The following is a 144,179-nucleotide window of genomic DNA, read 5'->3' as shown; positions in this document are numbered from 1 at the left end:
AATGATCTCTGAAGGTTCTTTCCAACCCCTAACATTCTATGATTCTGTGATTGGCAAATCATGTCTCTAATCAATAATTAGTTTTACTTTCAGGTCGGTAAGATACCAGAGGTCTTTTAGGTGGTGACAATACTATACAGGTTTTTTTTCCCCTGTTAATCAAATGGCTTTTAGAAGTGATTTCCCTTTTTTTAAAAAACATTTCTCTAATAAGTGGCTTTTGGTAGCACTAAAAAAATTACTGTCAATTAGCTTATTCCAGCTAAGACATCCAGATGAACATGCATAACGCTGCATACTATTTAGCCTGATCCCCATCCCTTTGTCTATGATATAATCAAAGCACTGACCTAAGCCACATGAATTAATCTGCAAATACAAGCTTTGTCTGAGTTAGCCACCTTATCAAAACCAGATAAGACCTGGAACTGCTACATTCTTCTGCAAGAAGAATCCCAACAGCTGTGGGGGGGAAACTCTCCTAAAATTTAATAACTACCTTTTGCCTTAAATATATGACAAAATTTGGTCTTCAGTGTTCTGTATCTACCTGACACCTTTCACTTAAAACTGTACATCCACCTATGCAGTTTTTGCAAATGCTGACAGCTCAAGAAATGTCTTGTGAAGAACTGAGACATAATTCTTGCAAACATTTGTGTGCTTCAAAAAGAATTTGTTCTGATGAAGCACAAATATGTATCAGTTCGGACACAAGCATCAAAAAGAAACTATCCTCTTCAGTATTCCCCATTCATTCCCCTCTCCTTAGAGGGGCCTTACTTGAAAGGTGCTTCAGAAGTGGCCCACTTCTCATTCTCAAGCTAATCAACCTCCAGATCCAAAGAAGTCAAAACCTTTGAATGCTCCCCTGGGCTAAAAGCAGTGTGCCATGAGTCCTTGTTACTTTTTGTACAGACCAAATTTTAGCACTAGCATTTCAGCACTCAGTGCTGCTGAGCCAGCTGAAAAATTCCCTTAAAAAAATAATTCAGTGAGATTCCTATAAATTTCTATGTGGAAAATCATATATAAAAATATAGAAAAATGTTAGTTTGACCACAAATTCTACAAAGACATCTTGTCTTTTCTCCATGTTACACATCAGCAATGGCTAGAAGTCAATGTAGTCAAACTCCTCTTTTTAATGATCTAAACCCCAAAAGAATTCTAGTTGCTAACAGCTAATACAGTTTTTAAAGCCGAGACTGAATGTTCATGATGGGGCCTAGAAGGAATTCCCTGTCATCCTGTGCCTAAGGGCATCAGCCATTTTGGGGCAGCATTTACCTTTGCAGATACAACTACAGCAATAATTTCTCTTTACAGAATGACTTTCTTGTATTCTGACACAGAAAACAAGTTATGTATTCATTTCTAATATAAAACTTGACTTTAGATAAGTCTTCTCAAGTCTACCTAGCAACATAAGACATTGAAAGTTACACACAGAAAAGCTGGCAGGTGGGACCTCCAAAGCAAGCAAAGATTGCTGTTGTTTCACTGACATGAACAATACTAACAGCTAACGGCAGCCCTGGAAATGATATTACCAGAACTGCAGAATGTGCACTCTAGGAAATAATTTAAATAGTTTACTAAATATCCACACTCTCATTAAGGAAAGGAAGGGCTACTGTTTAGCAGAGATATCATGGACAATCCTGGACATGATGAGATGTCGAGGCAGAACTTTAACTTTCTTCTTACTACCAGGAAGCCTAGCAGCAAGAAGCTCTTGCAAGAAGATCTGTTCCATTCTCACTTGCTTTGTGAGCTAAAAGCTGAAGTGCACTGCTGCTACAGAACATTTAAAGGGGCCATTTTGCACTGCCATATGTGCAGGGTAAAACTGTGACTAATCAGACTGCCAGCAGCTCCTTTGGTGCAGGACCCAGCTCTGCTCCTCGCTCTTGGTCAGTGCTAGCAGAGCAGATGAGAACCTGCACTACATCAGTACTTCTGGCACCAGTACTTCAAAGTCCCAGAGTTATGACTGATCTTTTCAACATTTCTAATCCTTTTTCTTTGGTGACCAGATACCTATTCTGGAGTGCAAACCCTCATTCCTTTAAACTCACATGGATAAAGCCACTTACAGTGGTCTGTAATTTCTAACCATACAGACAAATTGGAGGAATGAGATCTTTTTGGTATAGACAATGAAAAAATGCATTGGAAAAAAAAATAATCTGCAATATGTTTAAGTTCTTGTAGGTGAGCAAAATTTCAAGTAGTGAGATATCAATTTAATAGTAACACCTCAAAGCCATTAGCAGGTATGGGATTTTCTGTTGTGTTCAACAGAATATTTAACTCTATTTTTGACAAGGGAGCCATCAGAACTGATGCAACTCTAAGAGCAGGCCAATATTTCACCTAAAAGTCAAAGCAGCTTTCAGAAGCAATGTGCATCTGCACAGAATAGATGAGTTGATACCTAGTAACATATATAACAAAGCAAAGAATGAAAACATTGGTTCTAGATACTTAGTTACACAAAAAAGTGGAACATCATATAGGAAAAAAAAAGTATTGTGAAACATATTCAGTATAGGAAAATTGAATTAAGTTACCTAAAGAGAGTGCCAAAGGCATGCTAATGTGACAAGCTATCTTTACCTCTGAGTAGATGACTCATGTCATTAAACCAGATTCTTTTGGCTGATGCAGTTATAGACTTATTTGCACATAGCTTCATTGTGGCTGGGCTAGAGTTAATTTTCTTCTTAGTGGCCAATGTGGTGCTGTGGTTTGGATTTGGTAGAGAACAATGTATATATCACACTGAGGGTTGAGTTGTTCCTAAGTAGTGCTTATCTTAAATTAAATGCTTTTCTGTTTGCCATACTCTGCCAGGACCACAAGAAGCTGGAAGGGGTGCCAGGATAGCTGACCTTAACTAGCCAAAGGAATATTCCATACTGTAGGATGTCATGCCCAGTATACAAGCTGGGAGGAATTGGCCAGGAGGGGCGAGTCACTGCTCAGGCATCAGTCAGCATGTGGTGAGTAACTGCACTGTGCATCACTTTTCTTTTCTTGGGTTTTCTCTCTGTCCTATTCCTTTTCATCACTACTATTATGATTTTATTTCATTTATTAAACTGTTCTTATCTCAACCCACAAGTTGTACTTTATTCTTTTCCAGTTCTCCTCCCCACGCCATTGCAGAGGGGCCAGAGTGAGGGAGTGGCTGCGTGGTGCTTTGTTGCTGGCTGGTGTCAATCCACAAGTCTTTTTTGGCAGGCAACATGGGACACAAGGGTTGAGATAACAACGGATCTCACCAGCGTATGGTAAAATTATTTTGTTATAAGCATTCATTGCAGCAGTTCAGCAGCCACTGGGCACAACACATTTATTTGCTCAGCATGTTGCTTGTTCTCACAGACTTGTGTTATCCAACACCTTACTTGCTGTATATGTTCCCTGCGCTGTTTAGCATCTCTGGGGCTGGATTAAGGTTATCATGTTGCTATACTTGGCAGTACCGGCTTCTAAAATGATAGAACGGCTCGTCAGGCTAATCGGGGCTCTGTCACCGCACTGCCTGCACCTCCGCGCTTCGAGTGCCACCTGCTGGAGACTATTGGTAATTACACTCCCCGGGGAGCCGACCTCCGGAGGAGACATTTTCCCCACCCCTTCTCCTTCTACACCAGTCTGATTCCAATAGCGATTGAAGGTTTTGAAATTTTTTAATATCCTCAGGATATTCAAACCAGCACGTTCCTATTGCTAAGAACCGGCACATTGCTGAATGTCTCTGTAGAGGGAGCCTGAAGAGTCTCTTCTACATACCATGGAACTGATGCTACGTGGAGCAAATGGGTCACACTGAGCTTGAAGAGGAAACCCCTGTTGTCCAGGAATCTTGGAAGTGATCATGGACTGGCCAGAAGGCAAAGACTGCAAAATGCCACCGGAGGAGGAGGTGACCTGTACTGAAGAGGCCTCACTGTATAATAAATCCCCAGAAAACGAGATGGGATATGCTGTGTTTACTGATGGGTCCTGCCACCTTGTAGGAAAGCATTGGAGGTGGAAGGTGGCTGGATGGAGTCCCCTGTGACATGTCACACAGACTGCTGCAGAAGACAAGACAGTTTGCATAGGAAGTGAAAGCCAGCCAACTGGCTTTAGATACTGCTGAGTGGAAAAGCCTCTGCTTTATCTCTATCCTGACCTATGGATGGTGGCAAATGCCCTGTGGGGCTGGTTGCAGCACTAGAAGAAAAACAGCTGGGTTGCTACTGCAAGGTACAGCTGCTCAGGTACAGAACCTGGTGATGAAAGTTGCCCACATGGATGTCCATAGACCCAACAGTTGAGACACTTAAGAACATCAAAACAACCAGCAGATGGATCAGGCTGCTAAGACTGAAATGGCTCAGGTAGATCTGGACTGGCAATGTAAGGGTGAATTATAGTCTCACGGGCCCATGACACCTCAAGACCATCAAGGAAGAGAGGCAACATATAGATGGGCTCATGATCAAGGGGGTGGGCTTGACCATGGACATGACCACACAGCTTACCCATGAACATGAAACGTGCTGCAGTCAAGAAAGCCAAGCAGTTAAAGCCTCTGTGGTATGGAAAACGATAGCTGAAACATAAATATGGAGAGGCTTGGTAGATTGACTACATCACACTCCCACGAACCCATCAAGGCAAGCAGCATGTGCTTACAGTGGTGGAAGCAACCACCAGGTGGCTGGAAACCTACCCTGTGCCCCATGAGACTGTGCGGAACACAATCCTGGGTCTTGAAAAGCAAGTCTTGTGGCAACATGGCACCCCAGAGAGAAATGAGCCTGACAGCAGGACTCATTTATTAAACAGCCTCCTAGACACCTGGTCCAAGGAGCATGGCATTGAGTGGGTCACCTCCCCTACCACACACCAGCTGCCAGGAAAATCAAACAATAACAGACTGCTAAAAATGACACTGAGAGCAAGGGGGGGCAGGGGTGACTTTCAAACTTTGAGACACACATTTAGCAAAAGCCACCTGGCTAGATAACAACAGAGGATCTGCCAGTTGAGCTGGTCCTGCTCAAACCTCTCATGTAGAAAGGGAGAAAGTCCCTGCAGTGCACATAAAATATGCTAGGACAAACAATCTGGGTTATTCCTGCCTCAGGCAAAGGCAAAGCCATTTGTGGGAGTGTTCTCATTCAAGGACTTGGATGCACTTGGTGGGTAACGTGGAAGGATGAGGATGTCAGATGTGCACCTCAAGGGGATTTAATATGGGGTGAAAACAGCCAGTGAGCTAAATTGTATCATCACCTCTGTGGTGGCTCTGTCATGCCAAGGGTATGGCAGTAAAGATCACCCAGGGTAATGACGGATGAACTTTGATGAAACCAGGCAACATGTGGCAATGATATAACTAGACAGGCACAGAGGTGATGGAACCAGAACTAGCTTCAGCATGCAACAGTCCAACACCATACCATCATTCCTGCCCTGAAAGACTGTTATGACAGATGGAGCCCAGAGTCATGGACTAAAGGAGCTCAGTGAGCACTTGACAGGCATGCCCCAAAGACTAAGGGAGAGCTATCTGTGCATATGTGTCAAGAGACAGGAAAAGTGGTGGAGATGAATCTGGTTACCTTGCATATTCTTCTAAAAACAGGACCAGACAATTGAAGAAAACCAACCTAACAGACCTGTTTCACAGTGATGTTTCCTGAGTAACTATTTCCAGAAGCACACCTCTATAGGGCATTTCCCAACTCTTAAGTGTGCTACAGGGCAGGCAAATGAGTGCACCTCACCCCAGAATTCAGATACAGGCATTTTATGTTTGGGTTTTTGTACAGAACCTTAACTAAGCTCAAAGGGAAATATTTATAAAGCTTTTTAAGGATGATTTATAATCACACCACCAAAGCCAAAATGCTGGAACTTCTTTCACCAGGGAAACAGCCTCCAAGCCACAGAAGGACATTCTATATGCTATATGAAGCACATGAAGGGATGCATCTACTTTTTCTGTTAGCCAAAGTTGGAATGATCACTCTGACAAGATGAAGATTAAAAATAAAGAATATTCTGATGGCCTTTTCCTTCCTCTATACATATCTTAGTTACATTTCATGCATTCATCACTTTTGGTAAGTTTAACTCTTAAGATGAGTTGTAAGCAGTACTTATATTGCATTATAGACCAAATTTTGCCAGCTGCTCGCATGCTCACAAAAACTTTTAAAGCCTGTTTAACCCCTCTATGATGCACAACCTAGGTAGAAGCAGCTCAGGCTGGCAAAATGTAGACACACAAACCTCCAATGATCTTTTTTTTTTTTCTTAAACATAAAATAAAAAACAACAGTGTTATACTTTCCTGCTAAAGGAAACAATGTCAAAGGCATCGTTTGCCTAACCTTGCGTACTTTTTAATCATGGGCCAAACTCCAACTTCTAAATACACAGGGACTCAAGACTATGTCATGGAGCACAACCTGCCCAACAGCATGCAGAAAAGAAGTTCTCAACTAAGAACAAAGCCAAACTAAGACATTGGGATCAGTAGCAGCAGCTTCAAATGCTACCAGAACCAGTCCTTTCTGCTGGATGTGGACACTCCATAGCAGAAGTCAGTCCTCTATGTTCATAGCTCACAACAAAGCAGACAGGCAGCATCTTAAGACAGTGGGGACCAGGAACTTCAGTGGCCACAGAGTTTGTATTCTTTCCCCTTCTGCCACTGCTCTACAGAAGGGCAACCTTCTGTACATGGATGGGCACACAGGGAGGGCAATAATGATACAGAGCTCTGCTGATAAATCCAACAGAACTCATCTGCTGGTGTTATGGGACTAACTGATGAAACGTTTTTCCATTATACAAAGTAGTAACAGATCCCTAGAAAAGTTCACATATAAAATACTGTACAGATGGTCACACGGATCAGGAACAAGGCTGAGGAATGGCTTTAAAAGGTCTACCAAAGCATTAGCAACAAGTACAAAAAGAATGAAAACAAACATGGGCCTTCATTTCTTACCCTGCATTCCCAGAGCTGTGTCCAAGAATGCCAGGCTAATGAGAATGTGGGCCTTCCCTACACTGCCAGCAAAACCAGGAACTGGAAAAATTTTATAGTAGCATTTCCCTGCTTTCAATGGAGGTGGAATATCAATTGCACAGCTGAAGTTTAGTAACACGATCTGTATAGTCAAAACAAATGTAACTTTTCTTGATACTAGAAAACAACATTTTCCCTGTAAACCCAACACTGCAGAAATTACAGAAGCAGCCAAGAGGTCAAGAACCGGCAGGGAGAGCAACAACACAAAGCACATTGTGTTTTAATTTATAGGAATCAGAGGCCTCTCCTCTCTTTTCTTCCAGATATTGGTTTTGCTATCTCTTTTTGTGATAGATGGCCTATCCCTTTTTTTAGCAGAAGGGATACCAGATTCATGACTTCCTGATACAGTTTTCTTTCTTAGGCCTTCTTCCTCATGCTGTTCTACCACTGGCCCACTCCCTCCATCCAGAATGTGCCTCACAGCCTGGTCCTCTGGAGTGCAGACAGTGGTCCCGCTTTCACTGCTACTCAGATCCAGATCTTCCAAGTAAAGGATCTTAGAATGTGGCATATTTTTAATGAAAGTTTTCTCTCTCTCCAGTTTCCTGCTGGGATGGTGCTCATTCATGTCCACACCAGAGTCCAGGCTGGTGTCATTACTTTCTGTCTTTCTGCCCTTTTTCAGATCTATGAAGGAGTGCCTCACTTGAGCGATCGGCTTTCCATCCAGGGAAACAAACCATGCTCGAGGGTGTGGAGATGGCTTTCCTTTAGAGAGCTCCAGTAAGGTTTGTTCCGAAATGCCTTGAAGTTCGGAGGAAAACGGAGTCATTACGACTGCTTCGTTCAGTGTCCCGGGAACGGAGACAGACTCCAGCAGGCTGTTAGTGTAGCGGCCCCAGTTTGCCGCCTGGGAGGGCAAGCCCTCCTCGCCGTCCAGCGCGCTGCTTTCCTCCCTGCAGGCAGAAGGCTGTGGGTGGGAGTGCGCTGGCATCTTGGGCAACGTCTGCATGTAGCTGTCACGACTCATGGGTTCCATCAGGGGGCTGTACACCAACTGCCCTTTCCTTGGCAGCGTTGCCGATTTAGCAGGATGCAGTTGTTCCGGGGAGTGGAAAAGGTCTGAGGTTTGAAGGATGGCAATAGGCTGATTGTAAATGTGCATGAGATGTTCTGGGATATGGGAAAGCCCATACATGTCCTCTTTCAGCGTAAGGAATCTGGTTTGGTCCTGAATGTCCCTAGGAGCCTGAGAAATAGCACTGCTGCTATGCTTCGGCTGCTGTAAGTGCCTAACTCCAGCACTGGGTTCCAGGGAATGGGCTGAATTTCTCGACTGCTCTGTCTGGCAGGAGGACTGATAAGAAGCATCCTCTGTGTAGATTTTAAAATTGTCTCGTGATTTTCCATCTTCTGTGTCTGTGGACATCCTTCTTTGGGGGCTGTAAGAAATTTTTGATGTGTATAACTGCGACTTATCCTCCAGCTTTAGAGACCCTTTGGTGGCACTGATGTGGTTGATGTGAGTTGTTGATGTTGTCTGGTCTTTCTTTATGACCTCCAGCTTCGTTGTGTTTTTTTCCTTCTTTTGTGTCCGGCCACATTTATCCCTATACAAAAGAGATGCAAGGTGACTGTAGAGCATGTGAGGAAATATTAGACTGTTGAGTTGAAGACAAGAGTTTGATTAAGAAGTTGCAGTGTAATGTGATGTCACAAAACCCAACTGAAATAACTGTAAATTTTTAAAGACATGCTAGGCTACAATGTAGTTTAGCTAAGGAAACAAGGCTCAGCTTCAAAAGGCTAATTTTAATCAACCTAAAATTCCACTCTCACTGAGCTTATTAGAGCTTCTCTTTTTGCTTACCTGCAGTAACAAAGAAGAACAGCAAAAAATCCGATGATTATGACAACAGTACCTCCCAGTATGGCCGTAAGGAACACTGTGTGGTAGGCAGTGATGTCCTTGGAAACTGCACTAATAATGGATTCTGCATTGTCAAAGAAAACCAGACAAGAATTAGTTCTCAGAAGCAAATAGTGCTGCTTGATATGCAGAGCTGTAGCCAACAAATTAAGCTGCACTTCTCCAGTAATTTTGTGTTTCTGTGGCACTTCCCCTTTCACCTTGGTGTTGCATCAAACCAGAAACCACACAAACAGAGGTTACAATATAATGGACCTTCACAGGGTCATTTCATATCCTAACGCCTTACCTCTGCTCAACTCCATTCAAACTACACTTGTATTAGTTGTCCACACTGACTTTGAAACACGGGTTACATGTTCTCTGTAAGTGCTTCTGTCACAAAGTGCTAGCTTTTTATCTTTATATTTATATATTTTTTTTTCATATTTCTCCAGAGTCCCTTCATGGGAGTTTGTAAAACATGCAACAAGTCTACATGGACCAGAACCCACTGGGACCGTTTTACCCAAGACTAGTTTTCTTGCTTCATTTCCTGCTGTCACACACGATCCTCAACAGTAAGGGGTACGGTCCTGCTGACTGTTAGAGCTCTGTTGTCACAGCTCCCTTGCAGGCTTCTCCCAAAAGATGGCGATAATACAAAAACCTACATTCAAATTCAGTCTGGACTTTCCCCCCCTGTAGCATTTCACAGAATCAGTAAGGTTGGAAAAGATCTTTAAAATCATCAAGTCCAACCATAACTCAACTACCATGAGCACTAAACTATACCCTGAAGCACCACATCTACAGCTTCTTGAACAGTAAGGGATGGTGACTCCCCAACATCCTGGGCAGCCTGTTCCAGGACGTGCCTGTGCCTTTACTGAGGGCACTACTCCCTCAGTAAAGAGATTTTTCCTAGTGCCCAATCTAAACCTCCCCTGGCACAACTTATGTCCATTTCCTCTCATCCTATCACTAGTTATTTGGGAAAAGAGATCAACATTGGCCTCAATGCAACCTCCTTTCAGGTGGCTGTAGAGGGCAAATAAGATCTCCCCTCAGCCTTCTCTTCCCCCCAGATGTCTCAGCTAGTCTCTGTATGCGATGCCCTCCAAACCCCTCACCAGCTTCACTGCTCTTCTGTGGATAATCTCCAGGACCTCAAGGTCTTCCCTGTACTGTGGCACCCCGAACTAAACACAGCAGTCAAGCTGTGACCTCACCAGGGCTGAGTCCAGGGGCACAATCACTTTCCTGCTCCTGCTGGACACTATTTTTGATACAGGCCAGGATGCTGTTGGCCTTCTGGACCACCTGGGCACACTGCTGGCTCACATCCAGCCAACTGTTAACCAGCACCCCCAGATAATGTAAAGTTCTGGGAAATGGTTATGTGGACAAAGGCAGGCTATCAGGAGTCAAAGAGGAGTTATTCACCTGTTGCAACTGCACATCATTTTTCCCCATCTGTACTTGGGTTACTCAGTAATTTCTCCCTTGTTGCCCTACCTCTTGTCCCAGGCAGTGGAGCTGCTATCCAGTAGCCTAAGTGTTGAGCAGTGTATGTCCACACTAACTGACCATCTGCTTCCTTCACCATTCCTAGCCCACGGCTTACCCAAGCACCTGAAAAAAAAAAAAAAAAACCAACAAAGATAATTGTACATGTCACAAAGGACTCTTCTATACCTCCATCCATTGGTAATTTATTACCAAAGATACAGAAGCTCACAAGATAAATTGACATTTCTGACCTACACACCATTTATTACACAGCTTTAGCTAAAACACACAAACTTTGTGTCTTGACCATTGCCCTGCAAATGTCCCTCTGTGGACATTCACTCTGAAACATAGCATCACCATTACTTAACAGAAAATTAATTATATTAAATTCTGGCAACAAATCTCTTCTGTAGAAATGCCCACAAATTATTTGAAAATTTCTGTTATAAAAGTTGAAGCATGTGTGAAGGGCAAGACTGAAAAAAAATATAAAGGAGCAGGTAATTTAAGTATATGAGTACTCATTTCACATTAGCTAGCAGCATTTGGTGGGAAAACATTTCAAACTAATAATCTACCACAGGATAAACAGTGTCTTGACTTTTTCTCTCCTCTTCCCTACCCCAAGGCAGTAACAGTTCAGTTAGCCAAAGCGAGGTCTATTGTTAGGGCACAGATTCCACGCCATCTGTTTGGCAATGCAAAGGACAGGTATTCTGGGATGCCATCCTCTACAATTAATAAAGTATGCAGTAGGAGATAGAATTATATTTGATAAACTTGAACACATTTATTACAGGCCATCTGTGAAATTCCAAGGACAGAAAAATGACCTCTGATAAACGATCTTGTCTCATGAGAAGGAGAGAGAACCACCAAGGTGTTAAAAGCAACAGTAACCAAAACATGGAACAAGTCTAACTCACAAAACTCTATGATTCATATTTTCCTCCAGGATCCTTCTTTCAGAAAAGCAAAAGGAAGTATCTACCAGACAGGAGATAAAGAATAGAACTGCCACATGCCACGTGTGTGCACACACAGATGCACACAAAATATTATTCAGCAGCAAAACTTGCAGCCTTCTCCTGGTTCTTGTGATGGCTGGCAGAGAAGAACAGCAGCAGCAGCAGCCATCCACAGTCCTGAAAAGCCTCCTGTCTGGACCCAGGAGCAAGACAAGCAGTAAGAATTTTCCACCTCTGACTCTCATATAGAGACAATAACAAGGGATCCTCAAATCCTCTGTCCTGCCAACTCTATGGCAAGCTGTCCCTTTACTGCAAGAATACTGTTTCACCGCTTACAGGCAGATTAAAAAAAAAAAAAAGACACAGAACACCACACGTAAAAGGTAAAAAAAAAAAAACATTTTAGGTCTTCAGAAGTTCTATGTACACTGAACAAATCTATAAGAAGTGATACAATCTCTGCTGTTATCTCCCCACCCACATATACTCCACAGCAAAAAGCATCCATTGCAGCCACTGTTCTGACGGCAGCTGCTGGATGCATGCAGTGTGCAGGATTCCTTAACTGACCAATCCCTCAGCACACTGCATAGAGCAAAACAGTAACATTCCATGGGTGCCAAGAACAACATCCTCACGTTGGCACCCTTGGATTGGAACATGCTGCAGAAGCCACCTCCTTAACATGCCGGCACCTCTCACTGGGAAAAGATTTTTAGCTTTTATGTGTGGTTGGATTTTACTGGTTAAGGGATTGATAACCAAGTATAGAAACAACCACTCTGAGCAATAGTTATCTTCAGTTAGGGCTTTGGTTAGGGTCTGCTTAGGGACTTCTGATTCTGTTAGTTAGCTTTCTGGCAAGGGCCTCCATTTAGGGAAGCTGCTAGGGATATGCTCAGGACTTCTTCTGTTATCTGCTTTGTCTGTTAAGGGCTTCTGGGACTTCTTCTGTAAGTGGGACTCTAAGACTCTGTAATGGTAAGGATTCTACGAGCAGTAGTAAAGGACTTCTGGGAGGACTTCAGAGATTCTCTGCTCTCTGCATTTCTGGAATCTCGTTGCTATACAGCAGAAGGGTTCATGCCTTCATTCATCACCCAGCAGCCCTTGAATTGGGGGAAAACAACAAGCACCTATTAATAAAACCACTCAGATGTGATTCCCGAGTAAGCAGACATTCTCTGTGATGTGCTGCCAGTCAAACAGGAGGACATCAGTCTACATTTAACACTCCAATGCAAGCTTTCTCTTTCCTAATTCTGTTAAAAATCCACCTCAGGTACTAATGAGCCGAGGCATTCAGCAAGAAGGAAGCCACGCTGAATATACATCACCAAATTCTGCATTTACAGCAGCTGCAATAGAGTTATAAAAACTCATTTTCCAGGAGCAGTCTCAGGACTATCATACTTTGAGTAGCCCCAGGGAACACTTCACGAGCAGACATGTGAAAACAGTTCCTATCTTTTTTCTGGTGCACATGGATCAGTCTATACAACATGGAACACAGACCCATTCCCTTACCTCTATGGGTGCTGACTCTGATCACCACTATGGCATATTACCCAAGGACTTCAGAGTTTGAAAACCTGTGTCAGCATCTTGCTAGGGACATCCCTCATGGTAACACCTTGGAATCATAGAATGGTTTGGGTTTGAAGCGACCTCCAAAGGTCATCTGGTCCAACCCCCCTGCAGTAAGCAGGGACATCCTCCACTAGGTCAAGTTGCTCAGAGCAACCTTGAATATCTCCAGGAATGACGCCTCAACTACCTCTCTGGGAAACCTGTTCCAGTGTTCTATCACCCTCACGATAAAGAACATGTTGCTAAGATCCAGTGTAAATCTACTCTTCTCTAATTTAAAACCATTGGCCCTCATCATATCACTACAGAGACCAGGAGACCAGAGCCTCATTATTCACTGCACTGGTAGCTCTCCAGATAAGCTAAAAGTCTTCTGCTACTCATGATTGCTCTCAAATGCTTGCTGGAGAGCTGAAGTGTTCAGCTGCCCTCAGACATCAGAACCTTGACTGTGGCATACTATTACTCAGTTAACTTAAAAAAAAAAAAGTTTTGTATGTCAGATCAAATATAAAAGAATAAACATCCAGAACAGTGAATACAGTGACAAATTTTCACTGCAGAGAACAGACGAAGAAGCAGAAAAAAACAAAAGTGTAAGTCAGGCATCCTCCAAAAGCCTCTCTGCTTGTCCATCGTCCTCCCTCAGCAAGCAGCAGTGAAGGCTCCAGGCAAACACTGCACCTCAGTGAGCACCCATCACAAGCAATTCACCTTTGCAGAACCTCTAGCACAGTACAGCCTATCCCAGAGGAAAAAAAACAACTCTTTTAATTGGGTGACCGTGCCATGCTCCTGCTCTACCACCAAGGCTAACACATCTAAGTTGGCATGTTGAGTAGCCTCCCCAACACCTACATACACCTTATGCTGTTTATACTCTACCCTGACCCTGTACCAAGCTGCTCCAGCTCTGTCAACTTTTTGCTGTAATAGCATTGTTGACCTAGATTTCTCTTCAGCGAGTTAAAACAGCTCAGCATAGGTAGAGATGAGCAGGAGAGCTGGCAGGATTGCTTGTGGCAGCAAGCAATTAAAATCCCTTGTGCTATTTTACCATGTCAAACTAAATCCCTTTCTTTGATGGAGAATTCTATCTTTTAACACCAGTTCCCCCTCTGATATCTTCTAGGTGTATAGACAGATTTCATCTTCTAGGCCAAAGCCTCTTCTATTCACTCTTTTCCCAAGAGAAAACACCTAGCCACTTTCTTAAGAGCATGGTCTTTTTTCCAAGAATGAGGACATGGCTGCTCCTCTTTAAGAAGATGACATTGACTCTTCACCATTAAAATGATCAGTTCCCTCCTTGAACATGTGAAACAATGCTTTGTGAGTTGGTGTCCTCTCCTGTACTTCCAACAGCTGAATAACAGCTTTTTGCCTTAATAAAGGATACAACATTTAGCTCTTCACTCCCACATTTCAAGGCAGTGTGATACAAAGTGTAAGGCACAAAGTAAGACAACCAGGACACTAATGGACACATACCTAATACAGGACATCTAAATGGAGGAGTGCATGTAGCTCATTACTCCCTCTTGACTAAAATTAGACGTGAAGGGATGACAAAAGGTTTCAAGTGTCTAATCCCCAGCCTCCTTTTACCATGCACACTAAAAGAACTGTGTTGTTCCTTCTGATAACTCTTATTTCAACTTCATTTCACTTTCTGAATTGCTTCTGTTAACTGAGGTAATATCTAGTGCAGTCTTAGTGTCAAAGGATCTTTAGAGCTATGCTTTAGGAAACAAAGCATCCAGATCTTCTGATTTGTGATCTTTTAAGAAAGCAGTTGCAAAATTTAACATCAGCTAAAACTGATGTCCTTACCTCCATCATACTATGCTAAGGAATTTCATCAAAGCTTTTCAATCTAATGAGAGCAAGGAAATTCCTTTGTACAATTCAGGTCAGTCAATCAAACACCAATACAGAGCCTCTAATAAAATCTGTGGCTATTTCACAAAATCACAGAATGGGAGGGGCTGGAAGACACCTTGAAAGCTCATCCAGTCCAACCGCCCCTGCCAGAGCAGGATCACTTACACCAGATGACACAGGAACACATCCAGGTGGGGTTTGAATATCTCCAGAGAGGGAGACTCCACAAACCCCCTGAGCAACCTGTTCCAGTGTTCTGTCACCCTCACAGGGAAAAAAATTTTCTTCATGTTTCCATGGAACATCCTCTGCCTCAGCTTCCACCCATTGCCCCTTGTCCTGTCATTGGGCATCACCCAGCAGAGCCTGGCTCCATCCTCTTGGCACTCACCCTGCACATCTTTATAAACATGAATGAGGTCACCTCTCAGTCTTCTCCTCTCCAAGCTACAGAGCCCTCAGCTCCCTCAGTCTCTCCTCATAAGGAAGATGTTCCACTCCCTTAGTCATCTTTGTGGCTCTGCGATGGACTCTCTCAATCAGTTCCCCGAGGTCCTCCTTGAACTGAGGAGCCCCGAACTGGACACAGTATTCCAGAGGCAGCCTCACCAGGACAGAGTAGAAGGCGAGGAGAACCTCTCTGGACCTACTAACCACAGCCCTTCTAATCCACCCCAGGATGCCATTGGCCTTCTTGGCCACAAGAGCACATTGCTGGCTCATGGTTATCCTCCCATCCACTAGGACCCACAGGTCCTTTTCCCCTTCACTGCCCTCCAACAGGCCACTCCCCAACCTGCTCCATGGGGTTGTTCTTTCCCAGGTGCAAGACTCTACACTTGCCTTTACACTCGACCATCACCTCCTATATTAATGCCCACCACTATTTCACGACATGCAGTGTCATGTACCCAAAACTATATGCATGTGCTAAAAGGCAGAATAACAAATAACTGAAGTCACTTACCAGTTTTCATATCAAATGTCCATGCAGGTACAGCATCTCCTGGCTTTACAGTACTGGTGGGAAGAGGAAGCGTAATCTGGATGGGACCATTTACTTGCAGTTCTTTCCCAGTCAAAAGAACGTTTACACAGATTGCAGCAAGAGGAGCTAACTCCATGCTTTTGAAACCTGCATGTGAGAAATAGCTTGTCTGTAATTCTCCATTCATAGTGGATTTTTAAAAGAAATATTTAGAATGAGGAATCTCTCCTCGTTGGTAACTAAAAGTAAGGCCGCCATGACATCCAGCTACAGAGTCAGCTTTTCACCAAAACAAAAATGAAAAAAAACCCCAAACCTCAACATTTCTTCTCTTCTGGACTTTTAAAATATGGTGACTAAAATAATACCCAGAGAGGTGGTTGAGACCCCATCCCTGGAGATCATAGAATCATAGAATCAAGAAGGTTGGAAGAGACCTCAAAGATCATCGAGTCCAACCTGTCACCCTAAACCTCATGACTATCTAAACCATGGCACCAAGTGCCCTCTTGAACACCTCCAGGGATGGTGACTCCACCACCTCCCTGGGCAGCACATTCCAATGGCCAACCACTCTCTCTGTGAAGAACTTTCTCCTCACCTCCAGCCTAAACCTCCCCTGGCACAGCTTGAGACTGTGTCCTCTTGTTCTGCTGCTGGTTGCCTGGGAGAAGAGACCAACCCCCTCCTGGCTACAACCTCCCTTCAGGTAGTTGTAGACAGCAATGAGGTCACCCCTCAATGACCTCAATGAGGTCTTCTCCAGGCTAAACACCCCCAGCTCCCTCAGCCTCTCCTCACAGGGCTTGTGCTCAAGGCCTCTCACCAGCCTCGTTGCCCTTCTCTGGACATGCTCCAGCAATTCAACATCTTTCCTAAACTGAGGGGCCCAGAACTGGACACAGTACTCAAGGTGTGGCCTAACCAGTGCTGTGTACAGGGGTACAATGACCTCCCTGCTCCTGCTGGACACACTCTGCCTGATGCAGGCCAGGATGCCATTGGCTCTCTTGGCCACCTGGGCACACTGCTGGCTCATGTTCAGCTGCTCTCAACCAGTACCCCCAGGTCCCTTTCCACCTGGCTGCTCTCCAGCCACTCTGACCCCAGCCTGTAGCTCTGCATGGGGTTGCTGTGGCCAAAGTGCAGCACCCAGCACTTGGACTTGTTGAATGCCAACATAATCGAGGTGAAGCCTAACGTGGTTCTGGGTGACTTGATCTAGTTGTGAGGATGTCCCTCCTGACTGCAGGGGATTTGGATAAGATGACCTTCGGAGGTCCCTTCCAACCCAGGTGATTCTATGATCTCTATACCAAATCTCTAAAAGAGAAACAGACTTGGGACATATATGTTCAATGCTGACTGTAGAGCCAATAATTAGGCAAAATTTGGCTTGGAGGGTGGGGGAAGAAGGATTTTTCCCCTCAGATAATTTGATTACAGAATAGCTAACCAGTGTGAAACATCCAGCAATCCTTTTAGTATCTACAATTGCAATGTATCAGACATCAAATGAAACTGAAGACATGCAAATATATGACTGCTGCATTTCTACTTAGTTAAACATTCCTCTTAAACTTTCCTGTAAGGATTGACTTTCTAATTTGGCAGTTATAATGAACTGAGTATTTTATCATGAGGCTTGTCAGTGCACTCAAGGGAAACCTTGCATATACAGGCAGCCTGAAAGTTTGTTTCTCTTGTCTTTCTCACACTAATTTGCAGCTACTCCAGAATGCACAGTATGACAGGATGGTGAAAGCAGCTGAAACAGAATTAGTAAGTATCAGAGTAATGTTAAATCCATGCAAGCTGTTAGAAGCTGGTTGTGAGAAAACTCCTGGTGCATCAGGTACCAATTAGCTTCCACCTACCTTAAAAGGAAGTCTATTCCTTTAGGAGTATATGAATAATTTAAAGCACACGCCAGGCAGATTGAAAGGAAAACTCAAAGGGCAGAAACACTGCTTATTTCTCTTATGCTTTACTTTCAAAGAGGTGAAATATAGATAAGAAAGGTTTACAAGTATGAAAGTCAAACTATCAATATACATAGGTGATGATTTTAATTTGATGAAAATTAAAGTCTTGTAGTGGCTTCCTGATGTGCTGTAATGATTTTTAAGAGCCTCATGGCTTCAGGTCCACTGGGAACAGAAAGAAAAGAACAAAAGAAAGAAGGAACTGCACACAATACAATCTGCCAGAGATTTATGCCAGTAAAAAACCTCATCTGATTGGATGACAAAAAGATCCAGCTGTATATGAGCAGAGTTATAATGACTTGTGAAGCCACTTACTGCTTACCCAGTGAAACAGATGCACAGAAAACATTACTGTAATTGTGCTCTGCATACATGGGGACTACTCAGTTTCCAACAGCCTTATGGAGGTTAACTGTCCCTGATCTGAACTACAGCTTCCACACTACCTTTACACTAGGTGTAAAACTCCCAGAGCAAACTATTCTAGTGAAAAAGCAGAAAACCCCACAGCTGAAGTCCATGGCTGCAGCTGCACTGATTCTTTAGGTTTGTCTAGTTTACAATCCGGCCATAACCATATTTTTAAGGTGTTTACTAAACCAGTTCCACAGCCTCATGAAATCACAGAATCATGGAATTAACCAGGTTGGAAAAGACCTCCGAGATCATCAAGTCCAACCCATCACCCAACACCATCTAATCAACTAAACTATGGCACTAAGTGCCTCATCCAGTCTTTTTTTAAACACTCACAGGGACAGTGACTCCACCACCTCCCCAAGCAGCCGATCCCAATGGCAAATCACTCTTCCTGAGAAGAATTTCTTCCTACCATCCAGCCTAAACCTCCCCTGGTGCAGCGTGAGGCTGTGTGCTCTTGTTCTCTCACTGGTTGCCTGGGAGAAGAGGCCAACCCCCACCTGGCTACAACCTCCTTTCACAGGGAGTTGTAGAGAGCAAGAAGGTCTCCCCTGAGCCTCCTCTTCTCCAGGCTAAACACCCCCAGCTCCCTCAGCCTCTCCTCACAGGGCTGTGCTCCAGACCCCTGCCCAGCCTTGTTGCCCTTCTCTGGACACCTTCCAGCATCTCAACATCTTTCTTAAATAAATCCTGAACATACAAACACACACATATATATATATACACAGAAAGCATACTCTGAAGGAGTGTTTCAGTGTATTAAGATATGTTATGTTCTCATACTACAAGGAAAAAGATTAAGACTGATATAAATTACTTAACTGGGTGTTTATAGCTTACTCCTATAGAACAAAGCTTTGTGATTTAATGCAGCATGAGAAGCTTCAGGACCTTTTCATTTAAGCCTATGTTTCTCTTAAAAGATTTCTTTAAAAAAAAAAATCTTAAGCTTCTTTCCATACCTGATTTATTTAGAAGAATTCCTGTTGTATAGAAGAAGCTGTCCACTTTCAAGAATTGCTCTGGCACTGTCAGGTAGGCTGTAAGGTTTGTAATATGGTGATTTGTTGGAAGCTTTATTAAAAACTTTGGAAACTGGACACTTGGTTGAGATTTGGCATCTGTAAAAGAGTTATATTTTGTCTCAGCAATGGTGAAATACACACAGAGTTTTTATTAATGTTCAGAAATCCATATGGCATAACAAGCCATTTTCTCCACAGTTTATATATTTCTAAGTCTACCACTTGTCACAGGCACATATACAGCTACACAATTAACTGAACATCTGGCTTTGATGAGACAGGTATTATAGAGGAATATCAACATGCTTAGGGGTTTCTGGAAGTGTACAGATGGTTAGCACAAAGTGCATAGATTATGGTCTGCATACACCAAACTTACCAGACAGTTTTCCAGTTATTAAGACAGTATCTTCAAACAGCCATATATTAGCCTGGCTTTGTGGGAACAAGGAGAGCGTCACAGATGAGTATACTGTGGAAAGGTAAAACAGCAGTTAACACTGTGCCACCCATTAAAAAAATCCTCTAAGATCTCCAGTTCTGAAGGAACTATGAATACAGCAATAAAAAAAAAAAAAGTTATGTGAAAATTGGACAAATAAAGTCACTTCTCTTGTCCAGAGCAGGAATTTTAATGGTTAGGCAGGAAGACTTCTTTTGTGTCTTTGCGACTGTCTTATGCCTTCTGTGGGTAAACAAGTGGCTGGAATTCTTCAGAGTCCAGTCTTTTAAAACAAACAAACACAAACCAAGCAAGTTAAGACCATGCAACAGTCTGTGGCAGTTTTAGGCTGATGTCTAGGAAATTTGTTAGGCATCAGCCTAAAACTGCCAGACAGTCAAACAGGAAAACTCATGAGGAAATAGTGCTGAAAGGAAGCTATACAACAGGTTATACCCGTTAGACAGGACTCAGAAGCTTTGGCACTCCAGGATTCACTCAAGACAGCACAGATTTCTGTCAGAACACATTACCAGCCCTTTGCTAAGAGCAGGTAAACAACCCCTCTGACTGCACTCACCGTACTGCAATACAACCTACTTTGAGTTAAAAAAAGGCTATTTTCTGTTGCACAAGAATAAGAATTTTTCAAGTCTAAGAGCTCATTCTTGCCTATATTCACATGGACAGGCACTAACTCCCTTGGACTGGCTTCATTTGGCCATTTTCAGTCACCAGCAACTACCCAGCCTGCTGAGGAAGAGAGAAATTTAATTACCAACAGACACAGGTTAATAATAGGCCTTTAAGATGCTTACGTACTTGGCATCCTCCCAGTCTTCCAAGGCAAAGGTGTCAACATGTAGCCATCCTTGTAAGATACAATAGTTAAGCTTAAGCCTAATTTGTAGGGAACTTTTATTAACACTGCTCCATTGTTTCCTGTAAGAGTAGAGTTGGTCTTTGTGTAGTTAACAAACACTTCCACGACAGCTTGTTGCAGGTACTGATGACTGATGATGTCATTCACTTGAACTTTCAGCGTAAAAACAGAGCCTATTAACAGAAAGAAAAAAACAGGAGGTCACCATGCATCAGAAGTTAAGGAGCATGACTGAAACCTGAGAAGTCCTTCAGTTCATGCCTTAACTATTCATCCGCTGTAGGATCTCTACCCCAACAGAGGGAAGCTCTGTTCAAATGGAGAGTTAATCCTAGCATTACACACCACAGAAAAGAAGCAAAACCCTTGAGACAGGGCACAAAGATACCAAAAAAAGTGTTTACCAAAGTCAGCAACTACAATAGCTAAACAGTCCTAATAAATAAAAAACAAAATCCAAACATAAACCCAACTAAACCAACCAACCCAAACCCAAACCAACCAAAATCAACAAAGAAAACAAATATCACAAAGCAATTCTTCCCTTTTTCATTTAAGCTTGAACAATACATCTGTGCCAAGGTGAAATTCAATGTGACTTGCAAGAGGTCTGCAATATCACACTGGTACCACAGATGGTTTTGCTCAATTTCAGCCAGGAGAAAAGGCAGCTCTGGGCAGACCTTACAGTGGCCTTCCAGAACTTGAAGGGGGCCTACAGGAAAGCTGGGGAGGGACTTTTTACAAGGGCAAGAAGGAATGGATTGAAGCTTGAGGAGGGCAGATTTAGACTGGAGATGAGCAAGAAATTCTTTGCAGTTAGGGTGGTGAGACACCAGATGAAGTTGCCCAGGGAGGCTGTGGATGCCCCCTCTCTGGAGGTGTTCAAGGTCAGGTTGGATGAGGCCCTCGGCAACCTGGTCTCAAAGGTGTCCCTGCCTATGGTGGGAGGGTTGGATCTAGATGATCTTTAAGGTCCCTTCCCACCTAAAACATTCTATGAATATAAGAATTTCCAGTTCTGTTTTCTCCATATATGTCTTTACACACTGGCCTTCTTCCAGAGAGTGAGAGGATCTTTTCCTATAAGTGAAAGGCAAACCTTGCTGGTACACTGCAAATATCTTTCTTCAAGCAGCAGTGTGAGATTTTGCAGGTTTGGGGGAAGTGTAACCCTTGGCTCGGGTCACACATTTAAAGACACACCTTGAGTTTCTGAAAAACAGAAAACTTCACATGTGCAGACTGAGCTAACACTTGGGGTTTTTACGCATATAAAACCCTTTTAAAGTAACCAAATGCCTCCAGACACCTTGACTTCTTAATCTATCATCTCCCACCAGTTTTACACTTCTGGTCTAGTTTTCACCTTTCTGTATTGCAACTTCTAAACAGTATTTGCTTTCTGCTAATGAGAAGATCTGACATCCCTTTTTCTCTTGCAGGGATCATAATTAAAGTGATTGAGCAGCACATTGAAAATACGAAGTCCACATCAACAACAGTCTCAAGATGTTCTGAATTACACCCAATTTCTCTCCCACCTTGGCTGTAAATAAACTGCTAGGGAATCTTCTCCTAGACAGCAGGTAAATGAAAATGGACAGAATTCCATGTTATTTCCAATGTGAAATTAAGTTATTATCAAATATTAAAATATCTCTGAACCACTGTTAGAAATACTCCAAACTACATCAATTTTCTGGTGTTTTGCTTACAGATATACAACTATTCAGCACCACTGCACTGTTTTATAGCCCCATGTTTGCAAACACATCAAGTATCACTATACATTCCTAGCTAGGCCAAACGTCAGGCTATGTTTGCTTGAAACTTATCCACACAAAACTGTACTTCAGTGTCTTCTCTATAACTGAGATTGACATTGCACCAAGCGATTACTACCACTGACCTTCATTTAAATGAAAAAGCCTTGAGAAGCCAAATGCAATCCATCAAAAAAAGTGCAGTATGTAGTGAAGATGTCCAGGTTAGGCCTCTCTAGAAAAAAATATTTATTGACACGTATGATATGCATGCAGCATACATTACATTCAGAGAAAAAATGACCTGCACACACCAAAAGCTGTCCTGGCCTGAATTTATTACTATTTGCTGCATACATAGCACAAACTTTAGAACTGTGCCACTCTGATTTTCTACAGTGCTAGAAAAATCTACATCTAGTGCAAATTAATATATACCCTCACAGAAAAGGAAAGGAATAAAGATTCAATGGTTTGAAATTAGAGAAGAGCAGATTTAGATTGGATACTAGGAAGAAGTTCTTTACAAGGGTAGTTGAGCACTGGGACAGGTTGCCCAGCTCTCTGGTTGAGGTTGAGGTGGTTGAGGCTCCATCCCTGGAGATATTCAAGGTGAGGCTTGATGGGGCCTATGGGTGACCTGACCGAGTTGAGGGTGTCCCAGCTCACTGCAGGGCAGTTGGACTAGATGACCTTTAGGGGTTCCTTCCAACCCTGGTGATTCTAAGAATTAAACAGAAAATGCACAATAATCACAGAATTGTCAGGGTTGGAAGGGATCTCAAAGGTCATCGAGTTCCAACCCCCCTGCTATGGGGCAGGGACACCTTCCACTAGATCAGGTTGCCAGAGCCACATCCAGGGATGAAGCTTCCTCCACCTCCTGGGCAACCTGTTTCAGTGTCTCACCACCCTCATGGGGAAGAACTTCTTCCTATTGTTGAATCTAAATCTACCCTCCTCTAGCTCAGATCCATTCCCACTAGACCTATCACTACCCAACATGCTAAAAAGTCCCTCCCCAGCTTTCTTGCAGGCCCCATTCAGACACTGGAAGGTCACAATAAGGTCTCCTCAGAGTCTTCTCTACCTCAGACTGAACAGCCCCAACTCTCTCAGCCTGTCCTCATAGGAGAGGCACTCCAGCCCTCTGATCATCCTCACAGCCCTCCTTAGAACAATGTCATCTGGCTTTTTCCCCTGAAGCATCATATTTCAAGAATAATTGCTTTTCAATTACTGTTGCTAGAGGGTTTTAAATCATGTAATGATTTTTTTTTTTTTATTATGTCATGTAAGTAAATTATGGTTACAAACAGATCTTCCAGGCACTGGTCCAGTTATATATATACTAGCATGATTCCAATGGTTTTGAAACTTGGAAGACAGGAGATTGGCGCTTGGCCAATGACTATTTAAAAGGCTACTAAATAGGGAAAACAGACTGCATACACTATTCTGATCCTGCAGTCACTGGAAGCCAGGACTATCTTGTGAAACTGTATCTAAAAATTATAAAATTTAGTAGCACAAAATTCAAGCTCATGCCAGTAGGAACCAATTCCAGAAATTCCTGGTATACTCTAGTACTTAAATAGCTGGGATCAAGTCAGGAGAAAAAAAGCCTAGTAATAACAGCTTAAGGTAAGTCATAAGAAAACAAAAACCTAGAATGTACCCAAAGAAAGAGACTTTATTTCAATCATTTCACACCTTAATGTGTATTTTTTCCATTTCCTCCTAATAGCCTAAATTTCCTGGTGTAAGGGAACTACTACATTCCTCCCCTAGCTGTTAGCAAATGTAAAGCTTATTTTGCACAAAAATATCTCCATTGGTTACAGCTATATTAAAACCCACTTTTTAAGAAGCTTTTGGTTAGAAGAAGGAAAAAAAAAAAAATAGACTGCAAAAAAAGTACAGAATTGTCAGGGTTGGAAGGGACCTCAAGGATCATCTAGTTCCAACCCCCCAGACATGGGCATGGACACCTCACACTACATCAGGTTGCCCAGAGCCATATCCAGCCTGGCCTTAAAAACTTGCAGGCATGAGGCTTCCACCACGTCCCTAGGCAACCTGTTCCAGTCTCTCACCACCCTCATGGGGAAGAACTTCTTCCTAACATCCCAACCGAATCTACCCATTTCTAGTTTTGCTCCATTCCCCCCAGTCCTATCACTACCTGACACCCTAAACATTCCATCCCCCCTGCTTTCTTGTCGGCCCCCTTCATATACTGGAAGGCCCCAAGAAGGTCTCCTTGGAGCCTTCCCTTCTCCAGATTGAACAGCCCCAACTCTCTCAGCCTGTCCTCACAGGAGAGGTGCTCCAGCTCTCTGACCATCTTTGTGGCCCTTCCCTGGACACCTTGCAGCACCTCCAGATCTTTCTTGTAATAGGGGCTTCAGAACTGGACACAGTACTCCAGGTGGGGTCTCACCAGAGTGGAGTAGAAGGGGAGAATCACCTCCCTTGACCTGCTGGCCACACTTTACTTGATGCAGCCCAGAATGTGATTTACTTTCTGGGCTGCAAGTGCACACTGGTGGCTCATGTTGTGCTTCCCATCCACCAGCTCCCCCAGGTCCTATTTCCACTCTCTCCCATTGAACTGACAAACACCACTGGCTGCTCTTAGCCATGCTCCACTCTCATTACTTCTTTCTCCTGTGGGTTCAGAAATTGCTGCAGCTTGTTTCTAAACTCATCTTCTGGCCAAAATGGTGTTTGGAAGATGCAGAAGCCTGGTTGTAAATGCAGACTGAAATCTTGGGGGGGAGGCTACTCAAAGGTCTCCCCAGTGAAAACAGACAATGCAAGGTCTGAAAGTGTAATTACCTGCATATTGCTGTCATGCATAAGTAGCAGTTACTCAAGTGAAAAATGCTCCCTTCACACCCACTAATACAAAGATTGAAGGAGACTTGATCCCTAGCTCTGATTGCTTTTGGCTTTATCTTTTGTGCTAACAGGAGAGCCTTCCTGACAAGAGAAACCGTGCCAATGGGCTGGGAGTTGTTCCCTCCCTACAAGCTATTATACGAGCAATAACTAATCAGATGTTCTAATAACAACCAGAATAAACTCTGCCAACTTAAAGTTTCTGTGCCATGGAGGTGTTCAAGGCCAGGCTGGATGAGGCTTTGAGCAGCCTGGTCTAGCAGAAGGTATCCCTGAAGGCATCCCTGCCCATGGCATGAAGGTTGAAACTAGACCATCTTCCAGGTCCCTTCCAACCTAAACCACTCCGTAATTCTATGAATCCATGATTTTGGGAAGATCTTTCTGAAACAATACATCTTGGTGTTCCTCGACAGTAGCAGTGCAGAAGACACAAACATGCAATATTATGCCTCTGAATCCAAATGCTAGTGAAATACCAACGTTAAAACGTAACAAAACAACCCACCAAAAATCCCAAACAGTTCAAAAAGCCAGAATCCAACACGAACAACAATCTTCCTCCCCTCCCCCCACCCCCAGCCACATTTCACTATTTTTTGGGACAGAAGAGAGTGTACCAGAGCACACCCCAGGCAAGCCAGCTGTAACACACAGTTAAAAGGAAAACAGTCATGAGGTCCTAAGAGCTGGCTGTGTCCATGCAGTGGTGGACTGTTCTCTGTCTTCCCAAACTTGCTATCTCTTGACCAACAACCTCCTCAAACCAACTCCCTTACATGTATTTATTGTGCAGATTGATCAGACACACTTAATGGCAGCCAGTTATTAGCAATGCCATATTAACACTTATGACATTTAATTTGCAAATCAAATCCTACATTTTTCATTTTCTTCTTCTAAAGATCTTCATGCACAAGTCCTTAATGACACTTTTAAGTCTCAAATACGGTGAAGGCTGTGGCAGGATTTTTTTTAATCACAATAAAATGTACTGAAGAGCATTTCAGACACACAATGGAACTTGTTTAAAAAAACAGAAACTGATAAACAATAGATGAAACTTGTGGTTTTTTTCTGGTCACTAACACTTGCCAGACACAAGTGGGTCAGCTGTATCTCAGTATTAAACAGATTTGACAGAAATCCTACAATTAGAAGAAAGAACTCAGTCTTAGCTAATTTGATTTGTGCTGCCTCAGAGGAAGGGAGATTTGTCTCTTGGCAAGTCCATGGGAAATGCCAGCTTCTAGGACATTTAAGCTGGTAAAGGCTCACACAAATGCAGGGGTTACTTAGACAAAGGCAAACAAGGCCTTCTACCACATTTAGCTACTTCAGAGAAGTTGCAGCCAGTAAAATGACACCTCATTTCTTCCAGCAACAATATCTAATGCCTGGAATTTGGCTTCACATCACTGTCCTAACTCAGGAGTTGCATCACAGAATTAAGTCAAAGAACTGCTTGAAATGACAACTTGGGCACAAAACATAACAGTACAGAAAAATAAAAATAATCTCTCTTTGTAATACCACTCTAATTGGTTCTTAGTTCATTACCTGAAGATAAGCATGCCTCCTGGTTACCATATTGATCTGGGATTTAATTAACAGGGTCACAAACAGAGACCTTACAGGCACCCATATATCCCAAACCACATGTATCACTGTGAGATGCAGCACTGAACACTGGGCAATGCAGGGCTCTGCAGGGAAGTATTCACACCCTACAAACAGCCCTAAGCTGTCACCAAGGAGGCAGTTACGCTCCTCAAACACACAGACAACTACCCAAAGAAGGATTTTTTTATGGAGTGGAGGAAACAGCAGCTACAATTACATTATTCATCAGTTCCTTCCTTCAGGGGAAGCCTTCTCATCCTTTCCTAGAGATCACAGTATCACAGGACATTAGAGGTTGGAAGGGACCTACAGAGATCATCAATTCCAACGCCCCTGTCAAAAGCAGGATCACCCTGGGTAGTCAGCACAGGAATGAATCCAGGTGGGCTTTGAAAGTCTCCAGAGTAGGAGACTCCACAACCTCTTTGGGCAGCCTGTTCCAGTGCTCTGTCACCCTCACCATAAAGAAGTTCCTCCTCATGGTGAGCTGAAATCTTCTATGTTCAAGTTTGCATCCCTTGTTCCTTGGTTTATTACTGTGCACCACTGAAAAGAGATTGGCCTCCTCCACTTGACCCCCAGCCCTCAGCTATCGATAGACATTGATCAGATCCCTCTCAGCCTTCTCAAGACTAAACAGCCCCAGGGCTCTGTCTCTCTTCACAGGGGAGATGCTCAAGTCCCCTAATTATCCTTGTGGCTCTCTGTTGGATTCTCTCCAGCAGGCCCCTGTCTATCTTGAACTGGGGAGATCACAACTGGACACAGTATTCCAGGTGTAGTCTCACCAAGGCAGAGCAGAGGGGGAGAAGAATCTCCCCAGCCCTGCTGGCCACACTTTTCTTGCTGCACCCCAGCATGCCATTGGCTCTCTTGGCCACAAGGGCACATTGCTGTCCCTTAGGACTCCAAGGTCTTTCTCCATGGAGCTGCTTTCCAGCAGGGCAGCCCCTAACCTGTACTGGTGTCTGCTGTTATTCCTCCCCTGATGCAGGATCCTGTCGGGAAGGCACCTGCTTACATGTGTTTTATTGAAACTGCACACACTGTGTTGCCATGCTCCCTGCTAGCCAGAGAGATAAAATGTGTGCTGAGCAAATTACTTGGTCTTAGCTGACTGAACCATCATTTTCCATTCACAGAACACCATATTTTTTGGCTTAATACAAACAGGGATGTGATAGGTGCACTAATCTGTAAAGAAGAAATTGCATGCATATCAGGCTTTACTACATGTGCAGTACTGCAGAGGGTATCACTGTGATAAAAATAATGAAATATATAATCTACACAACCAACACACATCTGGCTTTGGTAAAAAAAAAAAAAAAAGACTGTATAAAAGCAATCCTCCTGCCCACAGGAAACAATCACCACACTTCTTAAAACTGCCTTAAAACTACAGTAACGCCAAACTACAAAAGCATATCTATAAAAAGTAAAAGCCTATTATACCTTTAAAGCTCATTAAAAATCCATGTAGACGAAGGTGAGTTCTGGCAGCAGCTAAGTGACAGGGGAATGACTTAATGCTGAAGTAAGTCCTCCTCACCACAGCACACCATCACTCTTACACCATCACTCTTGTTCTTTACTAAAGCATAATGCACTGCCTCTTATGCCTTGCACAGCGCATTAAAATGACATAAAAGGTGACCCCCAAACTCCAGTAGCTATTTTATGGCTATATTCTGACAATTATTATCAGATACCAGGATAAGCCCTCTGACCAGTTTTCAGTGATGCTTCTTGTAGCTATCAAATAACCTGAAAACGTCATTTATAACCCTGATGTCTCAATGCAGTCTTCACTTGCTAGCTAGCAGCATTCTTTTATGCTGTCCTGCTCCACAGTCAGTTACAGACCCTACATACAGAAAGGTGGAAAGACATTTCTAACTCCATATAAATGCCAAACTGAAAACCAGAATCTCATTTAAAAGCTAAATTATGTGATCTTCTCTAAAGATCTTTATATGGTACTCTTCTGATTTAAAATAACAGCATAAAATAAATGCAGAAAGCTATCTGTCCTCCTTAAAGTGACACAGAAGTATCACTAAAATAAAAACCACACTGCAAACGTATTGTCCTGTGCAATCTTAACAGGGTCTTTTTTAATCAATTACAAGTACAATCCACACATTTAATTTTCAAGGCATTATAACTGAAGTGAGAAGCAAAGACTGTTCACAAAAGGTCTGAGGAAATATAGCAAAGAAGTATCTAACCAGAAGTAAAACTCAATTTCTATGGAAAAGAGAAGGTTAGATTTACATAACACCAAATATAATCATTTTAGGTGACTGAAAAGAGACAACACACAAAAACTGACAATGAGCTGACACAGTTTCATCCTGACATGCAGCAGTAGGTTAAAAGTTGTAGTGCTCCCTCCAGAATCACTGGAAGTTAAAACTTTGTAGCCAGCCCTGTACCTAACTATAACCATCAAGTGACCTGAATAGAACAAGGCTGGGTAAGTACAGACCTGGGTCACAGCCACGGCAGAAACTTCTCCTTGTTTTGGTTGATCTGGAAGCAAAGGAGCAGCACAAGTACTCTAATTTTAAAATATGGACATATGGACTGCTCCTTGAGAGGCACTTGGGAAAAAGAAGATATTGACATTTTGCTGCCATATGTCAGGGCTGCTGTTCAATAGTGTTCAGCTGTAGAGACTCAGAGAGAACTGCTTTTAGGCACTGCAAAGATATTGTTTCTTAAAAAAAAAAATAAATAAACTGGAGCCCAGAGCTAATCAACATTTGCTCCATTTGTAGATGTAGTCCTGCAGCTGCAAAACCACTACAGAATCTATAAAGTAGAGTTCTGTGGCTTAGCACTCCCTCAAAAGATTTGAATGAAAAATTGAACATCAAGATCTATATTTAAAAGAACAGTCTAGGCAAAAAATTCTGCAGTGGTGCAGAATACACCACTGACTTCCAGGGACAAAGCAGCATAATGGGGTCTGGGAAAGTAGGACACCACAGTATTCCCACTGCCCTATTTCTGGTCACCCAATTTCCACACTAGTCATCAACAAAATTCCAGTTATGAAGGAGCTAAGGCTAGATCCTGAGGGGGACCAGCAGTATATTTGTATTTGTATATAGAGCAGCTGCTACAACTATTTTACAGGAGGCAGTTTAACCCAATCCAGTCAAACCTGGGCATCTCCAGCGAAGCACTTACTCCATATTCAAGAGAAACTGTAATAGATTAGAAATTAGAAGAAAATGGAACACACTGTTACTTAAGTAACTGTCACCCATCAGGCTACTCTGGTGACCTTTTGCTGAAAAGAACCCAAACCAACCCCCAAAACAAACAAACAAAACCCCCCCAAAACCAAAATCCAAACAACAAACTATATTCTGAGGGCTTTTCAAGCATCTTCTTTTACATTAATTTCCAATAAAGCAAGAAAGACTTTCTTCAGTAGCTTATGCTGTGCTATGCACATCCAGATCACAGTGCCAGAATCCTTAAACATCTGTGCATTGGTAAGAATAAATAAACTACAAAAAAAAAAAAGGCAGAAATTATTTACTAGAAGCTCATTCATGTTGACGCATGTTTTATTCCAGCATATAGTACAGTCCTCAGGTGGCCTTTCTTCACACCTTACTGGGGAAAAACCAAAACCAGTAATTCAGAAAACACATCCCACACTACCCTGACTCCTCAGTTCCACCTTCTGAAACAAGTGGATACATTTGCTTTGAAGAGCTGAACAAACCAGCACTGTAGGAAAGTTATAAACCAAATAATCCACTGTAATCTCAAAGAAAAGCATCTCATCCTTGCTCCCACCACTTTATGCTCATTTATTGCTTTCTGAAAGCCAGCTTTTCCAGTTCCTATTTCCTCACACCTTTCATACTGTTCTCCTTTCTTGGCAGAGCTCTGCTCAGGCTCCTTCCTCCCAGTATTCACCCCATCCTGGAGTAATCTCTCTGATGACAACTGCCCATAATATTTTAGCCTGTGAAATCAATGATCATGAAGAAAAATCAATACTTTTTCTACAGATGAGGCTTTTTTCCAAGCTTCATAAACTAAAAAGAGAGTGATAAATGCATTACATAAAATGAAATGCACTGACTCAAATCACCCATCAGGATGTGCACTTTAAATGGTGACTTCTAATCTAAGAAGACTGAAAAACTACAGGGGATTGCCTGTGGCAAATCACCACATGATCCAGAGCAAATATCAAGGCGTTCTTTAAATTAGTAGGTCAAAGACTAATTATTCATTTAGTTCAAAATCCCCTTTTATGTTGTAATGAAACCGTACCAGACAGTATGGAGAAGCTGTCCATCTACTGAAACACTGGAAGAAGTGTTAATCTATTTTGTAGGAACAGATGAGGACTCTTTCCATTCTGAAAGGGATTTTGGTAGCAAAGAAAAATAAAGATATAAATAAACAAGTATATAAGTGAAAATCACACTACTTTAGAAATAAACTGTTTTTCTCAGTCGTATGTTCCAGGAGCTTTTCCCAGCAACAATATTTATGGGCTTAGCACTAGGTCTTTACATACAATTAACACTGAATTTTTACTGAAGCTTTGGCAAAACCCATGTTGTTCCAAACATATTTACTCACAATGATTTTGTTTCACTTCCACAGAATAATTCCTTTTATACTAAGAAATTTCAGGGTTTTATATTTTGAATGTATGTGTGTGCACATACAAACACTAATTTTAAGCAATGAAGAGGAAAAGAAGGTTTTTCTGGGTTCATTTTTTTTAAAAAGGGAGGTAAAGAAAAGTACAAAACATTCTGAACAGCAATCTTCAATTTTAGTTTAAATATTAGTTTAAGGTTATGCCTCATTCGTGCCTTTGCACCGCAATACTTTACAAAGTAGTGAACAGTCACCAGCTCAGTGTAAATCAGAATCACAGAATCTTAGAGGTTGGAAGGGAACTCCAGAGATCATCGAGTCCAATCCACCTACCAAAAAAGCAGGATCACCCAGGGTAGTCCACTTAGGAATGCATCCAGGACAGTTTTGAAACTCTCCAGAGAAGGAGACTCAACAAACTGATTTCCCCACAACTTTTGGAATAGGTTCCTCCAAATTCAGAAACAACTTGAAAGAAAAATAAAATCTAATCAGGACTAGATATAGCCAACATTCATGGCCAGTGAGCTACAGCTATCATGTTTTGATAGAGGATGTACCTGCCTAACATGAGGTAACTCTACAGAGAAGTGGCAGAGTTCAGAAACTCGTAATGCTTTCCAAACAGATGTTACACACCACTCCAGCTGCCTACCTCCATGACACCCTTGCACAGATACTGGCTGCTGGAGCACTACCTAGAGTTAAGTATTTAAAGAAAATGACTGCACCTCACAAACATTCCAACTTTTAGTGCTTGCAATTATTTTATTTGGCTTGGATTATTTTGTGATCTGGACAGCCTTGGCTTTCGAAAGCTGTGCTATTGCATAAGGTAAATTAGCATTTCAGCTTTTTCAAAGTTAAGATTTGTTGAGTGTAAGACTGGACTGATTTAGTGAGTAAATGAAACAAACAAAGCAACCCTCTTCTACAGCCAACAACTGAGTAATACCATTGTAAAGGGCTACACTTCCAACCAAGATCTCAGATCAGATGCAAAAAGAAATGGAGTAAGCATGACACTCATTCCACAAACGTTGACACAACCCAAATATTGATGAAACTAAGGTCCTGCAAAATCAATAAAATAAACCCGATCATTACAGGCTGTATCCTTCATGATTACTACCACATAATCAATAAACACCTTCCTGGAATGATCAGGCTTGTAAGAACTATGCAAAAATGTCATCAGGCTAATCCATAAAGCTGCTAATAACTCACTCACCTGTCCAGTGTGAATGTACTCCAAAACACTTTCAAGTGCATCTAGTAAGATATAATAGAAAGAAAATCAGCAATCCCCTGTAAACAGTTTAATGGGCTACCTAAGCAAGAACTATGAAATTCAGACATGAAAGCAGCTATAAAATTGAGATGGGATTTTTTTCCCCCATGTATTCCTTCAACACTCTGTGGGCATGCTTAGGTCATCAAAGCAAATTCATAGGAGTGTCTCGAAGTGCGTATCATGTACTGCCATAAGGTACTCATTTGGGAAGTAGTTACATGATGTTTTTGCCACCAGTAAAAGCCTTCTTCGTTCAATTTACATATTACAATCAGAATGTTTCACCACCCAAGACAGAACCTGAGAACTCACAGCACACAATAGACCAGAATTTTCATTACAGAATTACATCAAATACATCTTGCTGTATCTTGGTATATTGAAATAAATGTATCTGAATAAATTTCAAAACTGGCACCTGCAAGTGAAGCTGTGACAATGACAATTACCATAGCAACTTCCCATTTTTATTTGCTGCTATTCTGTTGCATCATCCTGTCTGGTTCTTAGAACTCTGGTTACCATGGAAGATGGAAGCTGAGAAACTCGTCTTCCTGGGGCAAGGGAGTTACGCAGCAGACAAGATGAAATGCTGCAGTCTGCAGAGCTTCACTTATTTAGGAGTCATTTATTTTAAGTATCATCTTCTGTAATCTTATTTAAGTGAGATAAATGATTAATATTACCAGACAAAAAAAAAAATCTTAAAAAAACCTCACAATCCTTATATATGAAATAAAGATAAATTTTCAATGAGCAAGTGAATACTGGCAATAGAGCTCCTGAAGGCTACAAAACAGAACACCTTTGCATTTCAGAAGCCATTATCATATATTTTATTTTCATCTGTTTACTCACTGGCTAAGCCTACAATTGTAATGCTGCTCTTTTTTTTTGGGTTGATTGGGATTTTTTTCCAGTTGTTTTGTTTTTGTTTTGGGGTTTTTTTTGGGGGGGGTTGGTTGGTTGGGTTTTTGTTGTTGTTTTTGGGCTTTGTGGGATTTTTTGTCGGTTTTGGTGGTGGTTGATTTCTTTGGATTTTTTTAATGGCCTTTGCATCCTTGCATCAGACCTGAGGGAATGAAAAAATGAGTATTAAAAAGTCACGCTTTGTTACAAAATACTAGGAGAAAAATACAGAGAGAAACATCAAAATTTGCATAACGTTGTATTTTAAATATTCAGTTTTAAATACCCATGTCATATTATATACCCTCCAGAGAAATGGAAAGGTGACTTTTAAGTAAACAGGGAAAAATAAAATAAAATAAAATTTAAAAAATAATAATAAAAATCAGTAATTCAGAATCATCTCCTTGACAAAATGAGACCACTTCTTAGGGAGAACTCCTAATGATAGATCAAAATACCTGGACAGATCAAGAATATTCCAGTAATGCTGCAGCATAAATCACCTGGATTTTAGCCTAATGGGTTAGGTACAGGATTTGTCTCATGTAGTTTTTAGTGGTGGTTACTGAGTGGAATTAGCTAAAGAAAAAAAAAGTCTGTGCAAGTTCAAACATCCCCTTTCAAATGAAATTCAGAGCAAAGTAAAACCGTATCCTCTTCAAATATGACATTTAATGGCCTGAAGGTTTTAACCTTAAGACAGATATGCCTGGGTAAACTCAGTGGCATAACACATCCTACAAACTAGTAATTCAAACATCAGTGCATGTTACTCACTAATCACACATGAGAGCTACCAACAATTCAGTGACATTGTTCAGTAACAGGCTGGTCACTATGCTGAAAATACTTTTCTTCCCCAAAAGCTGCAAAATCTCACACTGCTGCTTGAAGAAAGGTATTTGCAATGTGCCAGCAAGGTTTGTCTTTCACTTAGAGGAAAAGATCCTCTCACTCTCTGGAAGAAGGCCAGTGTGTAAAGACGTATATGGAGAAAACATAGATGGAAGTTTATATTCATAGAATGGTTTAGGTTGAAAGGGACCTTAAAGATCATCTAGTTTCAACCTCCCTGCCATGGGCAGGGACACCTTCCACTAGCCCAGGTTGCTTAATGCCTCATCCAACCTGGCCTTGAACACCTCCAGGGAAGGCACATCCACAACCGATCTGGGCAACCTGTTCCAGAGTCTCACCACCCTCACTGTAAAGGATTTCTTCCTGATCTCCAGTCTAAACCTGCCCTCCTCAAGATTCCAAACATTCCCTCTAGTCCTGTCACTACAAGCCCTTGCAAAAAGTCCCTTCCTGGCTTTCTTGTAGGCCCCTTTCAGGTACTGGAAGGCTGCTATAAGGTCTCCTAGAGCCTTCTTTTCTCCAGCCTGAATAGCCCCAACTCTCTCAGCCTTTCCTTACAAAGGAGTTGCTTCAGCCCTCTGATAATCTTTGTGGCCCTGCTTCAGCAGCTCCATGTCCCTCTTATTCTGGGGGCACCAGAACTGGATGCAGTACTCGAGGTAGGGTCTCACAAGAGCAGAGTAGAGGGGAGAATGAACTCCCTTTTCCTGCTGGTCACACTAAGTTTGCAGGTGAAGGTTTTCTACCTGTAGTTCTATACCTGTAGGACAGGAATTTCTTACTGGACTAGTTAGGAAATCCATAGGCAGCAACAAAACAAGGGCACCCAAGAAGCTGCTGCTTCTTTCATATATAAATGTTTATCAAAGTTGAGTTTCATACAGTGAATGACTAAAAATCAGAAAACAACAATAAATATGACATTAGATTTCAGAAAACGATTGCAGATTAAAATTATTGCAGATTCCTACCAGTATTAATTAAGTAAAACTCCACAGATGCCATAAAGAGAGTTTAAAAAAGAAGGATCTCTCAAATCAGACCACAGGAGAAAGGACAACAAGAGAAGCAAGACTGCCCCCACAATAAAACAACTCCTCTGCACATGTGAATGCCACCAAGGTAAGTGGCAATGCTGAATTTATTAATGATTCAGCCACTGGCACTTGGCCTCATTATTGCCACTCTGCAGCCAGCACAGGATAAAGTGCCCCAGGATCCAGCTGAAGGACAATTGTTAGAGATGAACATGCTGCCCACCAACAGTGTCCCCAACACAAACACCACCAACACAGACCCACAAATTGTCCCTTTGCAGCAAGGGGCCGAATTCCTGTAGGGAATAACTGGAAAACAGCTTAGCACCATGGAAACCTTTCTGAAATGTTAGAAATAGTTTTATTGACACCAAGACTAAAAATGGGACAGCAAAAACCTTTTTTTTCCTCCCAGAAAAACACCCAAATTCATTCAGTACCTCTGATATTGTGCCAGCTGGACTGGGAGGAAACAAACCCACTTCAGTAGTTCTGAGACAATCTGTTCCATTCAACACTGAAGAATCCAGAAGACCAAAATGTTGAGGGACAGGTTTTCTTTCTTCTTAAGCGAAAAAAGTACCAAAAGGGGAACAGGAAAAGGAACCTGACAACTAATTAAGAGGCAAACAGCCGTGACTGATTCTTCTGCCCAACAAAGCACCAAAACTATGCAGTATTTCATAATTGTTTTGCTGCCCTTCTAATCCCGTCAACTGAATTAGAGGATTTTCTCAACATCAGTGGTGCACAACCCAAAGAAAATCTCTCCTTCATCTCACAGTAAGTTTTCTCCCTTCCTCTCAAACACAATGAAATAAGCTGCTGTGATATTTATCACAAGGCACAATTCATGTTATTAACAGCTTTTATTATTCCAAACTCATTCCTTCTGTTCAGTCATTCAGTCAGTCTTCAGACAGAGGAAAAAAATATTTTCCACAATGACCTGAAAAAACTTTTTGTAATTCCATTAGTGTCTCTAATAGTTGAAAAGGGCAAGCACCTCCTTATTATTCCAGCAAAATGGCCTATATTTTCCAATACCTTGACATCCTTGACCCTTTTTCTAGTTTAGCTCACATTAGCACAGACAAATTATCAACCGCGTTTATTACCTCACAGAAAAATACCTTAGAGGAGAATCTCCCAATCTGTTTCATTTGGGAGCCTTGCCCATGGAAAATCATTAAAAATAAATAATTAGTAATAAATTTGGAGCCCATGCCACAGATTAGTATCCATTTCAGAGCCAACTGCATAAATTATATCTATAAAACAGCCCCAAACCTGCAGCAGAGGAGATCATTCAGCCCTCTTCTAATTTCCTCTAATGCTTTAGTGGAAAATATTCCACCCAAAATGAAATGCAGAACTTTCAGGAGAAATGTTAGCAGCTGACACACTTTATAGTCCTGTACAAATCCAAGTCAGTAATTTGGAGAGGGTAGAAAATGCACCCTCAAAGTCTGTGCATGGTAGTGAGCTGAGGATGCAGTCCATATCACAGAATCACAGGATGTTAGGAGGTTGGAAAGGACCTCCAAAGATCACTGATTCCAACCCCCCTGCCACAGCAGGATCACCCAGGGTATTCTGCACAGGAATGCATCCAGGCAGTGTCCAGAGGAGACACCACAAACTCTCTGGGCAGCCTGTTCCAGGGCTCTGTCACCCTCACTGTAAAGAAGTTGCTCCTCATGTTGGCATAAAACCTTCTATGTTCAAGTTTGTATCCATTGTTCCTTGCCGGATTACTGTGCACCACCCAAAAGAGGTTGGCACTCTCCACTTGACACCCACCCCTAAGATATTTATAGATATTGATCAGATCTCCTCTCAGTCTTCTTAAGACTGAACAACCCCAGGTCTCTCAGTCTCTCTTCATAGGGGGGATACCTAAGTCCCCTAATCATCCTGTGGCTCTCCATTGGACTCTCCAAGAGAGCTAGACAGAGATACAAGCCAACAAGGACCTTGTGAAATTTAACAGGGACAAACAGAAAATGATGTACCTGATCCCTTCCAGCAGTACCTGCAAGAGACAGGCAGGGCAGACCTGCTGAGCAACAAGCTAAACATGTCAGGAGTGTACCCCAGAAGCACTGAGGGCTATCAGCACACCATCCTGCATCCACAGGAGCACAGCAAACAGAGCAGAAGAAATAAATCACCCCCCTGGTTTAGCACTTGATGGAATTGCACTCAGTTTTCACCCTTGCACTGAGAAGGCTTTGGGGGAGCTACACAACAGCCTTCCAATATCCATCAGTTTACCAAGATCACAGAGCCAAGTTCTCTGTCAAGATGCATGGCAGGATAATGAAAGGCAACAGTCATAAATTGCAGAGAAGGATCTGACTGGACACAAGGGAAATTTTTTTGTCTCTAAGAATAAACATTCATTAGAATAGGTTGTCCAGCAACGTCTCCATTCTTAGAGGCTCTCAAGGCCTGACAGGAAAGAGCTCGCAGGTCTGAATTCTGTGTCAACTTCGCTTTAAGCAGACTGGACTAGAGTGCTCCCAATATCCCCTCAAGCCTGAGTATCTCCCCAGTTACAGATCCTTATAGTCACTTTCAAATCACAGAAAACACTGAAAGAAAAACCCACGGAGAACAGACATCATCTTCACTCAATTCTGCTTTATTTCTGGTGCTAATTCTGGCAAATCTGGCTGCATGTTTTAGAGAGAGTACAGCACCCTCTGACAATTTGCAGCTCACAGTCTGATGTGAACGCCAAGCTTTATTAAGGAAATGGGATGAAAAGATACACTTTATCTTGCAGAGCCTTACTTAATAACACTCGCAGTCAAGGAAAGCAGAAACATTGATGACTCTGAAAGTAAAACCAGTTTGACTAATCAAAGGGTTGCTTGGGTCTGCAACTAAAATAACCTATGACACAACACCTGAAAGCTACATGCACACTTCAGTAGGAAAGCCCAGTCATTAAATACAGGCAAAAGAATGATGAGATATAAAAATGTCGACCAGAAGAAAAGATTTCAGAAGAGGCAGATGAACTATTAATGACCATCTAGAAAAAAAAGAAAATGCAAAACCACCTCAATTCAGCTCTTTCCTCCAAAACAAACTGCATGATGAAGGGTCAGTGCTCCAATTTCTGTTGCTACAGCTACACTGTGTTTAGTAAAAGCACTCAAGCAAAAACAGTTGTCCAGGCTGAAGCACTCATTAATCGAGCGACATTCTACAGACCTCAGAGAGCTTTTGGGGTACAGTGGCTGTGTCAATAACACATTTCAACAAGAGTATGCTGGAGACACATTGAAGCCATTCTGAAGTTCTCTGTATTTTGTTGCTTCATCACCTCCTAATGCACACAGCTCAATATGTGCCTCACGCTCATACCTCTAACTACCACATCATATTCCCCACAAAAAACCCCATTCCCACCACAGCTAACTGGCCCCCATTTGCAGGTAACCTTGCTAGGGCTGCCACTAGCTCACGTAAGATCCACACCCAAACCATCACATTTGTCAAAATGGAACAAGGAAAATCAGAAGGCAGAACCCCAAGATTTCTGCTCTCTACCCCAAGAGCCACAATTTCTTTCCACCTCATGCCAATGAGAGGCCACCTCTTGGCACTTGTAGGACTGCACTGTCTCGGTACCTGGCACCATCAACAGTAAATACAGAAAGCCAAAGCAAGAGGGGTCAGGTGGAAAGCCCAGCAGAAGGATCTGACCCTGCAATCCATCGCCTTCAACTGTCTCATTTCCATGTTGTGAAGGGTAAGAATTGTGCCCTGAAGTCTGACTTATCTTTCAGTCAGTGGAGACTTTGAGTCCACATAATGATGCATAATCACAACCTCAGGGAAGAGAAAAAAGGACAAGAAATTGAGAGGGAAAGAGTAAGGATAGCATGGGAACCTGACAGGATTCATGCCTGCACTTGGTGAGCCTTGGGGGGCTTATGCATGCACAGACAAGAAACAACATCACTCCCTAGCACTGCCAGTCCCCACGCAGGGCAGCCCCCAGAAGTTACATCAGATAAGAGCACACATCACCAGGGTCCCGCCATGCATGTACCACAAAATGCAGACCTATTAGTATTTTGTTTACAAACATGCACAATATGCTTGCAGTCAGAGGGCAGGAGAATCATTTGGGAAGTTAAGGCAGCTGATTCAGCTGAGACAGAATCACAGAACCATAAAATCAACCAGGTTGGAAGAGACCTATAAGATCATCAAGTCCAACTGATCACCTAACTCTAACTAATCAACTAGACCACAGCACTAAGTGCCTCATCCAGTCTTTTCTCAAACATCTCCAGGGACAGCAACCCCACCACCTCCCTGGGCAGCCCGCTCCAGGGCTTGAGAACAACCCTGAAGAAAAGGACTTGGGAGTGCTGGTGGATGAGAAGCTCAACATGATCCACCAGTATGCACTTCCAGCCCAGAAAGCCAACCACATCCCAAGCTGCATCAAGAGAAGTGTGGCCAGCAGGGTGAGGGAAGTGATTCTCCCCCTCTACTCCACTCTGCTGAGACCCCACCTGGAGCACTATGTCCAGTTCTGAAGCCCCTGTTACAAGAAAGAAATGGATGTGCTGGAACATGTCCAGAGAAGGGTCATGAGGATGATCACAGGGCTGGAGCACCTCTCTTATGGAGACAGATTGAGAGTGTTGGGGCTGTTCAGTCTGGAGAAGAGAAGGCTCTGAGGAAACCTTGTTGTGGCCTTCCAGTACCTGAAGGGGGCTACAAGAAAGCTGGGGAGGGACTTTAGAGGGTGTCAGGGAGTGATAGGACTGGGGGAATGGAAAAAAAAAAGACTAGAAATGGGTAGATTTGGATGGGATATTAGGAAGGATTTCTTCCCCATGAGGGTGGTGAGACACTGGAACATGTTGCCCAGGGAGGTGGTGGAAGCCTCATCCCTGGAGGTTTTTAAGGCCAGGCTGGAGGTGGCTCTGAGCAACCTGATCTAGTGTGAGGTGTCCCTGCCCATGGCAAGGGGGTTGGAACTAGGTAACCCTTGAGGTCCTTTCCAACCCTGACAATTCTACGATTTTCTTCACATCATCTGCAGACAGCTGACAACTGGTCATGGAATTCATAGCACACAATACAGTTGTTTTGTTTTGGTTCTTTTTTACTTGACACAATTGGTGGTGCCACATGTTAGTCCTGTGTTCTGTTAAGAAGATATGTTTCAGGTAACTGATGCTTCATGAGTGTCCTCCACACACACTGGACTGTTACCTGCTAGTCACAAGAACCTTAGGCCAGTGGGCAGTCCTAAGGATTAACTCATTCTCTTGAGCTATCCAACCTTAAGTTCCTGAGCATAGGTTGTTTCTGCAAATATACTCTCACATTCCTGATCTTGAAGCTGTGCATACTCAGATCAAGCACATGCTAGCAGGAAAATTGCTTTCAAGCCTCACATTTTCTCCACTACAACTAGTGCTAGAAAAGAAAAGCAAGAAATGCAATAGCTGCTTTGCAGCCTGCCAAACACAGCTGCCTGTAGACATGTGTGGAAGATGACAGCTTAGGAGCACACATGAGGAGTGCTGAAATGCCTCTGGCAAGCTAGAGTCAGGTAGGAAGAGATAGATCTGGTAATTACATGCTACTGAACACAGAAATTCAAGAGTACACTAACCCCTGGAGTGCAATGGAAATTCTTCATCACAAAATCTGGGTGCTCTTAGAGCTAGATTTATGATTTAGGTATTAAAACGCAGCACCAGGAGTAACACAGAGGCTTCGTCTGCTCCTCAAAGCCCCATTCACTACAGAAGAATACAGAAATGTGCAACTTGCAAGACAAAGCAACCTGTGCTCCTTTTCTAAGTTTGACATGCCAAAAATGAAGTTTATTTTGCATAAGTCTTCTTCTCAGATCTCTGCCTTCAAAGGCTTCATCTACTGAGCCAGTTTGCAGAGAAACCATGCTACAGATCCCCAGTGACCCAGATAGCAGCTGCATTCCAGACCCTGAAACTGATTTTTTCCTCAGTCTGACAGCAATTCCATGAATGCTTTTACACATCAATTGGCCTTTGATGATGAATGGTCTGCCAAGAGATGGACAACAAGTAACAAAACTTTAACTTCAACAAAGCAAATAACTGCAAAAACTCCCACCTTGCAAGAGGTAGCTTCCTGCCCTCATTCTTTACTCTTGCTTCCTGCCACTTCTCACCCTGTCAGCGAGTCCTGTTTCTGTGAATGCTAAAACACAGCTCTGCCCTTGTCTCTCTCCCTTCTTTTTAGTGAAAGCTGCTATCAACGCAAAGTTCTTGAAATCTGAGTTTTCTGCAGTACAGAGCATGATGCTGTATAATATATTACAAGCTTGAATAAAAGTAAGCTTTCAGCCCAGGAGAGCTGCCTACCTCTTCAGAGCTCCCCAGTACCTTCAGTTTATGTCAATTCTCTTCCTGAGATGTAAAAAAAAGCACATATTTTTTTCATTCCTGTTCTGTTGTGGAAAGTCCCAAACTTCTCTTTTTCTTGTATAAGCAACTGGTGACCAAAATCATGGACACATAAATGAAATTGGCTGTGAATATTTCTTTTTCATTAACCATCCATTTCTGTTGCAAACTGCAGACACTTTATCGCCTCTCAGTGTCCTAATGCCCTTCCTAATACTTCGTTGCACTACTAAGCCCTAGATCAGCACAGAAAGCCAGGTCACCTAAGAACATCAGCTCCAATATATCAGGTTGTGTCTAAGTCTTACATTATTTCTCTACTTTCTCACCTAGCTGAGAAACCATTCTTGCAAATCCAGGAGGCCCAGAATGATGAGAAAATTAAAAGACCTTTTCTGAGCTTATTTCCATGGGTTTGCAGGGGGTGTGCATGGAATACTTCTGCAGTTCTATTTCACAATGAAATAATTACTTTTTGCACTAGATTGGAAGTCAGTTGCATAGAATTGTTTTGGTTGGAAAAGATCTCTAAGATCATCAAGTCAACTGTTGACCTAACACCACCATGGCCATTAAACCATGCCTTGAAGTGCCATATCTACACAGGGATAGTGACTTCACCTCTTCCCTCAGCAGCCTGTTCCAATGCCTGGCCACTCTTTCAGGAAAGAAATTATTTCCCAATAGTGAATTCATTAAGGTTCTTTGTATAAGAAACATGTAACAAAAGTTTACATCTGATACATCTAAAACAAATAGAAAAAATCTTATTTTAAAGACTGCAAATCATCCCTTCTATGTCCAAATAGAAAACAACTATTACAATTAAACCCATAAGGTTGTACAATTGAAAAGGAAACTCCTTCCCTGACGCTGAAGATGTTCTAATAGGTACTGGGTAAGGAGGCTGTGTTGCTGGTTGTTTAAAACAATTAATGCCAGCACTGATCTCAGACAGCCCTGCCTCCCTGAGCACAAACTGTATCCTGCATAATCACTCAGTCACGAAAATGACTGCATTTCCTTCTTTGTAGGAATGCTACACAATCCCCTACACAGCTGTTAACTCCTCACTCATGTACTTGGGGTCTGTATCTACGAGCTCCAAAACAGAACCAAATTCATTGCTGCCATACTAATCCCTTATTCAGTGACCATAGTAACAGCAAACCACAAAGGTTGTTCCACCAAGCAATAAACAAGCCAGTCACACAGCACTTCATGGATTTTTTCTTTTCAAAAGTACATTGTGATGTAGTAGCACTCAAATTCACATCCAGATTAACAGAAAAAAATGGCAACACCAAGGTACCACCTACAGACTAATATAAAAGTCCTTAGGCACAATATTTCATTACTAGAAACATTGAAAACAAAGTCCAGTCACTAGTGGCATCCCCCAGGGCTCAGTACTGGGGCCTGTCCTCTTTAATATCTTTACTAACAATCTGGATGAGGGGTTGAATGCACCCTCAGTAGGTTTTGACCAAGCTAGGTGGCTGTGTTGATCTGCTAGAGGGTAGGGAAGCTTCCCAGCAGGAAGTGGGAGTAGGAGTATCCAGCAGGATTGTCTCCTTGTACTCAGCTCTGGGGAGGTCACACCTTGAGTATTGTGTTCAGTTTTGGGCACCTCAATACAAGAGAGATGTGGAGGTGCTGGAATGAGTGCAGAAGAGGGCAAGGAAGCTGGGGAAAGGCCTGGAGAATAAATCTGATGAGGAGCGACTGAAGGAACAGGGACCATTTAGTTTGAAAAAGAAGAGGCTGAGGGGAGACCTTAGTACTGTCTACAACTACCTGAAAGGACATTGTAGAGAGGTTGGTGCTGGTCTCTGACAAGTAATTAGTGATAGAACAAGAGGGAATGGCCTCAAGCTGTGACTGGGCAGGTTCAGACTGGACATTAGGAAAATTTTTTTCATGGCAAGAGTGGTCAGGCATTGGAATGAGCTGCCCAGGGAGCTGGTGGGGTCACCAATCCTGGATGTGTTTCAAGGTGGGTTGGATGTGGAACTTGGGGATACGGTTTAGGGGTGAACCTTGTAGGGTTATCAGTTGACCTTGGTGATCCTGAGGGTCTTTTCCAACCTGAATTTTTCTGTGATTTCTGTGATCTGGACAGGTTAGACTGATGGGCCAAGGCTAATTGTATGAAGTTCGCCAGGGCCAAGTGCCAGGTCCGGCACCTGGGTCACATCAACCCCATGGTTATCTACAGACTTGGGGATGTGTGGTTGGAAAGCAGGGACCTGGGGGTATTGGTTGGTAACTGACAGAATACAAGTCAGCAGTGTGCCCAGGTGGCCAAGGAAACCAGCAGCATCCTGGTTTGGACTAGAAACACTGTGGCCAGCAGGAACAGAGAGGTGACAATCCCCTTGTACTCAGCACTTGTGAGGCCACACCTTGAGAATTGTGTTCAGTTCTGGGCCTCTCACTACAGGAAGGACATTGAGGTGCTGGAGCAGGTCCAGAGAAGGGCAGTGAGGCTCATGAAGGGCGTGGAGCACATGGCCTACAGAGGAGCATCTGAGGGAGCTGAGGTTGTTCGATCTGGAGAAGAGGAGGCTGAAGGGAGACCTCATCACTCTAAAAACATGAAAGGAGGTTGGAGTGAGGAGGGGATAGCCTCTTCTTGATGACAAGTGACAAGACTAGAGGAAATGGTTTCAAGCTGTGCCAGGGGAGGTTTAGGCTGGATATTAGGAAACACTTCTTCACTGAAGGGGTCCTCACACATTGGAATGGTCTGTCCACAGCAGTGGTGGAGTCACCATCCCTGCAGGAGTTCAAGCATTATGGACCTGGTGCTTAGGGACATGGTTTAGTGTTGACCCTTGAGTGCTGGGTCCAAGGTTAGACTGGATGATCTTCGAGGTCTCTTCCAACCAGCTATATTCTGTGATTAGAAAAAGCACTAAGTCACATAAGGATGTGTCAGAGAAACATTTCTGTTCCTGTACCGCAAATAAAAAGGACGCAGGAGAAAGTTGTCTCCTTGAACAGTCAAGAAGAATAAGATGACAAACAAAAGAGTTCAGAAAAATCTTAACTAGATTCCCCTTGTGTAGAAAGCTGCTTCACATTATATAGTAACTCATCATCACATGCAGCTAGACAGTATTGAGAAATGGGCATAGAATCAAATTCCACAGGGAGCATCCAGGCAGTGCATTTGTCTCCAACAGGTACAAAAGTAATCTCTTATTTTCTTCTGGGTTTGCCAACAATCACATCTTTATCTCATCTCATTGGTCTCAGCAAAAAGAACTAACTGAATAAATACAGACAGCAATTCCAGTTCTCTCCTCTGGTCAGTATCTATTAGCTGTTACCCTGCAAAAACTAGGCTCATCTTCCCATCATACGCAAAGCTAACAGCCTGAACAAAAACAACAAAAATGTAAAATCCATTTGTTTTCCCTTTTATTCTGGACTGTGAGGCAGATTGAGAATGGTCTTGAAGAAACCAATGGTAAATCTTTTCTTGTTTATGCTGGGATTACAAAAGGCATGGGGAGTACCCACAGCACGGAACATGCAGTAAAGATGGCAGAAACTTGACTACATAACACCTGTTGTAAAACATACTTCAAGTCTCATTTAAGGTTTCAACACGGAAAAGATTTCAGAGATGAAGATGGTGTACGTCACCCTATGTGCTGTCTATACATAATGTGACAGCTTCTGCTTACACAACTGCTGCTCTTTCCAGAAGAATCTTGTTCATTCAGTAGATGTCAGATCTGCCACAGAACTGATGCAGTTAGATATTGCTTATTCAATTAGTAGTCTCTGCTGTGTTTATGGCTCAATGTCTGCACTATAAAGAGAACAACAATGCACCACATCCAGAATATCCCAAGCATCGTGGCATGAAGGAACAAAACCTGTACCTCCTGTAAAGAATGCATCCCAATAAAGATAAACAAAACGGAACACAGAGCCAAACCACATATGCCTGGATCAAAGCCAGGACTATAATTCACTGAACTCTGTGTTCAAGCACACTGACCTCAATGCTGAGTATTTGAAGCTCCCAGTGACTTCTGCACACCAAAAGCCCAGATTTCTAAACTGCCACAGAAACAATGGAAAAACACACCATGAATAAGAAGAAACCAATATAGGTTCTCCAGCAATCACCATCCTAACCAGAGAGGCCTGTTTCTCTCTCTCTCTCTGAATATTTTTGTTCTAAAATTTGGAAGAATAACTATGGCCATTAGAAAACATGACTCAGAGTAGCTCCAGGAACCAAATCACTCTTGTCATGTCTTCTCCACCTCATCTTTAGAATGTAATTATTTGTTATGGCAGTGCTAAGTTCTCTATTATTTTTAAGGGAGAAGAAAGAAGGGGGGAAAAAACCCCAAACCCTATTCAGCCATGACGTGCAACTACTTTCTCACTGCTACATTTCATGTCAGCAGCAGAGCCTGCACCCCAAACCTCCATACACAGCTGACTTTAGCATCTCTTCCCAGACAGCACAATAATTACACTGGCAGAAGTCTGTTAATCCAGGAGGGAATTGATCTGTAAAACTGTATAATTAGCTTTGACAGAACAGGGACATCGATACGGGAACATCAAACGAGGAAAGGTTGTGAACTCCAACCTTAGGTCTGCACCTTCTCTGCTTTAGGAAGGGAAGGCTCCTTTGGTCTAACAACATCGGGGTCACAAACACAGCATAAATCCAAATTTAGCCAGGCTCCTCCTTAGTTCCAGAAGCCATCTTTCCCCCTGGCACTTCCCAGCACTGGACCTGCAGCTGCTGCAGGAGCAGCCTCTTCAGAGCATTCCCCTCTGGGATTAGTAGGCTGCCAGTCTTCAGCTAGAAAGGCAAAAGCCACCTACCCTGACTACTTTTTGGCTGTAAACCATCAAAAGATAATTTCATGGAAAAAGACATTAGAATCTGACAAATATGTATGTGGACTCAGGATCTTCCTTTTTAACATCTCGAAAATGTTGACAGAGCAAAAATTGCTGACATGCTTTACTGAAAGGAAATACCACACAAAAAACAAAGGTGCTTGGCAGCTTCTTCAGTGCAATGGAAATTTTGTAGAAGTGATTAGCTTGTCTTTTAATCAAAAGATGATTCACTATTGGCTGTTTTTCTTTTTTTTTATGATAGGAAAAAAAAATTAATCCAGATCATTTAGAAAGCCAGCCAAAGACTGAAACAAATGCTGAGGATCAGCTGCAAAGATCATTTTAAACACTGATAAATTGGGATTGATCATGAAAACTATATACTACAAGAAATCTTGTACCTCAAAACCTAAGAAGCATAATATGCAAATACAAGAAAGCAACAGAAACCAGGCATGTGGCTCTGCAACAGCAACAACAGCAAACCAGCAGCATCAGCATCAAATCAGTACCAACAAAGATTTTGGTCAGGGCTGACGATGATAAGGCAACAGAGCTTCTTAAAAAGAAATCAATATCTGAAATCAAAGAGGATTACTGAATTACAAAAAGTCTCTCTTTTTTTCTTTTTGCCACTCAATTTTTAATGAGCAAAATGTTCACTGCACAACTTAGAAATGCTGCCAATGCCTTTTAAGTGGGGCTTGCTGGTGATTAATGGGATATTCCTCTAAAAGCATCAGAGGAAACAAAATAATTAAAAATCATCAGTTCAAAAGGAACATCAAGAACCAGGCTGTTCACCAAATACCCTTCTTCAAAGTCCTGCAATTGAAATATTTGGAAAAGAAAACAAGAACAAAACCGCAAACAAAAACAATCCCCCCCCCCAAAAAAAAAATCAACACAAATCCACACAAGAAACCAAAAAGCTCATCAAGACATTTTAAGAGTCTATCAGGAGAATTTAGGAGACTTCATATTCTACAAAACCTATTTCATGGTTCTACATTTTGGGGAAGTTACAAGCAAACAGCATAATTCAAGATTTTTGCTCATATTTCCTAATTAACCTACATGCTTTGGCAGCTTTATAAATTGGCTTTGCTTCAGCAAAATATTAACCATATGCCTAGAAACTAATAACATTTTATACCTCCTTGAAGTCAACTGTAAATAGAAACATGCATAGATGTTAAAAATGAAACATACACTCTAGTGATATGCCCAAACGGAGCCTCGGTGCTCAAAGGTCTTAAATAATTCATGTTTGAAACCATCTTGAAATTCTTTGGTGAAAGGCAGTATGTCAAGAAAAATACTGGGTTTAACCTAATTGAAGCCACTCGGGCTTCAAAATAAACACCTATTTGTTCAACTAGATGACACGACAAACACCTTCTCACTTGCCTCCGCTTGGCAAAGGGGTAACCTCACACATTTGACCACAACATCAAGGCCTAACACTGAAACAAGCATTTTATGTTCATACTGTCAGCTACCGGGCAATCCACCTTATTGCCTCATTCTGCAGAGGAGATGCAAAAACTAATGAGCTCACCAGCCCCACACCTCATTTGATAGGCTTAAGACGCTTGCACGTGTATCAGCTTTTACTTATTTTTATATGGACATCGATATATGTATACTATCTCGCTGTATATTATCTATGGACACCTATCTCAATCTGGTGGCTCCTAGCAGCGAATAGGAGCCCACAGAGTCAAGCTACCCCCAAGAGCCTCCTCTGCTTGGCACTTGAGGAATCATCCCCAGGTAGGTCGGGCACCGGCTGCACCTTGCCCGGGTTGTTTTTCCCCTGCCGGTGATACACTACGGCGGCTGCATACAAATCCTTGATATTAAAGATGGATCCTGCTCGCCCCACTCAGCCGCCACGGCTCCTGTACCTGCTTCAACGGAAACGCCGCGGCTGCTTCTCCGCGTCGGGAATGCTGCCCGACCGCCGCACGGCGGCTAACACCCCACACGGTGATGGGCTCGCAGCGACACGGCAACAACGGGTTCAGCTCGGGCGCTCCGGGGCAGCCCGGCGCCGGGGAGCACCTGAGGACGACGCAGCCCCACACCCCGGGGGCAGAGGGACACGGCGGGGCTAAGAGGCCGCCGACGGCGCGGCCCCGGGGAGGCGAGGCGAGGCGAGACACCTCCACAGTGAAGGCGCGAAACGGGGGCGGCGGTGGAGGAGGGGGATCAGTACCTGAAGCCGCCGTGGCGGCGGGGGCTTCCCCCGGCAGCGCCGCCCGCTGCTGCTGCGGGCGTGTGGCGGCAGCTGCGGCGGCGGCAGGAGGTGGCTGCCCCATCAGCAGCAGCAGCGTGGCCGCCAGCCCCAGGAGCAAGGAGGAGAGGCGCCCGCAGGTCCCCGGCATGGCGAGCAGCCCGAGGGCAGCGGAGGCATATTGCGAGCGAGGACGCAGGCAGGAGGCCGGAACCAACGGCTCCGGCTGCAGCGGCGGGACTGCGGCGGCGAGCGGCAGCCGAGGGCCCGCCCCTAGTGAACAGCGGGGCGGAGCCTGAGCCGCGGCGGAGAGACGATGCCGCTGGGGCGGGGGCTGGGGGCCGAAGCGAGCGGGTGGTGCTTGTAGCTGGGGGACGAAGGGTCTGGTGTGGCGGCCCCGCTACTTCTCCGCTGGTTGTGGTGCGACGTCGAAGCGCTCTCCTCAGGAGCTTCGCCTCCGCCTCGTCTGACGGCGGAGCGTGGCGCGCGCGCGACCCGGCAGAGGTGAGGGAGAGCCGGGCCGGCCGGTGCTGCCGCCTTAAACCCCGTCATCGGGGAAATTCAACAGCGCCCTGTCCGCTCTCTTTCAGCCCTCCGACCCGACAGCTTTCAAATCGTAATGTCATAACGCTTGTTGCTGAGAGTATTATAGCACGTTCGGTAACCTCTGTGCAGCACGTCCTGCTATGGGGCAGACACGAACATTGTCTTGTGTCAACTCGAGAACCGCCTTCACTCAGGCTCCGGTGAGTGGCAGTCATAGTCCTTGTTGTAGTTCTTACCCTTTGATTCTGGAGAAAAAGAGGCTTAGGGGAGACCTCTCTCTCTACAGGTCCCTGAGAGAAGGTCGTAGTGAGGTGGGGCTTTGTCTCTTCTTCCACATAACAAGGAGTAAGAAACAAGGAAACTGCCTGAAGCACACCAAAAGAGCCAAATAATCATTTGCTTGGTGGAGAACTCTCCTCCAGCAGCTCACAACGATAGGTTCTTCGGAAAGCATTTGTTCAGTGTCCACTGGCTTAGTTAACCTCTCTCACTCAGCTTCCTATTTTGACCTTTAACCTGGACACTGCAAACAGGCACAACTTCTGCTGGACTCGTTGTGAAATCCTCACAACACTGCATGTGCTCAGGTAGAAGAAAGGGGCCTACGGAAGGTAGTTGATGCTCTGAATGTCAAGAGGAAGGGGAGAGGCTCTTCTCAGTTACACCCTCTGACAGGACAAGGGGCAATGGATATAAACTACAGCACAGGAGGTTCCACCTCAACATGAGAAGGAACCACTGTGAGAGTCACAGAGCACTGGAACAGGCTCACCAGAGAGGTTGTGGAGTCTCCTTCTCGCAAGACTTGCAAGACCCATCAGGATGCATTCCTGTGTGACCTGTGCTAGATTCTATGGTCCTGCTCTGGCAGGAGGATTGGACTCAATGATCTTTGAAGGTCCCTTCCAAACCCTAATATCCTGTGATTCCATGATCCTGAGCAGTTTGCTTCTGTGAATGATTTTGCCTGATGAAGTGAGTCTGTGGTATTGCAAAAGTCTGCATCACATATGTGATCATTTCTAAATGTACAGTTGGGCTCCGAGCAACCTGATCTAGTGTGAGGTATCCCTGCCTGTGGCAGGGGAGTTGGAACTAGATGACTTGAGGTCCCTTTCAACCCTAACCAATTCTATGATTCTATAAATATATTGGGGGAGGAAGAGTTGAACAAACCTGTCACCTCTAATCTTGTATATTAATGTTGATACAGATATGCATGTTCTTTAATAAATTTCTGAAACCAATGTGTTAAATGTGTGATGCAAGTTTTATTGAAAATGGCTTTATAAACGGAATTGTAAAGATGTGGTATCTCACTTGTCATTTCCTCATTTGGAATGTCTGTGTTGTACATGTGTGTCCTGCAAGCTTAACCTTAGCACTGTAAAGAGAAATGTGTCCAGAGAACTAATCACAGAAGTGTCAGGGTTGGAAGGGACCTCAAGGATCGTCTAGTTCCAACCCCTCCCTGCCATGGGCAGGGACACTTCACATTAGATCAGGTTGCTCAAAGCCACATCCAGCCTGGCCTTAAAAACATCAAGGGATGGGGCTTCTACCACCTCCCTGCGTACCCTGTTCCAGTGTCTCACCCCCCTCATAATGAAGATCTTCTTCCTAATGTCTAATCTAAGTCTACCCTTCTCTAGCTTGGATCTACTCCCCCTAGACTTATCACTACCTGACATTGTAAAAAGTCCCTCATCAGCTTTCCTGTAGGCCCCTTTCAGATACTGGAAGGCCACAAGGTCTCCTCAGAGCTTTCTCTTCTCCAGACTGAACAACCCCAACTCTCTGAGCCTGTCCCCAGAGGAGAGATGCTCCAGCCCTCTGCTCATCCTCATGGCCCTTCTCTGGACATGTCCAGCACATCCAAATCTTTCTTGTAATAGAGGCTCCAAAACTGGACACGGTACTCCAGGTGGGGTCTTACGAGAGCAGTGTAGAGGGGGAGAGTCACCAAACTCGTAAGTTTATTAGATGAAGCAGAACAGATTGACTTTGAAGGATCTTGTGAGAAGATGGACTGCTGACAGCACTAACCCAAATTCTTCATGCACAGGAGACCATATATTAATGAGATGTCATATTTTTAAACAACAAAAAAAGAGGTCTTTTTTTCACCACATTCTTAAAATTACACAAACTGCCAACTAACAAATATAGGAATGCATTCATATGGAATAAAATATTAATATATTCATTATTTATTTACAAACTTATCGCTAACAGAAGCATGCAATAAAATATGATTTATGCACGCAGCATCAGAAACCCAGACTATGTAAAGCAGCACAACTCAAGCGGAGGCAGTGGAGTTGTGCTGATGTCAATAGCTTCAAACCCTGGGCCATCATTTTGTTGGAGGTGAAAAGCCAGCCATGCCTCACTGCTGTAATGAGGCAGCTGGTGTCACTAATTTCTCCATAATGCATTAATCTGGAACTGCTAAGCAGCTGTGGTAATCACACAGTGCTGATAACTGACTGAGGATATCTTACTTCACAAAGACCAGGCCCTCTGTTGGCTGTAGTCATGATTTGACTACTGCTGTCATCTTACACACATTAGGTGTAGATACTCTGTGGTCACTGCAAGTTGCTAAATGAAACAATGCCAGCTTTTTATGTTTTCAGTGCCCTTCTTGATTATTTTTCAGGCTGACATGCTGCACTAGCAATCCAGGGAACTCAGTAGCTTGGAGTTTTTCTAAAGGGTTCACAGACACCAACATCTATTCTAAATAAGCAACGTAAAGTGGCTTTGGAGATGGTCTCAAGTTGCACTAGAGGAGGTTTAGGTTGGATATCAGAAGGAACTTCTTCACTGAAAAGGCTCTCACTGGAAAAGACTGCTCAGGGAGGTGGTTGAATCTCCATCCCTGGAGGTGTTTAAAACAAGCACAGATGTGATGTTGAGGGACGGACTTCAGTACCACACTTGGCAGAGTGAGATCATGATTGAACTTGATCTTAAAAGTCTTTTCCAATTTAAACAATTCTATGATTAACACATGTCTTTATTTGGATGCAAAATATTTACTGTCACCCCATTCACAAAGCTCGTAATATTAATAAGAATGTAACCCTAAAATTAGCCCAATAATGAGAATAGAAACTCCACCTCACTGAGAATTTTCCTAACCAAAGGACAAGAGTTTATTGTTTTCTACAGTAACGTGGCAGCTATAGAATCTGAAATATTTTTGGTATGCAAAAAAAATTGGTGGGAAATTTGATTTCTGATGATTCTGGTGGTTGAGGCCCCTTCCCTGGAGATACTCAAGGTGAGGCTCAATGAGGCCCTGGGCAACCTCGTCTAGTTGAGGATGTTACTGCTGACTAGATGACCTTTGGAGGTCCCTTTTGGCCCAGACTGTTGTATGATTCTATGATTGCTTATGATTACAAAATATTTTGACCCAAGGTTAGAATCTGCCACATTAGCTGAGACTGTGAAAGTTGTGTGATTTTGTCATATTTAGTTGATAAGTATGCAAACATATACTAAGAAATACTTTCAGGTGAATTAAATGCACTTAAAAAATATACTTAAGATTAAAAAAAAACCAAACACCCAAACCACAGAATTCCTGTTAATTAAGAGGTATTTTATTCCAAAATTCTAAATATCAGAATCAACTCAATACTTACATTTTTCAGTTTACCCAATCACAATCGTTTGCAATTGCATACATATATAGAAAAATACAACCTAATAAAAATCAAATTAGGATGAAAAGAAGTTGAAAAGAAAACCATAGCTTAATGGCTATGTGTTTGATATCAGTACAAAATTGCTCTGCCACAACACCCCCTTTTTTTTTCCCCCAAGATTTATAATTTAATAAAAATAAGGTGACTTCAGACATATATTGCTGTCCTTAAATGTACCAAAGACCTTTGAAACAAGTTCATACTTACTGAAAATATTCCCATTGGTCTTAACAAGTATTTACTACATGACTAAGAAACCCCAAATGCAGCACTCTCATTAGTAGGTTAATTTTCTGCTTGTGCAAACAATGCTCTACTGATTTAATGCACAAGCAAAAACAAACAAAAAAGGCAAAAAACTCTATTAGAAAGAAATAAAATGTTATGTTGCCAACATATTTATGTCATAGCACATACAGGTTTCTTTCATGGACTAGAAAGGGCCACCTAAACCTGTAAAAGTTTCCTTAAGATTCAAACACTACATTAAATCTTTATTTACTTTGCAAAAGCCAAGGGTCAAGTTGTTCAGCCTTAAAGCAGCATATTTGGAGAAGGTCATTGCATGAAAGGTTAGAGTTTCTGTGTAATATAGAATACTCCACACACTGGAAAAAACAGACCGAAATACTATAGATGATAAGCACATGGAACAGTAGTAGCACTACAGACTCAAGCCCATTATTGTATCGTCTCCAATCAATTTTTCCACACTGGACTTAAAAAATGTTGTACCAATTCTCAGTAACTCTAGAGTTAGTAATGGATGCTCTTCAGAATATACATCATATTTCACCCAATGTGGGTTCACCAAAAACTGTCTATGCTGTTGTTCATTTGTCACCTCAACTTAACACCCTGGTTTTGTTAATGCCTTCAAAAAAACACTGACCTCTGCAAGTCAACAAATGCTTTTAAAAACAGTGACCACTGCAAGTCAACAAATGCTACATCCCTTCTTAGGCAGAGATAAACAGATGACTTGGCCGTGAGCTAGATCTGATCACATTATATTGCACTTGGCAATCAGAAGCCAGAGATTCAGTACCAAAGAGTGCAGATCCCACTCAAGTCACTGAGGGTTACTGGAGCTCAGTGTGTCATCATGATCCAAACGGTGGGATGTGTTTGTGACAGGAGGTCACTGCTGACAGACAACCCATGGGTTTCATCCCATCTGGGACACAGACACCCCAACAAAATAATCTCTGTGCTGTAAGGCTGATCTGTGGTCTGCCATCACCTTTTTATTTTCTGGATTTCCTTTTTTTTTTTTCTTCAAATCCTGTTTTTGATTTTGTTTTTTCTTTTAATGACAGCCAGCAGCACCGAACACAGAATGTCACTTCCAAAGCCAGTGGCAATGAATGTCAGGTTGTCTGTGTCTTTGTTAGACTGTGGAATAGGTCTTAGTCTGGATTGGAGGCAGAAACTGACTACATTTTTGCTACGGTCATGTTGCTATGAGTGTTCTTGGAAGGTCTAGATAAAAATACTGCAGGGCTTATGGCAAGTAAACTCACGGCAAACCTAAACGTCGCAAAAATCTGCAAGTGTAGCACGAATCCTTCAAACCACCCAGAACAAGCTGATTATTACTGAAATAGTTTCACAATACCCATGAGAGTTTACCTTAGACTATTTAAGCGTGGACACAAGCTTAGAAACAACTAAGTATTTAAAATTTTTTTCTTGGTATAAATGATTTATACAGAAAGAACACATATAATAAACTTCCTTGGAGCTTCCACAAGCATCACATGAATTCAACATCAATGTATAGGTCAACAATTAAGACAGGAAAATGGGAGATATCAAATTCTAAACCTGATACTGATTATCTGCAAGCATTTCCTCAAAGATCTTAACTCGTACTGATAAATGCAGTCCAGTATTTGACTTTGCAGTCATGCTTCTAGCCATCTCCACCATTTCATAGTCTACTGAGAGAAATGTGAACCTATAAATTAGGTTCCTCGCTTTGTTTTCTAAATATGATGAAATACGGTAATAGATTAACATGCATTTGGAAATAGAAATCACTTCTTAAATGTTGATCATGAGATGCTGCAAGAAATGCCAACTGGAGTACTTAAGAGAATTTCATATTTCATTATAAAAGATACAGCTCCTTTTAAATGTTTTCACTAAATAAGTACATAGTTGTTGATTTTATAGTCATGAAAAATATGCTTCTGAAACATGACTCTCAAAAGAGGACTAATTCTGTATTTATTGTATTTATTTTTTTTAATGCTTGCAGTATGCATTTTATGCACATCAGTTTTAACTCAAATTGCATTCCAAAATGCATATTTCAAGTTTCTGTAAACATTTAAACATCATTCTACAATATTTGCTCTAAGAAAAAAAAAAAAAAAGAAAAAAATCAATGCCTGTAAGTCAGTATGAAATTTATACTGACGAAAGTGTACATACATAGTCTGTACTCTTACTGCTGAGTATAGAATGTGACATCAAATGTGCCCTGCACACTCATTCAGGAACACGTCCTGTTCAGAATCTCTCGAAAACACAAATGTTACTTTCAACTGAATTTGGAGTGTTAGGTCTATACCCACTGAGTAACCTGTATCCTTTATTTACATACGCTACTCTTATTTCTAACCAAGCTGGAAATTAGTGGACATGGGAGAAGCAGCTATGTGCTTTTACTCTCCAATAGAATACAAGAAAATAAAAATCACTTAAATAAATCTTACTTTACGCAATTTCAATAAATGGAAGAAATTTTCCTTAGCTACAGTAGTTGTACCAATAAAATGTACCTTTTCGTCCTGAAAATCAGCACAATGAGAGAGTTTCCAGTTGCCACAGTGAAAAATGAAGCTGCAATTAGCACTGCTGTTAACACCACTATGGTATCCCTTCCCTGCGAGCTGAAGAGATCTCCATCGTGGCTATTGTACTGTAATTTACTTTCATCTCCTTATAATGCCTAGATGTGCAAGTAGTCTAATAAATTTCAAGTCAACACTGTGTACACGTAATGAAAGCACACATGTAAGAATTAGAGCTATAATCTGTCTGACAGTCTCTTAAACCTCTTAACCTACTAAGATTAAGACTGGGTAAAAACAATCTCCTTACATATAGATAATCAGTCGACAAAGTGTGTGAGCTAGAAGCCTGTGTAAGTAACTGAAACTGTATCTTAAAAAAAAAAAAAAAAAACACATTTTAAGGCCAGGATCAAAGGCTGACTCCTGATTCCTTACTATATTACTATTAACAATACTGGAAGTAAAAAACAAAAGATACAATGCTGGCCACACTGAAGACTGAAAATTCAGTGAAAGCAGAATTATGTCCTATACCCTCTCATATAAACTCATCCTACCTAAATAAACTGTCTAAAACAGAAACATGCAAATGGATAGATAAGCAAGCCTGTATCTGATACACATACTGGCCCCCACAGACTTTGTGCTGTCTCTCTTAATGACTCAAATGCCACCACGGTTCAGCGAGTAAGAATGGACTTAACAACAAAAGCCATTTGTGGAAAGGATGCAGAAATGAGAGCTGAATCAAACTGTTCATCATTTCAGATAATTGTGGGTTTACTGGGCAGTGCAGTGTTTATGGGACAGATGCAGCTTCAAACCAAAACTCCAAAATACAAAACCAAACCAAACCAAACCAGAGGTTCTGTCCTTCTAAGAGGTCGCCTACATGGAAATCTCTCTGTAGAATTACAGTAGAAGTCTTCCTTTCTGTATGTGGCTGCATACAGGGAGTTTATAATGTAAGTTATTCCCTTTTTGGAACAGAGAATGAACAAATGTCATATAAGGCACCTTTGTAACAGTTTATGTACACCCATGCTCAGGATTTGTGCAACACAGCGACATGTGGTTCCAAGCCAACCAACCTCCTAATTTGCAGTTAAAACATCTACTGAAATGCATATAGACAGTGTTCTTGTCGTCTCTTTTAAGCATACGAGGCATCATTTAACCTCACCAATGCAAGGCTAATAAGACTAAGAATGACGCAAACCCATGGCTTTAAACCACTGAGCTTTTGGTATGTTTAAAAACCAATGAAATAAAGTATCTTAGTGTCTGGTAATGAAATGTCTGGAACGCAACAAAACATCTTGTGCAATGGAACGTCTTTTGTGCAATGAAATGTACAATGAATGAAGCTATGAACGAACAACCTTCTCTTTTCAAATCCTTTCACCTTCCCAGCTATACTCTGCTTCATTTGACAGGCTCACTGTTCTCTCAGGGCACGTGGCAAGGCAGGCATGACTGTGGACAAAGTACTGATGTGATCTAGATGCATCTGCTTTAAACAATCCCTGTATTACTCCATCCTGCACATGAACATGGTCAACCACAGAATGCGACACTTAACAACAGCTTCTTTACACTACAGCAGCTGTAAAGTATTCCCTCCACTGCTCTGCCAGAAACTGAAATGCAACCCAAGTAATATACAGACTTCACTTCAAACCCTGTGGAAGCTTGACTTGTGAACATGAAGGCTATGGGTTCTCATCAAACGTGTGCTGGCAACCACAGTCCGCTATCTTGTCTCTGGCAGTACCTGAATTCATCTATGCTGCCGAGAATTCTGTGGAGCACCTGTGTCCTGCTCCAGGGAAATACACAGCAGAGTCTTTGGATCTAACCCTGAATCTTTTCACTAGGCCTCACAGAAAGTACGCCATCCTCAGCTTTCTCCTGCTCACTTCTGTTTCTGTAGGCCTCATTTCTGTAGTAAGAGACCTAGGACCTGGAGAACAACAGCTGTAAAGTCTAGAGGGAAACTGCAAGACAGCTGACCAAGGACGAAGAGAACTGCCACACAGAATAGGTATCGGATGCGAATGGTTCCACCGAGTATTTTTCAAGCAGGAAGAAAATCAACAGCAGAGTTAGTAGTGGGTCAAAGAATGTTCCTCAGTTTTGTAAGAAAAGCTGTGTTCATTATTTTGTACAACTAGCTTTCAGGAACTAGGAAATGAAGTGTAGTGTACTCCAACAAAAAATATCAATCGAAACTAACCGTGTCATCCAGCAAGTATCGATGGAAGCTGTCAGCTTCAAGAGCAAATGCAAATCTGCACAGCAATTCATGGGAAGTTGGTCCAGGAATCAAAAAAAAAAAAAAAAAAAGATGGCACTTCCTATGTCCCAATAAGCAAAATCATGGCACTAAATATTAACTGAATTTTTTCACACACAAATCAGTGCAGATGCGTTAGTCACACGTATGAACATAATGCAGAAAGGAGGATTTAAATATATTGCTCGTATTGTGTAGGTGCTGATACCTTCCGACACCAGCAGCTTGGCAGTCAAAAGTCTTTTTTCCTTAAGAGGGAAACCAATAGTCATAACCAAGATGTAGGCAATGTGAAACTTCAGAGTGTCTTACAGATAAAACTCTGCTTAAGCTTCTGAGGTTCCTTCCCCATTCTCATGTGGTTGCAGCTGTTCTCTTTCTTGTTCTTCCTGAGGTGGTCTCACACGTTTAAAAAAGCCCATCTGTGATGCAGAGAACAACAGGGTAATTGCAACATGATTTTCAAATCATACATCCATGTAAACATGAGGAAAAATTTCTTCACTGTAAGGGTGACAGAACACTGGAACAAGCTGCCCAGGGGGGTTGGGGTTGTGGAGTCTCCCTCTCTGGAGATAGTCAAGACCCACCTGGATGCATTCCTGTGTGATCTGTTATATGTCCCTTCCAGCCCTTAACATTCTGTGATTGTGTGATTCTTTTTCTTTCCTTCTTCATCACATCTTATCCAATTAGTTGATTTTCTTCCCTTATACTCCTTTTTCCCATATTTTTAACCTCCAATGCCAATAAAATATCAGCTGAACAATTAAACTGAGTAATTCAACAGACATCCCCTTTTACTCAATTTACTTCTGAGAAAGATGAGGTTTTACAGTTATCCAAAAACTTAACTGATACAGATAATTAGGAGGTCAAGGTATTTCTGTAAGCTGCTAGTATTATTTGAAGGACTAGGGGTCCTTCAAAAGCAGCTCCATGGAGAAAGACCTTGGAGTCCTAGTGGACAGCAAGTCCTCCATGGGACAGCAACGTTCCCTTGTGACTAAAAAGGCAAACAGCATCCTGGGGTGCATTAAAAAAAGTGTGTCCAGCAGGTCTAAGGAGGTTCCTGCAGAGGTAGTGTCCTGCAGAGACTACACCTGGAATACTGCGTTCAGTTTTGGGCTCCCCAATTCAAGAGAGGCAAGGATCTGCTGGAGAGAGTCCAATGGAGAACTACGACGATAATTAGGGGACTTTTTCCCTCTGAAGAAAGACTGAGAGACCTGGGGCTTTTTAGCTTGGAAAAGAGAAGGCTGAGAGGGAATCTTTTCAACATATATAAATATCTGAGGTGTGGGTGTCAAGATGAAGGTGATGGTCTCTTTTTGTTGGTGCCAAGTGATAGGGTAAGGAACAATGGGTACAAGCTAGCACACAGGAAGTCTGACCTCAAAATCAGGAGACACTTCTTTACATCACTAGCAGGGAAATGAAAACAATACAACCCCCCTAGACACAGTACTTACCCTGTACATAACGAACACTAGAACAGCCAAGAGCAATAATCCTGCTAGGACAGCCAAAATTATAACCCACACTGGCACAGGCATAGGCTGTGGTTGAATGCCCCATGTAATATTTGTAGTAACCTAATAGAAAAACACAATAAATCACACTTCACACAGCAGTGACAGACTGAGTTCGTTCCTGTGGACTAAGTCTCATATATTTGTATTCTATAGTGTTTAAAACAGTCCATGATATATTACTTTTTCTCTCCAATGTGAGAAAACAGCTTAGATTAATAGTGACATAAAGGCTTCAGTGACCCAAATCTAATAGGATTTTAAAGTTGACTAAAAAGATGAGTTTTGGAGAGTTGTTTTGAGGTTTGGGTTACTTTGTTGATTGGTTTGGTTAGTTGGTGGATTTTTGGCAATCAAGTGATACCACAACAGCATGTATTCAGTAATAATTGATGATGCAGGAATCTGGAAATATTTTGTAATCAGAGAAAAACTAAAGGCTTTTTCCTGTTTTTCTTAAAAGTAAACAAAAAAAAAAATCAACCCCACAAGGCTTAAGGGGAAATAAAATAGGCATTAGAAACCATATTAAAAAGAAAATTAAAAACAACAATCAATCCCAATCCTTTTCAGTCTTTTCTTAATATCTTCTATGATACAGTGCCCACCAAAACCTTTTAAATTGGCAGCCCAAATAACTGGCCTATATCGTCCTTTCTGTCTGTGTCTTTCATCTTTGAAACCTTCTAGTACTCAAATGGTCTTTCTGTTCCACATTCACATAGTATTCCATGTACTATATTAAAGGTGTATTATTCAAGCTCCAAGTGCTACTACCAAGTACATTATGTCTGTTCACCATCATTTTTTTTTAAGTTTCAGTTAAGCCTTTGAAGCTCCAAATACTGTTTACTTGAGGGTTAGGACAATAATTTCTGGTTTACTCCTCAGCTTAGGTGGAGAACTGAAATTAATCTATGGATCAGGTATTTGATAAGTTTACAGTTATACCAAGCCACAAAAAAAGCACCTCACAGCCACTGGGTTTGTCTTAAGTTCAAAGTCATTATGTAGGGTAACTCAAGCTAAACGTAAATGACTTACTACTGTGGAATTGTGGATGTCTTCGAAGGAAAGGTTCTTATAGGGGAACTCTATAACACTGAAAGAAGCAGATGATTTGAGGGAATAGGAGTGATTCTGATTTTCTTTCTGTGTAAGGAGAAACAAAATTAGTATGGCACAGAGATAGAAAAATCACTTTTTCTGTTTCAGAAGCAGGGACAGAACATTCGCAGTCACTCACATTCATGAACGTTTGGGTCCAAAGGCGTGATTTCAGAAACAATATTGCACTCTTTCCCCTTTCCAGGTGGCCAACTTGACAGACAATCTTTAAACAATCAGCATTTCCACAGCCCTGCATATAAAAATAGAAAGGTTATTCCAAACCTGGAAACATTTGGGATGTCATTAATGGCATTATTTTCACAGATTGCACTGGGTTGAAGGGACCCTCAAAGGTCACCTTGTCCAACCCCCCTGCAGTCAGCAGGGGCACCTCCAACTACATCAGGCTGCCCAGGGCCACATCAAGTCTGAACTTGAATGTCTCCAGGGCCTCAACTCACCTGCTTCCTCTCAATTGCCCTATTTTACAAGCATTCCTCTTATGAAGCACTGATTTTCACTGAATTCAGAGAACAGCACAATATTTAAGACTGATAGAGAAAGAAGTGCCTTGACCTTTGTTTTTCATGACTTATAACAGCACAAAAGTGTAGGCATGTGCCTCACTAGTTGACCACCCTGAGGAAAACTGATGCACAAACCAGCTCCAGAGTATATGACTTTGTCTGTTAACCATTTAAACAGAAAACATGGATTTTGTGAAACAATTCTTCATCTCCTGGAACTTTCATCTCTACCTTTATTTTTATAAACTGAAATTATTATCAACACACCAGTGCTGAGAACTTACCAAAGTTTGCACATCTCCTTCCATGGCAGTTACATCCCTTCGACTGATATGATGATCACGATGATCTTCCCTGCTAAGAGTCTCATTCTTGTCATCATCTTTAGAAGCAGAAATCTAGGACACATCAGGGAAAATAAAGTAAAAATCACAGAGTTGGGAAAGACCCTCAGGATCACCAAGTCCAACCGATAACCCTGCTCTACAAGGTCCGCCCCTAAACCATATCCCCAAGCACCACAGCCAAACCACCTTTGAACAGATCCAGGGTTGGTGACTCGACCACCTCCATGGGCAGCACATTCCAATGCCTAAGAAAAATAATTCTCGAGAATGCCTGAGAATAATAATTCTTCCATCTAGATGTTTGCAGACTTCAAAGTTAAGGTCAATACAATAGAAAACGTAGCAAGTTTCTTTCTACCTTAGCTGTTGTTCAGAACCTGGCTTTATCTACAGCTGTAACCAAAATGTCACTCCTGCCTTTTCTAGATCACTGATGCAAATTCCTACTAAAAAATAACAGAGAGCTTTGAGTATCTAAGTTATTCAACTCAAAAGTTTTCATGTAAAAAAAAAAAAAATGTAGGCCACAATAAATCTTTGAATTTTGCAACCTTTAATTAAAGATTTTTCAGTTTTTAGCTCTGAAGAAATAGCACTAGTATGGGCCTGATGTACCACATACCACTGTGTATGTGTGTACACACATCCACACATACACAAAAGCTTTTTCTTAGGAAGGGCTTGAGAGTAAATCAGGTTTAATAAATTATTTCAGTAACCCCTTTGAAACTCCCCATGTAAAACTGGAAATTTACCATGCTACCTGTCCTTTATGTAACAGATCTATGTGAGAAAACTTAGCAGAGAGCTGTAGAAAATAAATTATTACAAATGGCATAGCAAAAGCACAGGGAAATGGTATTTATGCATTCACTCAAGTTGCTTTCTGACTATCAAAGATACATGAGCATTCACTGTTGTTCTATACATTAAATACCTTCCCTTAGTCTTTTCATATATGTTTGCTTAAATTATTCCAGGATAGTATAATTGGTTTTGCTACTTATTCTAAATTGCCTTACAATTGATCTTTCTGTCCTCAGACTTTCTAGTTTTGATCTGGTGTTTCTTTGTGTAATCTAAGGTAGAAAAAAAGGAGCTGCTTCTGCTCTGTGCCCTGCAATCTGCATTTCTTTGTTGGCAGTGACAGCATTCTTTTAAGCCCCACTGAAACACCCCTACTGACTTTTGTGGCATTTGGATGAGCATCTAGATAAATAAGACAGTAACAGGAAAAAAATATTGCCATTTTATTCCAAGAAATAAACCCCCGAAAATCTGCATAAACAACCCAGGAATATCTGGAATGGTTTTATTTGTGACCACATTCAATATAATGCCATTGTTTGAGATTTAGAACTGATATATAGTACAGTCTTCCACTACAAAAAAAAAAAGGCAACAAAAAAGACAAATTAATCTTTGGAATGAGACTCTATTGCCTACCTTTTGTTTCACCTGCTATATGCACTGATAAGTACTAACAACAGTACAGGCTTGGTCCTCAACCACAAATGAAAACCCAGTGTTGGATATTGTCCTAGTTTTGAGCCAAGAGCTGCCCAGGACAAGAAAAGATATTTTACCCCCTCCAAAGCTCCACACTGAAGTTCAAATGGAAATTCTATTCACAAATATATATACACAAAAGGCATTCAGGTAAAAGGAGTATATTCACAAATGAGGCTCAGTCCTTCACTTGGGCATACCAGGCCAAAACTTTCCATAGCCTTCCCAAAACTTTCACCTCCCTCAGCCTCAGCAGGCCCAAGAGCAGCCAAACTGCCTCACACTAGACCCAGGCCTACCGCAGGCTTCAACAAGCCTGTGGTGTAGCTGGAAATTCACTGCCAGCCAAGGCCAGGAGGAAAAACCTCTCCCCCACAAACCATTAAGATAACAACACAAACCCCAACTAGAGAGAGCTACAGGAAAACAGAACAGAAGAACAGATTACAATATCCTGGGACAAGCTGCCTGTCCCCCTAGACTCTCTAGCCTCTGGAGGGTTACATCAATTAACTCTTGATTTCCCTTAACCTACAGCAGGTATTCTGGGGGATTTCATCAGTATTTGGAGTGTTTCCAAAGCGAACGTGTTTCCTTTCACACGAGGCAAGTCCTCCTTACCTTAATTTTCAGCGGATTGATCTCCATATCAGAAGTGCAGTTCATGGGACCATCGATTTCATACTGAACAATATACAGCAGCGTGTCGTTTTTGTATTTGTAAGGCCACTGAAGAGTCATCATCACCTTGCTGAATGCACTTGGACCATTGTTTCTCAGCTGATTATAAAAATAGAGTTAACATGTAAACAAAAAAAAAACAAACCAATGCTGCCTTCTTTGTTAACATGCATGTGGTTGCTGTTTTATCTTTGAGCCATAAACGATACTGCTGCTACCCCTACCCCAAACCACTTTTGGCAATAGCATCAACAGCTTAACCTAAAAACCACAGCTAAACTTCAGTCCTCCAACAGGCAAAACTTAAATTTCCCTCTGTAATATGATAAAAATTACTTTCCTTTAAAGCCATATGGCATTAAGAAATTTTGGCTTGAAGACAGAGGTTTTGTTTCTTGGGAATTTTTTTTTCTTTTGTTTTTTAGTTTACTGCATGAATCATAGCCACAGTACATGTCTTAGCTAAGATAGTCTGAGTGCAAATACACACACCCATAAATTTCAGTAGATAAATGGTCTCTTAAGTTCATATTCATAAAATGGTTTCGGTTGGAAGGGACCTTAATGGTTGCCTAGTTCCAAACCCCCTGCCACGGGTAGGGACACCTTCCACTAGACCAGCTTGCTCAAGGCCTCATCCAACCTGGCCTTGAACACCCTCAGGGAAGGGGTATCCATGAGCTACCTGGGCAACCTGCTCCAGTCTCTCATCACCCTCCCTGTAAAGAATTCCTCCATAACATCCAGTCTAAATCTGCCCTCTAGAATCTTAATGGCATTCCCCCTTGTCCTATCACTACAAGCCCTTGTAAAAAGTCCCTCCCCAGCTCTCCTGTAACCCCCTTCAGGTACTGGAAGGCTGCTTTAAGGTCTCCCTGGAGCCTTTTGTTCAGGCTGAACAACCCCATCTCCCACAGCCTATAGAACAACTTTCAACTATTGTATTCACACAGCTCTCTCGGTCAGGTTTGTTCAGTGAAACAATCTCTATTCATGAGATCTTAGGGATTGGAAGGGACCTTCAAAGACCATAAAGTCCAACCCCCCTCCCAGAGCAAGACCATAGAATCTAACACAGGTCACACAGGAACACATCCAGATGGGTCTTGAAAGTCTACAGAGAAGGAGACTCCACAAGCTCCCCGGACAGCCTGTTCCAGTGCTCTGTGAGCCTCACAGTGAAGAAGTTCCTTCACATTTGAGGTGGAACCTCCTGTGCTGCAGTTTATATCCATTACCCCTTGTCCTATCACAGGGTGCAACTGAGCAGAGCCTGTCCCCTCCCTCTTGACACCCAGCCCTCAGATATTTATAAACAGTTATTAAATCCCCTCTCTTATCCAGACTAAAAAGCCCCAGGGCTCTCAGCCTCTGCTCATAGGGCACATGCTCCATTCCCTTAAACTTGTGATCATTCTTTAAAGGAAATTTTAAATACATAAAAATTTTCAAGACTTTACAGTAATAATTCAGAAGCAGTTGGAATACAAATGACGATACTGAACCATTTGCAACCATGAGTCATTTTCTGAGTTCAAGTTACTTAATTTTTTTTTTGTTTTGTTTTCAAAGGGCTAGAAAATAAACTATGTGTAATAATGTTAAAAATCAGCCTCTGCTATTTGGCCACTTCCTGTTAACACTAATTGCAGGCATTCCAACCCTTCTGGCAGATAATTACTGATGCAGCATTAAAAACATAGTAAGAACAAAACCATTTCCTCCAGAGAAAAGCTACACTGTAAGATATTGTTTCACTTATCACAGAAATGTGTAACTGAAATGTGGTAATTGCATACCTCATAGATATGCTGAACTAAAGGCCCAATATCATCTTCTGTTTCTGGATTCTCCTTTGGCTGCCAGTTTGCAATAGGAAGGAAGATGTGATCAGGAGATGACACACTGAAGAGTGAAGCAAACAAATTGTTGTTATGAAGTGTGAAACAATGAATGTCCTTCTCTAGAACATCTCAAAAAAATAAGCATGTTTAAAATACAATCTCCTCTTTTTCATCTTCAGTATATAAAGCTAGAAAGAAGAGAAGTTGACTGACTTGTATAGTAAATATTTAGTCTTCTTCTCTATGAGACTTTGTATTTAGAAACATTTTTCTTCCGGTCCTAAATTTTGTATTCATCCTACAACATGTAGTAAACCACTGATACATACATGTCATCCAAAAAATACAGAAGACTTTGATAATGAGAAATATTGATGATGTAGAGACTTACCAGCATAGTCATAAGAATAATTCAGCACACACCGAAAACAGTGACCCTAGCAATAGTGCTCTTAAGTTGCGGCATTCTCTCCCCTCTCTCAGGTATTAAAAAATTTAGATGACAATAATGAACATAAGAGAAATTTTAAAACACTATGACTCAGGAGCCCAAGCAAGAGGACTGTATAGCTTTTAGGTGTGAAGTACATGTCTGGTAAATAAAAGTAACGGAGTTAATAAAATATTCACAGAGTCACAGAATACCAGGTTGGAAGGGACCTCAAGGATCATCCAGTCCAACCTTTCAGGGTAAGAATATAACTTAAATGAACTGGCCCAGCACCCTGACAAGCTGGGCCTTGAAACTGTCTAATGTAGGGGAATCTACCACCTCCCCTGGGAGCTTGTCCCAATATTTAATGGTTTGAATGGTGAGAAAAGTGTTTCTGGCATCCAGTCATAATCTCACCAGTAGCAACTTACGCCCATTACCCCTCGGCTTTACCATGAGATTCTTTGTGAAACGGGAGTCTCCCTCCTCATGACAGCCACCCTTTATGTACTTCTACATAGTTATGAGGTCTCCCTTGAGCCTTCTCTTCTCAAGGCTGAACAAACCCAGCTCTCTCAGCCTTCCTTCATATGACAGGGCTGCCTCTGATCATTCTCATAACCCTTCTCTGGATCCTCTCCAGCCTGTCCACATCCTTCTTGTATAGCAAGGACCAAAACAGTGCACAGTGCTCAAGGTGCGGCCTGACCAGTGCTGAGTAGAGTGGGAGAATGACATCTTGATCCCTGCTTGAGACATCCTTAGTAATGCATCTCAGCATCCTGTTGGCATTCTTTGCCACTGCAGCACACTGTTCACTCATATTGAGCCTTTTGTCCACCAAGACCTCCAGGTCCCTCTCAAGCCAGGTGGCTCCGAATCTGAGCTGCATTTCTGGGTTATGTGTTCCCAGGTGCAAGACCCCACACTTAGCCTCATTACACTACATACAGAGAGCATATTAACACTATGTTGAAAACTGGAGAAGGTGAAAACATTGCAAACTTATCTTCAATGTGATTTTCAACTTCAGTTTTAGAAAAGGTTTAAGGGGGTTTTCAGATTAAAAGTCAGTTTGTAGAAGAGGAAAGTGATCCGGAGAAATGAAGTGAAAAAATGAGGGGCTGTTATTTTATTTTCTTCTTCTAAAAAAACCTCTACTGATAGAGGTTTAGCCAACATTCCTTTTTGGAATTCATTTTGTAATTCATTATAATTATTTAAGATCTGGCCAGAGAGAACCCTATTTTCTTTACAATTAAAAACACCCTGAAGGCTTCCTGAAAACTTAAACAGACCTGAAGGAAAGTTCATTGAATATAAAGAAGCCAACATGCAAAGCCCACTTAAGAGAGACATTTATTTCAATAGCATCAATACTTACCCTCTAATGTCAACAGCTGCTGAAATAGCAAGGTCAGCCTGATAGTATGCTACTGGACTCAGATTGTCATACAGGTTGGAGCTGCAGAGAATACAGAAGTCAGTTTCAATTTCTTAAATGAAATAAGCTAAGTATTTAAAAAAGTAAAAAAAAAAAAAACCAAACAAACTCTTAAGATAATTGTATGTAACATTGTAACATGACTTCTAAGCCACTGTAGGACAGCACAGTTACTAAAAACTAAGGAACAGATTCCACAAGTTCACATTAAAATGCATGACAGTTCCACCATCAGCACAGTTTGGAGGTCCCTCAGCAGAGAGAAGTTGATAAAGGACACAAAGCTAACACTGACTCTATTCTTTAGCTGCCACATATAAGAAAATTCAAATGCCATAACATCCACTTATATAGCTAGCACAGCCTTAAGTTCCACCTTAGGACATCTGTTTTGCTTAGGGACTTGCTGGCCTCAAACAACTCTGAAGGCACAGAAGTACACAAGGCTACTTTTGCCTACTGCTCTTCAGAGTGCTTAAACCAGTAAATGAATTAACATCCCATTCCTACTCTTCAGATACACCAAGAGATGACAGATAGTAAGACATGTAGAGACACTGATACATGTAACTTCTTTGGACTTTCCTTTGTAAACAGAGAAAAAAAAAGAACACTCCTTATTCCTGTCAAAGTGGAGCTGGGAATAGAGTCATGATCTTTTTAGATCTCATTGTTCTGTCTACCTAAGCAAACAGTTCCCTTCAGAAAGACCTTAAATCCTTCAATTATTCTTCACTGCTGCTGTAATAAAAACAACATATGGCACAATATTTACTTCCCAACCTTTAAATACCTCATTATTTCAAAGATCACAGTTCTGCTAGGAACTGTGCCAGCTTCAGGAATCTTTTTGAGTTTAGGACAACTAGTGTGATCTCTAAAATCTCTTCAAGATAATAACTTGATAATGCCTGTGATGACCATAGAGTCATAGAATGGTTTGGGTTGGAAGGGACTTTAAAGATCATCTAGGGACAGCTACCAATAGAGCAGGTTGCTCAGGGCCTCATCCAACCTGGCCTTCAACACTTCCAGGCAGAGACATCCACAGCTTACTGGGCAAGCTGTTCCAGTGTCTCACCACGCTCACTGTAAGGAATTTCTTCCCAGTATTCAGTTTATATCTGCCCTCTTCAGGTTTCAGTCCAATTTCCCATTGTCCTGTCACTGCAAGCCCTTCTAAAAAGTCCCTCCCCAGCTTTCTTGTAGGCCCCCTTCAGGTACTGGAAGGCCCCTATTAAGTCTTCCCAGAGCCTTCTTTTCTCCAGGCTGAACAAACCCCAGCTCTCTCAGCCTGTCCCCACAGGTGAGGCACTCCAGCCCTCTGATCATCTTCATGACCCTTCTCTGGACTGTGTGTGATTCCATCTCTGTTCTTGCATTCGGAGGTCACATAAGGGAATTCCTTCCATAGAAGGTATACGATGTCACAGGAACTTCCTTTCTCTTCCATCAGAAGAGAATCAGCATGACTTAAGGGATCTTACTGAGTGTCTTTTCTTCTAGTGAAAGGCAGTGACTGCTGTTAGCCTAAGGAAGATGAGAGACACTCCATAAAAGATCACTTTCTGACAAAAACTGGAGTCACCTACTACTGGCACCACTTAGCAGCGGATGGAGAAGAGGGGAAAAAAACCTGAACAGTGAGCAACATGACATCAAAGAGATACTGAACGCTGCCAAGGCCTTTGATGAGTATGGTAAGCCATGTATCATTAAAATAGAATCCAAGGTTTAAACTTATTGAATACTTGTGCCTGAAAAATACATAAGTGGATGAGAAAAAATTATTCAGTGCATTAAAAAAAAAAAAGGCCTTAAATAGAAGGAAATTAAAAAGCTTAGTGGCATTTGTACTGTCCATTAAGCAACATAAAACTGTATTGGGTAAAAAGATTCCTACTGATCACATCTCTAAATTTCAGTATCTCCAGCAGGAATAAATTCAGATTTATATCCCATAAAAGCACTGTGCTCATGAAGAACACTACTGTTTTGTTCCACTGAATTTTAGACTCTCTCATGCTTTACCATGAGGGTAGTAGAACACTGGAACAGGTTGCCCAGGGAGGTAATTGAGGCCCCATCCCTGGAGAGATTGAAGGTGAGGCTTGAGAGGGCTCTGGGCAACCTGATCTGGTTGAGGCTGTCTGTGCTTACTGCAGAGGGGGCTGGACTAGATGACCTTTGCAGGTCCCTTCCAACCCAGACCATTCTATGATTCTATGCTTGCCACTGTAGAACACTTCAAATGGTTCACTGAATGGTGCTTCTGCTCAGACCATCACATGCTGTGCCTTTTCTGGAAGACTTACACCTCTCTTCCTCAAAATACATAGAATCTGAAATTCTAGCTTTACATTAGAAGGGAACTCAAGACTTGAAACATCAGTCTTATAACAGGGCTAGAAACTTAAAGACACAATTCACTCTGTGGCACTACAGAAGTGTCAGGAAATCACAACAGTCTGCAGGTACAAAGTTATTCTTGAAACACTTCCAACTGTTTTGTTCTTCCTCATTTGCGTTTCACTCATGCCATGGCCTGTCCAAAAGCTGTAAGCAGATGAAACTGCATTCATTTTCCTTCCAGAACAGTGTTCTGGAAACAGAAAGTGTTCTTTAGTCTCATTTTCCCTCTATTTCATAAAACATAATTTGTTTTGAAAAAGTCTATCTTTTAAACAGTTACAAGGCAAAGACCAGAGAATTAGTCCAGAGTGACACTATCTGCTCAGTTCACAATCTGTTACCTTTGCATGCAGGGTTATCTACCAGGTAACGTACACGCTCTGAGGTTTCCATACCTTCGTATCTGCAAGTCAAACTTGACAGAGGTATCCATTTCGGACTGCTGGTGCACGCTGAAACGCAGGCCAGCTAATAGCTGCAGAAAAAAAAAAAAAAACAAACAAACAATCACCATGTTTCAGTGGAAACACACAAAATTCATCAGAAGAATCTTCTTCATACCACTATACTACAATAAAATGGCTTGAGGTTTGTGGGCATAACAGAACACACAGAGAAAAACCAGCAAATTAAACTTGTCCAGGCCATCAAGACTAGAAATGTACCCTGTTCCATGGAGTTCAGCATCACTGGGAGTTTACATCATGGTCACCCGCCCTTGCTTCAGCCTTTTTACACACAGCTATGTGTTGCATAAACTACTGCAGGCTCAAGAACAGGGTACACTTGAGTGATTCTAAATTCAGTTCCCAAGGTTTGTTCTCAGTTCAGCTGGATATACTTTGAAAGATTTCAGAAGCAACATTTAGACATCTATATAAAATGTCTCTTGAAAGAAAAGCATCAAAGTGTTTATAACTTGTACTGATTTTCATTTCATTTCCTCTGATATGGCTTATTATATTTTATCATCTTAATATCTGCCAGGTCCACTAGTAGGTTTTTCATTAGTCCAATTCCAGCTATGTTTGGTGGAAGTGCCTCAACTAGGCAAAACTCTCTCTCAAACTGCACAACACTAGGCAGAAGAGAGAAGGACAATTAGGTTTCCACTAAAAGAAGGGTGTGTTATGAGCTAGCTCTTTATTATATACTAAAAAATACATCTCAGAGAAATCTAAAGACAAAATCACAAGGGACCAGTTCATTAATTCCCCTGTTTAATGAATGACTCCTTTTGAGTGACATCGTAAAACTCACGAACACTCCTTTCAGCCTTTAATTTAGCTGAAAAGTTGAAACCAGTTACCACTGAGCTAACCAAACATGTGGGCAGCCCAGCTAAATGCCAGCTAGATCTAATCTTAAATTCCTGCGAGTAAGCCTAAACACTACTGTGATTAAAAAAATAAAAGCCAAGTGAGCTACCAGACACCTGCTGAACCAAACCTTACCTTAGTTCCTGCTTTCATGGGATTTCCCAGGTCACAGACCACCATGCGAGTTTGATTCTCTGTTTTAAAGGCACATGACAGTCTTGCTAAAGCCTGCAATAAACCAGAAAGAAACATAAAGGGCTGTCATTCTTGACATCTGCACCCCTGGATGGAAGTCTGGAGAGAAGGTCTAGATATGCTGCCTTTGTTTTAATATAAATTCTCACCCCTGAAAGAGTCAAGCACTAAAAGGAAGTACAATCTGAGCATGAAGCTTTCCACAAAGGCAAATATTTTCCCACATGAGACAGATGTTCTTTCCAAGGTTCTAAAAAGAGAAATTCAATGCTTTTCTATTGGGTAGCACTGACGAATTTTTTGTGACCCAAGGTATTTCTCCATGACTCTGTGAAACCTGTGTGAAGAAACACTGGCGACTGGGTAAACTTTCCATTGTAAAAGTAAAGATTGGAAGAGAAAATAAGATGAATGTTTGCTACTTTACTCAAAAAGTGGTCTTGGAGAAGCTGTGACATTTTGGATAAAGCCACATCACCAAGTTATAGAAACCGAAGAACCAAACCAAGGCATGGTCCAACATATGTGAAGGACAGGGCATCAAAGTCGGAATCCTTTGATACAGGGGGAAATAATTTCCCCTTAACATGCTGCAACTTTACAGATATATTGGCTGATCATAGATAGCACCAAATAAAAACAAGGATGAAGAAAATCTGCAAGCATATTACTTATACATAGCCATAATGGCCTAAACCAAAATTTGGAATATAACCACATGTCTTCAAAGAACCAGAAGTGATATAGACACTTGATAATACAAAGTAAAACCAGGAAAGCAATGTTAGTATTTTGTGTCGTCAGGGTTAAGTGACACCCAAGACTTTCTGCATTCGTAGGTGGATAAGAATAGTAATACCCAATACCACTATTTGCCTTATATGTGTCCAGCACATGAGAGAGTCTAAATTTAAGTACATTAACAAGGGCACTGTTCACATAAAGACTTGTAGCAGAAGAACTGCATGTCAAGCTCCACCACACAGATGATTCTCCTTTGCTCCTAGCAGTAGGCTCTTAAACTGAAACCAGTCAGCCTTGGGACTTGGAAGAATCTTACCATTTTTTTGGTGCTTTGCCCTTCCACAAGGCTTCCATCCAAGCATCTGAAATGTGACTACTCAAAGAAGAAAAATGGTTGGAATTTTACCTCATTGTTACGAACAACACCAATGAAATCTGCTTGGGGTGGAACGATGACAAAGAGTTCTGCTTCATAGGCACCTTCCCCTTGATTCTGAGCATTGACAATTAGTGTCAAGGGATTGTCATCACCAATGTAGATCTGCTTCTGATCACTATGAAAAACAAGTATAAAAATTCAGGGTTTGAAGTGTATTGAACTAGTTGAACTCATACAAATTAGACACTGTGAAATTGGAAAGAGACACTGGAGAAATCTAAAGGCAGTAGCTATGCTTCAGGAGCTCTACACTATGCTGAAAACAAAACCCACTTCTATAAACGCAAAAATGGAGCAAATATTCCATGCTGGTATGTTTTTTAATAAAATGTACAATAAAGCACCAATTCCTTTTTTTTTCCCCACAAAGAACAAACAATCATGAACAGCTAAATCACTCTGTACATCTGGAGTTACATGTCTATTTAGCAGAGGTATCAGCACACATTCACAGAATCACAATGTTAGGGATTGGAAGGGACCTCCAAAGATCATCTAGTCCAAACCTCTACCACAGCAGGATTACCTAGAGCAGGTCACACAGGAACAAATCGAGGCAGGTTTTGAGTTTCTCCAGAGAAGCAGACTCTACAACGAATCTGTGCAGCCTGCTCCAGGACTCTGTCACCCTCACAGTAAAAAAGTTTTTCCATATGTTCACATGGAACCTTCTATGCTCCAGCTTGCACCCACTGCCCTTTGTCCTACCATTGGACATCACTGAGCAGAGCCTAGCTCCATCCTCCTGACACTCACCCTTCACATCTTGATGAACATGAATAAGGTCACTTCTCAAATTTCTTCTTCTCCAAGCTAAAGAGCCCCAGCTCCCTCAGCCTTTTCTCATAAGGAAGATGTTCCACTCCCTTCAGCATCTTTGTGGCTCTGTGCCAGACTCTTTCAAGCAGTTCCCTGAAGTCCTTGAACTGAGGGGCCCAGAACTGGACACAATAGTTCAGATGCAGCCTTACCAGGGCAGAGTAGATAACAAAACCAACAAAATTCCTAACAAAATTGATGGAAGACTCAACTACAGCCAAGAGTTCTATGATGTGTTTGATCCAGATAACAAAAGAGTAACTTTCCAACCAATATATTTGGATTTTGGCAGCTACAAGGAACCCTACAGCTGTACCTGCACTGACAATGAATGTTTCTGAAGCATCTACATCCATTAAGATGTGTGCAAAGAGCACCAAGGGCAAGAAACATCCCAGATAACATTTATAAGTAGAGATCCTACACTAAGAATGGCTTTCGGATATACAAAGCACAAAACACTCAGAACTCATGAAAGAATTATGAGTTAAAATTGCCCTTTTTTTCCAGGTTTTAGAAAAGACATGACCGATACCAACAGTATTTTTCATGTGAGACAAGAGAATTCTACTCTGCCCCTTGCTGGGTAAAATCATCTGTCTGTCTAGTATTATATGAGCAGTGGTACAACAGCAGCTAGCACTGCTTTATGCTTGCTCTCTGTGTCCAGCTTTGCAAATCCACAAATAAATCCTCTGTACTTGGAGTGGGGGACAGGGTGAGGCTGGCAGTGTGTGCCCTCTCCCTGTATTAAATGCTAAGGAGACTTGGTTACAAAGCAGAAAATGGGTTTTCTTTAAACCAAGTAAGCATGAGTTTAGATTGTATACATTGAGGAGCCCTACTTATTTCAAGACATCCTTTTAACAAAACTACTAGAGGCTCCTGAGGTTTGGAATTCAAGTAGAGAAGTAACTTTTCCCTGAAGTATTTTTTTCATGTATTTACCTTTCCACTGATACCTCCAGCTTTGGTTTGCAGATATTATCCTCACCACAATCCAGCAGAATATGTGCCTGTGTAAAAATCAAATGCATATTGTTGTCACAATCCCTGCACCTGTTCTAACATACATTGCCAATAATGCTGTTTCAGCACCAAATAAAACATTTGGTGCATAACTGCCAATGAGATATCTTCATCTCATTTGTTGCAGAGGAGAACAAATGAGTTTTAATTGCAGGGGGCACTGTGCCTCACCCTGCCATAATGCAATTCAATGACTGATGTCTAGACATGTTAATCCTTTTCCCACATTTTGACTCATCTGCTGCATCTCCACTATCCCCTTCAGAAATAAGTGCAAAAAATGTATAAAGGGCAGGAACAGAAAAACTATTTGTTACCTGAAGAGAACTAGAGGGACAATCATCACATACAGGGAGCAGTATAGAATGAGCAACAGATGAAACACTCCAATCCTTCAGGCTCACAAGATGTTAGGGGTTGGAAGGCACCTCAGAAGATCTTCAAGTCCAACCCTGCTACCAGAGCAGGACCATAGAATCTAGTGCAGGTCACACAGGAATGCATCCAGATGGGTCCTGAAAGTCTCCAGAGAGGCAGACTCCACAACCTCTCTGGGCAACCTGTTCCAGTGCTCTGGGACCCTCACAGTAGAAATTCCTCCTCATGCTGTAGTTTACATCCACTGCTCCTTGTCCTATCACAGGGTGCAACTGAGCAGAGCCATTCCCCTCCCTCTTGACACTCAGCCCTCAGATATTTCTAAACATTTATTAAATCCCCTCTCAGTCTTCTCTTCTCCAGACTGAACAGCCCCAGGGCTCTCAGCCTTTCCTCATAAGGCAGTGATCCAGTCTCTTCATCATCCTTGTAGCTCTCTGTTGAACTCTCTCCAGCAGATCCCTGTCCATCTTGAACTGGGGGGCCCAAAACTGGACATGATATTCCAGATGAGGTCTCACCAAGGCAGAGTAGGGGGGAGGAGAACCTCCCTGGATCTGCTGGACACACTCCTCTTAATACACCCCAGGATCCCATTAGCCTTCTTGGCCACAATGGCACATTGGTGTGGAGAACTTTTTATCCACCAGGACTCCCAGGTCCTTCTCCATAGGGCTGCTCTCTAGCAGATCACCTCCTAACCTCTACCGGTGCAGTTTATTATTCCTTCCCAGATGCAGGATAAACACTTTCAATATTATCTAATTGCTTTTTCCAGAAAACTATGAATTAATGTAAGTGAAAAGGAAGTCCATCACTAAGGAGTAACGTGTCAAAAGAGAAATTTGACATAGAAAGGAGGAAGAAAAGAGAAGACAAACATGCAATAACCATCAGTATCTCCCCAATTCAAAGACCAAAGCCCAGAGGTGTATCTTTCTATCGTAATTTTTCAGAAGTTGTAAGATGAGTATTGAGCAAGTACTGAAAGCTGAAAATGTTCCAGGTTGTCTGAGCATAGGTTGTGTAAGAAGTGTACCTGTCTGCTCATATTAGCAGGAGTGAACTGGTTGAGGATAGGGTGCAGTCCTGTTGCATCTGCAGCTGTTCTGTAATCCAGACGATATTCCATAAAAATAGTAATGGGAGTTAGCTTGTCTCTGAATTCAGATTCATCCTGAGGAAACCAGAGAGTTGAATTGCAATTAAAAGATGTGAAGAAAAGAATAACCAAACAACTATCCTTCAAAAGTCTCTATAGGCAATCATCCCAAGAGCAATACTGGGCAGTATTTCTATTTATTGGTCACGTTGTAGTAGTTTTTTTTGTCTTCCTCATTCCTTTAACATTTCTGAGCTCTGCTCAAACTAAAAAAAATCTCATCAGGAAACCTGCACTGGAAATGCTGAAGAGAGATAATTTTAAGAGTAACATGAGTGATTTACAAATGGAAAAGTGGAGCATACGGAAGTATTAAGTCACAGAGGGAGAAGCCGAAAGGGTGATACAGTTCCACTCTTTCTTACCACACAGAATTCACTGTGCTTCTAACAGCCCTCACAGATATTCATCTTTTGATTTGTGATATTTTTCTCCTTCCTAAAATTGTTAGTTTGCATTTGGAGTTGCTGATTTTCATATTGTTCATTTCAATCTCAATCTAGCTTTTTACAGCTGGAAGCTATTACCCCTCATCCTGTCACTAGATGCCTTTGTAGTTCATCCTCTGACAGCAGTGTTAGCCCAGGACATATGTTTATGGTTTTAGAAAATTTAGGTCTATTCATTGGGCATGCAGTTCTCCAGCATCATTTATTTATTTATTTATTTATTTATTTAAAAACAGCTAACACAAGGAACTTGCAATAGACAATGCACCAAGTCATTTGCCTAAAATGTAAATGGCTACTTACCCTCAAAAAGGCATCAAGTTCTTCACAATTCATCTTGCCCCCCTTGGTAATGGTCATGTTCTTAGAGTGGCTGGGCTGTCTGCTGTGAAGAAACAGAGCTCTCCTTATAGCTCCTTTCTGCTTAAGTTTATCCAACAGCAGCTCCACTTGGAAATCTGTCCAGTCCAAAGCATTTCAGTTAAAAGTATTCAATTACACACAGTGCAAATCCCCTTCAGAAATAGAGCTAAACCCTGATTTCAGCTTAATGAAGCCCCCCTACTTGGAACTTTTAAAAGTTCCAGTTCTGTCAGGATAAACTCTGTTACTATATTAGTCCTCATAATATTAGCTGGCAAGCACTGTTGTTGTCCTGAACTGGACTCTGCTTTGTCCTTAAAGGCTGGCAGTATGTAAAAGCACCAATATTTCTATAATTGCTAGAGAGTTTCAAGAACAAAAGTCAACGTTTCCTGCCCCCCACCCCAAAAAAAATTAAAGTAACTTTGCTCATAATATTTATAGTATTTCTCTGTATTGCTAATCCAGTTCCTTCAAATATTTGATACAGATAATATAAAATATCTAGCAGCTCTTTCTATGACTCTTCCCAGATGATACCACCTCTGTGCATGCAGTACAGAAAATAAGGAAAGGCATTTATGATCAGAAGACAAAACCTGATTGTAGCAGGCTGTCTGCCACACTCCAAAATCTCCTAGAGGAAACTTAACCTGTTTGAAACAATCTTTTTCTGATTCTGGTGCAGGAAATCTGATGAAAAAATTAGTGCTACTGATCAGAAGTCCGTGATTTCAGCACAAATGTGAGAAGTATCTCATGGCTTTTCAGGCCTAATAACTCCCACACTTCAATGTTATTGTTTATAACTCCCCTCAGTAAGAGTTAATCTGAAGGAGATGAGCTTCAACAAGACTAAATGCCAGGTCCTGCACTTGGGTCACAACAACCCCAAGCAACACTACAGGCTTGGGGCTGTGTGGCTGGAAAGCTGCCTGGCAGAAAGGAAGCTGGGGGTGCTAATGGACAAGGAGCTGAATAGGAGCCAGCAGTGAGCCCAGGTGGCCAAGAAAGCCAATGGCATCCTGGCTTGTATTAGAAATGTTGTGTCCAGCAGGAGCAGGCAGGGGATTGTCCCCTGGGACTCAGCTCTGGGGAGGTCACACCTTGAGTGTTGCGTCCAATTTTGGGCAACTCTATACAAGAGAGATGTGGAGGTGCTGGAGTGAGTGCAGAGGAGGGCAACAAAACTGGGGAAGGGCCTGGAGAATAAATCTCATGAAGAGCAACTGAAGGAACAGGGACTGTTTAGTGTGAAAAAGAGGAGGCTGAGGGCAGACCTCATTGATGTCTGTGTCTACCTGAAAGGACATTGTGGAGGCATTGGTGCTGGTCTTTTCTCACAGGTGATTAGTGATAGAACAAGAAGGAACAGCCTCAAGCTGTGACTGGGTAGGTTCAGACTGAACATTAGGAAGAATTTTTTTCATGGAAAGATTGGTCAGACATTGACACAGACTGCCCAAGGTGGTGGTTGAGTCACCAACTCTGGATGTGTCTAAAGGTGGTTTGGATGTGGTGCTGGGGGATATGGTTTAGAGGTGAACCTTGTAGAGTAGGGTTCTGGGTTGGACTTAGTAATCCTGAGGGTCTTTTCCAACCTGAATGTTTCTGTGATTCTTTGATTTAACTCTGTAAAATACAAAGGACTTTCCAAGACTAGTTCCACCAAGGGGTTAAACATATGTTTAAAGTCTCAAATCCTGCTGACTTGGACTTGGGGGTATTTGTTGACAGCCAGCTAAATATATGAGCCAGCAGTATGCCCAGGTGGCCAAGAAGGCCAACAGCATCCTGGCCTGCATCAGCAATAGTGTGGCCAAGGCCAGGTAAGTGATTGCCCCCCTGTGCTTGACATGGATGAGGCCACAACTTGAGTATTGTGTTCTGTTTTGGGCTTCTCACTCCAGGAAGGACAGTGAGGTGCTGAAGTGTGTCCAGAGAAGGGTGACAAAGCTGGCAAAAGGTCTAAGAACAAGTCTTAAGAGCAGTGGCTGAAGGAACTGAGGTTGTTCAGTCTGGAGAAAAGGAGGCTGAGGGCAGACCTCATTGCTCTCTACAGCTCCCTAAAAGGAGGTGGCAGTAAGGTGAAGGTCAGTCTGTTCTCCCAAGTAACAAGTGACAGCACAGAAGGAAATGGCCTCAAGTTGCACAGGGGAGGTTTAGGTTGGGTATTAGGAAAAAATACTTCATTAAAAGGGTTGCAAATGACTGAAACAGGCTGCCCAGGGCAGTGGTGAAATCACCATCCCTGGAGGTATTTAACAGATGTGGTGCTGAGTGATGTGGCTTAGTGGAGACCTTGGCACTGTTGGGTTCATGGTTGGACTTGGTGATCTGAATGACCTCTTGCAACCATTCTATCACTTCAACACAACTTCAGCAAAGAAACTGCTGATGACAGTCCCATAGGTGTGTATGACTCCTGAACTGGCAGAACCATGCTGTAAAGGGTAGCCAACTGCTTCAATAATGAACAAGAACAATGCCCAGTGCTTGTGTCTGCAAACAATGCAAAAAGACCTTGAAGTTTTGAAACTAGCAGAACTTACTGAGTGAATTTGGGAGCTTTCCTTTGCCATCCGCTTTTAGACAGAACTTCACTTTAAAACTGTTTTGGAGGAAAAGAAAATGTTCATGTCAGACAAATTTCTCCTTTTCTTCTAAAATTCTTTACTGTTTTTCTCATTTCAAAGGTATTCTTTTTCAGACTCTAGTTCACTCCCCAAGAGCTTTTTTCCACTGGTAGGATCAAAACTCTAACTTACTGATAAGCAGACAGTAATGCAAGCAATGCAAAGCCTTGGAGCCTCGATTAGTCACCTGTGAAGAAGAGTGTTCCTCAAATCTGAGGTGGCTCATTCATTTTTAAAGCTAAAAGGAACTGAGCTCAAAAGGAATTAAGCATTAGAAAAGGAAGACTGGGTTTGGATAATAGTGCAGGAAGAAGAACCAAAACAAGTTTGCAGAGCACTGGTGTCTGCCCTAACAAACCCACCTCAGAAGCAAGTTAATGAGTGAAAACCACTGGAAAAAAAGCCATGGGATCCATTACCATCTTAGGAAGATCTTACTCTACTCAACACAGACAACTGGCAATTTCTGCAAGTAAGATGCACCTTAGGAGTCAGTCGAGCATCTACATTAAGACAACATGGCTTCTTCCACTGTTATTGAAGTTGTTATTCTGTGTTGCCTGTTCTTTCAGAAAAATCTGTGTTTTGAAAGGTTTTTTTAATTAGCTGAGTGGACTTCCTGAATTCTTTCAAAATTGAAAGCTTATGAAAATAGAAACCAAAGAAAGTCTCTCCCCTCAAAGAAAACAAAGATACTCTGCTTACCAAGAAACTTTGACATCTGGCAGTGAACAGGCTTTGTTTTCTGGGTTTAGAATGGTTGGATTAACTTCCAGGGCAGCATTTACTCGAATAACTGGTCTAGCCCTGCAAAGAAAACATACTCTTGAACAGCTTTCAACACCATCATAGGCAATACCCTCCCTATCAATTGTGATATATACACATGCACACTTAAGCAATATTTAGTGAAACCTCATGAAAAACAATCACTGTGTAGATCAGGCAAAACCAGGAATCTTTTCTGTGCCCTTTCATTACTGTCAGAATTAGGACAAAAACAACTATGTTAAGAGGAAGTCCTATTTATTTCTAGCACAGACAAGTCACTTTTTTTTTTTTTCCCCAAAAAGATGAGAATATTGGGATTGCAGTATAAGAGCTAGCAGCACCTTATATGTGACATTGTAGGAAACTCACTCAGAAAGCCTTCACAGGTTATTTCTATTTTCCCTTAACTATAGTGTATTGAGGACATAACTAATAGAAAGCAGACTGAAGATTTACTTGGTGTAAAGATGCCCAATGACAGGACAAGGGGCAATGAGTGCAAGCTGGAGCAGAGGACATTCCATGTGAGCATAAGGAAAAACCTTTTTACTGTGAGAGCAACAGAGCCCTGGAACACACTGCCCAGAGAGGTTGTGGAGTCTCCTTCTTGGGAGACACTCAAAACCTCCTGGATGTGTTCCTGTGTGACCTGCTCTGGGTGATCTTACCCTGGCAGGGGGGTTAGACCAGATGACCTTTCAAGGTCCTTTCCAATCCCTAATGTGCTGTGATTCTGTGTAAATAGCAGCAGAAGTAATACCTTCATCAGTTTGTAAGATGGAGTGGCAGACTTTCAGATTCCCTGATCCTGCTTTCTTTTGTAGCTCAAGAATGCTACTGAGCTTTCATTTCACTTGCATGTATGCAAAAGCACAGAGGGACACTTACCTGTACAAAACAGCTGTGTCAACACCAAAGGCTCCAACAATCAAGTCTAGGAAGAAAGGAGAAATATTACACATGACAATTTAAAACATGCTGTTAGTCAGAGGTGGGGGTACTCTGAAGTTGTTCTAGAGTGACATTTGGAGCAAAAGACCTGGGTATCCATTTTTGTCCACGTCGGTGGCTCCTTTCAGCGAGTACCCAAAACTGGGTGGCATAGTGCGAGCGGCCCACTGCCCTTCAAGGATTTGAGATGGGACTGCATTCAACCCATATGCTCTTCCATTGTAGATATAGACAAGTCCTCTCTTGTCCTCTCCACCATACGGTGCAGCAACTGCAATATCTGTAACCCAAAAGAACAATGGTCACCTTCAGACACAGACCAGGAGAACAGAGTTATGCTTGCGTTCATCAGTCATTTCTGGTATTACAGTTTCTATGTGTGTCTACTAGTAGGGAGGAAATTAATCTGGCCTTTAAAATGCTCATCAACAACTTTTTAGTTTTAATTGGATGCTGTTTTTTCTAGCCAATGTCAACGTTTAACAAGAACATTTACCACAGACTTGCATGGGGGTGGGAGGAGGGAAAGGAATAGTTCTGCAAACACTTCTGCACTTCAGTCACTGACCAGCAGCCAAATCACAGAATAATAAAACAGTCTGGGCTGGAAGGGACCTCCAAAGGTCATCTAGTCCAACCCCCTCTGCAGTCAGCAGGGGCATCCTCAATTAGATCAGGTTGCCCAAGGCCCTGTCAAGCCTCACCCTGAATATCTCCAGAAATGGGGCCTCAACTACATCTCTGGACAAATTGTTCCAGTGTTCCACCACCCTCATGGTGAAGAACTTGTTCCTAACATCCAATCTAAATCTGCTCCTCTCTAGTTTGAAGCTATTGGCCCTTGTCCTGTCACAGCAGTCCTTGGTAAACAGTCTCTCTCCACCCTTCATGAAGGCCCCCCTCAGGTACTGGAAGGCTGCTAATAGGTCCGCCCAGAGCCTTCTCTCCTCCAGGCTAAACACCCCCACCAGCTCCCTCAGCCTGTGCTCACAGCAGAGGTGCTCCAACCCTCTGATCATTTTCATGCTCCTCCTCTGGACCTGCTCCATCAGGTCCATGTCCTTCCTGTATGGAGATGCTTTTGAGACTATTAAACATACAGAATTAGTCACTGTTGGCACCAAATCACAAAACTACATGGGACTATCTGCCCATTCCATTCACACACTTATGTTCTTCCAAAGGTTGTGACATGTCACGAACTCTGGAAAATTCAAATCAGCCTAAAACAAGCAGCAAGGAGCAAATTTCTGATCAGGGCTTGGCAATATGTTTTATGTAGAACTGTCAGTCAGTGCAATCATGCTTTCTCTTAAAGCTTAATAAATTTGAGAGTACTCATTATCAACGTCTTATCAACATCTAACGAACAGTAATAAGTAAAGTGCTAATTAGACTGTCTGGGCAGCTTTAGAAGTATACATATCATCTAAAATCAACACTTCTGCAGTCAGTTCAAAGACCAACCGAAAACACTATACACAGGGTAATAATTACAGCATCTCCTTCTCATGAAAGTTTCATGAGAAGAGAAAGACTTGAAAAATTCACCAATCTGTACTTTTTCTTACAAACTTTACGAATGCAGAAGAAGGCTGAGGAAGCTGGGGAAAAAAATACTCCGGGGAGACCACAGTTACCTTCCACTACCTGAAGGGAGCTTACAGGAAGGCTGCAGAGGGACTTTTCATAAGGGTGTCCAGGAACAGGACAAGAGGGTATGGTTTTAAGCTGAGGGAGAGTAAGGTTAGACTGGATTTTAGGAAGAAGTTCTTCAGTAAGATGGTGGTGGGACTCTGGAATAGATTGCCCAGCGAGGTTCTGGATGCCTTCTTCTTGGGGGTGTCCAAGGCCAGGTTAGATGAGGCCTTCAGCAGCTGAGTCTAGTTGAGAGGTGTCCCTGTCCATGACAGCAGGGTTGGAGTAGATGATCTCTGAGGTCCCTTTCCAACCTAAGCCATTCTATGATGAAATTCCAATCTTGTACCATAGCAGGATGAAAACTATTTTAGTTAACACAGAAACAGAGCAGGAAAAAAAAAAAAAACCAGACTGAAAACCAGACTAAATAATGTCAAAGCAGTTAAACAGAGGCATGTTTTGCTATGATTTTCTCATCTATGGTGTATTTCAGATTGAAATATGATGGAATCAAAACATTTTTTTAGATAACCACATCAACTGACTGGATTTTTGGCTAGCCAATATAACCTCTCCCATGTCTTGTACAAATAGCTGCAGTGGTATTACATCTTCACACTCTACTAGCAACTAAAATTGTCCCTTCCACCCCACACTGTTCTATGATTTTATGTTTTCATTTTAAAAAAAATTAATTACTGATACCTGGGAATTTGAAATATTAGGGTATTGTTATTTTTGATTGTTCAGAGCTTGCAAGCAGAATGGAAAACCCAAAAATGAGCAATTTTTGTGTAACTCAGAGCCTGCCACTCCTTAGGAAACCCTGGAGTATGACTTGCAAAACAGGTTCTCAGGAGGATCCTTGGAAGTCGCATCCCAAAACTAAGTGATTTTTGTCCATCTCACTGCTATCCATTCCTCAGTGAAAGGAGCAAGAATCACTGGCAACAGGTTTGAGAGTCCACAACTCAGTTGTATCATGATCAGATCTCTCATCTAAATATTTGCTCAGAACACTCAGTTGTTACTTAAGTCAATGGGCTGAGGTGAACAGAACAAGGCTTAACAAAGTCCAGGTGCCAGGTCCTGCAGTTTGGTCACAACAACCCCAAGCAACATTACAGGCTTGCAGCACAGTAGCTGAAAGCAGCCCAGTGGAAAAGGATCTGTGGGTGCTGGTGGACAGCCAGCTGAACATGAACCAGCAGTGTGCCCAGGTAGCCAAGAAGGCCAACAGCATCCTGGCCTGGACTAAAAACAGTGTCCAGCAGGAGTAGGAAAGTGTCATGCCCCTGTACTTGGCCCTGGTGAGGTCATAGCTTCAATACTGTGTGGAGTTCCAGGTACCACAGTCCAGGAAAGACCTTGAGATCCTGGAGGTTGTCCAGAGAAGAGCAGTCAAAGTGGTGAGGGGTTTGGAAAGCATAGCATACGAGGAGCTGCTGAGGGAGCTGGGGCTGTTTAGTCTGGAGAAGAGAAGGCTAAGGGGAGATCTCATTGCTCTCTCCAACTGCCTGAAGGGAGGTTGCAGTGAGGCTGATCTGTGGATCTTTTCTCCCAAGTAACTAGAGATCGGGTAAGAGGAAATGGACTTAAGTTGTGCTAAGGGAAGTTTAGATTGGACATTAGGAAAAATTTCTTCACTGAGAGAGTGGTGAGGGGTTGAAACAGGCTGCCCAGAGAGGTGGTGCAGTCACCATCCCTGGAGCTGTTCAAGAAGTGTGGAGATGTGGCACTTCAGGACATGATTTAGTGGTCATGGTAGTTGGGTTACGGTTGGACTTGATGATCTTAAAGGTCTTATCCAACCTTAATGATACTATGGTACAGCTGGCTGTAGTTGTTAAGGGGTATTTTCTCATGACTCTTCCATTTTGAAGTTAAAACAACAACGAATGACAAAAACCCATCTAGAGAGCTTTTTCTCAGGAAAATCTCTTCTACCAGAAAATTTGTAACCAGTTCTCTGGAACAAAACAAAACCTTCTTTACAGTCACCACTGAGTTTCTGTAGAGGAAAACTGGCTTTAAGCAACAGAAACATGAAAACGCTACTGAAGATGTCCTATCAAGTGACAGTGGAGAGTTAGATGTTTCATTGACGTTTCTACTGTAGTTCTCACTTAGAAAGTAACAACCTGATGAGTGTAAGAGCTAAAACAATCCATGCTGCAGTGTAAATGGTATAGTCTCTGCTCGATGCATACATGTAACTCCTGTTAGCATTCCTGGGAGTAGCATACAAGCATCGAAAGGAGTCTAGACCTTAGTGTCCAACATTCAGTCATGGTTAGAATGCCTCATGTTGTGTGCAGAATCCATACTCAGTGTGCTGCCCAGATTGCATCTACAAACAGAAAACACTGACAATAAATGATGTCCTACCATTGAAGCCATCCTGATCTAGATCCCCCAGAGGTGCAATAGAGCTGCTGAATCTCGCAAATATCTCAAAACCATTCAGCTTTGTGATCTGAAACCCTCCAGAAGCTCGCTGAAGGCAAATGGAAACCTGGCCGACCTCCTGAAGTTTCCCATCAGAACCTCGGTCCATGAAAAGAGGGGCTCCAATAAATAGATCTGTGTAACTGGAGCAAAGAAAGAGAGGATTCTTCAGTAACAGCATGAGGATTCAGTTTCATCCTCTGAGCATTCATTAGTAGGACTAACTCGCACTGAACTCCGTATAAAAGTGGAAGTTACTTATCCTTGAGCTGCAAGTGGAAGCAAGCATTTATTGCCCAAGTAAGCACAAATACAGCAGAAGTGAATGCATTTAAAGCCTGTGAATACACACAGGTATTACATCAGTAAACACAACAACAAGCCTACAACTGTTAAATGCTCAGTGCTAGCCAGAAGGTAGATGTTACACCAGCAGCGAGGACAAAAACCTCTATTGTAGGAGAGATTATTTAATAAAAACTTCCTTTTTTCTTTCCGGAAACAACCTGGGTGGCAGTGGGGTACAAAGGGCACTTACTTGTCCCCATTGATATCTGTGGCAGCCACTGAATACCCAAAATAGGCAGCCATCTGGAAAACAAAATTCACATCCAACTTTTGAGTCATAGTCATAAAAACCACACAAGTTTACACAAAGCAGTACAGAAAAGATGTTAGCAACATGAGAGTAGATACCACATTATTTTGTTGCCTTTCCCCTTTTGTTTTCTTTTCCTTACTCTGTTAGAAAGCAAACTGATGAGTTACTTTCCCATTCCCCCTTCCACAATCCAGATGGGTCTTGAATATCTCCAGAGAGGGAGACTCCACTACCCCCTGGGCAGCCTGTTCCAATCTTCTGTCACCCTCACAGTGAAAAAAATTTTCCTCGTGTTAACATGGAACCTTCTATGCCTCAGCTTCCACCATTCTTCCTTCCAAAATCCAGTCCTCTTTCCCAGTTCTCCTAACTGGCAGCAATTCACAGAATCACAGAACATGAAGGGTTGGAAGGGACCTCAAAGGATCACCCGGTCCAACCTTCCTGCCCAGGCAGGATCACCTACAGTAGGTCACACAGGAACGCATCCAGGCGGGTTGTGAACGTCTCCAGAGAAGGAGACTCCCCAGCCTCTCAGGGCATCCCTTCCTTTGAGTAAGACTGGGTTTCACATCGTACTACAAGATGAGAACTTGCAGAGCAGACGTGTCTAGGCTTCCTACAGACTTGATAATGTGGCCCAGATACTAATAACACAGATTGTCATATGTGCTAGTACCCTAGGTCCTGTCTCAGCAATCTCATCTTTCTCTAGCAATAAACTGCTGCTCATCCACGCTGAACAAAGCCACATACCTGTTCCCCAGTGAAGTTGTGCATGGAAGACATGTTTTTTCCATTGTAAATAGACACCTGCAGATGAAGAAATACACATTACAGCATAGCAACACCACTCATGTTTGTTACGCATTGTAAAAGTTAACATTTCAAATTGCCTACCATGCCCAGAGTTCTTGCTGCTCTCGGGACTCCTGATACAAAATCTGAAATACAAAGTGAGAAACCCAAGTCACAGTCAGCTCCTAAAGCACCTTGACTTTGTTTGAACACAGCTTAGTCCTGGTGCTTTTTGTCTTTTTCCTCTGCACTGTATCATTTGTTCTACACCATTTATTTGAAAGACCTGCCTGGCCCATTCACATGATGTTTTACATCTTACCTTCTATGCCATCACCATTGAAGTCTCCAACAGCCACCGAATAACCTGATCAAAAGACAAAAATCAGTAAATCACTTCAAAAAAACTTAAACTCCTTGTCTCTCTTTATACTTTTCATAAGCCTCTAAGCACAGTCCTCACGTCATCTTAAAATGCCATGGAATAAATATTGCCTCCAAGTAGCTTAGACTATGAACCTACACAGAATCATAGAACAGTCTGGGTTGGAAGGGACCTCCAAAGGTCATCCAGTCCAAGCCCCTCTGCAGTCAGCAGGAGCATCCTCAACTAGATCAGGCTGCCCAGAGCCCTGTCAAGTCTCACCTTGAATATCTCCAGAGATGGACCCTCAACTACCTCCCTGGCCAACTTGTTCCAGTGTTCCACCACCCTCATGGTAAAGACCTTGTTCCTAACATCCAAACATCTACACGAGTAGACTGCAATTCATCAGCATCCATGAATCTGAGTTCAGAAGATGAAAATGTAATAATTACCCTCCTATTCTTGCTTTTTTCCTAAACCCAATTAGACATATATGAAGCTAAATGATGATTTTTCCACTCCTTTAAGGGACTCTGTTATTTTTCTTCAGGGATATGATTCTTTCAAAATTTTATTTTTCTTTGGTAGATTATTTTGAAACAGTTACCTTTCTAAAAAAATAGGTATGTGGCAGGCTTCTCACATAAAAATCATACCTTGGCCATTCCCATATTCAGCCTCAATCACAGAGTATATAAACTCATGGAAGTATTTCCACCTATTTTGTCATCAGAAGCTTTCTGAATCAGGCCTGTGGCAAGATAACTAAGCTTCCATTACACATACACCACTGCATTTTCAGGGATGTAGCTCTTCAGTCAGCTGTGAAATTGTGGCAGTTTAGGCTGAGTGCCTCCTGTTACTGCCACCTAAGTTACACTTCCGGTGTCCTGAGTGTCCAACCCAGTAAGGTGGACACAGGAATCGGTGTATTCATACCCATAAATCCTGCACCCTATAAATCCATCTGCAAAGTCATTCTCTTTCCCTTTCTTCCCTCTCTGCTCCCATGGGAGATGCTCTCTGTCGGGTAATGGTGGGGGAGTATCTCAAGGCCTAATGCCAGGAAGAGAAGGGGGGTTAGTCTCAGACCTGGCCAGCCTGAGCCTGGCCTAGCAGTCAGGGGGGAAGAAAGAGCCCTGAGGGTTTTCAGTGTACCCTCAGGTGGGGAGAAAGGAAGAGTTGGGAGGCCTTTGGGTGTTGTGTAAGGGGCTCTGTACACTTTGGTATATCTTTGTCACTAAGCTTGTGGTTTTTGTAGTTTCACCAACTGCTTTTTCATGTAAACTTTCCATCACTCTTCAATCCATTTACGTGAGTGTCATTCTTTTGTCCCTCTCAGGTCAACAGAGGATCTGTCTGGCCTCAAACCAGGACACAAATATAAAATTAATAGCAGTGTGATTTAGACTTAAATATGAATAGCACAAGTGAGTTTCTCCAAGTACAGGGAGGTTCTTTCCCTTTCCAAACTACGCACCCAAGTAGCTGTCATCAAAAGCAGCACTGGCAGGCCTGGTTGCTAACTGGTCATCATACTTTGTGCTGTAGACTCTGGAGTCATATTTAGCCACAATCTCTGTCACTCGATCAGAAATAAGTTGGCCTAAAGAAAAAAAAAAAACACCAAACAGCTTAAAACCACAAACAGAGCAAGTGTACACTCACTCATAAGCAACAGGACTCATTCACTGAATGCTTGCTTCTAAAGCAACAACTCTTCCACAGTGCCGACCAGACAAGAGCAGCAGAGCTAGAATGGGCAGAAGGAAAAATCTGGATCCTACTTCAGCAAAGATTTCACAGAATCACAGAATGGTAGGGGCTGGAAGGGACCTAAAAAGCTCATCCAGTGCAACCCCTCTGCCAGAGCAGGATCACCTAGACCAGATCACACAGGAACACACCCAGATGGGTCTTGTATATCTCCAGAGAAGGACACTCAACAACCTCCCTGGGCAACCTCTTCCAGTCTTCTGTCACCCTCACAGGTAAAAATTTTCCTCGTGTTCACATGGACACTTCCTATGCCTCAGCTTCCACCACTGCCCCTTGTGCTGGCATTGGGTATCACCCAGCAGAGCCTGGCTCCATCCTCTTGGCACTCACCCTGCACATCTTAACAGGAATGAGGTCACCTCCTAGGCTCCTCCTCTCCAAGCTGAAGAGCCCTGAGCTCCCTCTCTCTCCCCCCACAAGGGAGATGTTCCACTCCCTTCAGCATCTTTGTGGCTCTGCACTGGACTCTCTCTCTAGTAGCTCCCTGTTGCTCTTGGACTCAGGGGCCCAGAAGTGGACACAATATTCTAAATAAGGCCTCACCAGGGCAGAATAGAGGGGGAGGAAAACCTCTCTGGACCTACTAACCACAGCCCTTCTAATACACCCCAGAATGGCATTGGCCTTCTTGGCCACAAGAGCATGCTACTAGCTCACGGTCAACCTTCCATCCACTAGGGACCCCCAGGCCCTTTTCCCCTTCACTGTTCTCCATATGCACACATTTAATGAAAAGCACATAAATAGTTCTCACTGAGAAGCAAAGGCACTCCTAGATGTATGCCAGGACTTACCTGGGACTGCTCAGTTAGGTAACAGTAATCATATGCTTATGGGACTGCAGAACTGAGTCTGAACTGAGATCTTAAGAACTCCTTGTCTAAACATCACAACATGAGAGCTTAATATGTCAGACAAAGAGTTAATAAAATGAGCTCAGTGTGTTCCAGGTTCTCTGCTTTCCCTTCACTAGCCACTAGATGATGACTTCACTACATTCTTTCCTTTCAAATTACATCTTGCATCACAACGTTTCTTACAGAAGAGCACATCCCAAACACTCATTTTTGTGTCAAGTACAGGGAAAGCTATCCAGCTTCTCAGAACTGCAGAACACAAATCTGGAGGGAAAAATCTAGTTTTCACAAGTATATTATTTTGTCTTCTGTCCAGAGCTGAGATTTTGTTTCTATTTTTCAGTAGTAGTTAAAGTCAGCAAGGTTATTTCAGCAGATGTCCCTTTTGCCAAAAAGTAGTAAAACGAATACACAGGTATCATCTGTGCTGCACTACACCTCCAGTTTAATTTCAGTCATTCCATTTTGTTGAGAATGTCAAACCCAGGACTGGAAACGAGCCCCCTGTGCTGCTCCATCTGCACAAAGGCTGGCATGAGCCACAGAAGTCCTTGATGAGCATGAATGTTTACATTAAAAGAACCATGCAGCAGTGTTGGGCAGCGATGTCTTGGCTGTAGCAGCAGCATCTTTTGAAAAGAGAGTTAAATGTTGAATGATCCTGCAAACAAATACTGACTGAAGCCCACACGAGCAAAACAGATAGGTGATATTCTGTGTAAACAGCACAGTGAGAGGGGACACTGCACCACGGCACAAACAGATCAATACAGGACAAATGCAGTACATCTTTGCCATCAAATGATAGATCTCTTTGCAGGGTACATTTATCATTGGCATTATATGCCCCATGTGTGTGCCAGAAATTATAAAACACGTAGCTTTGGAAGCATCAAATAAAATATCCTACAGGAGGCTTAATCTGCTGGTGGAAGCAAATTCTCCATTGCTGGGGAAATGCCTTTAAAATGATCACAGGGTTATTTAAAAAACAAAAGACAGCTATAAAATTACTACTTAATCTGTGAATGCCTTGATTATTCAGAAAATGTTTTGAAGTATGAAGAAAAATTCAGAGAATCATTAAGGCTGGAGAAGACCTCTAAGTCTGCTACTACTTTTTGTTTCTTTTCCTATTGATTGACACTTTGTCAGTGGCTGGAGGACAAATGACTAAGAGGATAAAGAGAAAAATCGGAGAGATCAGCTCCTCTTAAATGACGTATCTCACCTTGCCAGTAAAAACTTCCAGGTCCTCCAAGCAGCACTCTGTCTCCCTTGGAGAGGAAAAGAAAAAACACCTTAAGCATATAAGGAGAGAACATGTCTTAAATTTATAGGAAGCAATCCCACAAGTGTGTCACTGTAGCTTCACTGACCCCAATACATTTTGGGTTTTGAAGGAATGATTAATTAAAAACACATCTTGTAGAATGTTAAGATTAACAATATGCCTTCAGTGACTTCTCTGTTTCACCCATCTAAAACTCTAGGCAGAATTCTGCTGTTATTGTAGCAGACCCTTCTACCTCTAGAAATCTACAGCAACAGAAAGACAATTAGGAGACAACTTTAAGGCTGCTACAAGGAAACCATCACACATTTTTAGACCACTACTAAAAACCAGCTTCATCTTCTGCCCTACCACTTCCCCTAACTTACCTTTAGAAAAGCTTAATCCAGAAAAGCTGTGATGTAATTCCCCCACTCCATATTCTTTGGTACCACTGCCTTCCATTTGATGAAACTGCAACCACATGAGCTATCCCAGTGCTGGCAATTTGCTTCCTAAGTATTGAACTGGGCCACAGCCTTTGCTCTATAATTAAACCACTTATTCAGATTTTAATCTTAAAAACTCCCATATTCATCTACTCAAAAAAATCTAGGTCAGAGATTTGGAGCTATCTTCTACCCAGGCTTGCCTGCTCAGCTATGGTTTTGGATTAGAGCCCAAGGCTGGTTTTAACTGGGGCTACAGTCTATGCAGTAAGCCTGAGGGTGACATAAGAAATAACTCACTCACAGTCCTACAGTGAACTTGGCATATTTCCTCTGTCTCCAGGCAAAGAGGGAAGGGACATGACCCAACCATAACAAGTGAAGAACCAAAAAAATTGCCACATCACCAACAGGACTTGAACAATTTCACAGTACAATATAGAAAGGTACAGTCAGTTCTCTTGATTTGTGCACAGTGGTACTCTGCTTGGATTTATAAAGCAATGGTCAATTTAAGACAAACAGCTGTAGAAGACTGGGAGAATATCAAAGTAGAAGAAACACAAAACAGACATAAAAAAAATAAATAAAAATCCTACTTCTGCTAGCTGAGGAAGACACCAAAACAGAAGCCACAAGAACATTGTTCACCAGTTCTTTAGCAGCAATTTATTCTTGCTCAAGTAGTAATGCTCCCTGTACACCAATCCCTTGAGAACACATCTCTCAACTCCTGCCTACTATAGTTTATTTCAGTTGAAGGCTAGCTGCAGCAGCTTTATAGCATGAGGCTAGTAAAGCAGATTATTTGTTCAGGTTGTGATTCCTACAAGAGGTGAAAGCTGTGAGGATGCAGAGAGAAACAGGTTCATAACACTCAAGAGATCTGAAGTAATTTTTGGTTATTGACAAGGATGTGTGTGGTAGTGATTTTTTTCTGCCCAGGAATGGTAGTTCTCATTTAGTTCCACAATAGCTGTGCCTGCATGTGGTCTGTATCAGGGCTGTGGTTAGCTGGCAACTTTCTGCTGCCTGGTAGGACCTGAGAAAGAATCACCTACCTTTGTAAAGTCAATGCTGAATCCACCTTGACAAAATCCCTGTCCGTCTGCATCGATAGTGGCTACAAAACACAATCGGTAGAAAAGTAAGAGAAAAATAAATAACAAATATTCTCTAATAATAATTCTGTGGATACTTTCCAATGCACCTTCCTAGACAGCCTTGCACTGCTCAGCTTGAAACTAGGAAATTTTTGTCTCCTAAATCTGTCAGCAAGTTTGCTAAGGACACAAAACTGGGTGGATTGGCTGATGCACCAGAGGGTTGTGCAGCCAGACTTAAGTTGAGAGTTGGGCAGGGAAAAGTTGAATGAAATTCAACAAGGGCAAGGGAAGAGTCTTGCACCTGGGAAAAAAATAACCCCATGGAGCAGTATAGGCTGGGAACTGACCTATTGGAGAGCAGTGAAGGGGAAAATGGCCTGGGGGTCCTAGTAGATGGGAGGTTGACCATGAGCCAGCAATGTGCTCTTGTGGCCAAGAAGGAAAATGGTATCCTGGGGTGGATTAGAAGGGCTATAGTTAGTAGGTCCAGAGAGGTTCTCTTCCCCCTCTACTCCACCCTGCTGAGGCTGCCTCTGGAATACTGTGTCCAGTTCGGGGCTCCTCAGTTCAAGGAGGACCTCAGGGAACTGCTTGAACAAGTTCAGCACAGAGCCACAAAAATTATTAGGGCAGTGGAACATCTTCCTTGTGAGGAGAGATTGAGGGAGCTGGGGCTCTTCAGCTTGGAGAAGAGGAGCCTGAGAGGTAACCTCATTCATGTTTATAAAGATGTAAAGAGTGCCAAGAGGATGGAGCCAGGCTCCGCTCAGGAATGCCCAATGACAGGACAAAGGGCAATGGGTGGAAGTTAAGGCATAGGAAGTTCCATGTGAACACAAGGAAATTTTTTTCCCTGTGAGGGTGACAGAAGACTGGAACAGGCTGCCCAGGGAGGCTGGAGAGTCTCCCTCTCTGGAGATATGCAAGATCCTTCTGGGTGTGTTCCTGTGTGATCTGGTCTAGGTGATCCTGCTGTGGCAGGGGGGTTGGACTAGATGCCCTTCCTGCTCTTCACCAATGATTTTCAGCCAATAAAAAAAATAAATAACCCTAGCCTCAACATTCAACTTTTAGATTTCTGTATTTTAAAACAGGTTATATGCCTCTCTAATCCACTGACTCAACTGCATGATACAGATGCAAAGTGTTATAAAATAAGACTCGAAATGTTCAACCATGAACTACTGCAACTACTTGAAAGGAGGCTGGAGTAAGGCTGGTGTTGGTCTCTTCTAATAAGTAGCAATAGGATGAGAGGAAAAGGGTTTGAGTTGTGCCAAAGGAGATTTAGATTGGACACTAGGAAAAACTTCTTTACTGAAAAAGTGGTGAGGTGTTGAAAAGGCTGCCCAGGGAGGTGCTGGAATCACCATCCCTGGAGGTGCTCCTGAAGCTACAGTTTAGTGGTCATGGCAGTTGGGTTATGGTTGGACTTGATGATCTTTTCTGACCTTAATGATTCTACAATTAAAACAAGGCATCACTATGTATGCATGGATATGTGGAAATCAGACCCCACTTGTGCAAAACCTTGTCTGCTAAAACGAGCTTTCCCTTTGTTATTATTGAATAACAATAATTAAACTGCAGAAAATTCTAGAGTTGGTCTCTGAAGAGGCACTTGCTACATAGTTTTGCTCAAGGATTACTACAGTAGTGGTACACTCAAAAGCAGAAGTCCTCAATTCCAGCAATAGTTGGATCCAAGATTTTACTCCAGCCTGCAGTAGAGGAAGCAAGGTCTGCATCCTGAGCATCAGCTGAAGGAGAATTCAGATGTCTGGATCTAGCTTTGGGATTTTTCTGTCTGATAGGAGGCTATACATGGAAGGGGAAAATACCTGCAAAACATCCCATTTCTGATGTCTACAAAATGTAACACAAGAGAAATCCCAAAGAGAAAAGTAAGGAAGTGCTCTACACTTACTTGACCTGCAGGGTGCATATTCCACAGATTTTGATCCAGCAAGCAGGTAACAAGTTCCTACAGGCTCTCTCTCTTGCTTAGTTTCCGTTCTCCAGTGGTACAAGGGGGCACAGGCCTAAGGAAGAACACAAGGCAGTGAGGAAATAAACTCCACTTCAAAATGCTTGGGGCACAGCATAATACAACGGCATGCCAGTTTTCTACAAAACAGTAGCCAAAACAAATTTTGGCAGATGTGCCACTTATTAGAGGAGATTTGTACTACCAGTGCTGGGGCAGGACTATCACCAGTTTCTATTCTTTGAAGTAAATGATTTATCACAAAGACTTCAGCAGCAGTGCCTTCTTAAAGCCAAAGGTAGAAGGATTTCATCAATAATTTATGATACATTCTAACATCAAGCCAATTCTCCTAGTTTCCTCAAAGCCAGTAAACATACTACACGTTTATAAACAGCTAAGAAAGGGTAACCAATACATTTTGAAGACAAGTCACACTCAGACTTGATTTAAATTCTGTGTTACCCAGATCTTTTCACATTTTTCCACCACAGTAGCCCATTACTGAGACATCTGAAAGGCATCAAAAAAAACCTACCAGAATTTTATCATTTTTGGATCTCACAGAAGCTCCAAACCACTGATGAGATTTAAATTCCAGTGGATCATCAGGAGCAAAATCTCTGTTGCCTAGAAAGAAAGTGAAAAAAAAAAACCAAAAAATAAGTATAATTGCACAGGAAATTGTACACTAAGAACAAGCAAAAAAAAAAAGCTACATCATTGGTTTAGGTGAGTACAAAGAAGAGCATAAAACAGTGACATTGGGGGAATATCACCCTGTCATGGAAATGGGTTTTGAATAAGATTAGTAGTTTGTACAGCTTTTTTTTTTGCTTATATTTTTACAGTAGTACAACACTGCTTTGTTGTAGGAAAGCAAAGTTTATAGTGTCCTAGACAGCGACCTCATACTTGAGAAATTTGACTTTCAAGTCAGATTACAGTGCCAAAGCCAAGCTAGGACTAATGCTTCTGGAAGAAACGTTGCCCTGGTTAAATTATGTGAGCTTTGGCTAGAATCAGGACAGAAATTCTTCTACTTTTTTTTACCAAGTGTTACCATCTGTATTCTGAATGTCACTGAAGGTCACATTTTGTGACTGAATGTCACAGAATTCTGCACCCAGCATGCTGACGAGCTAGTCAAGTGAAAGGGCATTCAGGAACAGAAATACCAGAGACTTTTCCATACAAAAGAGTAACTTAAACAAGGGATAATTTGCACTGGTGTGTGTATATTAACTGTTCAGTGATATAGGCTGCAACAAACAACCCAACAAGTGGTGTTTCTTCAAGTGTAAATGTTAAAATGGTATCCTGCAAAAGTATGTCCAGTAGGTTTAGGGAGGTTTTTCTCCCCCTCTACTCTGCCCTGGTGAGAATACACCTGGAATACTGTGTCCAGTTTTGGGCCTTCCAGTTCAAGAGAGGCAGGAACCTGCTGGAGAGAATCCAACAGAGAGCCACAAGGATGATTAGGGGACTTGAGCATCTCCCCTGTAAAGAGAGACAGAGCCCTGGGGCTGTTTAGTCTGGAGAAGACTGAGAGGGGCCAAGCTCTTTTTGGTGGTGCACAATAATCAGGCAAGGAACAACAGGTATGAGCTTGAACACAGAAGGTTTCACCTCAACAGGCAGACAAACTTCTTTACATTGAGGGTGAGAGAGCCCTGGAACAGGCTCCCCAGAGAGGTTGTGGAGTCTCCTTCTCTGGAGACTTTCAAATCCCACCTGGATACATTCCTGTGCAGACTACTCTGGGTGATCCTGCTCTGGCAGGGGGGTTGGACCTAATGATCCCTGGAGGTCCCTTCCAACCTCTAATGTACTGTTATATTGTGAAAAGTCTTTTAAATCATCCAATGTCTCTTAGGTGCTTTCCTTGAAATCACAGACAGAGACTTGCCCAGCCTAATGAGGAAGTGGATACAACATTCTGGATGTCAGCTTTCAAAAAGTTGCCTCACTTGCTGGCTTCCACTGCTAAAGCTAAAGGAGTCAGTAAGGTCAACAGCTATACCTCTCCGTCACAGACTGCTGGGGCAATCCCCAATCCCCACCCCACTATGAATCACAGACCTGTGGCCACTTGAACCAAAACTTCCTTGCTTATCTTACACCTTGTAAAGAATGTTTTGTCTTGAGAAACTGTGTTACTTCCCTTAGGAAAATCCCATGAAAAGGACAACAAAAGCTGTTCTTATCTGCAGAGTCAGCCAAAGCAACTATCTGGACAATTTCTGCTCTTAGATTAGAGCTATGTAGAAATCAAAGCCAAGCCCACAGTATCACAGAGAACTATTGTGGTTTTTTTTCTGATTCCATCAAAGCTGTAAAAACCACACTTCCTTCTGTCACTCCCTCCTCCACTCTCTTATTGAACTGGTGCCTGATGAGCAGCACATCCTCAGAATTATGTACACTGGAACACTTACACTGTTACCCTTGCACAGGCACAAATGGAGTTGGAGACCTACAAACCACTTTCTGATGGTACAGAAAACTGAAACCTGATCAAGATGTTTTCCTAGTAAGTAATTGTCTTTAACACACTTCTAAAATCTCTGGTTTATCATCATCATCTTGGACTTACTCCACCCAAAACCAGTTTGGCTCAAAGGATACATTTGCATGGCTTGAGTTAGGTTCAGATGAAGCTTCCACAAAGAGAGGCAGCAGTTCACATTTGCTCCTGTCCATATGTTCCTCCTGACAGTCCCTTTTCTTGGCACTACCACCTTTGGTCTCCTCGTCACACCATAAACTAAAGAATGAACCTTACTGGGAGCAGGGGAGGGGGAAATCAACTGGCTCAGGGACCAGCCCAGCTGACTGCCTGTGAAGGGAAGTGGTGCTGACCTTCTGAGAAGACAGAAACATACAGCTGGGGAACTATATCATTTTTGGCAGCATCAGGGACTTAAAATTGGTTTATTCTGCTTGTAACCACACCCAAGGTTACGCAGCCTAGAAAGACACATTTGGTTTCTACCCTCTATTTGTCCAGCTGCTCTCCAATACAAAGAAATCTCTCAGCTTTACTTGCCAAATGAAGCTTTACATATAAAACTTGAGAACAATTACAAGATGTCATCTTACACCTTTCTCTACTGTTGGATACTAACATGTAGTGACAGGAGTAAGAGGAATGGATCCGAGCCAGAGGACGGTAGATTTAGATCAGATGTTAGGAAGTTCTTCACCATAAGGGTGGTGAGACACTGGAACAGGTTGCCCAGGGAGATGGTGGAAGCCTCATGCCTGGAGGTGTGTAAGGCCAGGCCAGATGTGACTGTGAGCAACCTGCTCTAGTGTGAGGTGTCCCTGCCCATGACAGGGGAGGTGGAACTGGATGATCCTTGAGGTCCCTTCCAACCCTGATAATTCTGTGATTCCATATCTATGACTAAACTGACAGGCAGTGTAGTAATTTTGTAGTGTAAGCAGAGCCATGTTGAGCTAGGTACTAAAAAAGCACCTAGGATGCAAACTTTCCATATAAGTTTAAAAGAGTGGGCAGCAAGCAGAAGGAATGGTCCTGTTGCAATAGCAGAAAAGCAGCCAGAGAGATCAGCAAGCTGATTTTATCACAGGGTTAAGGAAATGGGCTCCTTCAGGTTTCAGCTGAATGCATCAGCTAAAACAGCACAAAGCAATAAAACAAGATAGAGCACCCATCACTGGTGTCATCTGCCCACACTCTATGCTGACTACAGTGGGGAAGAGGGGAAACCAGTAGTTTAACCAGCATATGCTGCCAGAACAGTCCCTCTCTGCTTCCTCCCCTCAAAGAAGAATCCATGTCCAGGAAAAGCAGCAACAATAACTTCTTTCTCAGGTTTCAGGGAATAAAACTATATCTACAATAATGAAAAAGGGCTGATTCAGCACTAAATTGAAGATAACATCAGAAACTTCTCTTTGATTTTTAACAGGTAAATATCTAGGCTTTAAGATAGGGTCAGAAGCTGGCATGTAAAAACCCCCAAATCTCCTAATCAGAAAGGTTCATTAAGTCCCAAAGGTAATTTATTATGTTCCAAAAGCAGTTCAGTAAGTTCCAAAGGTCATGGCTACAGAAGCCATTATTATAATTTCTGAAGGCTTAAATAATAAATTAGAAATTCTTATGTTTAAAAAAAAACAACAACCCACACCACCAAACCAAAAACCTAGTAAAATGTGTTCCAGGAGTAATTTGGCTACATAAACCCTATTTATTTAGAGTACATGACTACTGAAAAACTATTTTCAAAACATTTTAGTAAAATTGTCTAATGTCACTGCAGCTGCCCATGAACATAAACCAGCACTTGCCATAAGGTTAAGGTTTATCAGGTATTCAAAGCTTCTCGAGGTTCTTGAAGTGGGGGGTCTAAGAAGGGCAGCTGCTATTGTGTGTGACTCACTGTAACACAGCAAAGTGCATTAAGACACAACAACTAGAAACTTGGGGGTGCTGACTGATGAGAAGCTCAACATGAGCCAGCAGCCAACTGAAGGCAAACCATATCCTGGGCTGCATCAAGAGGAGTGTGGTCAGCATGCCAAGAGAGGGGATTCTGGCCCTTTACTCTGCTCTCGGGAATTCTGCATCCAGTTCTGGTGTCCCCATCATAAAAAGGACACAGAACTTCTGGAATGAGTACAGAGGAGGACCACAAGGACGATCGAAGGGCTGGAGCACCTCTGCTATATGAGGATAGGCTGAGGGAGCTGGGGTTGTTCAGCCTGGAGCTGAAGGAACTGAGGAGAGTAGATTTAGACTAGAACTTATGAAGAAGTTCTTCAGTAGAAGGGTGGGGAGACTCTGGAATAGGCTGCCCAGAGTGGCTGTGAATGTCTCCTCCCTGAACATCCCTGGAGTGTTCAAGGCCAGGCTGGATGAGGCCTTGAGCAACCAAGTCTAATTGAGAAGTGTCCCTGCCCATGACAGGGGGGCTGGAGCAGATGATCTCTGAGGTCCTTTCCAACCTAAGCCAGTCTATGACTTCTCAGACAAAAAAACTGGAAAACCAAAACTAAACAAAACACCACCTTCAGTTATACACAGACATTCAAGATTCTCTAAGTAAACAGATTATGAGCCTTTCTCTCAGGTCCAGAAGCAAAACTGATTTTATGAGGAAATCTGGAAAACACCCTGTCATCAAAAATTCCTTTGCTTTAAGTGAGAAACCATTTGGGTTTCTCTTCTTGACTGGGAAAAAACAAACAAAGAACACTGAAATGTGAAGCAAATCAGAGTTAACTAAAGTTTCAGCTATACTGTAAAGTAGATTTGTCACAGGAAGGTACAGGACTGACTCCAGCATTTCTGTGTTTTGGCACAAAGAATGAACCCAACTTCATTATTATTGGATCATGGTAACATTTTTCACTGGTAGTTTAAAAAAAAAAAAGAAAAAGTAATAACCTTCCCCCCCATCCCTTTTAAAAACAGTGCCTACATTAAATAAACTAAACAATAATACAGGTAGGATTTAAACATACAGGGATTTATAAACCCAGGCCAACATTTTGCTATGTTATAGGCAGCCTGCAACAATTTTCATAGCCACTGCCGTAGCTGCTTGTATTTCTAAATTCTCTTAAGAGTGCCTCAAGGGCACCTCAGAAGTGTCTTTAAAGCAGTGATGTCCATTGTAAACAGGCACTCAAACAAATGTGTCTAGGCAATACAAACTCTGCTCTGACTGGATTTATTCAAGAAAACATCCAGTTTTTATGCAGTGTTGCTTGTCAGGCTAAAATGCAGCCACTACAGGGACTTCTACTTGATGGGTCATTAATTCCAGGATTATGTCATTTGTCCATAGGGTATTACTTCCTATCTGTAAAAAGCAGCTTATGCCATGGTTTTTTCCTTTGCTCCTTCTCCTTGCAGCAGACATCACATGATGATTTTTACTTAACTCTTTCATCGGGGGGGGGAAAAAGCTGAAGTGCCAAGTCAGCACTGCTTTGTCTGGCAAAGTACTTGGCAGGTGGGGTAATGGGATTGTCAAGGTAGGAACAGAGATGCTTTAAAAATTCACTACATAGGAGGTGTGCTGCTGCTGCTGGACCAACAGAACACTGCCACTTCACTGTTTACATTATTACATAGGATTTATATTTATAAATGTGAACCAAGCAGGGAGAGATGAGTAGAACTCCCAGTAGAAATTGCAGGAAAAGGAAAAAAAAAAAAGAATCTAAGTTACCTTCCAAGTATAATAAAAAGATCAAAAGTTCTTTCAGTGCTGGGTTTCTTTGGGCTATCAGCTTTGGAGAAGTGGCACCTTTTTCTTCCAAAAGTAAATACTCCCAGTTACAGAGACAATGGTGTTACCACAACATGACTGCACATGTTTGCACAGCAATGAGAAAACTGAACTGAAACATTTACCCCTGATCTTGAGTGCCAGCCGTGACTGAGGTAATCATGAATCCAGGCAGTGAACTGATGAAGCCTGGTTCAGTGTTAGCACACCACGAACACACAGGAAGTTGTAGAATTTAAAGTGTCACCCAAATCACAGAATTTCCATTAAAATAAACCTCTTGGTAACTATGCCAAAGTAAACGATGTTGCCCCTTCTAGGTAAAGGGAAACTTTGTGCAGCTAGCTGAAAAGAAAGACAAACTTTGCTGTTTTCCATTTGTCTTCCATCCAAAAATATCAGTGATTCCAACCTTAGTTCATGAGGCAAGAGCCAGCAAGTACAAGCTTATCTTGACTTGAAATTCCCCATGCTGTGAGGCAGCTGATAGTTTAGCCACCTTGGTTTAGCCACAGTGTTTTGTTAATGACTCAGGGATAGGGGCATACAGAGCTTCCTAATATTCCCCTTCCCAGGGAGAGGGGCATACAGCACTTCCTAACATTCCCCTTCCCTCTTGAGAGGTACTAATCTTGCCCCCTTGCCTGGGTAGCGCTGGAACAACAGCTTCTTTTCCTTTGGCTTAACATAAGTATGATGCTTTTTTTTTTTTCCCAACTAGTCATACAGTTGAGATCCAGCTACACACACACAGAGCCAGCAGTATTCATGCAGGAGCCTACCTAATCACAGAAGCATGAGCATTTTTCCACTCTCAGCTATAGCAAGATGTGGAGGAGGTCTGATACATTGTGCCGCCCTCATTTGTGTTCAGAGCCCAGGGCAGGCTTCAGTTACACCAGCACACACCAGAGGGATCACAACCAAACTTCGAGAGGACTGAGGTAAAGATGGATCCAGGGAAAGAAAAATCAATCCCTTTTGCTGCAAATAAATGAATGGTCTTCACAAGATTTATTGCTTTATTGTTGACTAAATCCATAGCCTTTGAGATTGCAATCCCCATGCAGACTGCATCCAAACACGAATGAAACAAGTGGCTAAAAATAAACCAGTACTTTGTCCAAGCATGCTATTTTCACAAAACACCAACCTATCCCACACCTCCTTATCCATCTCCTTGTTCCATAAGTGGAAAGGATAGAGTTATGAGCAACTGACTCATCTGTGCAAGTGATCAGAAGCTCCAAAAGTCAAATACAAACCCATGACACCCACTCCAGTCACAGCTTCTCAACATCAGCAGATCTTATGCTGTGCAGTGCTACAGCATGAAGCTGCACAAGCAGTTATAATACCCACTTCAAACTAAATAGGTCACAGATAGATACAGCCACGCCAAACTGGTGGTTTGGGCTTCCAGACAAAGACTCCTATTATCTACAATCACCCACTTGGAGATAGAAAAAAAAAAATGTGCAAGCATATGGAAGAATCGGGAGAGGGTCTTGGTAAGCATTTTCCTTTTCAGAACCTTCTTTCTCCTTTAAGCACAGATCAAAACAACCAGTCTCAAAAGAATTTAATCCAAAAAATATTTAAGAACAAACCATTCCTCTAAAATTACTGTGGTGTGTCAAAACACATGGGAAGGGGGAGAGAGGAGGGACAGTACAATTGTTTAAGTGATACAGCTTCACGCATCTGGAGGTTATACTGAATGCTTTTTCCAAAGCAATCAAAACACACCACACAGAGTTGAAAACATTGGAGATGCTGTTAGTTTTTAGTATCCAACAGCTTCTGTAAGTTTCCCCAATCCTGAGTTTTGAGATCTGATATAGAGATGAAAGCAACAGGGAAAGCTTTTACCAGAAGGAGGGATGACAACGTAGCAGCACATCTACCTCTGACACCACATGCCTCCAAAGAGCAAAACAATCCTTGGTCTGAGCAAGCAGATCTTTCTCTGCTAGAAACGAAATCTTGCTCAAGAAATCTGCAATTCATCAGCAGAGAAGCTCAAAGTTGGTTTGTGAGCATACTTTCCTTTGTAACATTGGTAGAGCTGTCTGCATTGCATCAGATGATTCCAAAGGCAAGAGCTCCTGAAACAAGTCTCAGAACTGCCCTTTTTGATGCTGACAAAGAGCTGCATTTTCAGGCACCCTGCACTGCAGCAGATACAGGTTCCTCAAAGTTTTGCTTAAAGAACTGTCAGTTTTTTACAAGAGAAACTTGATCATCACAAACCCTTTTGTTACATCTTTATGAAAATACATGGGAGCATGAGGAGCTCTACCATGGCAGCTCTACCAACCCACTCCCCACTGTCCTTGACTGATGATGAACTAGGACCTCAAAGATGAAAAGTAAAAGAATACAATTGTGAAGATTGCTTCCTTCTGGAAAACAAGCACACAGGAAACTCATTTGGTTTACATTAATTTGCTACATATTGCTCACATGTGTACAGTCTGATTAACTCCAACTGGCTACAAGGGTCTCTGAAGATTTGGTTTTTTTTGCTGGTGAGAATGACAATACTTCAGAGTGATTCTGTTCTCAAATTCCATGGCCAAATAATGGAGGTATTTATCTAGGTGACAGACAATTAGCTAAGCGTACCCACCCTGCTCTTCCATGTATGCCAACTGTAAAAACACATCAATAAAAACACAACTTGGGATAAATTGTTCTGTGACCATTTGACAATATAGAGCAACAGTTTTTTTGGAAAGGCAGGGAGGAAGAATCGTCTAGAGGAAGGCCAGGAAGATGATGGCAGAGGGGTTGGAATTAGATGACCCTTTTCCAACCCTAACAATTCCATGATATAGATGACTTATTCTGCTAAAAAGGGCATTTGACCACCCCCACCCCCCTCTGCTCAGTGGTTTCATTGTATGTCTCAGTGGGCTTTTAATACTTCCCTTGCAAAACAAAACCATTAAATTTTACACACACAGAAAAAAAAACCCAAACGAACAACTATACAGACTAAGTGTAGCCCTTAAAAAAATGTTGAACTTTTCAAGAATCATTTTCCTGAGCAAGATTACAGAAACACTTTTGGTAATATTTGGTACTATCTATGCAAGCTTTGCTGTGCTAGTCCACGAAGGCTGCAGAAGGACAAAAGGGGAAGCAGATGTGCCTTTAAACAAGGCACGTTTGTCTCAAAACTGATCAGAAATGGGAAAAGGGCTGCTATATTAAGTGCATTCCTTTTACAGTTTACCCACAAGAAATATGTTTTTCCTGGAAAAAGCTGCTAAGCAGCTGGCAGATGAGGCAAACTGTTAAACTTTCTAAGAGAGGAACCACCTCCCCAGTCAGTCTTGAACAAACAGCAGTATTAGGGCTCAGCAGGCTGTATGAGCAGTTTTCCCACCATTTGCTTCTCCAAACTCTTTTTTTTCCTTTTTAAGATTCAGGACATGGCCCTATTGTACATATTAAAACAAACAAACAAAAAAAGAAACTAAATTTCCAGTCACTAAAGTATCTGGTGTGGAGAAGGGTTAAGAATGAAGACAAATATTTACCCACCCTTATGGGTTTTGGTAATTCGAATGTGAAACGTAAAACATCTCACAAAGGAAAGGATTTACTGATATTGTTTATGCTTAGGACAATTTTGAGGACTACACCATCTTGAGAAAGTTAATTCCTCCTGCTGCTTGTCCTGAAGAAACGCAGTCTCCTACACATTCCAAAACTCTGAAAGTTAATTGACACAGAAAGGAGGAGAAAATCCCAAGTATTTTACACAATGTAATTGAAATCGTGGCAACACTGTGGCAATTGTAGCAAGCAGTCAAGATGGGCAAGAACACAACTACCAAAAGCTTCAGTTCTGTGACAGTGGCACGTTTAGCTTTTGAATTAACAAAGCAGAAAGGAATAAGGCACTTTCTAACCAGATCTATTTCTATCCAGATTTGCAAGATAATCCCTTAGGGGTCCTCCAGACACAAGCAACAGTGTCAGCAAAAGCTGCATGCCAATAAACTTGCTCTGGTGGTTGGTTCCTTTTTAACTTCAACCCTTATCTGCTTTTAAAAGCCAAAAACCAGCCTGCAGAACACTCAAGTTTCCTCTAACTTCCTGGCCATGCATGCACAAGAACATGCAGCACGCTGCTCTTTGCGCCCCTAAATCCGAGGGTATTTTCTACCACAGACCTCTGTTATGCAATTCTCACATAGGCATAACTAAGTTAAATCAAATTCAACTGATGTCAATGCTAAATTGCTAAGAATCCCCACAGTGTAGCATCTTTACATTTGGGAAGTGTTAATGTGTGATATAAATATTTTGCCTTCCAGAGCCACCATGCATTCCAGAATGTCAAAAGCAATTAGCATAATATGCACAGATACACAGACAGAAGGGCAAAACCCCCTTCCCCTCTGGAAATAGACTGCCCTTTGGAATGAGAATATATGCTGCAGAGGAACAGTGAAAGAACACTCTCTGTTGTGGCCAACAGTTGAAAAATTGTCATGTATGCTTTAATGAGGGTTTTTGAGTTACAGGCTGGTGGGGAGGGCATGGAAGGGAGGGAAACACATCTATTTTCAGTATGAGAGCTATTCAAGTTCCACCAATGGACTCCTATTGCCCAGCTCCCCTCCTGAAGGAGCTGAGCTGTCATGCACAGGAAGAAACAAAGCAGTAAATTTGGTACCATCAAGAACTATCAGTTTCATGGCTTATCACTTTCCTCCAGAAGAGCTCGGGTGAGGGTAAATGCAAGCAACAAGCAATGCTGGTACAAAGCAAGGGCTTGCACAACTCCAAAGATTGCCACAATGCAGCTCAGTACCTTCTCTCTTGGGCTACCTAAGAGCTGCTGTGTTTGTTTCAAGTAAATGACCACACTTCTGTCCCAATGCAGTATTTAAGCCAAAAGCAATTGTTGGAAAGTAAAACCCAACTTTGTGTAGCCACTGCTGTACAGCTGAGCTCAGCGTGGCCTTTGTATGGATGAGGAAAAGGACCTATGAAGCCTGAAGAAAACCAAAACTAAGGAATGTTTAATAAGAAAAAACAATAACAGAGAGAAAACAAAACATCTTGCTTCCTGGAGGTCTGTAAAACTCTCCTCACAGTTATTTGTGATACAGCCACAGACAAGCAGACAAACACAGCCCCACACACTCAGAACAAGATCTGTCTTTCCTCCATTCCCTTGCTACATTCACAGCACAGAAACACAGCCTCTTCCCTGCTCTCAGATGCAGTGCCTTAGCCTGGTCAGGACATGCCAGCTATGCTGTCTGACACAGGGAAGCAGGAGAAGGAATAGGAGGTTGTCTTGTAGGAGTTAGAATTTTGCAGCTCCACATACAGAGTTTGGCATCCACAGGTAAACAGAAAAACCACAAGTACCAGTGTTGGCATGATTGTCACAGGTCAGATTTCTCACTAGCTGGAAACCATCAGAAAAGAACTCTGAGTAAACTCATCTAATCAATATGCAGAACCTGGGCTACTTTTCCTACTACAAAACAGCTAAATAACCACGGAATTACAGCATTGTCAGGGTTGGAAGCAACCTCAAGGATCATCTAGTTGCAACCCCAACTGCCATGGGCAGGGACACCTCACACTAGATCAGGTTGCTCAGAGCCACATCCAGCCTGGCCTTAAAAGCTTCCAGGGATGGGCTTCTACCACCTCCCTGGTCAACCCTCATGGTGAAGAAATTCTTCCTAACATCTAATCTAAATTTACCTTCCTCTAGCTTGGATGCATTCTCCTTGGCCTATCACTACCTGACACCCTAAATAGTCCCTCCCCAGCTTTCCTGTAGCTCCCTTCAGATACTGGAAGGCCACAATAAGGTCTCCTCAGAGCCTTCTCTTCTCCAGACTGAACAGCCCCAATTCTCTCAGCCTGTCCTCATAGGAGAGGTGCTCCAAGGGAAAAAAAACATTATCATCTGCCTTATATTGCAAAGCTGAGCAATACCTCTGGAATTACAAATCACATGGCACAAGTGTTGAAGTAGTGATGTAAAAACCTGAGTTCTTGCAGAGGTTGTATTTAGCCATCTGCCGCCTTCCTCATCAGCACCACCAATGAGTGGTCAAATCTTCTGCTTCCTATACCCTGCCAAGGGAATCACAGGTCTTCCCCAAGCCCTGCTAACCTTACGAGGTAGGCTCAGGGAGGAGTGGGAGTTTACACTGTGCTGGCAGTAAGACACTGTCATCATAACATAGGGCCTCAAACATTGTACTATGCACAAAGAAAAAGACATTTTATATTGTCCCAGTGCATTTATTATTTTATTATGCTGCAATACAATGCCCCTTTTCACCCAGAGAATAATTGACAAATGCATTACTTCCCAATTCATTGCCACAAAGCTGGAATGAGTTAAAAATACGCCTGAAAGAAATCCTCTTAAGCCATTAGGTCCTGCTGGTTTTACTGTTACATTTCAAGTGATTAACGTCCCCATTACTTAAAGGCAAATTACAAGCAAAACAGTGCTTGTTTGCCCAGCAGCATATACCTTAAGCACAGACACACAGCAACACAGCATGGCCTCTACTCTGTCTGGCATACGGAAAAACCTGCTGTAAATGTTCACAGGACAAACAGATTAATGCACTGCAATTCCCACTGCAAGATGCATCTAAAACCTCCCCTGGGGTGGCTCATCTCTCCCCCTCAGAAATCTTTTTGGTTACTTTTTTAGTGGCAATAATTAATTAGGATCATCTAGAGTCTTTCTTTCAAACCAAACAAACGACACATTTGTAGTCTAGTAAACAATGACCCTGAAGTAAAAAAAAAAAAAAAAAAAGAAAATTAAAATCAAAACCAATTTTTGCTGACATGGACTGCTTGAGACAAAATATCACACTTCTAAGCTTACTAGAAACCTTAAGTTATCTGGCAGAAAGGTTCCTGTTGAGCGATGTAAAGAGTCTGAGGACAAACTCAGGTTGTGTGCACCATTAAGTACTTTGTGGGTTGAGGTTTTTTTGTGTGTTTTTTTGGTTTTGGTTCGTTGGGGTTTTTGTTTGTTTGGTTTTTTACAAGAGAGCTGGTAACACAGTGGTGTTCAGAAAAACAAATGGAGATCAATTTCAGAAATCTGAACACCAAGGTTTTGTGGCACACCTTGACAAAAGGATTGGAAGAAGAGCTTCTCCACTGCATCACACACAATTTATGAAGGCTGCATAAATCTAACAGGCTTTAGACTGCCCAGTCCAAATACCAGCAGAGGCAAGAATGAATTACAACCAACTAGACCACAAAAGCACAGGTGCTTCCTGTGCCCTGCCACATGGGTCTTGCTAATCCACTCCTGTGACATGGAAAGGTTTTTTCCACTGCCCTGAAACATGCTGTGGAAAAGAGGATTCGGCAGTGAATGGCTGAAGCAGGAAAGCACACGCAGCACGCTCTCATATGACCTGCCACAGCCTGTGGAAATCACCATGTGTACCAGAGCATGAAGGCTGAGGGCAGTGCTTCATGTCAGCATTGTTGCTGCTCAGCTTTAGCATGCTTCAGAAATGGATACATAATGCCTCTGACCTGAGGCACCCCGAGTGCTGCCCTCATAAACCTCACAAATACTATGAAGCTACATCCAAGGGGAAAAATTAAAAAAACCAAAGATAAAAGAAAAACAGCCATTTTTACTTCAGTCTGAAGATTTATAGCCCCTATTTCAGGTTAAACTTCTGAGTATTTCTACCTATTCCACTTTTGCTGATATTAGAAAGTATCTTGCCTCACATGCCCTGTTCTTAACAGGCCAATAAACTCCTTGGGGGATTAATGGGAATCAGATTGTTAAATGTTTCAGGACTGCTGAAAACTACAGAGGAGACATACAAATACATGGGAAAAAAAAAAAAGCAGGCTATTATATGCTCAACTCAGGCTTTCAGCACATACCAAAGACAACAGAAATCTACAAGACAGAACACGGAGTGGGGGGAGTGGAAATTAAAAAGCAGGCCTTGATTAGCTACCAGTGCAAACCCAGCTGCATTCACATGGACCAAGAAACTCCACATGAGTCCCTTCTGCTCTGACACACAGAGATTAGAGCAGAGACCCCTATCTCCCCTTGCAGCAACCCACAAGTTACCTGTGGAGTCAAATATGATGGGCTGGCAGTTCCTGTTTGAATTCCAGTTACATTTGAGCACCTGGCCTCCTTCGACAATGTTGTGCTGAGTGGTGTTTGCTTTTGGAGCTCCCACCAGAAGAGATATCCTGCAGGAAAAAAAGAAGAAATAAGACAAAAGTTTTGACACCTGAGGCACAGATGTCATAAAGTAACATCTTAAGAGTTAACAAAGCAAAAGCCTCACCTATTCAAACCTAAATCTGACTAAAACTGCCTTGACTTTCAGAGAACAAATTCATAATAAGTTTTAGGTCTTGGGTCCCTCTTTTCTGGAAACAAAAGCAGGCAAACCCCCCTACCATTTACCACAAAGAAAAGAGAAAACTAAAGAATTCTGTCCTACTTAAAACTGCTTTTAAAATGAGACAAACACCTTCTACATTCTTTTTCTTTTTTTCTCTTTCAGAAATAAGCATGCATTCAGTGGAAGAGGAAACCATGTACTTCTGCAATTGAAATAGTCATCAGCTGGCACAATTTCTGGCTAATTCTGTAAGTAAGAGCAATTCAAGGAAGTGGGTCAAAAATGGAAACAATACATAAACAAAGCAGTAGTGCCTCTGAGCTCAGGAGGTATTAAGTGGTGAGTCAGCCCCAAGCATTTGAGTCAGCAAATGCTCTTTTAAAGCAATCTCCAAGTACCCAAATGCCTGTCAAACACGGGGTTTACATTAACGAACCTTTACTGAAATTCAGTACACAATAAGCATTTTCTTTTTAAGATCTATTATGCTTTTATAAATCTCTGATTGTAAGGACGTCTTAAGTGCAGCCTCAGCAGAAATCACTAGAAGATTATGCCTTGAAGTGGTAGAATTCAGCCACTACAAAGTAAGAAATGGGCTGAATAAGAAGCCAGGCCAAACAAGGTTTTAAGCATCTTCCAACAAGGTTCTTAACATCTTCCAGGAACCTCTAAGAACATCTTCCAGGACCCTCAGACACTTGACTCAGCAGCACTTTACTGAGGAAGTCAATTTGAGCTATAGACAAAGACATTTAGAAGATGGAAAGCTAAATACTTCCTTTAAAAATAACTGAGCACATCCTGATGAGAAGTGTTTAAGAGAGACCATAGCGTGCAAGAGCAGGTCTTATCATCCCATATCAGAAGTTATGGTTATTTAGTTTTGAAACTGGGTTAGCTGAACAAGCTGCAAGACTGGTTGGAGAAATGTCTATGGCAGGCAGATTAAGACTCATCAAACTTGCTCTGCTTTTCACAGCCATCTTCCAGACTTTGCTGTTGTACAGAGCTAAGTTCATACTTCTCAATGTGTAGCACCTCATAGAATCATAGAATCGTTAGAGTTGGAGGGGACTTCAAGGATCATCTACTTCCAACTCCCCTGCCATGGGCAGAGACACCTCACAGTAGATCACATTGCTCAGAGCCACATCCAGCCTGGCTTTAAAAACCTCCAGGGATTAATGCTCAATTTATATGAAGACCAACCTAACCCACTAGTTTTCATTCTGTGTGACTTTTTGGAACCTTAAAAATGTCCTGGTGTGGACCCTGACAGAAAACTCAGGCTAGCTGGAAATCCAATTGCTTTCCTTAGTTGTCTTTCACAGACCGTCTGGATTCCCAAATGAAGAATTTCAAACACTATAATTAACTCAAAAATGTTCTTTCTGGGCATAACAGAAATGCTTAAAAATAAACATCATAATGCCAAGTAAGAAAACACATTAATTGTTATAATCACAATCTATTAAACAAGCAGTAGCTTGCTGCCCACTTTACTCTTGTATCACTAGCTCTTGAGAAGCTCCCCAAAATTTTATACTTGGTACCAAAAAAAAAAAAAAAAAACCACCCTACACAATCAATCATTCCCATTCTAATCATATATTTTAACTCTCTCCTAAGATCAGCTTTGTGATGAAGTTCATTAACAAGGCAATCAATACAGGAATCATTACAGGACACCACAACAGCTCAGTCACCTCTTTTCCCAAAAAGAAAAAAAAAAATTGCTTCTTTTAGTCTATGATGATGAAAATGCAGTTTTGTCATGGGTCTTTAATAGTAGTAATATACAGGTTACTAAAATAGAAAGAAGTCTCTCGTCCACATACTTTGGGAAAGGGGGAATAGAAGGAAAATCATCACTTTCATCCTACGTGATGCAACCACCTGACCCAACACAGAGCTATGGTCTAGACTGGGAGCGCACCAACAGCCTCGGCAATTCAGCCTCCGTAGGCGTTCTTACAGGAATGATCACTTGCAGGAGTTTGCTATGGGCCAACAAAGGGAAACTGGCATTTCCATGGACATGTCTACTGGAACACAGACTATCAAAGGCAATTCTTTTAAAACACTGCCTGGACAAGAAACCTTTTCCAGTTGTTTCGAAGCTACAACCAGCCACTCAGTATTACAGCTATGCCCTCTGTCAGGCACCACATAGCACCCTGCCTACCACTTTAACTCCTGGATTAAGTCTTTCACACTGGACTTCAAAATATGCTTTATTTTGGTAACCAGCAGGTCAAAATAGACTATGAAACAGCAGCCTGAGCATTCAAGAACTAATATTACTCCTTTGTTGTCAGGATAGTCAATCCACAGCTGTAGCTCGACTAAATTTTCATCTCCTGTAAAGAACAGGTGAAAAAAATTCAACAAAGACACAACAAAGGTGAGGGAACCAAGGAACACGTGTGACACTCTACAGAAACCATGCATCAAGGCTCATTTCACTAAACACCTTTGGTAATCATGCTGCTTTGGGGAAGACACCAACCTGTGTCCGGAGAACACTGCATGCACTTCTGGCTGTTTCAGAATGTAAAATATGTGTCTCCATAAGCAATAACTCAATCTAACAGCATTACAGCTTGTTCCTGTAAAAGCTGCACAGCTCCATCTAGTTATGAGGTTAAATTTAAGATAAAGCGCAGTACTAGGGTTTAGCTTAGCTGACAGAGCCTAACTTGTGGTCCAAAAACAAAAACAAAAAAAAAAAAAAAAAACTTCCTTAAAATTAAGGAGTCTTTCCCCAATGTCTGATAACTGCTGGTGTCTTAAGATTGAAAAAGAAGCCAGCACTACTTTCTCTTACAGCCATGCACTCTGAGGTAAATAGTTACTATAAAAATAATGGAAAGATTCCAAATTATTCCTTCAGTGAGAGCTGGGTCACATCATTCCTTATCAGAAAACAAGAAAGAAAGTTTACTACGTACCAGTTTCCCAGTAACTTTGCAGCCATGCATGCTGACTTAAAAATAAAAGGGAGGGACACAAATGGAACCTTTTCTTCTCTTAGCAGTAAGACTTACAGGATTAAGATAGCACAGAAAGATGTTGCAACACAAGCAAGTTAAGACAGGATGACTTCTAATATTTGTAGGCAATAAAGAAATGCAAACAAGGCTCACTGATGCACGACAAAAGAACTTGCTCAATCGCTATAGAAATTGTTTATAAAGTTTTACAAGCTAAAGATCCAGTGAGTGAGAAAATCCCCTCAGCATAATAGAAGCCAGAAGCTTTTTCAGCTTTACAGCCCTTTAAGATGGAAAAGGAGGGAGCAATGTGGCAAAAGCGGGATCGTCATGTAGCCCTCACTTCAGAAATTGAGAGTAATTTACTCCGGCAGCACCGCAACTTTGAAGTCAGTGACACGACGATACAAAAGCCTGAAACACGCCAACCGCTGCACACTAACTAATGTTCCTTAACGTGAAAGGAGAACACCTTCGGGAAGCAGATGTAGAGAATATTTACATGGAACTTTTTCTTCTCTACTCTCCTCAGCAGCTCTGTGACCGGCACAGACAAAGCGTAACTCACGGCACTTATGCAGAGAGCAGCCCCGCCAGGGAACGTCAGGGCTTCCCCAGCTCCACGGGACACCACCTCAGGTGCCGGCTGCGATGAAGCACACCACCACACCTTCACCTCCACACTGCATTCAGCATCACCATGACCTGCACACGCCGCAGACCTACAGGGCTGCCCTGGGAACCTAGGGGTGCGGAGTTCATGCCGCGTTACTGAGCCCCCCGCCCGCATGGCACCCAGCCTTGCTCCTTGTGAAAGAGTCCTACCGGCCACAGCCACCCCGAGCAGGACGGCAGATGCCGTCAAGCGTACTCGGCGTGGCTCCACCGCCACGGTGCCGGTGCCTGCGCCCGCCGCCCCCGGAGCCGCCAGCCCGGCACCTCCCGGCTTCATCAAAGCCCAGCCGGGCCGGGACAGGCGGCTCCCATCGAGAAATCGCTTCTCTTCCCAGAGCCGTCAGTTCGGCTGCTGAAACGGGGGCTGCGCCCGGCCCCTCGATCACGATCACCATCCACACCCTTCGGGCCAGTCGGACTCCAGCCCCGCGCCGGGACAACCCCACCCTCGGCCCCTGACCTGCCACCAAAGGAGCAGAGCGAAGAAAGAACCCGCCAAGACGGGCCCTCCCCGCCCCGGGCAGCGGCAGACGCGGCAGCCCCCGGCCGCCCGAGCCGGGCCAGGAGCGGCTCAGGGGGGCAGGACGGGGCGGGGCACTTACGAGGATGGGTCGGGAGCGAAGAAATCCACGGCGAAGCCGAAGTAGCTGCCCTCGGGGCCCGAGTAGACAGCCGGGCGCTCCACGTCCAGGTTGAAGGTGCTGGCGGCCGGGACCAGCGCAGCGCCCAGCAGCAGCAGCCACAGCCCCGCCATGGCCCAGCCCGGCCCGCTGGTGATAGGGGTCGGGGGGCAGGGGCCGCGCGTTTCCCGCGGCGGGGCGGGGAGCGAAGTCACTTCCTCCCGCCCTGCGCCCAGTTCCCTTTTCTCCTCGGGACAGGGGCGGCAGGAAGGAGCAGCGGCATCATGTGGTGCGGAGGCGGGCCCTGCTCCGCACCGGGCCGGGTCCGCGGCGCCGCTCCCCGCCCGCCTCGCCCTTCCGCCGGCAGAGGCCGGCCCCGCTGGGGAGAGGCTGCACCCCGCGCCCGAAGGCTGGGCTGCGATGCGATTGCGGCTGGGGTAAGAGCAGTACCTGCCCTGGGCTCGTCCCCTGGTTAAGGCACCTGCCTTTTAAACCAGTGGCTGCCTGCCGCGAAGGCTTGAGGAGGTCAAGTGCCATTTAGAAGCACCAGCAATCGGAGCAGGGCGATACAACCCTGCTTTGTCTTCAGAGTCTTTCACGGTGAAGCCTTTCTTACCAAGCCTTAGAGACCATATGTTCCAGGAAAGCTGTCAATACAAGCCGAGAGTTAGTGTCAGTGTGCATCCATGCATGGAGGAAAACAACCCAACGATTTAAAACTGATAGGATAATGAACACAGATATGGTGCTGAGGGATACGGTTTAGCACCGGACGTGGTAGAGTTAGAGAATGATTGGGACTCGATGATCTTAAAGGTCTTTTTCAACCCTAACGATTCCATGATTCTATGTGGATGAAGCCAAGTCAAATCCTAGAGCCACAGCGAGCCCGGCAGCCACAGGGGTGCCAAGCAGCCAGTGCAGGGCGGTGATGAACTGGGTATGTAAAAGATCTCACCTCCTGTTTAATCACTGCACTACGCATCGTGGGCCAGCGTTCAACCTGAACCTCTCCAGTCGCCGTTTGTGGCTTTGTACCATCTGTCATGAGGGTAGCTCAGGCAGTTGCAGGCTTCACTTGCCAAATCCCTCATAGCTTTGCTTTCATCAGCCTATGGCTGAATTCGACATCTGCTCCATGTAGCAATCTTCCAAGAAAAAGAAAATATGCTGGAACACCTTTAAATTGGAATTCATATTAATTCCTAGAATTCAATACCATTAACCATGTAATTAGTTTCACACTACTGTCACTAAAAGTCTGATATTTCCACTTCGCTTTTCTTACATGAACACAATACAGTAAAAGGAATATGTAAGGATGTCTCAACCTTAAACACAAGTTAAAATTATCCATATATCTTTATGAAAGGACAGATTCGGAATTAAGGGAATGCTGAAAGAAAATAACTTATAGAATAAGCTTATGAAAACCCACAAATACATAGAAGAAAAAGCCTCAGAAGATGTGTCATGCTGCAGAGAGATTATGCTGAGGCCTCTTTAACAGAAGATGAATTCTAGTACCACAACTGCTGCATGCAGTTGAAAATTCTACCTTGAAGGGCTTGTTTGATTTCAAGAATAGAAATGGCATCAGAGTGTTTTTCTAAAATACTGGTATAACTCCCCTCTAAACTTTTGAGCTGGATATGGGAAATCGCTCGTGAAATTTTGGACTCAGCTTCTACAAGAGATCATTTTACTTTGAAATCTGTTCAACTGACTCTAAGGGGACTTTTACAAAGCTCAGATCTAAAAAATAAAATAAAATAATACCATAAAATAAAATCAGGTGTACCAGGTAGAATTAACAAGATTCAGAACAAACAAAATTAGAAGCCACTTACTGAGAATGTTTTCAATGGAGAGTGATCATGGCAACAAAAAGTAATTAAAATTATCAGGAACACTGGTAGAAGCTTAATGCAGTCAGAAGCAAAATGCCTGTAAGAGATCTACTCAAGAGAGCCATGACTTAATAATTATCTTTAGAGCATCCCTGAAGTTGTAATACAATTTGCTTTAATTCCATGTAGAGTACATACCAATAAGGTATTAATAACTTTGACCTAGGTCCATTCAACGTTGTCTGTCTTTTCTTATTAATAAATTATCCCTTCAAAGAACCTAAGAACCTTTCACAAGAAAAAAGCACTTTCAGCATTGCCATTTAATGAACCCCATATCAGTTAGTATTAGTTTCCTGGTTTCCTTTGAAATGCAAATTGCCAGTCAGTGGTTTGGGTTTAAGTGATGACCCATCAGTCTACATTAAATGATAGCATGGTACTGAGGCTTACAAGAAAACATGTGTCAAGGAACCAAACATTGATATTGGGTAACCATTTAAATGTCTCACTAAATGAACAGAGGAAGTTGCTTTCCAGCTAACTAACTAAATCCATCTTAACACTGTCAGATTTTATGTTGGCATGCAAGCTAAATTACTTATTCTTGAAGCCAAGAGATAATGCCAGAGACTAAGAGAAAGAGGCTGAGTAATAGCAGTCTTTTAAAAGCTGGATGGAAGATATGCAAGCTTTATATACCACACATACTTGATGAGCCTGCTAGCTACCTGCCTACAGTTACAGGTTTTTTTTCCTCACAAGCTGATTTGGAAAACTTACCAGTATGAGGGGAAAAAGAAACCAAGCATAGTGAGAGAGGATTTCACAACAAGTTGCTCTCATTGAGAGGGGGTTGTGAGTTAAGATCTTTCCATCTTACAAATGTTTCACGTCTGAACTGTTTCCTCCCATCTAGAGATACGTGTTGTCTCAACACTTGTGCAACCCTGCAGCACTGTTGCTCCACTCTAAGCAGTAAAAAAGTAAGTATTTTTCATAGTCATATGTTTTAATACATCTTACAAGTATTGTAAACATAGGGTTTTAGCAATCTCATAGCGTACAGAAGAGCCCCCTAAACATTTCCATTTATTCATCTCAACTTCCCTGTCCACAGTAAAGTCTGTCACAGCCTGACAACGAGCAGCACGCAGAGCTTAAGTGATTTGTTCAAGTAAATTCATAGCAGAACCAGAAAGAACCACCTGGTAATCCTGTGTTCCAGACACTTGTTCTTGCTACCAAGTGATAATGATAATTCTTTAAGGAAGCAGCCTTGAAAATGGTTATTCTATCAAGAAAAGGAGGAGAGTTCTTATCCCTACTCTTGATCCTCATTGGTAGTTTTCCTAACTTTGCTGCCTCATTAATAAAACTTAACTTTTGTTATTTACTCTCTTGTCTCACAGCTGTTACATCACAGACCTGATCAAAGCAAAACCACAAAGGAGTTGATAAGTTCCCAAATTGTAGCAAATAGGGCAATAAACTAGAAGAAACAAGTGGTTTATGTGTCCTTTGATCAGTAAGTCAGTAGCTTAGGGAAAAGGAAGATTTATTTTCTCTACTTCATTGAATAACTGCACAGCATTACACAAACAGTGAAGGATAAGTTGCTCTCAAGATATTAGAATTGTTTAACCAAATTATAATTTTTGGCTTCCTCAGGACTGGCTGTGCAGCACTATTGCTTGTGGTCAGCCAGTTGCTAACAGAGGGGCCAGAGGAAGAGCGCAAACTTTGCATCAACTCAGGGGTTACTCACACCTGGGAACATGTTTTTCCGAACCAGCTCCTCTCTTCAAGACAAGTTTTTTTAACAGCTGTTTCATGCTTATCTGCTTTCTCTCATCATTTGGGCTGAGGAGGGAGAAGCATTCTGTCATTTTCCTGACTCAGCACCCAGTGCCTTGCTCGGCTCCCACTGAGTTTAGTCATCAGCTGCAAGAGGAAGCAGTGGTGGCACTCCTGTCTGGCCTTGATTCAGAACACAATCAGAGTCCATCAGTCTAGACAGCCTGAGAGCACAGCCACAGTTCCCTATATGGTATTATATACCTCCCAGCCTCAACATGGAGGAAAAAAAAAAAAAAAAAAAAGAAATGTGCATGCTTGGGACCCTGCCTCTAATCAAAACCAGTCTTAAGTAGATGAAGGAAACTTCTGCTGCTGAACCACAGAAGAGACTGAGTGATTGATACCCTGGCTTGCAATGAGCCACTGTGTCTGACAGAATGATGGACAGAGGAATGAAAGCCTAAACCAAACTTTGCTGGTAGTGTAAAGCAGGGAGCAACCTTCCAGTGAAGATGTGATTTTTTTCTTCACTAGCATGTTTAGTGATCAGCACGACTAGCAAACAAGTCAAGAACAACTACAGCAATGGTATTACAGAATGTGAACACATGAATTAAACATTTCTAAGTTCACTCTCCTGTTATCTCTAGTTTTCAATTTACAAGTTACTAAGATATTCAGTGGTGAAAACAGTAGGACTGGGATTCCTTTTAACAAAGCACTCAAATTTTTGTCTGCATTTGTAACTGATTAAGATTATTTTTATTTTTTTAGGGGAGAGAGTGGTGTCTAAGGAACTATTTTCCATTATTTAACAAATGAAACTAATTTTCTGTTACAAGTTCTTAGCCTGTTAGTTTTCACTCACACAACTAGTTAGCAACACTGCTGAATGTAGCTTTGCAAGGCCTTTGTACTCACTTTTGTGCTATTCCTGAATCTCCAGCTTAGTAACATTTACAGAGGATTTCAGAATATTTTCTCCTTTGCAATTATTTCTCCTCCTCTTGCCATGATGCTCTTCAGTGAGAGATAGACAGAGTCCTCCAAGATGGTATAACCATGCACTTGCAGGCCATCATGGTCCTACTTAAAAGGCTCAGCAAGATGTCCTGTATATAAGTGATAAGCTTCAGCCTCTTAGCAGATCCAGCACTTCACAGTATCAGTAGCTTTAAATATCTGGAGCAAAGAAAGGATTATCACTGATTTGTTCATAGATACTACTATTAGTCTTCTAGAAAAGCCTTTGTTGACATAAGTTTTAGCATATATTTTGCTCTTATGCCATCCAGACACTGGGACTTGTGAAGAAGAGGCTTAGCTGCTCTTTACAGAATTAACTCTGTTTCTAACAAGGCAGTAGAAAGCAAACCTTATGACCAAAAATGTATTACTTTGGTTTGGTCAGTTGATGCCTTGTCTTCCTCTTGTGTTTAATATTCACGGTCATTTTCTTGGAAGAAAACCACATTAAATCTGTAAAGCTGTGGAAACATTACTGGGTGAGAAACCTGAGGAAACCACTACAGCCATGTTGTAAGCTTGATTTGCTTTATTGCCCCTATGAGCAATTCACCACATCAGCTAAAACTCATTGAGCTGTCCTTAGCCCAAGGCTATAAGGCAATGTTTTCATTAGGACAATGAGGGTATGGGCTACGTTTTAAAAGCAAAAAAAAAAAAAAAAAAAATCAGCTTCTGGCTGGTGAAGAACTCTCAGTGTGGAGCTGAAATCTTCCACTTCCAAAGGAAGTGAGTCCTACTATGATTTCCACCTCCCCTATTTGTTCAATGCTGATAGTTCTATTACTTCAGTGTTAGTCAATGTCTTTCTACCAACCCCTTTTGTGTTTTTCTGTGTTTTATAGAACACTCATTACTCACCAGGCCTTTAAAATGAGGATTTCATGGCACCAAGTTCAGGGATAGCTCTGCTTGATTTACTACAGGATTCATATTTTTTCAGTCTGACAACATTAGTCATTATAAATCACGCCTGTGTCTCGGATTTTGATTCACAGAGCACTCCTGCAGATCTAACAAACCAATGTATCCAGATGTTGCTCAGTATCCTCACAAAGGCTGAAATATTTTTAAAAGCTATTTTTAAACAGTATTTTTACTCTAGAGAAAAGGATTGGCAGGAAATAATGTAAAGAAGGAGAAAAAGAAGAGGAAAAAAAGACCAACCCCCCTAATATTCTCTAGGCAATCTCCACAAAAACATTCTCACAATATCCATGCGTATATGAAGTGTATTCTGTAACAGAACCCTATTCTATTATGGGATGGGCTGTGGGAACACACCTGCCTAGAGAGGAAAGCCTAGAAGTCACCACATCTGCCTCCAGCTTCAGAGCAGCACCTCAGCTAATCATAGTGAAGGAGCTTCAGGAGACAGACAAGGAGAGATGAGGGTCTCATGTCTTTTGGGTGGACAGGTCTCGGTAGAGCTGTCTAGAAGGGGATGTGGCGAATTGCTTATCTAGAGTGCCATAGAGTTAACGTCCTGCTTTTAGAGTAGGAAGAGAAAACAGATGAAAGGAAACACCTGAACCACAGGTTGTCTTTGCTCTGACATCCTTTGTGGAACATGTGTGTTGCATACAGAAGGTGTTTCTGTATTCCTGCTGCTTCTACCCTGCACAGCAGCTATGTGGCCCTCTAGATGAAAAAGCTCCACCAGCCAATGCTGCTTACTGCTGTTGTGGCTGACTCCATCAGACAGAGCTGCTTTTCTTCCTGATCCACCCTTCTGTTTTGATTCTGCAGATATAGTAAATACACAGCAGGCACAATTAATACAAGAGTCCTAGCATTACACTTGATTAAATCAATCATGCCTACTACCTCTTCATCACTCTCTCTTCCACTTCTGCCTTCCTTTCCCAAGAAGGGAGGTTGCTTGCTGAATGCCATGAGTTCAACTCTACTATTTTCAATTCAGAGAAGACCCTCTAGAAGACAGTTTTTATATAAGCAGCTTCCCGAAAAGTGAGGAAGGAATCATTTTTTTGTCTGTCATCTTATTCTTAGCTGCATCTACATTTCTTTCCTGAGAACCTTTCCCCTTCTTTTGCCTCTTACAGTTTTGGTACCATTTTAAGTACCAACATTTCTGCCACAAGAAATGAGGCCAGAACACACTACCCCATTTTTTATTTAGAAGGTGGAAGTGGCAGAAATACTTGTGAAAGAGTATTTTGCCAAGAGCACAGGGAAGCTGAATGCTTGCCTGCATCCAGGATCTATAAGCACAGAAACAAGGGACACTGTGTAGTAGATTGCCATTTATGGAGAATTCCCAGAAGACAAGAGGCATTTTCTAGGTTGGTAGCTACTTTTTTTTCCTCTCCACATTCTTGTCTGCTTATGGTCATACAGAAATAGCAGAGATAACTGCTTCCTGTTACAGAGATATCATTATCCCTGTCTTGAGTGCAAATCATCTTCTATTAAACAGCATTGTGACAGTTATGCACAGCTTCTGTTTCCACTCTCTAGTTTTGGGGAAATTTTCACTGTTTTTTCTATTTTTTTTTTCCCTATCATGAAATTTCAAAGGAATCTAACAAAGCTCAGTCTCCAAAAGCAATCAGCTTTGCTTTTTAATTTACTGTTCCACAAACATAATGCCACATCTTACCTTGAAGCATCTCTCCTCTAGTGCTCCTGTATTACAGTAGCAGTTCTACATTCCTGCTAAAGGATGTAGAACAAAACCAAGTTCAAAACTTAAGAATTCCCTGGCTGGCAGTAACTTAGTAACAAGGTGAAACTTTAAACACATTGAAGAATTAGATAGCAAAATAGCAGGATGCAGAGCAAGAGGAGTTGAAAGACAGTAGGGTAAAGTAGAGCCAAGCTCATTTCTACCTGATACTCTGAATGTTCTCTCACACTCAAATACAAAAGCACTTCAGTTTGCAGTTAAACTGACATAGAAAAAGAAATTTTCCTCCTTCTCTCTCTCCAAAAGTGTTTCAGTTGTTGAAACCGAGTGTCCGAGGCCTTGATAAATCAGCTCAGCTATCAGCTGTAGCTTCTGGACTTGGGAAGACACATTACTACCTTACTACCATCTTAGAGAATGCCTCAGAGTTCAAACTGCTTCCTCCCACACCTCCAAATCCTCTTTCTCCCCAAAGACCACCAATTCATCCTCACTTTGAAAGCCATTCAATTTTGGTGCTCTGTATCCAAGGAATACTGTCCTGTCTGGCATTAAAGCAAAGCATGCCATTATCTACAAAACATTACAGGGCGACTGTGTCTTGGACAGGTTAAAGGATCAATATTTATGTCAAGGAATGAAGCTACAGAAAATGGACCAAGATAGAGTTAGTTCTTTAACCATTCTAACTGAGGATTTGGCTGGGGGGATGCAGGGTGGTGTTTGGTGGGGGGTTGTTTTGTTTTACAAGTTTTAACTGTTTGCTTGCAATTGCCAGGAGGTTTTTTTTCTTGTAGTACACACCCAGTTGGGTGCTCCTGGTGAAAGAATATTTATCTATCAGAGAAGTCTGCCAGTTGATGCTGATAGAAACTGCAGACACTTCAGTGCTTCAAGAGTACATTTAAAAGCTTTTGCCTTTTTGCTGTCTTGGGGGAAGAGTCTTCATTCCACTTCTGCCTGCTTCCCCATGCCTACAAAGAATGGGTGATTATTTATGTACAGCAAGTGTTCTGTAGAGCTGTAACTTGATATTTCTGGGTGGAAGACACTGTCTCTATTTATAGAATACAGGCTTTTTGTACTGACAATAAAAGACTGAAGAGCTTGTGGTGCAAGGCTGATACCACTGGCACAAAGCATAGTTTGGCAGCTATTAGGTTCTCAGCCAAGGTAAACAGTCACTAAGATGAGATGACAGCAGTTGAAATCATTTTGATCCTCTCATAGTTTATCCCTTTTGTTCTGACTCTACACTGGCAGATATTTGAAGAGTTAAGATCTTTGCTATGTTCTTTCTGACCAACTTTCCTCATCCTTCTTCTCTCCATTTTATAAACAAAACCCTGGTGTGTTTAGATCCACATGAGAGCAGCACACTGCTGGGCACTCTCATGCTTTACTCCACACCTATGGAGGAAGCCCAAAAGGAGAACAAAACCAGCTGGCTTACACAACCATCAGTATGCTAGTTGATATGGATTGGAGAGGTCAGTCAAAAGAACCTCCCTTATGCAGTGTTTAGACTTGGAGAAGAGGGAAGACAAAAGAAAGTAATGAAGAGTGAAGGTTAAAGGTTTTGTCACTAGAAACTCTGCTGTTACCTAATTTTAACGAAGAATTAAGCTGCAGCTACAGAATTTTTCAAGTGGAGGAGCATTTTGTATAGGCACAGATTTGGCTAGATTGGAGAGGACCTTTAAGATAATCAAGTCCAATCACTAACCTGACACTGACAAGTCCTTAACTAAACCATGTCCTTAAGCACTACATCTATACAACTCTTGAAAGTCTCCAAGGACTGGGACTCTACCACCTCCCTGAGAAAACCTTTCCAATGCCTGAGAACCCTTTCAGTGAAGAAATTCTTCCTAATATCCAACCTAAACTTCCCTTGCCACAACTTGAGGCCATTGCCTCTTCTATTACTTGTTACTTGGCTCCACTGTTTCCAAACTACAACTAAACTACTGGACACATCAGACATGAATAAAGTTGGAAGAAAACACTGATTGAAGCTTGCAGTAGATTCATATTATTGCATAAGGACCAAACAACTGGAATGTCTTAGATCCAGTCTTTACATGCAGGAACAGCCTCAGTGTCAGAAGTTAAACCAGGGAATAAAACTAGAATGGAAAGGAGACATAAATAGGATAAAAGGTCTCCTAGAACAGGAAGCCTGTTAAAAATTATTAAATCCCTGATAAATGTTAAGGTTTTAGCTGATTTTCCACAACAACAAAAGGTGTTCTGATATGCTGAGAAGACAGTTTCATCCCAACATGGGTCCAAGGATGCAGCAGCCCTAGAACCCCAATGGCTGACTGCACAAAGAATATTGTTTGGCCTTGCCAACCTTCATTAATAATAATTTTCTCCACTCTTGCCTTCAGGCATGCTCCTGCTTCTTTTTCCATGCATGTTTTTTAATGGAAACCTGTGATGATTGTCCATTGTATCCTGCTTTACACAGAATCACAGAACATTAGGGGTTGGAAGGGACCTCGAAAGATCATCTAGTCCAGCCTCCCTTTAATTTAGGAGTCACAGAATCACAGAATTAACCAGGTTGGAAAAGACCTTTGAGATCATCAAGTCCAACCTATCACCCAACATCATCTAATCACCTAAACTGTGGCACTAAGTTCCTCATCCAGTCTTATTTCACAAACTTCCAGGGATGGTGTCTCCATCACCTCCCTGGGCAGCACATTCCCATGACCAATCTCTCTTTCTGTGAAGAATTTCTTCCTAACATCCAACCTAAACCCCCCCAGCGCAGCTTGAGACTCTGTCCTCTTGTTCTGGTGCTGGTTGCCTGGGAGAAGAGACCAACCCCCACCTGGCTACAACCTCCCTTCAGGTAGTTGTAGACAGCAATAAGTTCTCCCCTGAGCCTCCTCTTCTCCAGGCTAAACACCCCCAGCTCCCTCAGCTGCTCCTCATAGGGCTTGTGTTCCAGACCTCTCACCAGCTTTGTTGCCCTTTTCTGGACACGTTCAAGCAACTCAACATCTTTCTTAAAAACTACACAGTTCTTTCTTAAAAACTACATTGTTCTGATGAGCAGGAAAAATACAGCAAACTGGAATAGTAAAAAGCAGCATATGGCTGCAAAGAACATCCTGGGTTTAAGTGGTTTTTGAATGAGGTAGCAAAAATAGCAACTTTGCAAATCTGTTAAGAATTTCCTTCTTCTTAAGCTTCGTCTGCTTCAATGACACCAAGCATAATTTAATCATTTTACTTAGTAACAGTAAGAACTTATTACCCAAGCCATGATGAATGAGTCCATTTCTTTCTAATACTCACCAATAGCATTTGCTGCCCAAAGTATCATCACTGCAACCTGTTCATAACAGGTGTACTGGCTGATAGTTATATTCTGCACATCTCCAATCACATGCTTTCCCACAGAATTCAGGTAAGGAGTGCAGTCTAAAATGTGGAGAAATAAATGCTTTAAGAAAGCATTCTTGTTGACCTTCTTGTGCTGTATCAGAGCAAGAAAATCATCCTTTGCCAACAGCATCAAATCTTAAAGATCTAGTCAAGCAACCAGTTCACATGACCCACATCCTTCCATGTAAACAAAGAATTACATTCATTGCCTAACATTTCCTCAAGCTTAAGCAAAGCACCTGTGCACTATTTACTCCATAACATCAAGTACTGCATGCAAATCTAGATGAAACTTTTCTGAGCACACTGAAAACCACAAAACTTTATAAGTAATTGAGCACAACCACTTTCACCCATTGCAGAACTTTATTTCACAAGACTCCAAAGGAAATTGAGTTTATAATACCAGTGTGTAGCCTGTACCATAGTAAGAGTACAAACGACATGCTGGGACTTGGAAAAGAGAACAGTTATTCCTCACTAATTACTCAAAAGAATATGAAGAGTGTCATTAATTTTGTGCATGTACAGTGCTTAGAACATACGTCAGGAACACATCCTTAGTTTTAAGCCAGGCTTGCTCAAATTTACATCCAAATATATTACACCACAAATGTTACATAAAAAGGCTACATCTGAGGTCCTTCAAATGAAATGCTGCTATTTTATGGTTGAAAGCACTAATTACTTTTTGCCATTCATTTCACTAACATGCTATGAAGGAGTCTGTTGTGGTCACATATTAAGGCTATAACATCATAAATGAATAAAACATCTTGGCCTTATTGCTAGTACCAGAAACAGGCACTCTCTGTAAAAAGACAGAGCACCTACTGAAATGAAGGAACTGTGACAGACTAAGCCAGGGTCACTTCTAAGCCTCTAGTACTAGTGTGAGAGGAAGAGAGAAGGATGATTTACAGAGATCACTGAAAAAGCACTTCGGGTGATCATGGCTACATAGAATACAGCCAATATTCTGGGAACAAAGACTACCTGCTTCATTCAAGATTTTACAGAGTAAGGCTCCTTTGTAGCAGAAAATCAAGCACCTTAAAGAGAGAAAGTTGGATTTTTTGTCAGAAGGGCTTCTAGCACTGAAATCATAGAATCATAGAATCAGTCAGGGTTGGAAGGGACCACAAGGATCATCTAGTTTGCAACCACCACACATCAATTCCTTTTTTATATCCACTTTCTCTGCTTGGCATCACATCAAAGCAAAGGCAAACACAGGAGATCATTTCCTCTAAGTATTTTTCCCTAGAAGCCTAATAATGCAAGCTAGGAGAAGTCACATCAAAACCAAGATGTAGCAGAGCTATGGAACTACAGGGTTTCCAAAAGGTGATAAAAACACATAGGGAATACAAGAAGATACAAGGAACATACTTGGAAGAGGAAACCATCACATGCTACCTCCAGTAGAGGAAATCTTCCGGACTAAGAATTTTTGGAGGCTCCATGTAACAAGCATCCCCAAGAATTATGTGGAATCATCCTTTCCTTACCTCTTTCTTCCCCATGAGCCTGGGTTACGCTCTTGCCCCAACACAGTGCAGTTGTTGGGCAGTTCCTCCAGCTTTCCCAGATCTCATTTTTCCTGCTCATACTTATGTAATTCAGGGAGTAGTTCTCCAGAAATACTTCAGGTATATACATATATATAAAACTGATATTTGAATATAAAAGCTATCTCATTCTCTCAACTTAGGGCTGCAGTAACTTCACTGTGAGAGAAACAAAGATGCAACCTTGTAAGATTCTCAGTTGAGTCAGTCTACACTCCACACTTATCACTCCACACTTTCAGTGAGCAATTAAAAAGCAGCACACAGAAGAACAGGTAGTGAATCTTCCAAGTATGTTAGTTGCAAAATATACAAGCTTACAAAATATTCAAGCCTGCATTGCTTACTGTATTCAGACTCTTAAAACAGGGGCATAAACATTGCAAAACATGTAGAAATGAGCATTCAGGAAATCCAAGACATAGTTTCTTTTGACACTTGTTCCACACATCTGACTAGAGAACTGAAATCTTTGTAAGAAGATAGTCATTTGTAGGTGTACATTTTCTGTGCAATCTGTTAAAGAAACACAATCTATTCTGCCAGTCCAGAATTGCCAAGTTATCACTACTTTGTCCAAAATTTATCAACAGTAAAACCTCCCCTTGATAAAGAGCAGTTGGACGGAGTATCCAGAGTTACAAGCATCTGATAGATAATGTAATATTTAGGGTCATGTTTACATTTCACAAAGTTCAACAAGACCAAGTGCAAGGTCCTGCAGCTGGGTCAGGGCAATCCCAAGCACTGATACAGGCTGGGCAGTGACTGGCTTGAGAGCAGCCCTGAAGAAAAGGACCTGGGTGGGGGGCTGATGGACAAGAAGCTCAATATGAGCCACCAGTGTGTACTTGCAGCCCAGAAAGCCAAGCAGAGCCTGGGCTGGGCTGCATCAAGGGAAACATAGCCAACAGTTTGAGGGAGGTGATTCTCCCCCTCTACTGCACTCCAGTAAGACCCCACCTCGAGCACTGTGTCCAGTTCCGGATCCCCCATTACAAGAAGGATCTGGACATGCTGGAATGTGAACAGAGAAGGGCCACAAGGATGATCAGAGGGGTGGAGCTCCTATCCTATAGAGACAGATTGAAAGAGTTGGGGCTTTTCAGTCTGGAGAAGATAAGCCTCCAAGGAGACCTTATTGTGGCCTTCCAGTATCTGAGGGGGGGCTACAAGAAAGCTGGGGAGGGACTTTTTAGGATGTCTGGTAGTGATAGGACTGGGGGGAATGGAGTAAAAGTACAGATGAGTAGATTCAGATTGGATGTTAGGAAGAAGTTCTTCATCACAAGGGTGGTGAGACACTGGAACAGGGTGCCTAGGGAAGTGGTGGAAGCCCCATCCCTGGAGGATTTTAAAGCCAGGCTGGGTGAGGCTCTGAGCACCCTGATCTAATGTGAGGTGTCCCTGCCTTGCCCTGGCAACCCTGACACTTCTGTGATTCTGTGAGTTGATTTTCTCCACATTTATTCCAGGCCTTGACTATAAGACAGGTAGGAGCTCTGCTCCAAGTAAGAAAACAGTAGCAAGCAGAAAATTCAATCACACCAGTCTCCAAAAATCCTAGAATTTATAGCTAGCGAGTTTAAGCAGGTTTTTTGGGTGTGATGGAAAGGAAATTTTAGTGTACATGAAAATTAATGCTAATAAATACTCTGGTCCCACAACAGCAAACACCGGGGGAGAAAGCATGCAGCACTTAGGGTTAATTTTGTCCACACAAGTGTCCAGTAGCCAAGGTGCTGTGAAGGCAGAGTGCTATCCTCAAGAAACATCCCAGTCATAGCTATCTTACACTTCTTACCTGGCACAAGTATTTGTGACGAGAAAAAACCAAGATGATGCAGAAGCAGTGAAGGCTGCAAGGGACAGGAATGAAGTTACTGCAGCGGTGTTTCTTCCCTGGCTCGTAGAATCATTAAGGTTGGCAAAGACCTTTAAGACTACTGAGTCCAACCATAACCCAGCTACCATGACCACTAAACTATATCCTTTACAGCCTGACCTCAACCCATTAGTTGCTTGTACTAAATCTTCCTGCTCCCCTCAGTGAAATACTGTATTTTTGACCCGTACAAACTGGTTGGTCACTACAATGAAGATACTGCTATTTTAGGATTCAGTATATCTCATTTTCCCCTAACAGAGTCATGAATTTCAGGAAACTTTTATCAATAGAAACAACTGAGCAGTAAGCCCCATCCAGGTGGACTCCATTCTGTCACAGTGCTGATTGCCAAAATCCCAATTTGCTCTAAGAAAGGCCTTTGCTTTCATTTTTAATCAACAATTTATTGACTGGAACTTCTTGTCAGCAGCAAACCGAAGCTTAGCTCACAGGACTGAGAACTTTTAATAGGCTACATTCAAGCCTGTCTTCAAGGAGAAGGAACAAGTAGCAGCACATTGTTACTAATCCTCAAAGGTTTGCCTGAAGGCTGTACCAACAAAAGACCTCTTTAAAAGCAGTCACTGCTTCCATGGCTGGAAGACCGATCAACCAAGCCAAGAGGCTAGAACGAGTCCAGTCAGGAGAAGTGCCAAAGTCTATGTGATACAGTGCAAACCAAAAAGGCACAGAAATCTGTTTCCTGACAACATGAGGCAGTCAGTATCTACTGCCTCAGAAAATGAGATTTCCTTCAATTGAACTTGCAGATACTCAATTTAAAATACTATGGAAGGCAACTGTCCTAACTAGACAGATGATCTCCAGAGGTCCCTTCCAACTCCTATCACTCTTTGGTTCTGATATTTAAATAATGCACAGAACAAAGGAGTTTTGCACCACAAGTCTTTCTCTGCCCATTTAGCTGTGTTCTATTATCTAAATTAGTGTTAATTACCCTGGGATCCTGGCATCGCAAAATGGACACTGACACAACTGTGACAAAGATTTAACCTCTTGAAACCAGTGTTACAGAAACCACTCTTGTATGTCATATTACCATCCATTAACACACAAATATAGAAAGCCATTTTTTTGTCCTTGATATCAATTAAATTATTTTTATTCCCATTTAAAATATACAACTTCGAAAAATTATGCATCATACATTCAAATAGGAATTGCATTCTTAAGTGTCCTGATATCCAGGTGTCCTATTGCTGGCCAGGAGAATACAATAATCTGTCAACACTGTTTATTTACAGCCACAGGAATAAAATCTCTATAAATATTTAGATCTGATATTGCAGCTTCTCCTTAAACACTTACATTTAGAAGTCGATTTCAGTAGGCCTCTTTCTCCCAAATACTGCTTCTTGTTCCTAGAGGAGAAAACATATTTCACAAGGTTTCCCAAAAGGGCAGAATGTCTCAGTCAGCTATTTTAGAAATAGCAGTCAAGACTCCAGAGCCAATTTAGCAACGTCAGAAAGAATCATTAAAGCCAACATTACCATCCAACAGCAGATGGAGAAAGCTCACTTACAATGCCACCAATCTTAATAAAGGTCTCTAAATAGTTATTTAAAAGCCTTAGGAAAAAAAAAATCAATATAAACAGTATAATTAGTATAGCAATACTGTTGCAGATACTATTAGTAGTATGGCAAGGATGTGGCACCTAGTGATATGGTCTAGTCAATGTGGTGGTGGTAGCTCATAGGCAAGACTTGATAATCTCAGAGACCATTCCAGCCTCAGTAATTCTGTATTTCTGTACAGGACGCATCACCCACAACCCCCTTCAAAAAGCACCACCAGGGAAAAATCTTTATGGCAGGCATTCAGTAGCTTTAGAGAAGACACACTGACTTCACTGCAACCTGGCAGCAAGTACTTTCTGCAGAGAACACAACCCAGGGCACAGCATCACTCTGAGGCAATTGACTACTGCAAAACTTTGTGTTATTAACAGAACACCAAAGACATCACAGGCGGGTTTTTTTTAGACCATAACATCCCTGCTCCGCAAAGCTTGAAGTCTTAGCTAATATACTGAATACAGTGGAGAAAGAACGAGACTGAAATAGCAATGAGTGACCTACAGTATGTCTTGAATCAGTTAATGGATGAGCAGGAGGTAAGAACAGTAGGGGAAAAAAAGTCAGCTGCAGAATTCTACACTGCAAGAATCTTGAGGGGGGAAAAAACCAACACAAGTTGCAATGGCAGGTAGCCCTAATTTAACTGAAGCCAACACCATGACTGCAGTATCAGGACTGGCCAGAGAAAAATGGTTTAGCACTGTATTAGAAAATGGGAGTTATTAACAGTTTGGTCTGAGATCCTAACTTAACAGAGAAAAATCAACACAGGTGTTTTAAGGTTGACAGTCTTTATTTACAATTTTGTTGGCAAAAGGCGGTGGGAAAGTTTAAAACATTACTTAAACAGAGGGCACCATACTGTACTGCATGATGTACCAGTTCACAATCTTCAGTATCCAGCTGATCAAATAAAGCTAAATCACCATTTCAAGAAGCATAAACTGCCTCAGCTCCATTAGAGTACACTGCCTAAAAACCACTTCAGGCAGTTTCTAAATCAACACAATCTCTAGTAAGAATGCAGTTCTGGTGAAGAATGTATGCTTGGATTTATATACTGTACCTGGTATCAGATTGCCCACTCATGCTTGCATACTGGCAAAGCAGTTAACATTTCCTACTTTTAGTTGAAAGTATAATCTCATTTTCTGCAAATTCAGCTGTCAGGTAATTCTCAACTACTCTGAATATTTTACTGTGAGCATAGTCAAGATGGGAGTAGATGAGATTGAAGGAAAATATTCCTGGTATATGACGTGCCCATCGGAATCAGCTGGGTAACCACAAACCTCCCATTTCAGAATTTCTAGTCAAAAAGGAGAAAAAACGTAGTCAGTTTTCACTTTGTCACATGGATTTAACTCCTCACTTCAGCTTTCAATTTATTCTTCTAAATCAAGGGTGTTTAGTTCTTCTTCTAGTTCATCCAAGTCCTCTCCAGTAAAAAGATTTTCATCAACTGGAACCGCATCAATTACGCCATTTTCCAACTCCACATCTCCATTGTCGTCCTCCTCTAAATCATTTTGCTCACTGCTGTTTATATCACCACCAGAAGCTTCACTCAATTTATTATCTGAAAAAAACAAAATTATATGTATTTCAGCATCACAGAATGTTAGAGGTTGGAAAGGACCTTCAGAGATCGAGTCCAACCCCACTGCCAAAGCAGGATCACCCAGGGTAGTCCACACATGAATGCATCCAGGTGGGTTTTGAAAGTCTCCAGAGAAGGAGACTCTGGAATCTCTCTGGGCAGCCTGTTCCAATGCTCCATCACCCTCACTGTCAAGAAGTTTTTCCTCATATTGAGGTGAAATCTTCTATGTTCAAGTTTGTGTCCACTGTTCCTTGGATTATTACTGTGCACCAAAAGTTGAAGACATTACTAATTCACAATCAAACTAAACAGGCTTTAAAGTTTTAAGACTATAAAGAAATTGTCATTTGAATTTTAAGTAGACTTCTAGTGGTTAAATTGCATGTACCTGATAAATACTCAGGTCTGGATCATCAACTATTAAAGCAAGTTGAAAAAAATAACTAAAAATCCCAAGTCTTTGAATTCCAAACTTCCTAACTGAGCCAAACCTTACAAGGTGCTCCTACTTAGATTGCACTTAGTGTCTTGAAGATCAGGGTATGCATTTCATAAGCCACCAATATCAAGATTTTGCTCTAACCAATTACAAGCTAACTTAAGCTAGCTAAAAGATGCAAATAAAAGCTTGAATTTTTATTCATATAATTCATTCAATTTAGTAAATCTGGAAGAACAAAAGGGAAACCGCCAGAAGGAACATTTTAAGGATTTACCTGGAGCAGCCATAAACACTATTGTCTACTTAAACTTAAGTAAGTGCAATGACTAAACAGAAACCTTGTAGTAAATGTTATCACATTTATTATTGCTAGTAATTTCACTCCTCCACCCTTCTTTTTTAGACACATACTTCTCAGCAGATGGCTAAAGCATTTGCATCTTCCTTTTGGGAAGCTGTTACAGTTCAATCCTGCATCATGCATGCCTCAACAGTCAGCTTACCATCTTTTTCTGTGGCGCTGTATGTGCTGAACCGCTCAGGACTGGCCACAGTAATGCCAGTCTCATCTACAGCCTTTGGAACATACAGGTTCAAATCAACATCATTTATGCACACAGGGTCTTCCATCTAAAAAATAAATCAAGATGCTCTGCATGAATTATTCTTTCTACAGAAAGCCTTGTTTCTGTAGGCTTTCTACAGAATCTTTTTGTTCTTCATTTTGCCATCAAAATTTCAACAAAACATACCCTGTAGCAGTATTAAATTTAGGAATCATGCTTATTAACTGCACTCTAGGAGCTCTCAAATTCGAACTTATCAAACTTAAATGCAACTCAAATCATTACCCAAGTAAATACTGTTCTTTACCTCATCATCTTCTCCTGCTCCTTGAACATAATGGGTGTCATCTGCCTCTTCATCATCTGCATCGACCAGCTCCGGCCGGAACTCAAATACTTCACGTCCACTGATCTGTTCACAGAAGAAGAAATCTGCATTTGTCACTTCATAGAATTTATACTGCAAACCCCCCAAGCTTCAAAACAAACCAAAAAAGGTCAACTACCTTATTATAAAAACTTATTTACTCTTTCTTCTTACATTAACAATCGGATTGCAGAACGTACCACCAGTGCTTTGCCAGCTTTAAAATCTGCTTTCCTCCTCTCCATATCCTGCTCAGCCTTATCAATTTTTTCTTGTCTTTTTCTTCTCTTCCACGCAATAAAACACTCTAGAGTAATTTTGGTAACATTTGGTCCTAAGGCAGCACGCTGTCAAGTAAAGAGACTGATTAATGCTAGAAATGGTTTCCAAAGGCTATAACAAACTAGATTTCATTACTCTTTACCAGGAAAAAAATAGAAAACATTTATTTCTAATTCCTTCTTGATGCTCACCTCTGTTAAACATTCACCATCAACTTAAAAGTTTGACTCAACAAACAATTTCTCAGTTAGTAAAATGAGTTGATATGAAAGGTAATGTGGAAAGAGGAGGAGAAACCAACAAAAGCTAGCTCAGGTTCTTCTCAAACTGATACCACCAGACACCGGTGACAGAAATAAGCAGAGCAGCAATATATAACCCCTTCAGAATGCCCTGGTCCCTTGGTGCTGCTTCCTCAGTGTTGTGTAAGAACTAAGGAGGCATTGAGCTGGCAGCGAGAAAGGCCTGTGGACACAGTTGCCACAGGTACAGGAGAAATAGCAGCAAGAAATAGATGCCTCCTAAAAAAACAATTAGCAACACCTCCACAAAACATGCTGCTGTAGTTTCATCTATTTACTAGGTAATAGTTTCTCAACAGTATGAATCAAATCCCACACATCCTTCACCCTAGCTCATATAGCTATAAAAACACTCTTCAGAGTAAGGAGAACAAACACCACACCAAAAGGTACCTGTCTCACAACTTTACCTCTTTTTCTATTAGATCTTCTAAAGAAATTTCATCTTGTTTCTCCTCCTTCTTCTTGTCCTTTTTTAATACAAATCCAGGAGGGAGAGCATGGCGATACATGCAGTTGTCTCCTCCACCTGGGCAGACCCAAAACCATCCATACTTGTTATTTTCAATAGCATCAAGGAAATATTTGCAGACCTGTGTAAAAAAATAGTTACTAGCACCATGTTCTCTTTTCATCCCCATCAATTTACACTCATGCAAAGCTACTGTGTGTCAGAAGTACAGGAATTCAAAGGCAGTTGTGCTGAAAACTGAAGAAAAAGTGATATGCATTGTTACTAATAAATACGTAAAGGGCAAGTGTCAGGAGGATGGAGCCAGGCTCTGCTCAGTGATGTCCAACGATAGGACAATGGGTGCAAGCTGGAGCACAGGAGGTTCCATGTGAACATAAGGAAAAATTTTTTCCACCGTGAGTGTAATAGAACACTGGAGCAGGCTGTTCAGAGAGGTTGTGGAGTCTCCTTCTCTGGAGACATTCAAACCCCACTTGCATGTGCTCATGTGTGACCTGCCCTAAAAGGGCATCTGGACATGATGATCTTTCGAGGTCCCTTCCAACTCCTATCATTCTGTGATTAGATGTATTACTAATTAGCATGTCAGTTTTGAAAGCATGTCATCTACTATCCATTTTATTTTACATGAGAAAATATCTTACAACTTCAAGAACTCTGAGATGGGGTTTTACTTATTTGAAAATATATTATTAGAAGTACTATCACAAACTGGATACTCAGAATATTCTTCCAATATTCCATTTGAAAAACCCTTTGACTAAGAAACTCATTTAATGCCCATCTGCAGTTAATTCTACTACAGCTCAATTAAAAATTAAAAAAGAGGGACATACTATTTGAGTTTTGGGTTTTTTCTTTTCCGCCTCCCCATGCTTCTTGTTCACCACTTCTTCCAGCTTCTTCTCATCCCAGTTATCCATTGTATCTAGAAAAAGACAACAGATGGTTTCACAAAAATTCCAAATACTAAACATTGCCATCAACTTTTCTCCCTAGTGTCAGTTTTAATGTGCAATTCCTACTTTCTAATTGGTTTATAGAATGGAAAACAGATTCTGGTTGATTACAGTCTTGAAACTCCCCTATGCTGCTCACAAGAAAATTTCCTTGAAAGCCTTAGAAATTCGTATTTTGACATGTATAAAGTGTGCCTCAGTTAAAGACTAAAATGATTTGTCTGACATCTGTACCCTACCAAGTGTGGACCATGGAAAAGAAAAGGAAGATGACTGAAAAGAAAGCTTCAGAGAGAAATCCAGATAATATAACCTTGAGATTAAAAAGAGACAATACCAAATTTCCTGTGTTAAAGTTACAAGAAGGCTCCTTCAAAATGAGAAATCACTAATGGTAACAGCTGCAGTGAATTTATGGGATCCTATCAAAGTCATTTAGGATGATAGAAGCTAAAAGTCAAATAAAGATCAAGACATGATGAACTGTGGAAAAATAAATCATTTTGACTACAAAATCTCTAACCAGAACACTTAGCCAACAAGGGATTTGGGGAAAGAAAAGAAAGTCACCAAAAAATACCGAAGTATCCTGATTCCCAGATCTGTGTGCAACTGACAACCACTACTAACAGTTCTAGGAGGCAACTGTGGTTGCTTATTACATTTCCTCCTCTTGACATTTCCATTTTACAGAACTCAGAAGAAAACTACAAGAAAGATGAATTATTGCACAACTTGCTGCTTGTATGACCTAATACATTACATAGCAGAATTTGAAAACCACAATCTAGCATCACTAGGTCATGCCTCTTTATCTAGAGAAGGTCTGAAGAATACCTATTAAGATGCTTTTTAAAGCAAGTTTCACTGTTGGACATAATTTTGAACATGGTGGCATGAGTTGCCTTGGTCATTGACCAGGCTCTCCAAGATTATAAACACAAGACGACTCTTAAAAATCTAGTTCCAGAACCAGAAAAGTTCAGTGCTCTTTTTCTAGAAGTATTTTACCTTTTTCAAGGTCTTCATCTCTTGCATCGATGTAGACACTTCGTTTTTCACACTTCCTTTCCAAAGATAAATCATGGGAAAACTTGCACTTGTCCCCTTTAGTGCACTGCCCTTGCTTGAAAAAAGCACAAACTACAGATTTGGGGTCAGCACCTGAGGAAAGAAAGTTGTAAGATTTTAATACTATTTTTAAGCAAAAGCTGTACACAAAAAAACTGAGAACAATGTCTAGGATGATATAACATTTAAGACCTGGAGAGGATGAAAACATTTTCAAAATTAAAGTTGAGGTGACATTTAACCACATAAATACCTTGTGTTCTAAACATGTCCTGTTTACTTTGTAGGGCATGATATTTCCATTAAGTACCAAACCTTGCACTTGACTATGTAAAGAGAGACCAGTAGCAGTGTGCCTGAGTTAATTATTCATTTGTATAATGTCATACCCACAAGATACCACTTCTTCCCTATACAAGAAGCTATTTTTGCCTCAAAAATAGCCACAGTAAAGCCTTTTTGGGATGTCAGTCTTGTCCTAATATACCAACAACCAGCTAGAATCAATTAGAATTATTTAACCTGCACTCATTCAGACCATTTTCTGTAACAGAAGAAATAAGATGGTTGTTCAGACCCCACAATAAGGAACTCAGAATTACAGAGACCTCTGAGGACCATCTAGTCCAACTGCCTGCTAAAGTAGGGTGACCCAGGATCACCAGGCAGGTTCTGAGCCTCTCCTGAGAATAAGACTCCACAACCTGTCCTGGCAGCCTGCTCAGCACTCCAACACCCTCACAGGAAAAGTTTTCCTGTGTTTCGGTGGAACTTCCTGTGTTCTCATTTGTGCCCATTAACTATTATAGCATGAACTACTCAATCAGCCTAACCACAGTTTAAGTATCATCCCACTAAAGGAATTATTTGTCCATTAGGTGAGAAAAATGAAAGCAGGCAGAAAATTATTTATGAGGTAACTAAATCAGAAATATTTTAGTTGTAATATCAATGAAGTACTCTTGTAAGACTTTAAGCTGGAATTTTTTACTTGCTGACTTGATGCTTGGTGCCAGTCACCAGTGCCTAGAGTATGCACAGCAACACCTGGTTAAAAACTTAACTAAAAGTCTAGTTTTTAACACAGCAGGGATCCCTGGAACAACTTGCAGGAATACAGCTCTCCCTGTTGGCAATTTCAGTAGAAAGCCACAGCTTTAATTAGGATAATATTAGTCTTCTGAAATAACTCGAAATCAAGAGTTACTTCATTTGGAGAAGCTGAGCACTGTAGATCATAAACAGAAAACTGGCCTTCGTTGCTCTTAAGTGCCACAATGAGCAAGTATCAAGTTTGCTTTAAAAACATACATAGAAATCACTTTTGTTCAGTCAAAAATTATTATGCAGATTAATAAAGCAGAGTTGATAACGTTTACTTTACTCCTAAAAGTATGATTTTTTTTTTCTTTCCACATGACAGACAATTGTAGAGTCTCCTAGAAGTATCAAACACACTTAAGCTTACATTTCATCACAAAACTAGTTTGTTCAATAGCTGATTTCAAGTGAGGACACTTCTGAAACCAAGTCCTGTTAACTGTGAGGTGAAACAGAAGGAATTGGAACATTTTTACTGTTCTGATTTAACACAAGCTTCCTGTGAAGACAATAGTTACATTGTATTCCTTGTAATTCCTGGATGTTTATGTTTCCCTGGAAAGACAGGCTGCTTTAAATAAATTCCATAACGAAAATATAAAATCATCATGCCACTCACCCAGAAACATCTAAAAGCAAAACATCTCTACCTATCCTGACAACCTCAAGGTAGCTTTTGATACTCTAATGATCTACTAACTGGGTTTGAAGAGTTATTTTACCTGAAGTAGATATATGAATAAGAGAACATAAGTGAAGAGCATTCAGTTACTCATACCTTTGCTAATTTTTTGTGCAGCAACCACAGGCTTGAAGAGTTCATTTAATTCTTGTAATTCTTTTTTCTTATCTTCTTTTTTTAACTTCTTCTCACTTTCACTTTGAGCAGCCTAGAACAACCCCAAATTTGAAGTCAGGCAATATACAATTAGAATGCCATTACTCACTTCATGTGAACTGCACATCGAAATAGCAAACCATTCTAAATTAACATACAAGGAGAGAAGGAAAAGAACCTATGATCCCTGAACTTCTCAGCCTTCCTGCCCTTGCACAAATGGCCAGTGCCATCTAGTGGCATTGACTTTCAAACAGAAGAGATACCAAATTGAATAGAGATACAAGATGCTGGTAGGATCATAGTCAAAGGATCACTAAGGTTGCAGAAGACCTCCAAGACTGAGTACAGCCCTTAATCTACCACTGCCAAGTCCATCACTAAACCCCATCTCTAAGCACCACATCCACATGTTTTCTGAACACTTCCAGGGATGGTGATTCCATCACTTCCCCAGGCAGTCTTCACTCTTTCAGTGAATAAATTTTTCCTAATATCCAAACTAAACCTCCCCTGGCACAACGTGAGGCCACTTCCTCTCATTCTGTTGCTTTTCAACTGGGAGAAGAGGCCAACACCCACCTCACTCCAATCTCGTTTTAGGTAGTCATACCAAGTGAGAAGGTTTTCCCAACAGCCTCATTTTCTCCAAACAACGCTAGTTCCCTTAGCTGCTCCTCAGAAGGCTTGTGTTCTAGACCCTTCACCAGCTTTGCTGCCCTTCTTTGGACCTGCTCCAGCATCTCAGTGTCCCTGTAGAGAGGGGGCCCAAAACTGAACACAGTATTTACAGTGCATCCTCAGCACTGCTCAGTACAGGGAGACTCACTTCCCAGGTCCTGCTGGCCACACTGTTCCTGATACAGAAATGTGATCTAAGTAGGTACCATTAGATGACACAGTTATCTCTAGCTACTCCACCAGTATTGGCTAGGAAATCAAGTAAAAGATACTGAGTCTAGGAGAGAAGAAGTTAGTTGCTCTTTAGTGACACACAAGCAATGCAGCTATACAATGAAGTTAATTGAAGACCCATGCAAAAAGCCTCTCTATCCTTACTTCCCTACATGCTGCTTTGCTCTTTCTCTTCAGGTGTACCAATAGCAATTCCAGCAAACCTGTCCACAGAATCTGGGAGATGCTTTTAGAACACCAATTGTCTGAATTAATATCAATATTTTATTGATAATCAGTGGTCTGTAAGAAAAGAGCATTTGTTTTATAAGCACAAGGGCCAAGGGCTGGAAAACAGACTCACCTAGGAAAGTAACAGTTTGTTGACAAGAAAAAATAACTGATTGCTTTACCCTTTTTGGATAAGCCAGAAAAGGCCTGTACCCTATTACCAGAGTGGTAGAGAGGGATGAAGAGAGATGAAAGAGGACACGGAAGAAACGTTAATAGATTTGACTCTTATCCTCAATGGACACCAGTAAGAGGAACACCACTATAAAAATATGTGGGGTCCTCTACTGGTAAAATACAGAATAATATTTAATAAGGGTCTCTCTTCTTATGGTAAAACTGGCAAAACACACTGAATTGTTTTAAAAGGAACTGATTAGTTTGATCACTTTTCATATTGGAACCCTGTTTTACATGATATGCAGACCTACACACATGATTAGTTTTCATATTCAAAGTTCAAAACCCCTGTTTTACATGATATGCAGACCTACACACATCAACTACAAAACTCAGTACTTGAAAGAATGCTTTTGTTTCACCCTAGGACTCTAGCAGCATGAAAAAACCAACCTTACCTCTTAAAAAAAAAAAACCACAAACAAACCCAAAAACCAAACTACCAACACAAAAAACCCCAAAAGATACCCCAAAAATTCTCCAACAAACAACCACGGAAGCATTAACACCACCACAATAAAAATAAAACCTGAACAGCATTTCCATTTGTATCTCAGGACACAAGAAAAACTGCTTTGAAGTGTTTGTTCTCTCTCAGGGACAACCCTAACTGACAACTATTTCACAAAGTAAAAACATGTGTAATGAGGTCTAAAAATCAGAAGAAACCTACATGCACCAGTCAACAGATGCATGCAGCTGAGAACCAAATTCATTCACATTGAGTAATTTACATGCTGGTATTCCTATTCATGCTACAGACTGAGGGATGTGAGGGATGTCACACAAATTTCAGAAGAACTATTTGATAAATGCTGTGTTTTTAAAGTGACATCAAGCAGTCCCTTCCACTACACCAACCTACTACATCTAAGGACCCAAAAATTAGCTCGACATTTAAAGCTGCACTGTACATTTCTTAGCTCCTTCTTATGTTATGTAAGGAATTGAACAAACTATGACATCATGGATTTATCTAACACAAATATAATTATTTTACACGTTTATTCATAGACCAGAATGCTGTGTAAGTGCTTAATCAGCTTCCCTAACACCGCAGGAATCAAAGACCTGGCTCACTTTCATTATAGTTTATTTCTGTAACATTCATGCCTTTTGCTTAAAAAAAAATTAAACAACATATCTCAGTTACATCACATTTTACTTCAACATAAAGAGCAGAGGCGCTCAAAAATTTCACTTTCTTTCACCTATCTGGCAAATAGAAGCAGACTTACCAGATTTGTTTCCCCATAAAATGATAAATACTTCCATAAGCACAACAAGCAGCACATAAGGACTTATGCTTTCTTTAATATTTTCCCAATTCCAATATTAGTAATAATTAATTCCTATTTTAATCTGTTCACTATTTCTTAGATTAGGTAGGAATTAAAAAGAAAAAGACAAATAATTACATACCATTACACAAACATATAACTCTCGTCTAGACAATCTTTGAAAGAAGACTATTAGCTAAATCTGTGCCAGTCACAGGCACATAACTCATCTTCCTTCTACTGCAGTAATAAATCACAATCTGTACGTGGAGTGAAAAATGATTTGACTATACAGTATGAAAACATTGCAAAATAAATGCTTACCTGACGTGGATTTTGCTGACCAAATTTAACCTGGTGAGTCACAGCCTTGATAAATTTCTGCTGTTTTGCACCCTTTTTATTCTTCAGGCCAAATGTTTTGTCCTAAACCAGGAGATAAAGACAGCCACATTAAGCAAAACAAATTTGTTACCAAAACAGATTTGCCACTTCTCTCAGGTTTTCAGTCAAAGACAGACTATTTCCTCTAGCCACACAAGCAACCCCAGAAACTGTATGGACAATATTTAGACCTTTCAGATTGGCTTTTCAAAGAACCTACTAAATGCTGATTCTGAGCAAGCTCTTACTTGTATCACCAGACTCATTTGTGTCCCAGTATTTGAGTGAGCATATACATACAGCTTTTTCAGGCCTTTCAAGGCAAAAGGACATGAAGTTTTAGTATCTAACCAAGTGACATCTGAAGAAAATAGGAATATTGAATAGCCATATATCTTGTTTTTTTCCCTCATCTACGTAAAGTCACTTATTACTTTTACATTCAAGTATTCACATATATATTTGTTACACATATGGCTATTACCACATGCAACATGTTACTTTTTATTTTGAAGCTTTCCGTTTTGTAAGTGTACTAACTTGAGTAGAAATCCTTCCCCTAGGTCAAGTCTACACAAGTGTTTGTACTTCCTAAATTCCACTGCAAGAAATTTGTTTACTGCATGGAGCAATCCTTCCTCTATATTTCCAGTTTTATTGTTAAGAGACAGGTTTCCATATCAAAACTAAGCAAAAAAATCATAGTATCACAGATTGTTAGGAACTTAGAGAGGACCTGTAGAGATTATCTAGTCCAATGCCCCCTGCTAAAGTAGGATCACTTAGGGCAGGCCACACAGAAACACATCCAGGCAGGTTTTGAAAGTTTCCAAAGAAGGAGACTCCACAACCTCTCTGGGCAGCCAGCTCAAATGCTCTGTCACCCTCACAGGAAAGTAGTTTCTCCTCAGGTTGAGGTGGAACTTCCTGTGTTCCGGTTTATACCAGCTGTTCCTTGTCCTATTATTGGGCACTACCACCTTCATCTTGACACCCATTCATAAAAACTCGTGTGGAAGTGAGCTGTCTTTTGGGCATCTGAAGCAGAAATACCAACATTACACACCTATTCATGCCTTTAAGTTGATATCAACACCTTTTTCCTTCCAGGAACAAGTAGCAGATGTTCATCCACTGATAACACCACAGTTCAAACATACTTTTGGAAACCATAACAATGCAAAGACATTATAACAGAATTGCGGAACAAACAGTTCCAAGTTTCCACAACCAGCCTATTTTCCTTAGCAGCATATCCCGTATCAACAGAAGATAGTTCTCTGTTACTTCATGTTAATTTGAGAAGTCTGCAATTTGTCAAAATGATTGGGAAAGAATACAGATCACTCACATACTTGATTTCTGTGGCAAATGCCACATGAAAAATGTAATCCCTCTGTATTTCAATTATGTAATAAATAATCGTTAATAAATCACGCAAACAAATCACACGTTTTAAACCGACTGAGATTTACATCTCACAAGTCTGGACTCGAAAAGGCACATACAGGACACAGAAACGGAGATAAGAAAGGGAAAACAAAAAAAGGAGCACTCCCATGTCAAATCACCTTCAGATATGCCCTGAAAACGCCGAGGCTGAAAACTCAAACCTCACTCTAAAAAGCCCAGCGTCCAACAGCACAGTTTAAAGGGCGACAGTCTGTCATTTGACAGATCCGGGCCGCAAAAAACCAGCATCCCCCAGAACGCTGCTTCTGGCCTAGGCTGCGGCCCTAAGAAGGTACGTGTGCGCATTCCCCCTCCTCCCACACAAAGTTTTTGGTTTTATGACCCTTTCGTTGTCTGTTTCAGCCGAAGAGACGGCCTAGGGGCCTGCCCGCGGCCCATGACGGCGGCCTCTCAGGGAGACCGGCTACGACCGGCAGCAGCGTCCGTGTCCCCGTAGCAGGGAGACTAACAGAGAAGGGCGCAGGGAATGAGCTGCCCGCGTACGAAAGGAAAAGGCAAAAAGAAACAGGTGCAGAGAGAGGACCACGGCGTAAAAGCGACCCATCTGGCTTCAGCCGCGGCTCCCTGGGCCCGGCGCGGCCCTACCCGCCTTACCTCGATGATCTTCTCCTTCTTTTTCTGGTCCGCTTTCTTGCTGCCCCCCGCCGGCTGCTGCTGCTTCTTGGGGGGCATGGCGGGGAGGGCGGAACGGTCTCAGCTCTCGCCTGTGAGCCTCAGGGCCGCGGGGAAAGCGGAAAGGAAAGGGACGGAGCCGCCGGCGCCGGGGAGGCGCAAGGGAGTCCGCTCGGAACGCCGGCAGCCGCAAGGCACGCTGGGAAGGCGGCGCGGGGCACGACGGGAGCAGGGCAGGGAACGAGAGCCCTTTTATCTCCCGGCAAGCAGCGCGCGGCGCCGCGGCGGAAGCGCCATTGTGACGTCACTATGGCCCCTCCCCAGACCGGTAGTTTTTCTCGGGAGGTGGGGGGGCTAACTTGGGGAGATGCTCTTGTTCTGCAGAGCGTTGCTTTCGCTGGGTACTGGAAATGCTCCTTCACGGCCGCACGCTAATGGTCGGGACATGGCTGTGAGGAGTAACAGGTGTGGAAGTCCCCGTCCACGCCTTCTGCGGGGGTTGTACTAGGTTCACAGGGGAAATGGTTGAGTGAGAGCTAATGGTAGTCCCCGAGGGCGCTTTTCGCTGAGTCCATGTCCGGCACTGGGAGAGCCGCCTTTTGGTGCTTAGGGAACGGCTCTACAGTGGGAATGGTGGTTGGTTCTGCTCAAGAGCAGTGGTTGGATGGGGCATCTCATTGCTACCCCTTCCAGGGGCAGTACCCTGCTAGAGAGCAGGGTCTTGAACTTGTTGCCATGAAGTGCCTGACCCCAGCTAAACATCAGCAGTCCTTCTGGGCTGCCTGCCGCTACCTCTGCCAGCTCCAAGGATTCAAGGAGGTGATCAGGAAGCAGCCAGGAAGAGTATAGTGACTGCCTCGACGGGTGCAGGGTGATGGTTGGATACGTATGTGCAATCTGTGGAGGCGGAAGGGAAAATTAAGGACAAGGGTGTCCAGGTTTGTGCTCTCCAGTTCAAGAGAGGCAGCAACTGCTGTAGGGAATCCAGCGGAGAGCTACGAGGATGATTAGGGGACTTGAGCATCTTTCTTACGAAGAGAGACTGAGAGAGAGGGCTGTTTAGTCTGGAGAAGACTGAGAGGGAATCTGATCAATGTCTATCAATATCTGAGGGGTGGGGGTCAAGTGGAGGGGGCCAAGCTCTTTTTGGTGGTGTGCAATAATAAGACACAACAGATATAAGCTTGAACACAGAAGATTTCACCTCAACATGAGAAGAAACTTCTTTATGGTGAGGGTGACTGAGCCCTGGAACAGGCTGCCCA

General features: G+C 42.0%; 3 protein-coding genes across 3 annotated transcripts; all 3 read right to left on the bottom strand.

The window, feature by feature from the left end:
• Positions 1–7,328: 7,328 nt before the first annotated feature.
• Positions 7,329–20,831, bottom strand: FAM171B (family with sequence similarity 171 member B). Its single transcript, XM_054381363.1, has 7 exons — positions 20,606–20,831; positions 19,721–19,813; positions 19,279–19,437; positions 15,888–16,055; positions 10,479–10,595; positions 8,922–9,045; positions 7,329–8,661 (listed from the first exon to the last, which is right to left on the bottom strand). The coding sequence occupies exons 1-7, from the start codon at positions 20,643–20,645 to the stop codon at positions 7,329–7,331; spliced, it is 2,034 nt and encodes a 677-aa protein (XP_054237338.1). The 5' UTR covers positions 20,646–20,831.
• Positions 20,832–58,952: 38,121 nt separating this feature from the next.
• On the bottom strand, positions 58,953–114,134 carry ITGAV (integrin subunit alpha V). Its single transcript, XM_054380897.1, has 30 exons — positions 113,983–114,134; positions 109,424–109,551; positions 95,565–95,656; positions 94,967–95,081; positions 92,995–93,056; positions 91,443–91,488; positions 89,056–89,181; positions 87,531–87,575; positions 87,311–87,354; positions 87,167–87,223; positions 86,348–86,400; positions 85,750–85,952; positions 81,809–82,000; positions 81,658–81,703; positions 80,704–80,805; positions 79,915–79,973; positions 77,303–77,457; positions 76,428–76,565; positions 74,930–74,997; positions 73,130–73,277; positions 71,920–72,012; positions 70,861–70,940; positions 67,994–68,074; positions 66,132–66,237; positions 64,273–64,431; positions 62,080–62,193; positions 61,405–61,518; positions 61,203–61,310; positions 60,099–60,221; positions 58,953–59,048 (listed from the first exon to the last, which is right to left on the bottom strand). The coding sequence occupies exons 1-30, from the start codon at positions 114,132–114,134 to the stop codon at positions 58,953–58,955; spliced, it is 3,105 nt and encodes a 1,034-aa protein (XP_054236872.1).
• A 16,456-nt stretch (positions 114,135–130,590) lies between these two features.
• On the bottom strand, positions 130,591–142,999 carry ZC3H15 (zinc finger CCCH-type containing 15). The gene is made up of 10 exons (XM_054381020.1): positions 142,897–142,999; positions 140,770–140,871; positions 137,741–137,852; positions 135,802–135,954; positions 134,668–134,759; positions 133,767–133,949; positions 132,973–133,119; positions 132,713–132,817; positions 132,343–132,469; positions 130,591–131,373 (listed from the first exon to the last, which is right to left on the bottom strand). Exons 1-10 carry the CDS (start codon positions 142,972–142,974, stop codon positions 131,180–131,182), a joined length of 1,293 nt encoding a protein of 430 aa, XP_054236995.1. The 5' UTR covers positions 142,975–142,999; the 3' UTR covers positions 130,591–131,179.
• Positions 143,000–144,179: the final 1,180 nt, after the last annotated feature.

Source organism: Indicator indicator, chromosome 5 (assembly GCF_027791375.1).
Source record: "Indicator indicator isolate 239-I01 chromosome 5, UM_Iind_1.1, whole genome shotgun sequence".
Classification (NCBI taxonomy): Eukaryota; Metazoa; Chordata; class Aves; order Piciformes; family Indicatoridae; genus Indicator; species Indicator indicator.
The sequence above is the reverse complement of the archived record's forward strand: the minus strand, read 5'-3'. Positions and strand labels throughout refer to the sequence as shown.

Excerpts from the sequence above, each read along its gene's own strand:
- FAM171B (XM_054381363.1), bottom strand. The coding sequence starts at position 20,645 with ATGTTGACACCTTTGCCTTGGAAGACTGGGAGGATGCCAA. Across the intron at positions 19,814-20,605 it reads GAAGACTGGGAGGATGCCAA|TATACTCATCTGTGACGCTC; the intron begins GTACGTAAGCAT and ends ACCTTTCCACAG. Across the intron at positions 19,438-19,720 it reads AATAACTGGAAAACTGTCTG|ATGCCAAATCTCAACCAAGT; the intron begins GTAAGTTTGGTG and ends ACTCTTTTACAG.
- ITGAV (XM_054380897.1), bottom strand. The coding sequence starts at position 114,134 with ATGGCGGGGCTGTGGCTGCTGCTGCTGGGCGCTGCGCTGGTCCCGGCC. Across the intron at positions 95,657-109,423 it reads CATCATATTTGACTCCACAG|GCAACAGAGATTTTGCTCCT; the intron begins GTAACTTGTGGG and ends CTTTCTTTCTAG. Across the intron at positions 59,049-60,098 it reads TAGTGTTCGTTATGTACAGG|ATGGGCTTTTTTAAACGTGT; the intron begins GTAAGTACTGTG and ends TCTGCATCACAG.
- ZC3H15 (XM_054381020.1), bottom strand. The coding sequence starts at position 142,974 with ATGCCCCCCAAGAAGCAGCAGCAGCCGGCGGGGGGCAGCAAGAAAGCG. Across the intron at positions 137,853-140,769 it reads GTCAGCAAAATCCACGTCAG|GCTGCTCAAAGTGAAAGTGA; the intron begins GTAAGCATTTAT and ends GGGTTGTTCTAG. Across the intron at positions 133,950-134,667 it reads AAAAACCCAAAACTCAAATA|GTCTGCAAATATTTCCTTGA; the intron begins GTATGTCCCTCT and ends TTTTTTACACAG.